The 144,179-nt window shown below is 40.1% G+C and overlaps 1 protein-coding gene and 1 pseudogene across 6 annotated transcripts; one reads left to right on the top strand and one right to left on the bottom strand.

Annotated features, from left to right (window-relative positions):
* Positions 1-36,567: 36,567 nt before the first annotated feature.
* KIT (KIT proto-oncogene, receptor tyrosine kinase) lies at positions 36,568-116,912 on the bottom strand. Of its 6 annotated transcripts, none has more exons than XM_033106418.1 (21): positions 116,761-116,912; positions 82,146-82,415; positions 78,998-79,279; positions 77,758-77,894; positions 73,520-73,691; positions 69,444-69,633; positions 67,267-67,382; positions 53,715-53,829; positions 51,858-52,051; positions 50,439-50,545; positions 50,214-50,340; positions 49,840-49,944; positions 49,639-49,749; positions 48,259-48,409; positions 46,306-46,394; positions 45,647-45,774; positions 44,446-44,568; positions 40,585-40,696; positions 40,375-40,474; positions 39,927-40,032; positions 36,568-38,797 (listed from the first exon to the last, which is right to left on the bottom strand). In XM_033106418.1, the coding sequence occupies exons 1-21, from the start codon at positions 116,825-116,827 to the stop codon at positions 38,669-38,671; spliced, it is 2,931 nt and encodes a 976-aa protein (XP_032962309.1). In that variant the 5' UTR covers positions 116,828-116,912; the 3' UTR covers positions 36,568-38,668. The 6 variants fall into 6 exon arrangements, with proteins under 6 accessions (XP_032962309.1, XP_032962311.1, XP_032962310.1 ...); XM_033106420.1 differs by having other exon boundaries at positions 51,870-52,051; XM_033106419.1 differs by having other exon boundaries at positions 73,520-73,688.
* On the top strand, positions 63,535-63,856 carry LOC117022390 (cytochrome c oxidase subunit 6B1-like; annotated as a pseudogene).
* Positions 116,913-144,179: the final 27,267 nt, after the last annotated feature.

Raw genomic sequence — 144,179 nt, 5'->3', positions numbered from 1 at the left:
CTTGCCAAGTTTAACAAGAAATTTAATGTTTGTTCGTTGCTCTAATTCAAGCTCAGACATTCTCGTGACAGCACACAAAATCACTCAACAACAATAATGAACGCCACTCAGCAAGACACTGCCACATCTTGACACAAACACAACTGTGAGATACTGATATATCAAAGTTATGAAACCTTACCGAGCTGTTTGTACAGTGCTGCCAATGTAAGCACATGGTAGGAAGTTCACGAACTTAATTGTCAGACCTCATAGAAACAAACACAGATAGGCAGCCAAAGTGAGGAAACAAAGAAAAGCATCCCAAATAAAAGAACAGGAGAAAAATCCAGAAAAAAAACTAAATGAAATGGAGGCAAGCAACCTACTAGATAAAGAGTTCAAAACAATGGTTATAAGGATGTTCAAGGAAGTTAATGACAACTTCAACAAAGAGATAGCAAGTATAAGAAGGGACATAGAAACTATTTTTTTTTAAAAGTCAGAAGTGAAGAACAATAACTGAAATGAAGAATGTACTGGAAGGAATCACCAGCAGACTAGATGAATCAGAGGATCGAATCAGCGATTTGGAAGACAAGGTAGTATAAAACATCCAATCAGAACAGCAAAAAGAAAAAAGAATCCAAAAAAAAAAAGATGCTAGTTTAGGGGGCTCTGGGACAACATCAAGTGTACCAATATTCACATCATAGGAACACTAGAAGGAGAAGGGAGAGCAAGGAATTGAAAAACCCATTTGAAGAAATAATGACTAAAAAATTCCCTAACCTGGTGAAGGAAATAAATATACAAGCCCAGGAAGTGCAGAGAGTCCCAAACAAGAGGAGGCCTACACCAAGACACATCACAATTAAAAGACCAAAGTTTAAAGACCAAGAGAGAATCTTAAAAGCAGCAAGAAAAAAGCAGATACCTACAAGGGAGCTCCCATAAGACTGTCAGCTGACTTCTCAACAGAAACTTTGCAAGCAAGAAGGGAGTGGCAGGAAATATTCAACGTGATGAGAAGCAAGGACCTACAACCAGGTTTACTGTGCCCAGTAAAGCTATTATTTAGAATCAAAGGACAGCTTCCCAGATAAGGAAAAGGTGAAGAAGTTCATCACCACCATACCAGTATTACAGGAATATTAGAGGGACTTCTAGAAGAAGAAGAAGAAAGAGGAGGATGAGGAGGAAGAGGAGAAAAAAAAGACCAAAAATATGAATAATAAAATGGCAATAACTATGCTTCTATCAAGAATCACTTTAAATGTAAATGAATTAAAGACTCTAATCAAAAAATAGAGTGGCTGAATGGATAAGAAAACATATGCTGCCTATTAGACTCGCTTCAGATCAAAAGATACACACAGACTAAAAGTAAAGCGATGCAAAAAGATATTTCATGAAAAAAAAAAAAAAAACTGGGGCAGCAATACTTATACCAGACAAAATAGACTTTAAAACAAAGAGACAAAGAAGGACCCAGTAATCCCTCTTCTGGATATTTATCTGAAGAAACTCAAAATACTACTTAGAGGGGATGTGTGCATCCATATGGTCAGTGTAGTATTGTTACAATGGCCAAGATATGAGTCAGCTTGGGTGTCCATCGATGAAAGAACGGATAAGAGGAGGTGGTACATATATAAAATGGAATATTGCTCAGCCATGGAAGGGAATGGGTTCTCACCATCTGCTGCAGCATGGATGGATCTGGAGGGTATTTTGCTGACTGGAGTATGTCAGACAGAGAAAGACAGATGCAATGTGATTTTGCTTATATGTGGAATCTAAAGAACAAAATAAACAAACTAACTAAACAGAAACAAACTCATTGATATAGAGAACATTTTGATGGTTGCCAGACAGGTGGGGGTTTGGAGTGGGTGAAAAATGGGAAGGGATTAAGAAGTACAAACAGATAGTTACCAAATAGTCATGGGGATGTAAGGCAAAGCACAGGAAATATAGTCAGTAACAGGTTGATAACTATGTATAGTACCAGGTGGGTACTAGACTAGTCAGGCGGATCACTTCATAAATTATATATACCTTAAATTTATACAAAATACAAATTAATATAAAATAACAATGGAATGTCAACTGTAAAATTGAATGTCAACTGTACCCGAAAAATATAAAAAGGAGGGAAAAAGGGGAATAAGAGGTTCAAATTTCCAGGTATAAAACAAATAAGTCGTGGGGATGTAATGTACAGCATAAGGAATATAGTCAATAATATTGTGATAGGTGGTAAGGTGTCAGCTGGTTACTGGACTTATTATGGTGATCACATCCTTAGATATACAAATGTTGAGTAACTACTGTGTACACATCAACCTAATATAATATTGTATGTTAGTTATATTTTAATAAAAATCTTTGAAAAATTTTTATAGAAGGAAAAACAATTAAAAAATATATGGTTATAAATGGCACAAAAAAATTGTCATGGGAATATAAAGTATAGCATAAGGAGTATAGTCAATAATATTGTAATAACTCCATGGTGTCAGATGGGTACTAGATATATTGGGGTGATCACTTCATAAGTTACATAAATATCTAACCACTATGTTGTACACTCGAAACTAATATAATACTGTATGTCAACTGTAACTGAAAAATTTTTTAAAATATTTTTAAAAGACATTAAAGAAAGAAACAACATTTTTTTTCCTAAGTTAATAGTTGTTATAGCATCAAGGTTACAGCCTGATGTTGGATTACCAAGGGGTGAAGTAGAGAATGAGAAGAGTGTTGCTTGGAGAGTGAGAAGGTCTGAGTCTATAATGGGACTGGGTAACGCTTCTCTGCTTTTAAACAGCAGCTGGAACCAGGCAGGAGATATGCACTAAGAAGAGGACGCACTGACTTAGGAAATAGTACTTTCCCATTGTCTGTCCAATCCCTTCTTAAACTTTCACTTTTAAATTCTACCCGTCAAAATGGAAACTGGGGGCTGGGGTTTGGACAGGACCAGTGAGGTTATGCTGGGTCAGTTTACAGGCTACTGTTTCATAGTCCATTGGTGGTTTACCCCATGGGCAGGTTGTTCTCTCAAAATAATTGCCTCGTGCTCTATAGCCACGCCATCCAACAGAAGCTTAATACAAGACACACGTGTAACTTTCAATTTTCTAGTAGCCACGTTTTTTAAAAAGTAAAAGGAAATAGGTAAAATCAATTGTAGTAATATATTTTCTTTAATCCATCATATCCAAAACACTATTACTTCAACATGTTATCAATACAAAAATGATTAATTAGATATTTTACATTTCTTTTTGCATACTAAATCTTTGAAATCCAATGCATATCTTATGCTTACAGCACATCCCAATTCCAACTAGCCACATTTTAAGTGCTCACTTGCCCCATGGGTCCCAGCTACTGGATTGGACAGTGTACGAATAGTTCTATAGTCTCAGCCCATCAAAGGTACCTATGGGATACACCTGTCAGTGCTCTGAGCTACTGGGAAATCAGAACCACATTCTTTATCCGGAAAGAGCATTTCATTAAAAACATAAACTACCTGGGTCATATGGCTGACGGTGGTTGTAGGGAGGACACTGGAAAACACTGGCCGTGTGCTGTGATACATCAGAATAGACTCTCAAGCCCCACTTCAGACACACTGAAACAGGATCATTGTGTCGGGGGGTATGGAAATCTGTATTTCTGAAACAGATGTTTAATTACAGGTTTTATTTTAATATGCTAATAAATGGTGCCTGCTATTAATGGAAGGAAATTGGGTCACATAGAGAATGAGTGACTCACTCAGGTTCTCATAGCCAGGGTTCAGCAGCCCTGGAATGTTGATCTGACCCACCAGGCACCTTTCCACACCACCACGTTCACTGCCAACTGTTCTTCCAGCATAGTTGCTGCCAACAAAAGACTTGGTGAGTGACTGGTGCCCATATGCTTTAGGAACAGTCAAAATAATTTTCTGAGAAGATAAAACATATTTACCCAATGAACCCAAATCAGAGGAGGAAGAATGAATTTCTTCCTCTAATCTGCCTTTGTCTCAGGTTGAAATTGCTTTCTCGTCTAAACAGTTAAAGCTAATCATGTGATAAGATTAGTAGGCCAAAAATGACGCTGGTGGCCTATCTTTAAGAAAATATATAGCCCTAGTCCTTCTTCTTATTATCACTTAGACATATACAGGTGAATACTTAGATGGGAAGGTTTGAAACAAATCTCTTTGACAAGTTTCAGTAACAGAAAGCAGCTAGTCAAATTGCCTGCTTTGGGACAGGGCCATGTAGCAAAATGCTCTTCAGGCCTAAGTGTGATAATGAAGCAAGAACAGCAAGAACAACAGGCCTGTAAACATCCTGATGACAATGGGGAACAAACAGCTGGACTGAGACTAAATCAGTTCAGGCAAATGTGTTCATACAAGTGCAAGATGAACGGATGCAGAGGAGGCGGCAGCTGCAGCACAGCTGCACTTGGGAGGCATGTGATAATGTGACTTGTAAATCATGCTTGAAAAATTCGTTCTACTGAGCTTGGACGTGAACACAGTCACATGGCCCCCCAATCAGCTCACACACACACTGCAGCCAAGAGGGAGACAGAAATGCAACTGGGCTAATAAGAAGCATTAGCCCCACTTCTGGTTGGACATGGCTGTCTTTCAGGGAAGGAACTGCACAGGAAATGCACTATATTTGGAAATGATCCTAAATTTAGAGCTATTTGAATGATGGACTGGCTTGAGCAGAGAGGGAGCTTGACTGAGAGATGCTTGAACGTCTTCTATAAGCATGTAAAGCATTTGTTGGGGTCTCTACCTTAGGGTGTAAAATGAAAGGTTACTCTGATCCCTTCTATTGGTCTAACACTTTGGGTTTGCAAAGAGCTTTACGTTAACTTTCACTTCACAAATGAGTAAATGAGGCTCAGAGAAATTAAGTAAATATTGGATATGTGTGTATGCACACTGCATTTTATATGTATTTATATGATATTACATATATTTATACATCTTATAATACTGTATATACATATTGACATATATGTCTGTGTACATATAGCAGTATAATCATTCATTCAACAAATATTTATTGATCAGCTACTAGGTACTGAAAACTGTAGGTTTTTCATCAACAAGGGTCAGGGATACAGCATGGCCCCAGCTCTTATGACACTTACATTCTAGTTAGGAAGAAAATATTAAATAAATAATCACAACATAAATATGTGACTAGAGTCTCAATAAGTGCTACCAACAAAAAGCACAGGGGGTCATGAGGATGTATAAGAGGGGTGTAGCCTGGCCTGAGGTGTCAGAACACTTCCCTGAGGTGAGCAGATGTTAACGACAGTCTGTATGCTGTGTCTGCTGAGAATCTGGAAAAGACAAAAAACAAAAATAAAAACAAAACACCAGTGTTGGGGGTTTAACCAGGCACAGGTGAGGCAGGAGGTTCCCCTCACAAAGTACCAATTTCATAAAGTTAAATCATAACTCTCAGCCCTGATCAAAAGGTTAGACCTTCATGGCAGCCAAGGCTGAAGTCCAAACCAATTTGATAAACACCAGAACGTGACATGCTACGAAAAGGAAATCTGAGTGCAGATGAGATCTCCAACTTGTTTTCCTGCCCTTTGAAGGTAGCATAAAGTTAATCAACAAGAAGTATAAGACTTACCTCTGTCTCTCAGAGCTCTCCCAGCTTTCATGTTTTCTTCTCTCTTTCCCTTCATTTCTCTCCTCTGTCTGTTTCTCTCCTCTTTCCTCTTTTCCCTTTATTTTTCACTTTTATAAATGAATATCAAGTATTCTATTAATCTTGACTATAAATACCCATATTTCATGTTTAATGTTTTCACTTGTTTCTAAGTTCCAAAATTTTAAAATATATAGTATATGGTGTGGCAAAACTATTACTATATCACAAAAGCAAGCTTTTATTTATATTTATTCAAACCCACAATAAATGCAAAGGGTTGTCAGTGTCAGCTAGAATCAAATAGTTTTCTAGTATTCCACATTTCAGGTCACACCAATTCTCATGGTTATCTATGGCTATATAAATTAGCCTTCAGTCTTTTTAAGCAATGGTAAAATCAACATAGCATTACAGCTCCTTTCTCAACAACACAGAGTTTGAATTTTTGCTGTACAGTACACATTCCTAAGTAAAGGAGAGACTCTTTGCCTTTGGTTGCTCAAATTCAGCAGTTTCCAAGAGGCAAGTCCATCAGCAATTTGGCAGAGGCAGGGGGAAAAAAAAAAAAAACAGCCAGTGGAACCCAAGTGAAGTTTCAACACAGCGGTTGCCTTGGAACCGGTTTGGAGGTTAACTGACTCTTGTTTCTCCAGCATTTTCGTACTTAAGGAGATTTGTACTCCAATTCCAGTGGCATTCCAGCTCCAATAAAACAGTGACAAGATGCCCTGGAGGGCTGAAGACAAGCCTGTGGGTGCAAGCAGGGTCAAAGCACATCATGGGAACAAGATGGGATTTTACATAGTTGGAGTGTTGACGGTTTTCCACTTGCCAACAGTGGGCCAATTGTTCTTGTTGTTAAATAATTAAATAGGCAGTTTGTATTTATTTAACATACAGACTCTAGCCAATTCCTGCTGACAGCTACCAAAATAACTCCACATTTTCTAGCTCCCAATCACTCAGAAGACTGTTGCCTAACTGCTGGAGCATTGCTGCCACAGAGCGAAACTCTCCTCCAAGTCTCCCAACACTTTTTTCATCACTTCAAACAATAAATCAATTCACAGCATGTGATCCCCAAACAACAGCCCAGTTATATTGGATGAGTCTCTGTTCTCTGAGGCACTTCCCACTACCAACGCTGAGCTGTCTCGAAACTATGGTGTTCGGCTGTGGGTGGAAGAAAAAGAGCACAGGTTTTCCTCATCCTCACTTGTCCAGTAAAGAACGTGAATGTTGACCTAATGATTTTAAAAAGGGAAAAGGGAGAAGCAGGTCAATAGGGGAGTCAGGGGCGTTGGGTAGTCTGTGGAACTTTGGAACCCTCTGTAATAACGTGAAAGCCGTGGCGGGTCCCCCCAAATGGTCAACAGGGAGAGGGGCAAAAAACTGATCTGCCAAAGACAGTATTCTCTTAATCCGGGGAGGGTGGAGCTAAGAGAGATACTGGTTATATATAATATAGTTATATATTATTAAGGCTTTTACCCTATCACACGTACAAAACATGTTATCAGAGGACATATAGGCCAGACCCCTCTTGAGGTTTCCCGTACCTCACAGTGTTTGGGGGTAAGCAGTATGTGCTTGAGAGGGATCGTTAGTGGGAGCTTAAGTGGGAGAGGGAAGCCCTGTGCCCTGTCCTGTTTGGCAGCCCATCAGCCAACAGCATGACAAAGTGTGGGTACCACCACACCGCATCATCTTCTTTCTGATGCTCCCAGTAAAGTGAGCACCAATGGACCACCCTGGGGGGAAAAGAAACGAAAGGGATGAAGCAGGAGGGAAGACCCAGGGGGAAGAAAGACTCTTTCCTTCTTACCATTTTACCCTTGAGAAGTCTCTCTACTGTGCAACTTATCTTTTGAGTGATTCTATTGATGGTGAACACTCTGAAGGCCTTTTTGTTGTCAATATTAAAACTAAGCATCAATGAGTCAACATGGCTCCACTTTGAACTGTGCAACTTTAGCAGCACCATAGAGGTGGGAATTAAGATTAAGAAAACCATTCATACAAGTAAGAAAGAGGCAGCCTCTTAGGGTGGCATGAACATTTCATCTGGAACATAATATCGGAAGCAGGATGTCTCTCTCCTTATTATCTAGGCATTTTTAAATAGTCTAGACTCAGTTTCCTCATCCATGAAATGGGTCCGCTCCCTTGTCTTTGTCACCATATTGTTCTGAGGATTGAAAAGGATCATGGAAATGGAGTGCTCTGAGCTCTGTTATTTGTTGTTAGTCCTTCTCTGTCAATCAACCTTGAGGCACCAAAATGTTCATTTCTACCTCTTCTGCAGATGGGAAAGTATGTATCCAGCCTCAGAAGCAGTTTTTTATTTATTTATTTATTTATTTATTTTTAAGTTGTCACTCTGCACTTCATTTTCTCATTTGTAAAAGGAGGAAGTTTTCATGTAAGGTTTCCAAGGTTTCTTCCCACCTTAAAAAAAAAAAAAGGCAAGCAGTCCATTCAAGACTGTCAGTTGTGGAATCTTGACCTACTTTGGAAAGACAGGCAATGTCTCAGTAAACCTCAGCTGAATCTCTATTAGCTCAGCCTCCAAAGCAGATATTCTGGGCTTGGATGTCTCCGGAGCTGGGGCAGAGTCCTTGGCATGTTTCTAAAGCATAATCAAATGGGTGTGGATAACAGAGAAGTGTATCATATCTGCTCATTATCTGGAGTTATATTCCTAGGGGGCCAATTCCACTATTGACAGCCAAGAAACCTTTTGGTCCCAATCCCAAGGATACCATCAGAAACCTGCTCCTGGCATATCGCCTATGCCCCTGGAATCCTTTTAGTTCCCTGGACCGTGACTCAGGTAACTATTGCCAGATGACAAGCTGCTAACTGTGGATTTTTTTAAAAAGAGTCCCTCACCTGTCTCTGCCCCATATTTATTCTTTGCTCCCCTTCTTACCCCACCCACTAGCACCCTCTACATTCTTCTCCATCATCCCTTTTCTCTTCTACTCTTTTCTCTCCCCGCCACTTTTCCTTCCTCAGCACCTCAGCTGATAACGGGTAGCTATTTTCCCTATTTCTAAGCTTCCATCAGGATCAACACAGCCAGCTTCACTTACATTTCCTTTCCCCTCTTCCTTCCCTTAATCCAAAGACAACTCAGAAGTTCCTATTCCAGTCCAATTCCAGTTCTTCCCCATGGAAGACAAGGGGACTATGTCCAAAGTGGGACTGAACACAAGCAACAAGGAACTCCATGCCCGCAGTACTCTATATTCCAGTACAACATTCAGCAGATCATAAGACCAAATATAATGATTTTAAAAAGGGAAAAGGGAAAAGCCCTTATTAGATGGAATATTTTTGTTTTCTGTGCAGACTTAGCCTCTGTCAGTTGAATCCCATGACATCCATAATATAGAACTGGATAATGGGTGAAGGAAAAAAAAAAGATCACAAGTTGGAGGTTATGGAAAAGAAGTCAGAGGGAAATCGAGTTAATCTAAATACTGAGAGACAAAAAGATAAATGAGATAAAGAAGCATTTTGTGGGGAGGGTGAATGTTAGTGAATGAGAACTGGAAAGCGATATGGGGTGAAACGAACCGGGGGGAGAAAAAAGGAGATATAAAAAGTGTCACTGGCTTATACATTGGATCCTCATAACCCTTTTTTAAAGAGATGAAACGTAGAGGCTGGAGTCCATCTTGATTACTTTTGGCTGTTTGATTACAAATCTTTGAATATAAGTCTCTGTGGAAACAGAGCCATGTGAATCAAGGAGGCATACAGGTTACACACTGGAGTTAGGTAAGTATGAGAACTTCTGAGTTGTCTTTGGATTAAGCTCAGACCACTGAGGTTTGGAAAGGGTAGTAATCACAGGAGTTTCCCCTACAGTACTCTCTCATCAGACAGATTTTTTAAAGGGCAATCTTTTCGGCAGAATTGGAAAGAGATAAATGGCAGTCCCCTGCATTTGATATTCGATGCACCCTTCCTCCACTGAGAAGCTAATGCTTTAGTTCCAGGCTTACCTGAAGCCATTAGGAGACTATCAAAGATGTATAACTCTTGTGCTAGGCTGAAAGTAAGTAGATTTTAGGACTAGAAGAGTTGTCTTTCTCTATAGTTCAAATGGCATTCAGAAATCCAATTAAAGTTTTGTTTTTAAAACAGAATCTTTAATCGTGTTTAATATTGCCAACTGTTCAGTTTGATAATGAAACAAGCTACTCTGAAGATGGCTTATTGTCATTAGGGAAAGTCTAGCTCTGTAGGATAAACTTTCTCTTTGGAATAATAATATTTTATGTTTCTATAATTTCTTTCATCCAAGAATTTCAAAGCATTTTAAAATACTTTAAGATGATGAGAAATGTAACGTTTCATAAGTTAAGCTACATATATCAATATTTTGCCTAGGGACAGAAATTAATTATATCACGAAAGTGATGTTGGTATCTAATTTTATTCCATTTACACTGTACAAGTGTCATTATTAATGATCGTGAGTTATTTAATGGAAGCGGCCTGCTTTTTCTGATAGGCATTATGTTACGTGCTATATATATACTATCTCATTTAATCTTCATATGAATCTAATTCTAAGTCAAATGTCATTCTAGTGTGATTCTTTGAGAAAAGTACTACTTTTATCCTTTTTTCACAGATGGTGTAAATTAGGTTAAGAGAGGTTAAGTAATCTGTCCATTGTCACATTGTTAGTAAAAATGATAGAGTATTCCTTATTGGGGAAAGAACAGTTAGTAAAAGTTCTGGTGGTCAGTTTCCTTTTCAAATGTCATTTACACGGCAGTTTATGCAGCCTCTTAGATCATGAAGAGATGGTCTTCTTAATCCTGGAATTGTGCAGCTGAAATATTTGCCAATTCTTAAATGTGCCAAGGGAGCCATTGTCCCTTGACACCTAGTAAGTAGAAAAACCTCAAGGGTGATTTTAAAAATATAGCAAATGACAACCCTTCTCAACTGTCAGCTAGTTCTCTAGAATGACAACTATGGCACATACTGTAGCCAAAAATTCCAGGATTTGAAAACACAGGGCTGTCATCTTTTCTTTGGATTGTTGCAGTAGTCTCCAAACTGGTCTCCCTGCTTCTACTCTTGTCCCATACAATCTAATATTGATTGAGCATTTAGAATGATCATCTTCATATGTAAAACCCAGATAACTTCCCTGCTTAAAATCCCCCAGTGGTTTCTCCACATTTAGAATAAAACCTGCGGCTAAATGCTCCACATGACCTGGCCAGCCTACCAGTCATGTGATCTCATCTTATGCCCCTCTCTTCCTGCCCCCTTCATTCTAGCCCTACTTACTCAGCCTTTTTCAGATCTTCAAACACACCAAGTTTGTCCTGCCTGATGGTCTTATACATGCTGTCACCTCTTGCTGAAACCCCTGCTTCCCCTACTCTTCTCTCAATTCCTTCCTCCTATTTCTTAGGTCTCAAATGTTATAATTGGTCTTCAGTAATACACACACGCACACGCACACACACACCCCACACACAGAAAACACACACCATATCAAAATGATGTCCTTGCCACATTTTCTTCTAGCACCCTGTATTTTTCCTTCATAGCTCTTACCCATATTTATTATTTTTTATGCTTTTTTTAGTATGTTTTTGTGCAATGAGTGTCTCTCCAATTGGACCGTAAGCTCCACAGGGGAAAATTCCTTATGTCTTTGATCACCATTGTATTCCCAGTGCCTGAGACATTGCCTATGTTAGAACCAGTGAAATATTTGATAAGTCAAATGACTCTACATTTGATTCTTTATCAACTATCTAATTGCTATATGATCTTTGGAAATACATTCAACTTCTCTAAGTTCAGTGTTTTCATCTGTTAAATGGAGTTCATGACAACTATGTCACACAATCTATATGGAGAAGATATATGATAATGTACATAAAGTGCTTCATAAACCGTTAAACCTTGTATTATAAGATTTCAAACTTTCAAAGCAAACCTTTCTGAAGCAAAGGGCACTTCTAGTCTACTAGACCAAGTTTGCAGAAGGAGCTGGCTTTGGACAACACGTGGGCTATTTTCACAAGGCTTGTAACTGGGCTCCAGGGCATTCAGAGGCTCAGAAAGGAGTGAAATAGGCTCAACTTGTCCCCTTAGGAATGCAACGGTCCCTTGACTGAACCTACATGCTCATATTGCTTATTTAGGCTTCATAACCTCAGCCACCTCCTGTTGGTCTTTTGTCCTCTTTCCTAATTGACTTCTCCCCCAAAGCACAAAGCCAAATGGAAACCCACGAGGGTATGCGTATCAACAGAGCACATACCCTTGGAACATCAGAGTGGCTTGTGATTATTTTAAGGGACAAAAATATGGAAATGCTCTGCAGGCACCTAACACATACGGTTCTCGTTTGTACTCAAGGAGACACCACTTTTTGAACTGTTTATAGATGTTTGGAAGGAAGGGCTGTGCCAGATGCAGCCTAAAACTTTTTCCAGAGGTTTTGCTTAAAGCCTTCTTTGTTCTTATTGATCGGGATTGGAAAAAGCAGTAGTATCAGCAAGAATGTTAGGGGAAAAGATAGAATGACTGAAGGGCATCTGCCAGAGGAAGGATCCGAGTAGAAATAGGTCACCCTGGAGAACAAGGTCTAGGGTCTCTGTTTGCCTTTGGCTTTTCTCTTCTCACCAATGAGCAGGCTGACGATCTGGGTATCAGCATCCCCGGAACCTCCTGGATGTTCTCTAATCCCTCTCAGAACTTTCAGGTTCCCAGGGTGCTTCAGAGCAGACTAGATCCACAGCTCTCCATTTTCCGTGAGTTGAGCTCTGAAACAGAGACAATAATTCACATTGTAAGTGGTATTCTAAACACAATAGATTTGGGGGGTTCTTATCTGGTGTTAAAGAGGTAGAGGGTAGTTTTCCCAGCTTGCAGAAGAGCCCCCGGGTCTACTGGACACTGGGAATCCAGCACCGTGACCACTCCTGACACAAACCCCCGTTATTTCCTGCCTGGGTCACCTGCAACTGACTTCCAAGTAGACTCCCTGCCTCTAGTCTGGCCCCTGCTCCACCCGACCTCCAATCCACTGTCCACACTTCACCCAGGGACCTTTCTGAAACAAATCCAATCACATAACTCCTCTGCTGAAAGCACCTCTATTGTTGCCCATTGTTCTGGAGATAAAGTCCACACCATAACATGGCCTACGAGGCCTGCGACCTTGCCAGCATCATCTCTTATATTCTTCCCTCCTCTCACCATGCACCTCTGTCCACCTCTAATTCTACCAGCAGATCCCAAATGGACCAGGCTCTCTCGCGGACTCTGGGTCTTCACACATGCTGTTTGTCCATGAACTAAAAGGCCACCCTCTCAGTACTCTTTATTCAAAATATTTCCCTCCTACACTGAGCTAACAACGTGTTTGGTAATGAATAAGACAAAAGTCATGCCTTGAGGAGCTCATATTCCAGTAGGGCAAACAGATGGGTAAACAAATAATTACAATGCGAATGTTTTAGAGGACAATAGGTACAAAATGATAGGAGCTCAAAGGAAGGGGACACTGAATTGGCCAGGAAGGAGTCAAGGAAAGTTTCATAAGGAAATAACAAAAGAAGAACACCAATGATAATAGCGTGCATTTCTCGAACATTTACTTAGCTCTGGGCTAAGTGCTCTGTGAACATTAGCTTATCAAATTCACAAAAACATCCTATTAGATGGATGCTCTCAGGAGAAAGGAGAACAGGATGGTTGAGCACAGGAGCCAGTCCTGGATTCAAACCCTGTCTCTGTCACTTTTTACAGCTGTGGCCTTGGCCAAGTTATTTAACTACCAAGACATTTCTATCATCTTTAAAGCAGAGATGATAATTTTTAAATAACTACATGTTTTTGGTGTGTATTAAGAGGGAAAATTGTACGGAAGTAGCATGGTGCCTAGCACAGAGCAAGTGTGCATTGAAAGTTTGCTATTACTAATATTCTTCTTTTTGGTTTACAGAGAGTTTAAGTTCCTTTCCCAAGGTCACAAAGCTAGTAAATGCCAGAGCCAGGATTCAACCCAGAACTGTGAGACTCTAGAGCCCACATTCTCATCCAGGATATTTATCCTGACTCTGAAGGATGCAAACTTTCAGATGAGTAGTTGAAAATACTTCTCAAGGTAGGAGTCATAAAGAACAAAGAAGAGGTGATGTTGATTTGGCACCAGCTTGGGAACAGATACTTGGAAGGAACTGAAATCTGAACAATGGTGCTCCCTGCCTAAGAAAGAATGTGCTGAGGTTGATCCAGGTCAGGCGGTTGGTGCAGACCTGGGGAGAAAGCAGCAATTTACACTGTGCCCTGGGCAGGCTGAGGTAGCTGGGCGGCCTCCAGGAGTGTGGGACCAATTCTCTCCCTTCATCCCTCCACCCAGGCTGAGGCGGCTGGGCTCCTACCACCACTTTGGGCCTCTCCCAGCTATTCCGACTAGTTGTCATAAGAAGTGGAGTGATGTATCAAAGAGACAGCAGAGCTGCGGATCCATTCAGCAAACTTTAATTGCTCCAAAGGAGCAGTTATGCTGTGTCTACATAAAAGACCCTAATTATCTGTTATCCCAATAAAACACATTTCAAAGGGCCCACGAAGACCTATTAACCAAATGTATAATATGTAATTACATACCATCCACTGGGCAATCAATAAACGCTTTAAACCATTACTTGAAAGTGTATGCACTTCTATGGGAGATGGTTTTCCTGAGGCCTTTTATGTTTGGTTTTAAACTGAAATATACATAGAGAGTTGGTCACAGGTGTAAGCTACCCACCGCTGTGGAACTCGCACACCGAGGTGGACTATCTCAACTTTGATGAGTTTACTGACACAGAGAGTGATGCTGAGAACAGTCCCTGAATCGTACTAAAGGCAAAGGAGTTGGGCATTGAAAACTGAAATGAGCCTCCATTCATAAAATGTTGGTCTTAATTCAAGAACTCACAGCTTTCAGGGTGTGTCAACCACGTAACCAGAGCATGCGGTCCAGGCAAACTGATCCTGGCTCTTGGGCTGAGGGAGACCCCTGTAAGCTGGTTTCATCCATGTATTCATTCATTCAGCCAACAAATCCTTGTATTACGCTCTCGCCCTATGCCAGACACTTTACTAGTTGAGGAGGATTAGGTTGATAAGATCCCACTCCCCTGGAACTTCTATTTGGAAGTTGGCAAGAAATAAGTAAATGGATAAGGTAATTTCTGAGAATGGTAGGTAAGATCATTTCAGAGAACGGTGGTTGCTATTGAGAAACTAAAAAGGGGTGATGGAATAGTGACTAACCAGTAGGAGGCTGGAGAGAGATGATTTAAATTGAATAGGAGGCCTCTGTGAAAATGTGATTTTTTTTTTTTTAAGCTAAAATCTAATTGGTGAGAAGGATCCAGTGACATAAAGATCAGCAGCGAGATTGCCATGCGTGAGAAACAAACAGAAGGTGCCAACGTGGCTGGAGCATAGTGACAAAGCAGAACAAGACAGTGTCGTAGAGACAGGCAGGGATGAGCTCATCCGGGGACTTGGCATGGTAAAGAGTTTGTATTTCACTGTAAGTGCAGTGGAAAACTACGGGAGTGAGGATTCAGACAGCGGAATGACATGAAAACATATACATTTAAGTGGATAATGGATTGTAGGAAAGCAAGAGTAGACAGAGAGACAGGAGGCTATTGCAATAATCCAGATGAAGGAAAAAATGTTAAGTCAGAATACAGTGATAATAGTGGAGGTGGTGAGAAGTGGCTGGATTTGGAATTTATTTTGGCATCAGAGCCAACATGACTTATTTCTTATGAAAAATGAAGGCAAGTGACAAATGGAGGCTAACTCCTGAGATTTTGACCTGAGCAAGTGGGTGGATGAGGGAGATAGTCACTAACCAGGGGAAGATAGATGAGGAAGTTTCAGGGGATGAAACTGTAGGAAATAACAGTTCTGTTTTGAAAATGAGCTGCATCTTCCTGTTGGATATCTAAATGAACATGCCAAATTGCACTGAATGACTTAGAGCCCAAAGGAGAGGTTAGAGTTGGAGCTTTCGCATATTGAAAATTACCCCCATTTTTTTTTAAAAAAAACTGAGCCTTAGGAAGGTTAAAGGATTTACCTAAGTTTAAGTAGCTCTTAAATGTAATCTACAAAGGTCCCCAGGATGTGGTCCATTTCTGTCCCATCAGCCACATCCATGACTTCCTTGCCTGTGTTGTCAAACCTCCAGCCACACTTCCTTTCACTCCATTTCTCAAAGGTGCAGAGCTCTTACCTGCCTCAGGGCCTTATACACAATCTACATTCTGCCCAGATGTTCTTCTCATTTTCCATCTAATTCACATCTAGCACAGTGTCACTTCTCAGGAAAACTTTCTCTGATCTCTTGTAATAGATCATGTGTCCCTGCAATGTGGACTCATGGTTCCTTTTATGTTATATACCATGATAAAATTTGAGTGTGTGAGATTATTTGATGAATTTCTGCTCATCCAGTAGAATATAAGCTTCATGAACGGTCTCTTACTATTGTATACCAGGACCTGGATAATTAGAAAATATACAATGAAATTTGTCATTGATCAATAGTGGTAATCAATAAATATATGTTGAAAGAAGGGACAAATTTTTAAAAATTAATTAATAACCAGATAGAGAGGATGGTTTTCTTACCTGGATAACATTGGGAGAGTTATTTAGCTTTTCTTCATCTTCTACCAGATGTATACAATTAAAACATCTTCTTTACCTTTGGGGATGTTAAAAGGCAAAGGATAAGGCTCATTTAAAAATAAGACTTATGTAAAGTACATGGTATTTTTAAATCCAGAAAAAATACCAAAACATCATTTAGGTAATAGTTAAAAACATCACTCTACTAAACTTTTTCTTAGACTTGCCAACAAAGTCATTTCAACAAATTCCCGCTTCTTTCCCCCTCTCATCCTTTGTTAACTCACTTTTAGGAAGTGAAAATACTTTTAGAAAATGCCCCAAGTGAGACAGGCCAGGATCTTCCAATAACTGCAGAATTAATCTCCAAGCAGAGGTTAGAAGAGCTGACTGCATTTTTCTCTCTTGTTGCCTTTTTCATTGATGGCCAAGAGACCTGGGACACAATAAAGCCTTCAAAGGGCATCCTCGGGCCATGGGGAATAAAGGGCCATTTGCACAAGCCAGATGCAAGAAGTCCAATCACCCTGATGGAAAGACCATGTGCAAAGGGAGAGATCCTGGGACTACATGGAGAGTGAGAGAAGCCCAGCAATTCCAGCATCTCTGTGGAGCCTAATCTTCCTGCCATCCCCACCAAAGTACCAAAAATATGAGCAAACCAAATCTAGAGATTTCAGTGCATCACCCCCTACCCCACGATTATAGGCATAGCCCACACTGTATGTGAAGGAGAAAAACTGCCGAGTCCACCCACAGAGTCATGAGAAACAATAAATTGTTATTGTTTTAACTCTCTGTAATGATTTGTTAGGCAGCAAGAGATAATAGAAATAGAAATTGCTACAGAAAATGGGATACTTCCCTAACAAAAACCTAATACATGTGCCACTGAAACCAAATAAGGCTGAATGGGCACTAAGAACATTTGTATTGTAGCTTGGAGAAAAGGGGATCTGTGTTGTGTAGTTACAGAAAGTTTGGCAAAATGTTACCTGCTGTCATCGGGAAGACAAAAAGGGTAAATTCATTAGTAGTTGGCTAAGGAAATTTTGAGGCAGAATGTTAAAAGTGTCAACTTGTTTCATCTAGCTGTTTATGATAACATAAGAGCATTTAATTAAAGAAAGAACTGTTCAGTTTTCATGCATAATTTAGAGGAAATATAGAGACCTCAAAACAGTTTTTCCAACCTGAAAAAGGTTCTGAGAAGAAATGTTCTCAAACAATGAATGATAAAACCCAGGTCACTTGCAGTTTAAAATGGCCTCAGGGTAAATCCAGATCATGCACGTGGTAAGATTTTTTGCTAAGACTTTGGGGAAGATACAAGGTAGTGCATCATGGAGCCTCCCAGCTAGACAGACAGACTTCTATTCTTCAGGCACTCGGAAACAAAGGTATGTTTCCGAGTATGTCAGTGATAAGAAGAAGGAGATGCTTTAGAGAAATTCATCTGGTGGTAGAATGTAGAATGGAAATCCTAAGAAATGAGGAGACCAAATAAGAAATATCTACCTTAGTGCTAGGGATTCTTTCTCATAGAGAGCTGAATTTCGTTTATAACCTGTAGAAGAACACAGAAGATTCAGCACCTATTATAGTGCCTAGTACCTAGTAGACATGCAAGAAACATTTGTTAAATGGATTAATGTATGAGCAATTTAAAAATATTTCACAGTATTAACTGTGAAGGATAAATGGAAATCAGCCAGCTCCCATAAAGACTCAGCGTCAAATCAACTCATTGGGTTAAGGTGATACAACCCTATTCTAACTGCCTGCAGAAGCAAAAGCAAATCTCCAACATTTATAAAGCAAAATTGACACATCTAAAAGAGAAAACAGAAAAATCCAGCAATACATTGGGAGATTTTAACACATTCCTCTGTTATTGAAAAAATAAACAAAATTATTAATACAGATATAAAAGATTTGAACATTACTAATAAAACTGACCTAATTTATAAACATAGGTATAAATTGTCGCATCCCAACGACGAGAGTTGTGGAGAGAGTTGTGGGGAGCCAGGAGGGCGGCGCAGGGTTAAGAAAAGACAGTAGCCATGAATAGAGTTTAAGTGCAGAGGCCAAGGGATAAGCAGCCTCAAGGTCTGGGCTGTGGCGCCTAATCGGGCCTGTGCAATAACTTTTATTAGTTCGGTGGGGAAGTAAAGGAGATAAAGCTTGTCAATCTCAAGATCTGTGAATCCTATACATCATAATAGGAAACCGATTTAAGTCAATCACCCTTGCCTGCAGGCAGCTGGACCACAAGTCTCAACTTCCCCAAGGGACAAAACCTATGAGCATATGAATAGATGGAGAGCGCCTCACTGAATCACTTCCCTTGCACTTCTGGGAAGGAATGCAGCCACTAAGGCTGAGGCTCTCCTTAGCCTGGGGACGGTGGGGGGCTGTGCCCACCTCTGTGAACCCCTGGGTTCTCCTGTTGGTCCCCACGCGACTGTGCCTGGCTTGAGTTGCTCCTTCCGTGAGGAATCTTTCTCATCATTGACTGTCCAGTCATCTTTCTGGGGCCAAACAGGGAGGCATAAGGTGCAAACACAAAGGTTTAGCAAAGTCTCTGAAAGGATACGTCTTACAGACTCTCCTTTCTTTGGGGCAGGTAGAAACGGTTAAGCTGTTGCGTGGTGAGGTTAAGCTGCTGCGTGGCGACAATAAATATATAAAAGAATAATGGATATAAATTGGCTTTACATATTTATACATGCACATATATGTACATACATAAATATATGTACACTACACTGAACAACTGTAGGATACATGTACTTTTCAAATGCACGTGGAATGCTTATTTGAAGTGTCCAAATGCTGGACTACAAAGCAAATTTCAAAAATTTTTAAGGATTGAAATCATATAGAGTATATTCTCTGACGACTGTAGAATTAAGCTAGCAATCAATAACAAAAATGTTCCCAAATGTTTGAAAATTAAATAAAGACTTGATTAGAAAAAGAAGAGCAAATTGAAACTCATGAAATTAGAAGGAAAGGAATAATAAAGACAAGAGCAAAAACTAATGAAATAATTGAAAGTTGAATCTTTGAAAAGACTAAAAACTTTTATAAACATCTTGATTATGAGATCAAGAAAAAACAAGAGTGTTCAAATAACCAATATCAAGAAGAAAAAATGATTGTCACTCTATATCTTACAAACATTGAAAATATAATAAAAGATATTATGATCAATATTTTGTCACTAAATTAAAAAAAAAATTAGATGAACTAGACAAACAGCTAGAGAAAAACCCCTATAAAAACTGATTCTGGAGTGAACAGAAAATCTAAACAATCCTACATTTATCTGTTGAAATAATTGAATTCATAGTAAAAACATTCCTGCAAAGAAAACTCAGACCCAGATGGCTTCATCAGTGAATTCTTCCAAATATTTAAGTTAGTTAAGGAAGAAACAACATCAATCTTATACAAACTCTTCCTGAGAATAGAAAAAGAGGAAACACTTCCGAACTTGTTTTATTAGACAAACAAAACTTTGATGGTAAATCCTAACAAGCACATTACAATGCAGACTAGCCTGTGTCATAAACATAGATGCAAAATACCAAGAAGATTATTAGCAAATTGAATATATGACAGAAAATACATCGGGACCAAGCTGTGTTTATGACAAAAAGACAAAGTTGATTTAACATTTGAAAATCAATAGATGAGTTTCACCGCTTTAATAGAACAAAGGAAGAAATAATATAAATCATCTGAATAGAAACAGAAAAAGCATTTCACAAAATTTAACACCCGTGAATAATAGAAACTCTTGCAAACTAGAAATAGAAGTACACTCCCTTAATCTGATGAGAGATATCTACAAAAATCCTACAGAAAACTGTAGCTTGAGATCAGGAGCAAGATAAGAATGCACCTGTTATTACTTCTATTCAACATTATATTGGCGGTCCTGGCCAATATATTGGAATAAATGCAATAATGCAGTAAAAAGGAATAAAAGATAAAAGGACTGGAAGTCAAGAAATAAAACCAAACCATCAATATTTATAGATGATGTGATTTGTATCGATACTCAAGAAATCTCTATATAAATTATTATAAATAAGTTAATTTAGTAAGATTGCTGAATATAAGATCAACACAAAACATTATTTGTACTTTCACATACCAGCCACAATTAGCAAGTAAAATCTTTTTCAATTGTCATTTACAATAGCATCAAAACAATCAAATACCTGGGACTAAATCTAATAAAAGCTGTTCAAGGTATACATTTTGAAAACTATCAAATGTTACTGAGAGAAATTAAAGAAATCATAAATAATTTAAAGGATGTGCCAATTTTCATGAACCAAAAGATCAATACTGTAAAGATATCAATCTCTTAAACTGATCTATATTTAATACAATGCCCATCAAAATCCCAGCAGATGATTTTGTTAAAAATTGACAAGGCAATTCTAAATTTTATGTGAAAATACAAAGGGTCAAGAACAGTCTTTCCCTGCAAAATTATGAAAAAGTTAACACTTAGAGAACTTACATTACCAGACATCCAGATTTATTATAAAGCCCTGGTAAAAAAAAAAAAAAGAAAAAAAAAAAAGATGGTGTGATGTTTGTACAATGACACAAAAATAAACCAAATAAACAACTGAGGACACAGAAATAAATCTACACACACGGATATTTTATTGGCGATAAAAGTGACAAAGCAGAGCAGTGGGGAAGGCACGCTGTCTTCAATAAATGGAACCATGTCAATTGCATATCCATGTGAAAAAAAATGTTACTTGACTCTTACCTCCCATCACGTACAAAAATCTGTTTCAGGTGGATTATAGCTTTAATGTGAATTGTAAAAGAGTAAAGATTCTAGAAGATAAAATATGAAAATATCTTCATGGTCGTGAAAGAGGAAGCTATTTCTTAAACAGAAAACAAAGAGTGGTAATCATGAAGAAAACAATATATATTAGCCTGTATTGAAATCTCCATCTAGCAGCCCGGGTAACCATTTAAAAATATAAATTATATCACATCACTTTCTGTATAAAGTCCTCCAATGACTTCCCATTGCACTTAAATAAAAAACTAACTCTTGCCATGATAGAGTGGACATCTGTCATTTCTTTGGTTATCCAGAATCCTAACCCACGTTCTGTATTTGGGAAATTCCATGACTTTTGAGTTTTGACGGGTGGTAGACTGTACTTTCCACTCAAGAATATATTGAATACTAACTTTCAGGCTTTTTTGTCCCTAAAAATTGGGCAAGTGAACACTTAGCCAATTGGCTGTACATGTCCACTGTGATGGTTAATTTTATGTGTCAACTCGACTGGGTCGCAGAGTGCCCAGATATTTGGTTAACCCTTATTCTGGTGTGTCTCTGAGAGTGTTTCTGAATGAGCTTAGCATTTGAATCTGCAGACTGAGTAAAGCTCTATTTGACTGTCTTCGAGCTGGGACATTGGTCTTCTCCTGACTTCAGACTTGGACTCAGACTGGAACTTACACCTTTGGCTCCTCTGGGTCTCCAGCTTGCCAACCGCAGATCTGGGGACTTCTTAGCCTCCACGATCATGTGACCCAATTCCTTATAGTCGAATATATATTGTACCTACACACATGCATACCTCCTACATCACATTGGTTCCGCTTCTCTGGAGAACCCTAATAAACCCATATATCCACAATTTGAATCAAGCATTGGTGACTACAGGTAGGCCGTCCAGGGCACCGGTCAAAGCAACATTGGTTGTTATCCAGGGGAAGAGTCCGGTGACCAGTGCCAGTGTGGGTGGTAACACAAGCAGGTCCAGCTTCTGCCTCTTGCTCTAGTTGCTTCTCCACATCTGTCCTTGGCACTCCAGAGGGCTGCCAAAACTCCTTCCAATAATTTCTTTTTCTGATATAATCATCTAATCAGTCTCTGTGATGTACAAAGGGACCTGTACACGTGGCGTATAGGCCTTGCAAGTCCTGGTCACTGCCTCCACCTCCAGTTTCATCATATCCCACCCTTCCCACTTGGTCCCTACACTCCACCCTCAGGCCTTTTCCTCCAAACTCTTCTGCCTGGGGTCTTTGGCAGCTGCCCTTCCCCAGGTCTTTACATGGCCCGCTCTGTCTTGTTACTGAAGACTCAGCCCAAAGGGCCCTTCTCAGGGAGAACTTTCCCAGCAGTGTGATGTAAAACAAACCCGTCCCCACCAAGATACTTTAATGAATTACCCTATTTTCTTTTCTTTACAACACTTGTAACTATCTAAAAGTATCTTGCTCGTGTTTTTACTCATTTATGGTCTACCTCTCCCATTAGACGTTATCCCAGGAGAGCAGGGACTTATTCTGCCTTGTCAATATTGCAAACCCAGAAGAACCCTGAAAGTGTCAGGCACACGGTGATGTGCAGGAATTACTTACAGCATAAGAAAAATGAGGTTGGTGCCCAAGCCAGACTTCTCTGAGGCCTCTGTCCTGGCTCCACGGCATTAATCTCTGAGTGTAATAAATTCATGAATTTTCTTTTCCTGAGGATCCAGGCTTTAGCCCCCTCAGGGTTTCAGCAGGGTTGGTTCTGTCCATGTCACTTACTGCCATTTAAACCCTGAAAACTACCAGGGTATTGGGCAGTGAAAAGTTAGAAGGCCAAAAGCCATGATCACCCCAAGCTATAAGTGTCATCAAGAGAGCCCTGGCTTTGTTGTTAGCCAACGGGACCCACTGGTGCTTTGCACTGAGAAGGAACAATAACAATAAAAAGATCTATTTCTTCATTCTGGTCTGTTTCTTAATCCAATGAATATGCTTCTTGCTGCAGAGAGGGGACACAAAGAAGAAGAGGGTCTGCTTTTTCAGGCTTTGGAGAAATATTTATAGGGCCAACTTGGTTGGGGTGAGAAGAGGGAGCAAGGACAGGGACACTGGGGAATAAGGAGGGATGGGACAGAGCAGACCTTAGAGGGCTGAGGAGAGACAGAGGGAAGGAAAGGAGGGAGCAGAGAGGAGGAGAAAGAAGAGGAAAGGGAAAAGAGGACTGAGGGAGGGAAAGGAGAACGACCAGAAGGAGAAGGACAGAAAGGCAAGGAAAAGGAAGGATGGAGAAGAGAGTGTGAGATCCAGCAGAGGAAGTGCATGGAACTGTGGCTTATGCACCACTTTGCTTTTCTTTTTAAATCCAATCAAAGCAAGTTCCCTCAGTGAGTTCCTAAAAGTGAGTTCCTAAACTCCAGTGTTTTTCATCTGGATCCCATGCACTGTCTTTCCCTCTTGTCTCTACCCTGCAAACTCCTGTTCAACACCCAAGCTAATCAGCCAGCCCATTCAGTGCATTTACCACATCGCACACACTGTTTTAAGGACCTTACCTGCAGTCATTCTTAATCCTCACAACAACTCTATGGCGTGAGGTCAGTACTATTAGCCCCATTCTATAGATGAGGAAACCGAGACACAGAGAGCTTAAGAAACGTGCCAAAATCACACATTTCACAAAGGGATGGAGCTGGGATTCAGTTCCAAGAAGTTAGCTCTACAGTCCATCGTCTCAAATATGCCCTCCTTCGATGAATACTTATTGAGGAGCGCTTATATTCCAGGAATCACAAAGTCTCTTCCAACTCCTCAGGCAAAGCTACTTGTTCCCTCCTCTGTGCTCCCATGGCATTATGGACACTTCTGAGCCCAATGTAATAAACTGTGCAAATATGATCTCCCTCTCCCAGGAGCCCATAACTTCTTGAGAGCACTGTGTATGTCTTATTTGCCGCCATATGCCTCACACTTGGTCCTGTGCCTCCTACAGAGCAGGTTCTCAGACAATGTTCACTGGATGAAAGGAATTAAATGATTGCTTGATTAATTAGTTAATATTATCTGCTGTGACTTTGGAGATAGTACCTCCGATTCTAGAATTGTAGGCTTCACTTGGCTAGTATGGAAAATGCCAAAGCAACAGTTTAGGCAGCCAAAAAAGAAAGTGTATGATTGTCTGAAAGTGTATGATTGTCTGTCTGTGTTTTGATTCACCAAAACAAGTTTGATTCATCAAACTTGTGCTACCCGTGGCAAGATTGGGGGAGGGGTTAGAGCCATCACCAAAGCCAGGGTTAGAGGCACTGTACCAGCAACTCATAGTTCCCAGGATGCTGTGCACATCCCAGAAGGGTTCAGTCCTGATACTGCATCTCTGGGTTCGGAGCCCAGGGCTGGGACTGCAGCTATACTTTGCTCACATCTAAGAGAGGGCCTAGTTAGGACAACATGCAACAGAAAGGTCATTGCCTTTTCTCAGCAGATTCAGCTGTGTTCACAGAATCATCAACCCTAGAGATCAACCATTCCAGTGGTTTTTAAGACTTTTGTTTTCTTGCTTTGAGTAGCAGAACTCTTTCCTCTAACAAGATATACAAACCAGATAAATGTCAAGTAGCTCGGGTTAAAGCGAGGGTGAGGTCTCAAAGTTCCACCCACTCCCATTCTCATGCTCACTATTTTAAAAGCCACTGATATATCATGACCATCTCATTTCAAAGGTGGTGAACCCAGCCCCACAGAGCTGAAATGACCCTACGAGGTCACCAAGCTGCTGAGCAGCATATAGGCGGGAACTGACAGATCTGAAGATGTTCCTCCACTATATCCCTCTGCTTCTTTTCTAATAAATACATGTCCACTACAAACAATGAAGAAAACAGTATTTTTTAGTGTGTGGTTTTGGGGGCACTCTCGGAAGCCTACCACTGAAATGCTGCTGCTTGTGAGGATCAGCCTACAGCCACATTAGACAAATTGTGAAGCCTTGATTAACATTCTGTGTACTTGTATAACACTTGACAGGTTGAAAACTCTTTTTCAGATACGGCAGTATAATCTGTTGAGAGATTAATTCATGTGCCAGGCAAAAGTTGCCAGAAGACAACGTCGCCTACATTTTGTAGCCTTCATTTTCTAAAGGCCAGGTTCATGGAAAGCATTAGGCTACGTTTTCCCCGAGCCAGGGAGGACGCAACTGGGGACGTATAGGGGAGGCTAGGGGGATATTTGGGGAGGCTCTCTGAGAGAATTGTGGGTTTTGCATCTGTCCCTTGAATGATACATAAAATAACTTAAACCTTAAATATGCCCGGAGTGCCAAAAACAATGGATACAAGTGAACACTTTGGTCACCGTTGCTCAAGCAGTAGTTCGCCGTAATCAGAAGTGTCTGGACGCTGATGGTAACCACCTCGAGCCCCTCTTGTAATTGCAAAAGTCAAATGTGACTTGTATTCATCTTTTGTTATCAGTATGGATTAAGTATTACAATTTTAATACAGTTTTCCTTTCTTCAAATGTGCATCCATTTTTTTGGCATCCTCTGTCTATAAGGCAAAATAAGGGGGAAACAACAAGGCGGGCATGAGATTAGAACAAAGGGCATTATCATCATATTATCTTCATTTGCAAAGGGTAGATCACTAACTTGGTTCTAACCTTTCTAGAAGTGACTGCAAAGGCGAAAAGCAATTATTTGATTCACAAAATCCATTTAACTAAAACATGTCATGCAAAAGCACCACTCGTTCTGGGATCAGAAAGAGATTTCTCTTATGGGTCTTCAAAATACTGTTAATGGCAATAACAGTAGAAGTGATCTGGGCACAGTAACTCACTGGTCGATTTAAAAACAAAAAGCAACACTGGTTAAAGTGGGGGGAATTATTTACAAAAACATCACGATACGGACATACCTTACACCTTTTATGTAAATCAATCCTATGAATAAACCTTCATTCCTCAATCTGTCAGTGTAGCTCCACGCCCTGCCTTTGATTCCGAGTCCTCTGGTCTGAGTAATGGTGCCATCCTTCTTCTATAAATCACATCTGCAATACATCATCTATGATTTGGAGTTAAATTGGAGTGTGAAATGAGATAATTTGTGAAGCATTCTGAGTGTGGACTTCTAGGATTTTTATAGCCATTCCCCCATTTTTTAAAATAGTTGTTATAGTCACATCTACTCTGACAGCAATTTTCTTGGCCACTCACTTTTATGAAGTCTTTCCACATATTTCCCTTGATTTTTATTGAAATAATTCCAGCCATACTTTTTGGACTATTTTAATATAAATACCAACATATAAGATTATGATAACAAATTCAAGTGACATAAATATGTTTGGGAACAGTTGACTTTGGTAAGCACACAACTTGGCTGGTATGAGCACAAGTGGGTGGGCAAACTAGAGTATAACCTACTGGCCCAGACCATTCAGTGGGTCTAGACATCAGTCTTTATGACTCACAGAGAGCCTAGAGGGCTCTGGTTAAAATAATAGCTGCTCCAGGAAGACGATGAATTGAGTACTGTGTTGCCAGAACTTAACATGGGCTGTCTCATTTAATTCTACAAAACAGCCTATGAGCTAGGAGCTATTCTTTTTTCCCTTGGGGATATAGATTAGATAGAGATAGAGACAGAAATAGAGATAGAGATGATAGAGATATAGAGAGACAGAGATAGAGATAGATAAGGACAATTAAGTTCGTGAACTCATCCTAGAAAAAGTACTCCCCTTGGGAAGCTATGCACCGATGCCAGCACCTAGTCCACCCTTCAAAGCAATTTTGGAACTCTTTTTCTGGAATGGCCATCAAAGCTGTCATCATATTACCTTTGATGTCCTGAATGTCATTAAAATGTCTTCCTTTCAATATATCCTTTATCTTTGGGTAAAAAACAGTCACTGGGGGCCAGGTGAGTAGGGAGGGTGTTCCAATACAGTTATTTGTTTACTAGCTAAAAACTCCCTCACAGACAGTGCCGTGTGAGCTGGTGCATTGTCGTGATGCAAGAGCCATGAATCGTTGATGAAAAGTTCAGGTTGCCTAACTTTTTCATACAGCCTTTTCAGTACTTCCAAATAGTAAAGTTGGTTAACTGTTTGTCCAGTTGGTACAAATTCATAATGAATAATCCCTCTGACATAAAAAAAATTCAGCAACATCGTTGCAACAAGTTCGCAAACTTAATTGTCAGACCTCATAGATATTGATATATATATGTACATATACACACATACACACATGTATGTGTATGTGTAGACATATATTAACTCATAGTTGGTATACAATATTATATTAGCTCAGAGAGAAATTACATGACTCACCTAAAGCCTTATAGTTAATAGATGACAGGGTTGGAATTAAAACTCAAGTCTTCTCAACTCCAAACACCAAACTTTAACCACAATATACATTTTTTTTTTTTACAATTAATCGAAAGTGAAAGCTGATGGAATAGCCCAAAGTATAATTCAGCAAAAGCATTTCTGGGGTTATGGTACAATATAACCTGGTTTGTTCTGTGTACACAGCCTTCTTATGTTCCTGGATAGAACTTGGATATCAAATGGAAGAGAAGATGAACTGATTATTCTTTGGACAACTGTGCATAAACATTGTTTCCATTAATTAGACTTTTGATGGATTCTGAATGTCTGGGAGTTGGAGGTTATACCGCCTGACAAGTAAACTGAGTGCAGCTATTTTCCTTGTCAGTTAAAAGCAAACTAATGCTTTACTAATCAGCCCAAACACGGGCAAGGATTGACATTCTTAGGGTTAGAGGACTTGTAATTATTGACAGCAGTTCAGAAAGAAAGTAATAACCTATTGTTATCTTAACAGTGAATATCTAATGTAACCCTAGTGTAGTTTGGCTTTATTTTAATCATAGGCAACTGAACTGCAGAAATATGTGTGTGATTGGAAAATAACTCCTTTTCTTCCAACTTCCTTTAGACACCTAAGAAAAGCTAATAATCCTTTTTAAAATACAGTGAATAAAAATCCATTCCTTCTACTTTTGCAGGCTTATATTTACCAAAGAATATTATACTTTCAGATCTAATTAGCCCATAATGAGCACATGTACGTTGCCTGGAACTGCTCTACACCTTCTTATATGCATCTTTATTTAATAAACTGACCAAAATCGATTATCACAAACTTCCCCACCTTCACTTTTAACCCAAAGAAATACGTGCTTGTTATCCTCTACATTTGTTAGAAATGAACTGAAAATATAAGAGCTTAGACTTCCAATAGCCAACGTGACAGTTCTTATCTGAAAACATGAGGCTTTTGGTACGTCCATGCTATGGGAAATCGTAAGTTTAATTTATGTGTGGTGATCTAGAGTGATAATGATGATACATTGAAATTTAAAAATGTAAGTTTCAGAATATATAATGATCTCATTTCTTTAACAGGAATATATATATACATATACCATGTTTCCCCAAAAATAAGACTTAACTAGAAAATAAGCCCTAGCATGATTTTTCAGGATGACATCACCTGAACATAAGCCCTAATGCATCTTTTGGAGCAAAAATTAATATAAGACCCGGTCTTATTTTGGGGGAAACACTGTGTGTGTATATATATGTGTATATATATATATGTGTGTGTGTGTGTGTGTGTGTGTATATATATATGGAACCATGTCAAAGTCAACATTGATCTCCTAAGGGGCAGTAACAGTTGAACAAATCTTTTAAAAATAACAGTATCTTACATACAAATTAAAAAGAAATTTGAAAACAAATTGGTGCCGGAGAAGTCTGGAAAACTTGCAGACAAGGAAGATGTACTTCCTTCCATATCTTCCTGTTGAGTCAAAACGGGAGTCTGTGTTTCAGTGGCTGGGGAATGCCCCTGAAGTGCCCCAGCACAGGAAATCTTCCAGCCTGAGGAGATACCAGCCACAGTGAAATACACCACACCAACACAGGATGGGATTTTTAAGCTGCTAAACTGCAGGGCACTTTCAGTGGTTTCCCAAATGTGGTCTGTGAAGGATTAGAGCGTCTGGGGGTAGCTGTGGGAAACGGGTAATTGGGATTTCCATTTAACTTGGGATTCAGCATCAACACCACCAAAAAAAGATGAAAATTTCTGATTCCATTCAGAAGGACTCTGGAGTCAAACACAATTTACTTTAGCTCCCTGAATCTTAGTTTCCTCATCTGCATAATGCAGATAAAGTCCTACCTCCTGGGCTGTTGTGAGGATAAGACAAAAGAATGCAGTTAAGTGCTTAGCACTTAATAAGTGGTCACTTAAAAGAAAAAAGGGTCACCTAGGTGGTACATAAGTAGAGGCACCAACAGAGCAAGTGATGGGCTTGGAATGCCTTACACTACACTGTGTCTTCAACTTTCCCTGTCACCTTCAGACATTATTCAACTCAGAGACCTGAGTTGAATTGTCACCCACAAATGCTCTGAGCACGTATTCATCCTTGAAACTTCCTCTTTCTTGATTTGAAAAAAAAAACAAGTATCTAATTTTGCAAGGTCAAGAATCTAAATCCTTATCAGTCTGGGAGGAAAGAAGGGAGACAGAGACCCACAAAGCTCATATCTAGTAAACATCAGGGTGGAGAAGATCGCGTCTTGTTTCCTAGGCCAGGAAAAATGTGATGCCTTTAGTGAACCAGGCTGACCCAGTAGTTTATCTTGATCACAAGGAGAGGACAAATACACAGAGAGAGACAGTTAGACACAGTGGTGCAGAAGCCAAACTCTGAAGCTAGACTCCCTAGATTTAAATCCTGCCTCAGCCCCTTACCTTGGTCAAGTTACTTGACCTCTCTATGCTTTAAAGTTATAACTATTTTTTATTCTTATGCCATAAAATAATAACTACGGCATATGGTTGTTTAGAGGATCAGATTAGTTAATGTATATAAAGCACTTAGAACATAACAAAAGCTATATAAGGTGCTATATGAGTTAGCACATGTGCTGTACTCCCCATGCCTATGGCCAGGCAGACATAACTAATCAATGACAGCATTCTTTTTAACTGACTCGGTTTGAGATTTCTGTATCCTTCTCAACAAAGCCACTCCATTAATTGCTTATTGATTAACTCACCAAATGAAAATTATTTTCACACCGTAGTACTGTATAATGTTAACTGGAATATTTGGACATAAGCAGTAGAGAAAGTCAGTTCACCCAAACCAATTTTCTATACCAAACACTCCATAAGAGTAAAATGTATCCTGATTAGAAGTAAATGATACCATATAAGGGAGATTTGGCACTCCGGCCAAGAGGCCTATTGTGTGACACAAATGTTTTCACCTGCCCTAGAATGCCTATTCACATCCTGAGATGAGCAGCCATAAAAACGTCCTTTCGCCTGTCCTCATTCTTCATTTGTTATAGAACAAGAGTGGCTAAGCCACAGACCACAAAGAAAAAGGTCAGTCTCATAAAATACATCGTGGTCCTGCTGATGTGCTTGAAAAAGCACGCACACTTCAAAGCCAACCATGGACGGAGACACATAGGTGAGCCACGAGAGAACATTAATTTCAACTAGGAGCGTTTACCCTGAGGACCCAGTCCTCGTGAAGTAGAACCCCTCAGAGAAGAACTCATATCATACAAGCACAAGCTGCATTTAACCAATGAAAGTGGAATCAACAGTGAAGGAGACATATGGTTAACAGCTTGTTAATTTCTAACCAACAATAACAACTGTTGAAGCAAAGGAAAAGTGGTATTTTCACCCACTCTCTCGCTGATCGGAAATGCTTGATTTACCCCAACCCCCAATGCTCCCCTCTATACTTCAGACCCCAGCCTCTTCTGCAAACACATTTTGTTTTTTTCATGAGGCTCAAATGAACAAGACTGTTCTTTGAAACATAAAGGGAAACATGTTCTTGGAGGATACGGGGAAGTTCACAGGATGGATAAGGGAGTGGGCAGATCATGAACCTGTGAAATCAGCAGCTACTTCTGGCGGAGCCTCACATTGACTTTCCAGTTACCACTCTCTCCCACATTTACAGGAGTTGGTAATGAGCCGCTAAGTGGTTGATTTCTTTACCTTTTTCTCGTATTTTTGAAGGTGAAATAAAATAGTTAAAAGATCATCCAAAGCCCAGAAAAGATAATAAAGGGCTTGCCTAGATATTATACCAACCAGATTGGTGATGTTGCTATTTAAAACCCTAGGATTCAGGGGTCCAGCAAACTAGAGCTTGCCTCTCAAGTCTGCTGATCATAGCCATGAGGTTTAGGACAAGACAGTGGGCCTCTCAAAATCTTGTCACCTTTAAATGGAGATAAATAATACCTACCTCCTAGTGTTATTATGAAGTAAAATAAGGTAGTATGTGTCGAACATTCACTGAAGATCCAGGTATGTAGTAGACATTCAATAAATGGTAGCTATCATTATGGTATCACCATCGTCATCATTATCAACGATAATCATCCAAACAAGGCAACCTATTGATTATCACTGTTATTTATTATACTTGCCCAAAACATCTAGAAAGAACATAGAGACAATAACTGACTCAATGAGTGAGTGCATATTATAAGAGAGAATCACATATGTGGTGTCAACTTACAAGGCAAGAATAAATGGAAATCGATTCATTAATATTTGAGTACCTATTAACTGTAAACAAGCATGAGAGAAACTTTGGGGAAGATAGCGGTGCTCTAAAACTGCATCATGGTTGCCAATTCTACAAATTTAATAAAATCACTGAATTATATATACTTAGAATGAGTAGGTTTTATGGTATGTTAATTATACCTCAATAAAGGTGCTAAAAATTCTCCATGGACAGGAGCTGAAGGGGGATTCAGATAACAGAAGAATAGAAATTACCTTATACGGTATGCAGCGTAGAAAAACAAAAAGGACAATATGAAAGGTAAATTAAGAGACATGGAGGATAGAGTAAGGGCTCTAAGATGCATTGAACTGGAATCCCAGAAGAGAAACAGGATGGGCAGAGACAACTTAAAAAGGGCTGAGAATTCCCCAGTATTGAAAAAAGACACCATTCATAGATTCAAGAAGCACGAAGAATCACAAGTAAGATAAATAGAAACTCAAGCTTAGACATATCATAGTGAAACTACAAAGACCAAATCAAAAGAGAAAATGTTAGACACAATAAAGAAAATAAAGATAGATTAACTGTCTTCAAAAGAATAGACTGGTTCTTTTCTTCAATATCACCAATGAAAAACCAGAAGAGTGGAAATAAATGTGTTGAAAAATATAATTGACATCCTTGAGTTCTATATCCTGTGCAAGTATTTTTTCAAGAATGAAGGTAAAATAACAGCAAAAACTAAGATTTGCCACCTATAGACTTTCACTAAAATAAAGTTTCTCCTCCATTTTTTACAATCACTGAAACTCTGCATTTCTTCCACATGTTAGAGCATGAATATTCAATGATTAATTAGGAACAGTCTCTAACTTCAAGAGGCCCAAAATCTAGATAACGATTATTACAGGACACCCAGTTAAATTTGAATTTCATATAAACAATAAATATTTTTAGTATCTGTATATCCCAGATACTGCATGGGACATTTACCTGGGTGTCCTCTATTTTATCTGGCAATCCTAGCCTATACAAGGGAAAAAATGTCAGAGACATAGCTGGAAATTGTCAGTTGGTGCCGTGTTTCCCCGAAAATAAGACCTACCGGACCATCAGCTCTAATCTGTCTTTTGGAGCAAACATTAATATAAGACAGGGTCTTATATTATAAGTAGGTGACAGCCACATCCCAGGGATTAGAGGAGATAAACCAGAGCTTGGTGGGAGCATGCTCAGACAAAAGTAGATTATAATAAAGGACCCAACTCCGGAATTCTGACCTTTAAAGGGGTAACGGAGGAACACTGAGAGAAGAGTAAGGAGGGCAGGCAAGGAGGGAAGTTGCAAGGAAGAGTGGTCCCACACTCTTCATTCTTTCAGTAAGTATTGAGTGTCTTCTACAGACCAGGTAGTGTTCTAGACAGTTTTAGATGATAGAATAATTGAAAAGAGTGCTCTAAAATTGGCACTTTGGAATTTTTGTGTGTTTTTTTTTGTTTGTTTTTCAGTTTTTTGGAATTTTTAGAGAGCCAATTTCAGTACTCTAGTAAGGACCAGCTCACCTGCAAATATAGGGTTTTTGAGACTCTTCTATTATAGATTAAGTTGTGTCCCACTAAATTCATCTGTTGAAGTCGTAACTGTAAGCCCCAGGAATGTGAGCTTATTTGGACATTAAGGTCATTGCAGATGTAAGATTAGGTCATACTAGAATAGGGTGACCAGAAAACCACCAGAGATAATCAGAAAACCACCAGAAGCTAGGAGAGAAGCAAGGAAGATTCTGTCACAACCCTTAGAAGGAACCCACCCTGCCAACACCCTGATCTTGGACTTCTAGCTTCCAGAGCTCTGAGACAATAAATCTGTTTTTTAAGCCAGTCATTTTGTGGTCCTTTGTTATGGCAGCCATAGCACATTTTGCTTTACAAATTCATTCAAAGGCTGCCTTGCTTCCTGAAAGCCCAGCTGGTCCCAAGACCCCTCCTGGGGCAGGGTGGGGGCATTTCCTCATGCAGTCCCTAGCCCTCATGACCCTCTCCAGGGGCCATGCATGGGGTAGGGGAGGTCTCCTCCGTCTTTTGCGTCTGTACTTCCAGCCTAGCTAGAGTCTTCTTGTAACTTGAGCGCCTCCCCCGCCTTCTGAATAAGGAAAGTAATTTCTGCCACTTTCCCTTCCTCTCCACCCAAGTCCTTTTTCTCGACTTCTCCTTGTTCCCACAAAGCAACTGTGCCGGCCTCCGTAACCTGCCTAAAGGAAGGTTCCTAGTTCCCCTTTCTTTTCTCCCCAGAGCCTCACCCCTAATACAAAATGAAGCTGCCTTCCTAGGTCTCATTCTGGGGGGAAAGTGTTTTCTTGTATTTCCTGTCTTTTCTGCACCCATTTCCTCCCAGATGGCTTCCCCATACTCCATGCTGATGGAATGTTCAATTATTCATTCAAAGGGTATTAATTAACGATGCATGAAGCCAGCAGCCTCAGGAGCATCGGAGATGGAGAACACCTGGGCCTCAAGAAAATTGAAACTTGGTGATCATTTAAAGGCGACAGGTAAGTTTGTCCTTAGACTAACTCCAGTTGATTTCTCTGGGCTTCCTGCAGGTGTAGTCTTCTAAGCCACCTTGGCTCCATGGGACAGAGTGCTATGAAATGAGTGATGTCTGCATGGAAGTGGAACTGGAGATGCCAGCATGGGAAGACCAGACCTTTGCCATCACTGAGGTACAGAGACTCAGCTCTGGGTTCAGACTCTGGCTCCACGTCTTACTAGGTGAACTTAGGTGAGTCTTAACCTCTTGCAACCTCAGAGAGATTTAACCTCCGAGTGTCTAGATAATTAAACATTTTAACAAGTAAATGATAACTAATGAAACCAATGACCCTAGCACACTGGGTATAATTGGGTATAATTTTAAGTCTGGGTATAATTGGGGTGAGGCAGAGATAAGATCGGAACCAAAATAATTACAGTACAAGGCAGACTAGGTTGTAAGGGCAATGAGAAGTATGCAGTGTCATGGAAATTCTGAGGCTGTGATTATTTCCCTGGTTTTGAAAGGTGGGAGCTTGTTGGGAGAGAACAGACATCTGAAGTTTGAAGATGGAATCAGAAGAGAGTGGGGCATATTCATGGGCCTGAAAGAGAAGCCCAGAAGGAAGGCTGGAATAAGAAGAGAGAACCTTGAATTTCTAGCTAAAAAGTTGGCATCTTAATAAAACACAGACATCTGAAGTCAAGTTTCACAGCAAACTAGTACAGTATCATTTGCATTTAAGAGAAAGACAACAAGTAGAAGCAAATTTTTGACTGTATAAATTCTATATTGGGTAATAACTGAGTTATGCTGGTACAGGAACCTCTTTCTTCCTAATAGGACTAATTAGCCATGACAAAAGTTACCATTTTTGAGCACCATTGATGTATTATGCATTCTAATAAGGTGGTCTTGACAGCTTCATATTAGTGCATCAAACACTGTTACGGGGAACAGATTTCAAAAGCTTATCTGCTCAACGACAAACAGCAGCAAGTGGTAGACTTGCTGGCACCAATCTAGGGCTGGCACCAAGATCTAAACCCAGTTTGAGTCTGGACACCCATCACCCAATGTTACACTTTGCGCTTAAAACCTGGGCCAGTGAGGGATATAGCTACAGACTAATAAGTTAGACTGCTTCTAACTTAAGATTTTACACCCACGGAAAAGTCCAAATGACACTGAAAACATTCAGAAAAGACTCTGCCTTGTGGTCAATTAGCAATCATTCCTTCCTGTAATAAACTAAGGGAAATGGCCTGACTGATACGTGGTTCTCTTTTTCTCTGATGATCGATGTGTTTCTGGCTACACAATTCCCTCCTGGTTTTAAAAGGATTCCTCTTCATTACAGGTCACCTTTCGCCCTTCCCTCTCCTTTCAGGAGATACTTCTGTAGGTGTAGATGCCACGTCAATAAAGGAAATCAAGACTGATGGTGTTCTGTGTGCCTAACGTAATCTTAACAAGATTACGTGGTTCAGAATGGTCCTTTGTTTCAACCAAAAGAACTGTCAGACGCTGCAGGATCCTCTGGTCTAGACAGTACCTCCTGATCACAAAGGATGTTCCCGCCATAAGACAGTCCTGAACTAACAGGCACAAGTCTCCTCTCCCCAAGCAAGTGATAGAGCCTAACTTTGTTCCAGAAGCAAGTGTCTATAAGGATTGACAGGTGGAGCATGAGCATCTCACAATGAAATAACCTCTCTTCAAAATCCAAGCCAACAAGAATACAAACCACTTTCTTGGGACTCCTCATGTCAACCTTGAGAACTACTTTACTGTTTTTGTTCATTTTTAGACAGTCTCTTTTAAGGAGAAAATATGCCAGTTACATTAGCTCGAACCACATGAAACTGCTGCTATTTGGCCATTATTTTGCCCACAAAAATGGTCATTTCACACGAGTCAACCAAATAACAATCAAAGTAATATGTAGAATTCTCAAAATGTCTTCTATATTTATTTTTCAATTTAAATGAAGACCTCAAAGTTTAAGAATAAAATAAGAAAATACTGCACATACTAAGTTCTTAATCAATGTCTGTTGAATTTTCAAGTATTTAAATCCTAGTAATCTGAGAGTCTTGCATGGGAGCTCTGCATACTAGGTACAAAACTTTCTCACATAAAGGTGAATGCACTTTAACACTTTAAAGTTTAATTTCACTAAAGTTGAAATAAACAAGAAATCCATTTGATTTATATATTTACATTTTTATTAGAATTCCTCAGAACTGTCAACAATTGGACAACATATCAGGAAAAAAAAACACATGGAACACCAACATTCTTTAAACTTGCGCCGCTTACATATTTACACATAAAGTTACTGTATATATAAAAAATATTTTCAAGGACTCATGGGCTTGGGGATATTCAAAAAACATTATTGCTACATTTCAATATTTACAAAAAAAGCCAAAAAATAATTTCAAACATTAAGCCACTGCAAAGAAACATCTGATACAAAAAAAAATTATAAAAATATAAACTTTCAAGAATATCCAAGACGAAACTCTCAGTGAAGTGCCCCCGAAGTACCTAGACACCTACAGTTAACAAGCACTTTCCTTACTATAACCGAAGTCAATGGAAACGCAAAGGAAATTTTCAGACAAAGTATGGCAAACAGCGACAATCTCTTACATTAACAACAAAACCTCAAAACAAATACCTTTGGAAAGGTGCGAGAGCTTAGAACTCCAGTGCAAATGGTTACTTCCAGATAAATGGCCACAGTTCTCTAAATATTGTCTAAGGGACCTAAGAGGGGAAAACCGTGAAGGCAGCAAACCTGAATCTTGCAAGACAACACACAAACCGTGCCATGTACACATGGACCTCTTATATTAATACTTGGGCAGTGATGGGGAAAAAAAAAATAGGTAAACTCTTAAAAATAATATCCAGGCTACAACCTAAAGGGTAAAATTTAAATATGTTTCAGTGTGAGAGTAGCATTAATAAGGTCTAAGGAACAGGTACAGTATGTTGAGTATAAATAAGAGAGTGCCGTAAGTGAAAGCGGATTGCAAATAAACAGATACTTAGGCACTCCATTTCCTACATGCCTCTATGTAAGCTTTTGGGAAGCTTCTCAGGACAGCTAGGTGAAGGGACATAGGCGCAATCTGATGATGAAAGCCAAGCTACTTCTTGGGCTCAGGGCAAGAATACCCCCCAAAATATTTGTCTACAAGCATACACACGCGCGTACACATACACACTTATATAGATACTGGCCCGGCGTCCAGGACATGCCTGCAAAGGAGGCTGAGTCTAAAATTTATTTCCTGCTACAGAAGAATCCAAATTAAGACAGCACTGTTTACTAACTCCTGCCAGAGTCATGCAGTAAATCTTTTTCAAATGGCATCAAATCCATTCAGCACAATGCCATTCTGAAGCTAGGAGGCTTGTTCTAGACAATCTATCGAGCAAGTTCATCGGCTACAAAAGGAGGTTTTGGTTAACATTGTGCTTTACAATTATGTTTTCTTCTTCTTTTTTAAAAAAAGAAAAGCACTAACTGTGTCCTTCAAATTTGTCTGGCTCTTCATCTATTCCTACACACAGCAGACATGAGCCAGAGCTGTATCCATAAACGACAGCTCAGATACATGGACATGTACAATTAATAGATGAGTATATACAAATGCTGGCTGGGGAGGCCCTCTCTCAGTTCAGCTCCCTAACAGCAAACGCTGGTTAGAAAGCAGGTCAGTAGCACAAAGGCTCACGCACTGCAGCGGGTCTTCCTTCATGCTCGGAGAGCATTTCTTCATGGCCTACATCTCACTCCCAGCATGAAATACTACATTTCTTAGGCCCAGATATTCATAGGCTTCTGACCTTTGTCCTAATAATGTTCTATTTTCCACATCAAGGGCTTAGGTGGCAGCTTCTAATCGTTCTGCACTGTCATATCATTATGGGCGGTTACGAGGGCCAAAGGGGACGACTGCCATTTATGCAAATAAACTATCAACCGTCCTTTGCAAACAGAAATTGGAGAAGCTTCAGAAAGAACTCCGGGCGTCTAAGTTCATCCCTTTCTCCAAGTCAGACTTTTTTTTTTCCCCGTTCATGGGAGCTACTCTGCTATTGGGAATATACGCAGCTTGAACTCTGGCAAGCGGGTGGGGGCTGATAACAACTATCATTGGCCACTAAAGTGTGCTCATACGGAGGAATACAGACGGAGTTCACTACCCTGGAGTGGGGTGCAAGTCAAAACAAACAAAATAACCATAGAAACCGAAAGGATGGGGATGGTTCTGTTGGGGAGACCCCCCCCCCCCCAGACACGCGTTTTGCTTCAGACATCTTCGTGTACAAGCAGGGGCTGGGTGGACGAAGCGCTGCTGCCCACGGAATTGATCCGCACCGAATGGTCCACCACGGTGCTGTCCTGGTTGGGGCTCCAGTTTGCTAAATTGGAATAAATCTGAGGAAAACAAGTCCACAGTCAATACACCAGCACCCGCAATGAACAAACACAGTGACGAAGGGGCACAGCTGCAGCTTCAGAACCACAAGTCATTTGAGGAAGACTTTTAAAGAGAGAAGTTTTAAAGACCTTGACAGCCCCAAACCAAATCATATTGGAAAAAAAAAAAATGCGAGTTTTGTTTTACCCCTCATTTTTCCCAAGGTCTGATGATGTAACAAGTGATGGCAAAAAAACAAAAAATGTGTTTTTCTGCTGGGATACTTCTAGGAACATGCATTTATCTAATCTATTAAAAAGGGTTACAAATCTCAGTAGCCAACAACAACCCAACAACCAATGTAATCTGCTGAGACATCGGTGGCCCTTCCACAGTTCTTCCATCGAGAATCGACACTTGGGTGGAAAATGCTGTTTAATTTGAAACACGCTTTGACACCCAGGAGAGCAAGCTTTAACCCAAAAGTATCAGTGGTATACACTAAGAAGAGATAGCTCCAAGCACACAATCCAGGAAAAAAGCAGCTTAAAAAATCTAAGTGAAAGTAAGGATCATGATCTTCCTTAAAAGCAGAAGAAATAACAGATTCGGGTTTTGAATTCCCCCCACCCCAAATCACTGGGAGGGCATCTCTCAACTTCAAACAGTTCTTCATTCTCTATGGCTTGTGGGCATGACAGCTATCTGCCATTTTCCGGCTATGCTTGTTTGAGCAGAAGGCTTATTTCACTGTAGTAACAAGCTGTCTTTTCTATGCTTTTATTCTAGTTCACATCATCCCAACCCTCCAAAGGCTGAATGGCCCTGACATGTGAGAGAGAGCCCTGCCGACCTCATGACCAGCATCTGGGGTGGGGGAGGAAACGTGGCAAATCCTTATGGAAACTTCTACGTCCACACTTCTGAGTGTGAAGTCCTCCACTCTTTCCCCTTGTCGCCTCACATCCTTCTCTGGCTCAAAACAGGGAGGTTGAACAAAAGAACTTTCCTTTCCCACCTAAAGCCCAATTTGCAGCCTAAACCAAGGAGAGAAAAGGCGGGGAGGTCAGTCCTCACACCCAGACCTGAGGAGAAGACACACCTGGAATCAAGAGAAGGGACCCTATGCTGGCAGACTGTACTCACATGATTGGTGCTGTCTGAAATCTGCTTCTCAATAAGTTGCACGATCTGCTTGAATGTCGGCCTTTTTAGGGGATCAGCATCCCAGCAAGTCATCATTATATCATACCTGCAAAACAAGGGCCGTGTTCCATTACTCCTCAATGGCCTTCACCTGTCTTCAGATGTGTGCCACACAATAATTTCAAAAATAATTCCAGGGGTGGGCAACTGGACATACTGAATGGCATGTGCATTAAATACTCTGAACTGCTGCTGAAATTAGACGGGTATTTGGTGGCGATTATAAAAATAAACTACAAAAATGACATTTGACCAGGATGTCCTAAAAAGAAACCAAGTGACATTTCAAACTGTGCTAGTTGAAAACCCTCAACATCTGGGTTTCTGTCTTTAAAAATAAAAATAAAAAGGGAACCATCATCTGAAGGAAAAATGTCTTAGCCCTTACATGTCAGCAGGTGCATGCTCAGGGCTCAGCATTCGGAAACCTTCCTTGATCATCTTGTAGAACTTAGAATCGACCGGCATTCCAGGGTAGGGGCTGCTTCCTGAGGCACAAACAGTGTGCAAATCAGTTTTAATCGTAAGCAGGGCACTGATAAAACCTTAAGAAGATGCCCTGAGTCTATTCAGGTGTCTTTAGCAAAGGTCATTTTACCTAAAGAGAATAGCTCCCATAGAAAAATCCCATAGGACCAGACGTCACTTTCAAATGTGTACACACAGTTGAAAATGCTTTCAGGTGCCATCCACTTCACAGGTAGCCGAGCCTGTAATGGAAGCACAACAGATTCAGTGATGTTAATTAAGAAGATCCACACAACTGAATAGGAAATATTCCTAGAGACGTTACTCCTGCTGAGAGGCGGGGGTGAGGACTTGACTGCCATCTCACAAAGCCTTTTACAGTGATATCTCGGTTTTCGAACATAATCCGTTCCAGAAGACCGTTTGAGTTCTGAAATATTCGAAAACTGAGGCACGGCTTCCCCATAGAAAATAAAGCAAAGTGGATTAATCTGTTCCAGACCTTTAAAATCAACCTCTTAAACTGCAAATTTAGTATGAATTTTACTATCGAATGATACCACAGATCCATAAAAAATATACGGCATTTGTAAACGTAATGTTTGTCAACGGAGACGTTTGAAAACCGAGGTACCACGGTATGCACTGTGACCTCAGATGACCCCAGCTACCTCTGAAATGGGTGGCTCACAAGTATACTGTCCCCATTTTCAAGATAACAACATTGGATCAATACAACATGGTGGTTAAAAGCATAGACATCAGAGACAGACAGACATGGGTTCTAATCCTGACTCTACCACTGGCCTTGTTAGTTACCAGTAAGTATGTTTTCCCCTAAGAGAAACGTGGCTCCCTACAATAAAGACTACATTTCCCAGCTCCTTTGCAAGTAGGTTTAATCATGTGACTGAGTTTTGGACACTAAGTTACACGTGTTGTATGACAGCTTTAGCAAAACCTTAAAATATAGCTGGCATGTGCCCTTTGCCCTTTTCCTTCTTGTCCTTTCCTCCATCCTGCCTTCTGGATGTGGTGTCTGGCTACCTAGTTCCCATCCTGGACCATGAAGATGAAGGCTACACCCAGGGATGGTGAAAAATGGAAAGGTGGAAAAATGTGTACTCACAATAAGTACTCACAAAGCCTCTATACCAGGGGTGTCAAAACTGCGGCCAGCGGGCCAACTGCGGTCCGCAATCCATTGTTAATTGGCCCGCAGCAAATTCCAAAAATATATTTAGTTTACTTAAATAAACCAGGTGAGGCAATACGTACTTCACCCCGAGTGAGTGGCCCGGCTGTTTATGTACTTTACCGCATATGGCCCTTGGTGAAAAACGTTGAACAAAGTTTGGACACCCCTGCTCTATACCAACCTTGGCCTACTACTCCTGTACTACTATTTCTTTTATTTTGGGTTTTCTGTCATATGCAGCCCAAACTATCCCTTATTAATACATTGGGAAAGTCACTTAAATATCTGTAATTAAGTCTCTGTATCTTCTTCTGTAAAACAAAAATAATACTTCAAATTTCACGTCTTCTTTTGTGGCTTAAATGAGGTAATGTGGGTAAAAGTGCTTACCCCAGTACTCTCTGACTCACTAATATCTGAAAATAAGCACTCAGTGAATGGCAGTGCCTTACGATTATGACCATTCCAAGGAGATAAGTGGCAGATTCAGGGCTTACATTCTACAGCTGAACTTCACATCCTGAACTGTTTCTTCTAAAATCAAGCCAAACTTTCCGTGACTTTTCCTCCTAGAAATGGTCTGGATTCCCGGATCTTAATATACCATAGAAAACTAAATCAATCCTTCTCTTAATCCATTTAGTATTGAAAACTGGGAAGACAATTTTTTATCGTCTTAAAGTTATTTTAGTCCATGGGGAGGGAAAAAGGCTTCCGTCATACCCGCTGCTCCCGAGATTTGTGCTAAAGCTCCTATAGGGGCGCTTAACCTGAGATCTACAGGTGTTGTGAATTCAGGTGCCTATGAACTTTGGAAGGGAAAAAATTACTATTCTTGTTTTCACTAACTTCTAAGTGAAGTTTAGTATTTCCTTACATTATGAATGAAGGCAGTAAAGCAGAATAGTCTGAGCAGTACCTGTGACTGCCCCAATAGTAATCACTGATGTCCTCCTCATATTAGTGTTTACATTCATCACCACTTTGAAATTTTAGTAGTTTTTAGACCCACAGCTAGAGCATGTTATTCTGTGTAACAACGCACATGTATTGACATATCACTAATTTATTTTTTAATATTTTGAAATCTGCATTTCAATTTAACCGCTTTTCTTGGTTACCCTACTTATTTTATTTTGTGCATTTAAAACAGTGTTCTGACAAGAGATTCCTATGCTTTGCCAGACTATAAAAGGGACCATGGCATAAAAAATGACTAAGAACCCCTGTAAAATGGAAGAACTTTCAGGGGAGAAACTGACACAACAAGATCTCCAATGACTATGATGTAAATTTGGGGGTGGTAACATGCTGTGTTCATTTTCCTTGCTTTTAACTTGTCCTATAAATTCTCCTGACTCAGTAGCCTGGTCAAAATGACATGGAGTTCACACTCTGGAAGCCTGGTGGAAACTGACCCATCCTTGCTAATTCCAGCTAAGGTCACTAACCAACAACAAGCTATTAAGGAACTGCAGCATAACCACTGTCATGATTAGTTATATTTCAAATAAGACATCTATAAGGAATTGTCAGAATACTAAGTGCCACATAAGCATTAGCCATAATGTGCCTGGCACTGTTCTAAGCATTTTCTATAATTGATTTAATCCTCATAACAACTTTGTAAGGCAGCTGACAGTGTTATTCCCAAGAGGAGAAACATCAAGGTTGAGAGGTGTTGGGTAATACTTGCTAAATATTACATAGCCACTAAATGACGGAGCTAGATTTGAACTCGGTGAGACTGGGTCCAGAAGCCACTAGCGTCTTCCTTTTGTCACTATTCAGAGGCACGGACAAAGAGCCACCTTACATTCTTCTGACCAATCGTGCACCAGGACGGACAGAATGTGGTTTTATGAATACTCCTAATGATGAAATCTAGCCTCAGAGGAGATTTATTAGAATTGCATGCTTTCGTCGGGAGGTAAACCCTGCAACATTTCTACAAACCCAAGTCAACCACAGCCTAACGAGAGATGCCATAATGATGAAGAAGAAACTGTTACATCTTAGGGGACACAGATGCCTCCAGGAGTAAATCTGGACTGTAGAAATGGGTCTGGGAGAAGTAGCTGGAGAAAAATACATATACACAGGATTACATGGCTTCCCATATTAATGGGACACTGCTCTGGAAATCATGGACTCTGGTTTCAGCCTCTACTGACCTATGTCATCTGAGATACACTGAGCCTTAGTTCCTCCAACTCTTAAAATGCGAAGACACTGTATTCTAATGTCAAGGGTTTGTTCTGACGACACAGTGAAAATTGGCAATGAAATAAAGCACTTTGAAATAAAATCACAGTTCTGTAGACCAACTATTACTTATGAACCTATTTAATAAGCTCTCTATTGATTATAAGACCCAATGTTCTACACACCTAATTCTGAACACTATCTTAGATTTTAATCTTTTCCACGTGGCATATCAATCTCGAAATAAAAGTCTCCTGCTGTGACCTTCAGGTCCACATTTGTTTCACTGGAGCAAAATCGAGTTCATTGCTATTCTCAAGCTATAATGAAAATCAAGGCTATTTCTGTTCCTTTCACATGCCCCATAATTACACAATTAGAATTAGGAATTCTATTATCGGAATGTTAGCTGTAGTAATGGTCAGCATACCACACAAATTTTGCTGAAGTACACTTAATTTGACTGCTGAAATGCATATCGCAAAGGTAGGGTTTGTATGATGAAAGTCATTAACAAAAAAACAATTCTTATAAAAACTTGAAAATAAAATCCTGCACTGGACCGTCAAGCAGAGAGTGGGTACTCACGTTTCCTTTGACCACATAATTAGAATCATTCTTGATGTCTCTGGCTAGACCAAAATCACAAATCTTTGTGATTCGACCATGAGTAAGGAGGATATTTCTGGCTGCCAAGTCTCTGTGAATACACTATAACGAGAGAGGGGGAGAAAATAAGGCCATTTAAATTTATTTTAAACTTTTAAAGGGGGTAAACTATGTTTAATACTAGAGTGCTGCTTATGTTACACAAACCCAATCCTTTTGCTTTGCATGTAAACTACTCGGTGCACCAAAAATAAATATCTAAATTATGCCTTGAATGATGCTCAAAATTTGTGTTTCACATCGTTAGGACCATAATTACTATAATCACTTTCAAAACCAACTCGAATAAACGCTTTTTTTCACTTCTTAGGACTGCTTTCATTCATAGGAAAATACATTATAAATAGTCGTATCATATTTTTTTTTTTACAGCAAAAACTCATTTTGCATGCTTCTCTGTGAATGTCCTTTTATAGAGTTTCTAAAACGTCTTTGCAACTTCAATTTGACATCTCCAAGAACAAAGGGAAGAGGCCCCTTTATTTCAGCCATTCTGTATCCTCTCTTAGTGTGGTAATTGTTTGGAAATGTCACCAATGACACTTACGGGTTGGATCTGTGACCTTATCCCTATTCTGTTTGTCCCATTTCCTAGGGAATTCCTCTCACTCTTCCAGAGACCATGCTCCTTGTTTTGTCTCCATCATTCTCTTCCCATCCCTACCCTTTTCCCAAATGTTTATTATTCTCTCTGATCCTTTTTTCCCCCAACACTTCATAAACCATACATGCAATTATTAGTAGTCTAACTTCAATAAAACCCAAATATATGTTTCACCAAGCATTGAAACTATATGAGCCACCCTCTCCTTTGGCTGATAAATGATCTGTTTTCTAAGAGCAGTTCCTATATATCCTGAAAGCCAAAGGTTTAAATGAATTCATTCCATATAAAACAAATTCAAAGAAAAAATTCATAGAGAGACGTGCACTTTAAAGCTTATAAATGAGAATAGGCATTCCAAAGAGACAGCAGTTGGAACTGAAACATGAAGAAACTATATTTCCTCTGCTTTTGGTTACCACACTTCAAAATGACATTCTGCATTCTATCTATGGTTCTACATTGCTCCATTCAGAAGGGGGAAAAAAGACTCTTCTGAGACTCACTCCCACTTACATTCTTTGAGGCGAGGAAGGCCATGCCCTTTGCCACCTGGTAAGAAAAGCTCAACAAATCTTCCAGGTCTAGGGCCAACTCGTCATCTTCCATGATGGCAGGAGTCACATCCCTTTCTATGTATGAGCCTATTAGGAGGAGAAAGATTTTCTTCACAATTAAACCCTTAAAGATGAGGAAAATAAACGACCGTGACAACAATAACCCCAAAGGCTAGTAATGAATGAACTGATGCAATTTGCAGGCAAAGGACATCCCCAAACGAAGGTCGGCAACAGGCAGGTGTTGAATCACAAAGTTAATATTCTCAATCCTGGGCTAGATTACAAAATCTTTAAGGGAGAATGATGGCGGATTAATACAAAAATCTCCTCTTTTTTGATATGCAAAATATGTAATTGATATAGTTTGACAGGCAAAATACATATTTGATATGCATATGTTTTCAGAGATGCAGGAAGAAGCTCAGCTACAATTTCACATGCTGTAACCCCAAGTACCCTCTTGCAACTCTTAACTGCCATTAACCACTACTGGCATTGCCATTGGACTCTTTTGTAAAAGACAACCCGTCACTACCAGGAATGGTGTCATACTCCATAGTGGTATGAGAAATCCTCTGTAAATACAGTTGGTTTCATTACTTGAGAGGTACCCACCTATTCTGGCAGATCTCCTTTTGTCTGCCTTAGTTGGTACAACATAAGAAACTCCGGGTTTCATGTCCATGTACTCATTAGTACTGTCACTGTTGGGACAGAGGAAACATCGATCAAATCACGATTGACTAAAATGGGAATTGGGGTGAGTACCCATGGGGTAGGCTCTATCTTCCCGTCCCTTTTTTACATAATAGGCTGATTTTATTCGAAGAAAGTATTGCCAAGTGTGAATGAAGAAAGTCTTATGCAGTAAGAGCTGAGTTTCTAACATTTAATATCAGGGTCCAATCCCTAGGAATTAGATGGCCTTTTTTGTGTCCCCATAGACAGAACTCAGGTTAAAAATTTCCCATTTCTTGACACCAGAGGTTTAATGGGAAACAGCCAAAAGGTATTATCTCACACTACTTCAAACTCTCTAAATTATCCCCAAGAGACAAGATGAAAGGGACAAAGAAGGAGAGCTTCTAAAATGTGTCAGGGGGGAGAAGACAGGGATCGTTAACATATAGCGACTGATGGAAGAAGGTTTAAAAAAAAAAACAAGTTTGGTTCAGATAAACACCAATAATTTGGATGATTTTCTGAACCATCTGGACCTCTTGAATCTGCAACATTTGGCTGGAGAGTCTTCAAGATTTCTAGTACTTCCTGCTTCTGATTAGCATAGAAACACCATGACAACAATCTCCTTCAGCGTGTGCGGATGGTTCCAATCCCATATGGGATCCCAAAGCACAAAGAACACCACACAGGACTGAACAACTTAGGCCATTATTTCAGAAAGTTAAAAAATATATGTGGGGCCAAAAGCAAAGTGGCTCATTTATTCATATAAAGAGCATACGCTCTGGAGAAACTAACAAACGACGGTTGGTACTGTGTTTTACCACCGCTTGACACTACTCAAGTTTATAGGATTAAGAAAAATTGTAAAAGCTTCCCCTGGGGATTAAAACTTTAGCCAGAGGTACAGACAAGGGCTTTAAGAGATAACTGCCCATCAGCAATATTTACTGAGGTCTGCTTGAAGGCCGGGAGTTAAGAGATTAGAAGTCCTGCCATCTCAAAATGTAGGGGATGTAGTGAATAAAAAGAAGAGGAAAACCTCACCACACACCTGCAGAAATATAAAGTATAAGGGACGGAGCATGAGGAACATGATTTCTGTTGGGCTGGGAGAATCTAGGAACTCTTCTTTAGTGGGAGATCTTAACAGCATTTGGAAACAACAAGCAAGGCCATGGCAGAGAGAAATTCTACTCTGGTTGCAAACTCTACTAATTCTCCTCAAAGGAACTTGAAACTCTTTACACATCCTTTAAATCCTGAATGATATCAATGATGAAGGAGATGAAAATAAGGTGCAGAATTTCCTTAAATGTGCTACAGTAATTGTGCCTTTTTATAGCATCATGAGTTTTTTTAAATGGTAAGGTGTATAGAAATAATTCAGAGGTAGATGGTGAGAAACCTACAAGAAGAGTTGTGTTAAGGCTTTCTATCATTCTCTTAAAGGTTTTAAAGGAATTTACTGTGACCACTTGACAGGCTTTTGCATTTTCCCTCTAAACAGTGTCTCACTGTAAAGATGCATATAGTACCAAGCTTCACAGTATAAATGGAATGACACGCAAGAGCAGAACCATGACAGCACAGGTATAGATTTCATTCAGTTGAACAGAACAAAAGCTTAGGGGAAAAAAAAAAAAAAATCAAAGGTGCATTTAAAAATTCAGCCAAAAATCTAAGTTTAACACTACCTGAGTTTTTAAAAAATACTGTTTGAACTTTCTAAACTGTTAATCACATTTAAATGATTTAATAATTCTGATTTTGCACCTCAAAATATCTCAGTTCATTTTTTTGAAAGACTCAGCCTTGATTGCAAATCCTTAGGACCCCGGAACTGCCTGTCAACAGCTGACTATTTATGTAAATCAGTCTTACCACGAAGTCTCCTTTGAATGAAGAAGGTTCTTATAAAGGGCCGCTTCTGCATGATCTTCCTGCTTTGAGCAAATGAATGAATCACGTTTTCTCCGCAAAAAATTCAAAAGATCACCATAGCAGCAATATTCTGTAATGACCAGGGTGGGCCCTACAAGCATATAGGAAAAGGTGAGAAAAAGGTGAGATTTATAGACAATTCCTGTCTCCCATAAAAATACCCAAGGGTGATTCCAGCTGTTAACATTCAGTTTCAAAGGATAAGCCTACTGAGTACCAATACAAGCCTATCTGTTAGCATTGCTTATCAAAAAGCAGCATTACATGGATACAATTAAGCAAGCAAGCCCCTTTTTACCTGAATTTTTGAGTGATTAGGGGCCAGGTGTGACTGCTGGTTATACTGTTATCAAACTTCCTACATGAATAATTTGATTCACTTCTGCTTACATACATCGCTCTAGGTAACGTTATTGTGGAAATGATGGCACACCCTACGGGATAATAGGAAAACCCACCACACGGAACCCCCAGCTGAGACAAGCCTAGAGAGTGAGTGAAAACCCGAAACGATGGAACATCACCTGTGTTTATGAAAAGATGTCACCTGCGTTCGGAGCACTACTACTCAAAAATGGTCGTGGTGTTGTAGATGGCTACATCTGCAGCTCCGAAGTTAACAGGCAACCAATTAACTTGGGCAGAAATTACTCATGAACAATTCATGATGTGGTGAAGCGACATTTATGGGGACTGTTTTTAAGAAATTATATAAAGTTGTCAACTTGACTGTGGAGCTCTCCAGATCTCAAGTTAACAGCTCCTTTCACACAGCTTTGTTCCTTCAGACCAAAATGCTTTGTGGAAACAGCACAGAAATCGTTGACGGGGAGGCTCGACTGCTACTTCAAAATTGGAGATTTATTTTTAACAAACATGAAGTGTTTGCCTCATTTGGTGTATATTTGAGAGCTGGTGGGCTTAAAGACCTATTTTTAATGGTGGTATACAAGTGATTATTAACCCTTTAGTGACTAAATATGATCCAGCAAAATATAAAGCTTGCAAGATAAAATAAAAAGTTTTCTAGACGAGATGAGACATTCTCGAGGTATTCCAGAAGTCAATGTTGTTGTTGTGACATGTAGGACAATCACCAAGGTATGTCCTAGGCTGTCCCATCCCATGATGATAAAACTAAAATATACACTCATAAGAACAATAGTTTGAGGTGGGGGTCGGGGGGACTCTAGCAAGAGGTAACGATAACCTGGGTAAAAATCTTGCAAGCAGTCTGTAATCAAGCATTGTCAAAATCATATCAAAATCTCCCCTCTTGATAATCTGACATAATAAAAGGCAAGCTGGTCGTGGCATTACCTCCAATGGTGCATGCTCCGAGAAGGTTCACAATATTCATATGATTACCAAGGTAACTCAAGACTTTGAGTTCAGACATTAGGGCTTCTCGTTCCGTTAAATGAGCACTTGCTAAAATTAAAAACATCTTATTTTAGTCAAAACAAACAAACAAACCTGGCAAACCGATGTTGAGCACATGCAGTAGTTGCAGAAACTTACGTTTGAGCATCTTCACGGCAACAGTCATGGCTGCATCCGACTTAATTAGGCCGTAAGCAGTGGCCTCAACAACTTTCCCAAAGGCGCCAGCACCCAAAGTTTTCCCTTTAGAAAGGAAGACAACAAAATGGTCGTGATGGGACCAAAGGACCATTTGTGTAATTTCAAAATCAACAAAGGAATTAAGGACAAATCTGTCTAGGTACATTTCCCTATCATGTGCTTTATGCAGATTCTATCAAAGGGGGCAACACTTCACAGAACACACTTATTGCTACAGGTGGAATAAAACAAAGGAAACCATTAGAGTTCTCTAAAATCATTGCTATGTGTACACCAAAAGGTTCTTCGGAAAGCCCCTGTTTCATACTGACCAAAACTCAGCCTGTTTCTGGGAAACTCCCATTTGTGATCATAAGGAAGTTGCGTTGGGTCTATGTAAACATAATTGTTTCCATTTATCTCTTCAACGACCTTCCATTGTACTTCATACATGGGTTTCTGGTGGAGGTAGAAAGGGAAAGATTTATCATCTTTTAATGATCTATATTTCAACCATTAGAGCAAGGACTCAGGGTAGAGAGCAAATACATGGTTACCTGTAAATATTTGTAAGTGAGAATCATCACGATGATGCACATCATACCGGCTGCAATCACAAAACCAATCAGCAAAGGCGTGAACAGGGTGTGGGCATGGATTTGTTCTAAAATGAAAGAGGAACGTGGAATCACAACCTGTCAGCAGGGTCAGCTCCTCACCACAATCACCTAACCCCAAACTCGCCCGCCGCCCATCTTACAGCCCACAGCAGGATTCAAAGCCATGTCCATCTCAGCTCCTTGCCTTGGTTATTATCTTACTCGTATTATTCAAAGGAATCTTTTAAAATAACTTTAAACCAGACTCCTATGGGAGAGAAGTTGAGATTTCTATAGCACAAGAATCATTTTATGCTGTTTGTCAATGAAAAGCAACGTCGGAATGAACTTTGTACTTCAACCAAATTCCTGACTTGGGACAACTTTAAGAAGTTTCCTTTATGGATGGTTTCTATTTTTGTCTTTATGCTTTCCTGTATTTTCCAAATTTTCTACATTGAGCATGAATTTCTTCCACAACTGAGAAAAACATTTTTAAAGTGCTCTTTTTATTACCCTGTCTGAAAAAAAAAAAAAAAATCTATGATGAACAATGTAAAAGTCTTCCCCTCATTACTCAAAAACTGAAAATATACCACTTTTTAGCACTCATCTTTGCCAACTCAGGAAAACAAAAACTGAGCCTTAAGAATGTAGGTGCCCAGTTTCTTTGTCTTCTGACTTTATACCAATTCATCAATGTGTCCACAGGATCATTTAACTTAGGAGAACTAGTCACTCATGAATCAAATTTTAAAGATGTTAAAGAAATAGCTCACTAACATGACTTCATAAAAAGCAGTGTTAACTTTCTGATATAAAGTCTGGCTGTGTGTTAAAATAACTGATTTTAAATGCAATTTAAATTTTTAAATTGTCCTAATTCTGTTTGTTTGGATATAAAGTAATAGAGTTCCCCCCACCCCCGAATTTTCCTTCTCTACTTACTTACTTATTTATTTATCTATCTATTTTAAGAGCGCAGCTCACAGTGTCCCACGCAGGGATCGAACCGGCAACCCCGGTGCTGCCAGCACCACGCTGCAACCAACTAACTGAGCTAACCAGCCACCCCATCTACCCTTTTTAATAGAAACAATTGGAAATACACAATTCATTTTATATATATACACACACACGCGCATGCACATATACATACATTTATGCACATACACATGCAAAATATAGAGTACATGGTCAAAATTACTGCATACATTTTATTAACAAACTAGTACAGAATGAAACTTAGTGAGTTTGATGACAGTACAGTGCAATTACCAGAAATGATATGGCCAATGATGGAATGGACTTAAAATCATGATTGATGTGGTAGCAGAGCCTAAACATCCCCTTAAATTGGATTAAAAAGAAATATACCTTTGCTGTTACCTTTAATTGCAAAGTTAAAAAAGGCAGAACTCTTGCCCACATCGTTGTAAGCCCTACACTCAACCGTGCCATTGAACTTGAAAGAATTGTAATCGATGGAACTTTGAACCACTAGTTTTCCAAATGGCGACACAGATGAGTTTTGCATCTGCCTATCCACCGGCCCAACAGGAACGGAACATCTAGGGGGAAAAGAACAACAGTCCAGACTTACTCCAGGAAAACTCCTCAAACAACCTGGGTTTAGCAAACTTTTCAAACTAAGTTAGGGGTTCATAATTGGAGATTTCATTTTACAACCAAGAGTGTCTGATGACAAATGAGCACTTCTATGGCATAGTGAACAGGGAGAGCATTGTGGAAGAGAAGAAAGAGGGAGATGAGGTTTTCGAGTGAGATACGGGTTTGTTCCTGACTCATACACCTATTCTGTTGACTTGTGACAAGCTACTTAAACTGTCCAAGGCTCAGTTCCTACAGCTGTAAAATTGGGATGGTAATACCCATCTTGGAGAGTTATTTATTACTTAGAAATTACTTAAGTATCCTGGCACACAGCAGACCTGATAAACTAATTGTGAAAGGGTGTATGAAGGGGGGTTGAAAAGGAAAAGCATGGAAGAGGAAAGCATTAAAGTCTCAACAAAGATGCCCACCGGCAACCCCAAAACCAGAGCAGGGAGGACCCTGTGACTCAGGTTCTATGGAAGGAGGGACAGATTGCCCCACCAGGTTGCACTCCAGGTGGCAAAGACCATGCAGAGCCGGATCCTGATGACCCCATTTGAAATGATCCCTGCTCCCCCACTCCCACATATGGCTAGCAGTTTTCTATGCCTTATTGCTTTGTTTTCCTCCTTAGCACTCAATACCTGTCTACGCTGGTTGTTTAGGTCATCTTTTCTCCATCTCCACCCATTAAAACATAAACTCGCAAAGCTGGGACTCAGGTGTGTTTTGTTCACTAGCCCAGTGTCTGGCATACAGGTGGCACTCCATAAACACTTGTTAAATGGTTGCCTGTAAGTACCGGAGCTGCTTCCACTGTGGACATACGGTCCAGGGGTCTCCCTCCCTCCCTACGACTCCCAAAAGAAAACATTCCACTAAAACTCAGCTGAAAACAACCATCCTATGTAATCTCTTCCAACTTGCTGTGATAAAAAGGTCTATTCAATGAAAAATAAAATTTCTACTATTATCCTGACGAGTCCGTTGTGATGTTACACAGGGCTTTTAAAGCTTGAGCATAAAATACCATTTGATGGATAAAAAGAGCAACGTTGACCCCATTTTCATCTTCAGGTAATATAAAAGAACAATTTAAAGCTTAAGTGTGGATTCTGAGGGAGAGGAAGCACAATGCCAGGGGCTGGGCACCTAATCAAAACCATTTTAAAACAGGTAGCCTACAGACGCCATATATATGTTGTAGCTGCACCATCATTACTTTTTGGTAACTTGGCAATTAACTCCTGAGGTAATTTTTTTCATGACAACTACAGCCCCGTTTCCTACACACATTGCCTCCTGTGTATAGAATGGAAATCTAATTACTCTGTCCTGGAAAATTGCTTTATCTACCTGCGGGCTAGAAATTGCATGATAAATCCAAAAAGATAACCACCAAAATAGAGAAGTCATTCAGTAATCATTTTTCAGCAAACAAAATTAATGTCGACCAAGAAAAATATAGCAATTATGCCCTCTAAAAAGCCGATTGGCTAGAAAAAAAAAAATAATCAAAACAAAGCTTTAAAAAAAATCTGAAAACATATTTGAATTCAACCGAGTTGCTTTCCTTCCCTTCTGCCTGGTAAGTGGTCCCGAGAATAATCATCTCACCTCTGCTCAATTCCTGGACAAAAATACCAATCTATTGTGGGCTCTGGGAATCCTGCAGCCACACATTGGAGCAAGCCATTCATGAGCCTCTCACGAATCAGGATTTCTGGTTTTGCTGCAGGAAAAGAGAAGTGGCCACAGTGAGACTGCTGAAACACCTCACCAAGATTCACTCGACTCTTTGAGAATCCTTAGACGGGCTGAAGATGACCCGAAGGGAATGTGTTATTCACGGGGAGAGTCTGAACCAGTGAGTGGGAGGTACAGGGAGGGGAAAGTGAGGGTCAGGCCAGGAAAGGCTTTCACAGTCAGAGCTGCCCCACCCCGGGGCAAACTGTCCACCCTGCAAATGGCAGGGGGGGGGGGGCTCTCCGAGAATGCTCTGTTCCAGGGATGGCAGAAGCAGAGGTTGCAGGACCACCCAGACGGGTTTCTGCTTCCAATGAGCAGGAATCTGAAAGACCACTTCTAATCAAGACACTAACATTACAAACTGTTTTAAAGGTGGAAATTCTGTTGGAGGGATTCCTGACATCAAGATCTCAAGTTATTATAGGGACTGGAATGGATGAAGTTAGGAGTAGTTACAGGAGAGGAGAAGCCCCTCGCTCTCAGGAATTCCCTTTTGTTTGGAGCGGGGTGTGAAGCAGTGGTACAAATAAATAGCTCACCTACTCTCTTTACAGAAAAGCCAAAACGTTAGAGTAAAATACAACGTGGGGTTTTAACTCCAAATTTTTATTTCAAATGCAAAATACAGACAGCAAATTTGAAGAGAAAACCAGCCTGAGAGTTTTAGTCATACATATATCTAAACATGAGTACAATCACTGAAAAATCATATCAGCAGGAAAGCTCTGATTTGACATTTCTGTGTAACTACAATAATCAACGGATATTCAATCAAGTGCACCCGAAAGCACAGCAAATTCTTGAGATTATCTCTAAAGTGGAAGGAAGATGAACTTATGCTCAGTTGTTCTATTAATAACAGATTTGAAGGATTTGAACCCTTTGAGAACGAGTAAGCTAAACTGAACATCTGATGGCAAGGACAAGTAATGTCCCCCAGTATCCTAGATGTAGCATGGAGTGTCGTGCCTGACTACAGAACTCGGGGAGCCACGTGTGTGCAGAAAGACCTGCACACCGGCTCAGACACTCCACAGTTTTCTGCCCTCCATCAAGTTTCCTCATGTAACAGGGAATAACAATAGTACCCATTTCATAGGGATGTTGTGACAATTAAGTGAGATGGAGCACAAGAATGAGTCACAGAAATGAATGATAAACTAAGAACGATGAACACAAATGAAACAATACATGTGATAATTATTGTTAATGATTCAGTTATTCTTTTCTATTCAGAGTACCCACCCTCCTTGGTTAATCAAGTTTGCTGCCAATTAAGTTTACAGTATTTGCCACTCTATTCTCTTCCATGATCTCAAAATTGCTTCTTCAAGATAGTGTGAAATTGTGTATGTGTTTTAATCTGATACATTAGGAATTTGACATTAACCATGTTGCAACTGATAGGAAAACTATATGGGGTGAGGAAGAAAGACTGACGGATCAAAAGCTTAGGAAGCTTATATCCTCAAAGGAAGGTAAGTAACACTGATCAAAATGACATCTTTGTAGAACAACCTCTCAGCACCTCACCTCCTTGCAGGCAAAATGGCTTGGCAGGGATCAGAGTGCCCACATGCATGGCACACCCACCTGTCACTCAACCTGGCCCTGCTGATGGGCTGGCCATTTGGCTACTACACACAAAAGAGTGACACTCCAAAGCAATCTCAAGGTAGGGGTATCCTTGAGAGTTTGGATCCAATGCCAACTTTCACAAATAGAGCAAGAAAACGAGCCATCGTCTTGCGAAAGCATCCATCTGGCAAGTTTCATTTAATTATCATGGGCAACTGTGTGATCGGACTGGAAAGTAGGACATAACACAAAAAAACAGTGGAACTTTAGGAGAGTGCTATTGGCTGGCAACTGTAGGCGCCATACGGCAGGTCTCTTGACTCAATTCAAGGGTCACCTCCTTTTCCAAGCCATCCTCAACTCTCCCAAGCCAAGGTGGTTGACCTCTCCTCCCTCTTCCCGAAGCGCTCACACAAAGACCTGGTCCGCCTCCTCCATCTGCCTGTATTTTCTCAAGGCAGGAACCGCACCTCACTGGTTGTACCTCTGACCCCTAACAGAATCTGACCTGTGGTGGACACACAACTGTTGAATGATTAAATCCTCCCCACCTCCCTTCAAGAAACAAGTCACCCAGATTCCAAAGGAATTTGATTAGAATCACAAGAAGGAAGCTGGAAGAACAGCCCAGTGGTGACTTTCCCGTGTTGGGGCACGGTTGGCACTATTTTGCGACAGTGGGCCATAAGACAAGAAACCCACACATAAACCTGGCCGTGTGACTTTTTTTTTAAATACTGAGAATAATGGCGATGGGAAGATCTACACATACACAGCAAAGATAACTGCACAGGACTCAAATGAGAATGGAGTTCGTGAAACAGATTTCCTCGCACCAACATTCCTTTTGTCACTCATTCTTCCTAAAGGCACATAAATTTTAGTGGAATCGACTTGATAGCAAAAACAGGGCTTAAAGGATACCTCCAGATGGTAATGATGGGTCTCTCAGGGTAACAGGGTTATGCATAGTTTCTATTTCATTCTCAAAAGAAAGTCAAAACTTTAAAAGAAAAATTTTGTTCACGTTGAACATACAGCTAATAATGAACCTATAAAACATTTTTTAATTAAAAAAATTGGAACAGCTCAAAATTACATAATCAGTCACATTTAGCTTTGGTTACAAGTGTTCCATGATCCAAGCCTTCCAGCGTGACACCTGGTAGCAGTTATACAAGGGCCTGGACTGGCAAGGGGTGCGATCTGGCTGGCCTATTTGCTTTGTGCTGGTTAATAAGGCAGATTTTTCAGCTACGATCCCAGTCACAACGTGAGGTTAATGGAGCACTTTTTGTCCTATTGGGCCAACCAAGCTCAGAGTCCTCAACCTTGTGTGTATTCGAAGCAGTAAGAGTTTAAAATGCAGATTCCTGGGCCCCAGCCCCAGAGATTTAGCAAACTGAGGATCTGACCCAGCAATGCATTTTTTAAAAATACCTTCAAGGGATGCTGACCAGGCTGAGACTAGGGTGAGACAAGAAAAGCACTTAGGGTGCAGAATTTAAGAAGGCACTCACCCGTAAGGTCTTGCAAATACAGGGTTGGCACCGTAAGGGAGCACCTCCTTAAATTTGACACCCTGAGCGTCTCTCTTTGCTTACCCTAATCCCAGCCCTGTCCCTCATGTTGGTGATGAGAGATCTCCTTCTGAAAAGGCTGTTACATGAGTACAGTTTGGGCTGTATATGGTGAGTTGCACTACAAACATGTTTAATGCATAAAGAATGAGCTTCGTATAAATCTGATTCCTAAAAATGAAAATCTGAGCTTCTCTGCATTTTGTTAAGTGCCTCACAGCACTGTGTGAGGCGTTAAATCTACATTTTGCTTTTACAGATACATAACCCTCCGCAATTCTTCAGGTTAAAACTGAGCTATGGTTTCTTAGCTGTTCCGCAATCATGAGAATACCAAATGAAACATTCCCTAATTCCTCCCAAGTTGGAGGTTTAGATAAGCCTGAGAGGTGTATAAGTTACATACTTCCTGAGAAGATAAAAATAGTCCCTTTCTCCTTTCAAAGCATTATGGATCGGAGTCATTCTGGGGTCTCCAACAACACTGATTAGCTTGTAGGCAGATTTTCACAGCGCTTATAATTCTACTGCAAATGTATTGCTCAGGCAATTAAAAGTCCAAACCATTTGCTGATTTACCCCCCAGATATGTGATCTTGAAAAGCATTCCTTTTCACCACCATCAGGTCCACACAGAAGGCAAGAACAAAATGAATTTTAAAGAACACAACACAGATAACAAAGAGCTGGGGGGTAGGGGTTGGGGCAGGACAGTTATGCAAGTAACGGGGCGGTGCGGGGGTGGGGGGGGAGCAGTTTTGAGTACAGCTCTTTTCACCCCTAAACACCTCAACCAATTCCTGCTATAAACAAATGCACATTGGCCCACCCACTATAATCAGCAAAGAACAGACTTAAGTCTCCAAATAAAAAAAGACTAAACAAAGAGCAATCATAAGGATGAATTTTTTTTATTGAGGTATAATTGACATATAACATTATACTATTTTCCAGTGTACAGCATAATGATTCGATATTCGTATATATCGTGAAATGATCACCACAGTAAGTCTAGTGAACATCCATCACCACACAAAGTTACAAAACTTTTTTCCTGTGATGACAACTTTTAAGATCTACTTTCTTAGCAACTTTCAAATATGCAGTACAGTATTAACTATAGTCACTATGCTGTACATTATATCCCCATGGCTTATTTATTTTAGATCTGGAAGTGTATATCTTTTGTCCCCCCTTCACCCATTTGGCCCACCCTTCATCCCCCACCTCTGGCAACCACCAGTCTGTTCTCTGAAGCTGTGAGTTCAATTTTCATTTTCAGATTCCATATGTGAGCGAAAGCATATGGTATTTGTCTTTCTCAGTCTGACTTATTTCACTTAGCATAATACCTGCTAGGTCCATCCATGTTGTTGCAAATGGTTAAGAGTTCATCCTTTTTTATGGCCGAGTAATAGTCCATAGTATACATGGACCACATATTCTTTATCCATTCATCCATCAATGACACTTAGGTTGTTTTGGGGAGGAATTTGTTTTTCTGATGGTAGGTCTGGGGCTTAATGGCAATACAGCAATGCTTTGTGGCAATTCGTCACTATCCTGGTTTGGGTCTAAGTCAAATGTATATTCCTGCCAAAATACTGTTACAATAAAGGAAGTTAAATCTGTTAAAATAGGAGTGTAAAAGAATTCAGATTAACTTTTAGTTATAAAAGAAATATGCTTTTAAAAAATCCCAAGAATAGATATTTTGAAAATATATTTTATTTTATACATTCTTAAAGGTAGCCAGAAACTGGTATATGGACACTTTAATAGAAGTTTGTTTATCAAGCAAAACAAAACTTCAAACTATAGTCTCCTGTATCTAGCTATCATTCAGAGTGTCTATCATTTAAAAAAAAAATCGTTCTCCTAAGGAAATGATGTTCTAAACTAGGGGTAAGCAAACTTTTAATATAAAGGGTGAGACAGTAAATATTTTAGACTTTGTAGGCCACTGTACCACAAATGTAGCTACACACATGTGAACACATATGCATGTCTGCATTCCAATAAAATTTTACTATGGACACTCAAATTTGAATTTTATTTTCATGTCTCACAAAATCTTCTGAGTTTATTTTTTCAACCACTCCCCAAAAAATTATTCTTTGCTTATGAGCCATTCAAAAACAGGCTGCAGGCCGAATCTGGCCCAAGGGCTATAGTTTGACAACCTCTTTTCTAAACAGCCATCAAAAAGGTCTCCCAATTCCGAGATCAAGTTATAACAAACACAAACAAAATGATGAAACTACTTGGAGAGAGCATTCTTCAGCCAGAATCACTGTGCTCAATTTGCAGGAGAACCATGGCCGTGTGGCTCAGGCACAGGGAGGCGGGTGTATACATACATCACAGTGCAATCCTGCTGGCTGCCAAGGAGTGCAGGCATGTGATAAAATACTTTCCACTCTGTACAAGTAGTAAATTCATTTTGCCACATAATTCAGAAGTGGAGGAGAAGGGTTACTGACACAGTGCCCATGGAAAAATTATGGACCTATTCTTAGTTTTATTTAAATTTCCACTAAATTATAGGTGACCCTGCATACACGTGTACGTGAAAGGGCTAGTTTGATGTAAAAACACATGTGGCTCAACTATAAAGACAATTTCCAGAGTAGAAGTTCCACTAATATACAAGGGACTACTTAAGCTGTTTTTAGAAAAGTAGGTCCCAAGTTCAGGGTCAACTTTAGCAGAAGTTTACATGGTTACATACCTACACCTGTTTCTCCTGCTTTTCCACCATAAACATGAAAAAAAAGGCCAGACCACACCAACAATGGACCTAGTGATCTCGACAAGTTACCTTGTTCTCCGACGGGCAGCATAGAAATAGATCCCCCAAATTAGCAACACACCCCACTAGACAAACTTTCTTATGAGACATGAAGGGAAAATAATACCAACACTTGGGGTGGGGTGGGGGTGCGAGGGAACGCATCTCCTTAGTTCAGTGTCACATTTCCTGAATTTTTCCAGAATAGATGAGAAGCAAATTCTATTCTAAAAATAGGTTGCCATGATATCCCTTTTTCTCCCAATTTAAATGTCTATAGCAATTCTTGCATCCACAGAGCAGGAGAGATATTAAAGTGTCACTTCAAAAACAACACTCATAACTCCCACGCAATCTAAGAACAAAAACTCATTTCAAGTCAGGAAGAGAAAATAAAAACAAGAGTTCAGACACTGTCAGATATTGCAATACGCATTACCTATAAAAACATTAATGTAAAAAGACAGGCAGCTATGTTTACTGAGATTAGGTACCACACTAAGAAGATCTGAAAATTATCCTTAATTTAGAACTGTCCTGAAAATCACTACAGTGTAGCTCCCATGACATATGTTTAAGACATAGCAGCATGACAGATCTGACAGATGATAGCCTTATTGACTTCCAGGCACTGAGATAAGGTCATTCACTTACGATCAAACAAGATAATTATAAACTTTAAATAATTGTCTGATGGCTTTCTTTTAAAACTCAGTCACATCATTTCAGAGTCCTGCCTCACACTCCATCCACAATGTCTCACAATTGCATCAGCCATGGGTTAAAGAAATCATGAACTATCCATGCAGTGATAACAAAACGACGTTGTAGAAGAGTATTTTATGACATGGAAAGGTGCTCACGATGCATTTGTTGCTCAGCATCAGAAGAAGCAACAGAATCTCATTTTTGTAAAAAAAAAAAAAAAAAAACGAGTTTTAAAAAATGGTCTGGAAGAATGTATAGCAAAGGATATATTAGCAATGACAATCTATAAAATATAAATAAACTTAACAGGTACAATTAAAACTGGCTTGATTCTTAGTTTGCTTATTTATATTTTCTGGTTTTTCTATCCTTAACATAATATTTTTATAACAAGAAAAAGTATTTTAATTTAAAAACACAAGTATACAAATGTTTGCACAAACCACGTTACATTTCAGTTACTGTGGTGGTCTTACAACAAATTCTCAAAAGCAAGTAAATAAATCAGAAAGGAGATCTATTTAGCATTAACTTTATTTAATGTTAAAGAATTCCAACAATTTAATACAGGGGTGGGTCTAATAGAATCTACCTAATAGGGGAAAAAAAAAAAAACACTAAAAAGCAAAGCCCCTGAAGCAAAACTCAATAGATAAGTGTGTCAGCAGTTAAGTCTCTAACACAAGTGTGGTTTAGACACCCCAATGTTTGCATCTTTAAAAAATTGAGGTTAGGGAAACAATTCCATCTTCCCAAAAGGTGAAGTTCTAGTAACTTTGCTCTCGTTTCATGAAAATCTCGAAAGGCACAGACCCAAGGCCTCAAAACTAAGCAGTCCTTGAAGGCAAGCCCACCATTATTATTTTACCCTGGGAAAAGGTCCTGGAGACCTCCAGCCAGGTGGGTGACCCAGATGGCTGGCTGGCAGGCAGTCCGAAGCCATCTATCTACATGGCCAGCTAGAAAGGTCTGCCTTCACCTTTGGCAGATAGACTGGACATGCGCTTTATTTGCAGGGTGTTGCACTTATAGTGGCTTCTCTCTAGAAGAAGGACAGTTGAGCCACCCATTACTGGAAATAACTATGACCAAAAATACAGAAAGGCAGACCAGGTTTTGCAAATGCGGTCAAAGGGAAACTTTCTCATCAACAAGCCTCATTCTGGGTGATTTATTACTTGGACTGATTTGGCTATACTGCATGATCTATAAATAATCGCTCGTACCAGACAGGATGTTAATTATATAAGGCAGTGATTTAGAAATAATACATTATTTAGCATTTCCTTAAATTGTTTCAACCCCCTGTTAACCCTCTGCCATAAACAGGGTGAAACTGGTGACTTTTGAGAGTTCCTTTGGTACAGTGCTGCAGTTATTTGAACATCCAATGTAGCTTAACATTCCGTGTGTTCCGCGTAAACCCAACAATGAAAGGCGGGCCCTTTAGTTCTCTGTACCTTACCTGTCTTGCCCGCCTGCCTGTTACCACCACCTGAGTACCACAGCACTCTCGCTGGACTGGTAGGTTTATCATTAAAGGGCAGATCTTTAAGATTGGCAAGAGATCTATTTCTGGGCCCTAGATATAATTTGCCCAAAATTTTAAATTCAGAATACTGATCTGAAAATGCTACCAGATAATGTTTTGAAGTGTCATTTTAGGTTACTAGCAAATCAAAACTACAATAAGATACCATCTCATACCTGTAAGAATGTCAATTATAAATCAACTAACAAGTGCTAGAGAGAAAGTGGAGAAAAAGGGAGCCCCCCTGCATTGTTGTTGAGAATGTAAACTGGTGCAGCCGCTATAAACCACAGTATGGAGGTTCCTCAAACAAATTAAAAATAGCATCACCATATGACCCACTTCTGGGTATATATCCCAAGGAAACAAAACCATTATCTTGAAGAAGTATCTTCACCACTATGTTCAATGTAGCATTATTCACAATAGCCAAGGTACGGATGTAACGTAAGTGTCCACCAACGAATAAATGGATCAAGAAAATGTGATGTGTACACAATGGAATATTATTCAGCCTTAAGAGTAGAAACTCCTGTCATTTGTGACAACATGGATGAACCTGGAGGGCATTATGCTAAGTAAAATATGCCAGGAGGAAAAAAAGACACATCACATGTTGTATGGTATCATTTATATGTGTAATCTTAAAAAAAAAAAAAAAAAAAAGTTGAACTCATAGACACAGTAGAAAAGTGGTTACCAGGGCTGGGGGGTGGAAGTGGTGGGTAGGGAGAAGTTGAAAAAGGGGTACAAACTTTCAGTTATAAGATAAATAAAGTCTGAGGATCTAATGTATAACATAGAACTTATAGTTGATAACACTGTAATATATAATTAAAATTTGCTACGTGAGGACATCTTAAATGTTCTCACCAAAAGACAACACAACAAAACAAAGCTAAACAAAAATGGGTAAGTATGTGAGGTGATGAATATGTTAATTAACTCTATGGAGGGAATCCTTTCACAATGTAGTATATATATGAAACCATCAATCTTACAATTTTGTCAATTATACCTTAAGAAAGAAGAAAAATAGTTACTAGATCTTCTTGAAATTATTCCAGAGGTTTGAAAAACAAATGATTTATTATATCAATCATAATTTCTTTCCAAAATTATGTAAATTATCGCAGGATTCACATGGGATATTTTAAATTATAAGCCAAAATAAAATTATAAAATATTTACATTACTAATTTACATTTAGATTCACTATAACGTCTAAAATTTATTCAAGAAATATTGAGTGGGAAGGAAAAAGAGTCAAGTGGATAAATTAGGGTTAAAACATATGTTTGGCCATTTATTTGTACCTGGATGTGGTAAAAACCTTATTGTGTGACATTTATTGTAATCAAAGAGACCATAGGTTTCTAAACAAATATCACAAGCTACCTATAGAATCTTGGCGATGTCTAACACCTCCAGGAATTTTGGAAAGAGTAGTGCCTATTAAGAAAGTACTTTGACCGTCTTAATTCTGCTTCCGGTCTGACGGAAGCATCTTTGCTGAGGGTCCCATTGAGCTGGGAGCTGCTTCAGGGGCGCGTTTTAGGAGTCAGCAACATGTCAGAAGACATCAAGACCAAGATCAAGAATTACCAGCCTGCCCCTTTTGACAGTCGCTTTCCCAACCAGAACCAGACAGGAACTGTTGGCAGAACTACCTGGACTTTCACTGCTGTGAAAAGACAATGACTGCTAAAGGGGGTGATGTCGGTTTGTGCAAATGGTACCGGCATGTGTACAAGTCCCTCTGCCCTGGGTATCAGCCTGGGAGGACCGCCGGGCACAAGGCATGTTTCCTGGGAAGATCTAAACTGGCTCCACCCCACATCTCCTCTGTCTTCCATCTTTCTCCCAGGGAGGTGAAGGGGAACCTGGGTACATCCCACGCTGGGATCCTGAATTGTAGCTTAACTAACAATGAATACTTATTGGAAAAGTGTAAAAAAAAAAGTACTTAAGATATAGTTTCTTAAGTTTTTAGAACTTTATTTCTACCAATTTTGATCTGCAAGGGAAACAAATGGCCATTTTCAGCAAAGGGCATCAAACTTTTTTAGAACTAAGAATATGATTTCTGTATACATCTCTGATAAGCAATGCAAGAGTAATTACAGTAATGCCAAGTTCAATGCAAAGAATCATTGATTTTTTTTAATAAAAACTCCCATCAGTTTCCACTGGAAGTTTTGCTCAAAAATGGCAAATATTACAACTCGTGGCCATTATAAACCACCTTTAATGTCACTGAACCAACTTAACAGACCCCTGTAAATTTTGGCTTGGTTAGAGAGGTTAAAAACACTACTAAAATATTTTCAAGCTTTACATGTTGCAATTTTTCCCTTAACACAGACAGAACATAGTTTTTTTAAAAACCTCCCACATAAGTGATTAAAACTAATTCTCTTTCTCAATCTCTCTCTCTCTCTCTTTTCCTCTCTCTCACTCTACTCAAATCTACATGTAGAATTTTCAAAACAAATTGATTTTTCAGCCACCAAACATTTAATAATTCAAAAATCAAAGATTTTCATGAGCATTTCTAAAGGTGAATCTATTAAGCAATTATGCGTCAATGTCACTGAGTAAAAGTTGCCTGAATTTCTGCACTAACACTATGCAATTATTCTGATTTTTATTAACTTTAATTTTTGCAGAGTGCAATTTCTTTCATCCTTGGGGGCTAAGCTTCTTTACAGAATGAATCACACAGATCTACATAAGTATTTGGCTCAGCTAAAATGTTATGTCAAAATGGACACAACTGCTCCAATTTTAAATTTTAAAACTATTTTTAGCTTTTGATTTTAAGTTTTAACATAAAAAAAAATTCTTGCCCCATAATAGTGCTAACTAGAACTCTTTTTAATTTCCCCCACCCCCCCCAAAAAAAATGAACACAGAAATTAGCTAAGTATATCTGTGAAGAGCAATGGGACATAATCCACCAGAGGCAAAAATGTTTTAAGTGTCACATAAAAATGCTACCTCTATCAAAGCATTTGGAGATCAAGAAATCCCATGTGTTAGGTGAGTGAAATAAATGCCTTTAGTCAATTTAGTGTTTGTAACAAATTGACATCAATAAAAAGACTTCCTGAAGAGCTTAACCTAAAAGGGCAGGGACTACACTACCCTCATCTGTTCGCCCAGTGGCATGAATCAGGAGCGCAGTAAATGCTGGGTGCATGTCTGCGACCCAGGCTCCAGAATACAGATAAGGCTCCTGGATTAACACAAAATCTAGAAAGGATCATTTGGGAAAGTTAATGCTATTTCCCACCTAGTTTCAAACAGGCATGAGTTCACCAGCGGAGGGACTTAATACTGATCCTGTCAGATTGGCAAATTGACCTTGTAAGTAAAATGGTAGCAATTTTGTCACCCAGATAAAAGTAAGGGTGACTTCAGAGACGTCTTTCTAAGGTCAGTGACTCATCACCAACTAGCACACCACACATTAGCAAATGGAAGCATGAAAAACAGAAAAAGAGGCAAATCTTAATGCCTACTTGGCCTTGAAGCCAAGGAAAGATATACAAAAGGTGCTAATTTTATAAAATTCCCAACTACTGAGCTTCTCAAAGTTAGGTCTGTGGAGGTCACTTCCGTGATCTGCTGTCACTAGTCCACAGGAGGCTAAGTCCAGAAACTGAGAATAAGCATTTAGATGGAACAATTTGTTAGTAACTTTTATATCTGTTGAGTCTAAAAAAAAAAACAAAAACAAACTACCATCTTATAGTTTGTGTATCTCTGTTCTTTTTCACTTCACTTTCTACTAACTGGTTGTTACTATATTTTATAAGAAATATTGGTCCAGAATAAATTGCAAATTTCAAAAAAACAAAAGGTCTTTTAGCATAGATTGAGAAGCACCACACCAGAGCACACAAAATAAAGTTTTATGTGGACAGAGTATGTATAATATGCTTGCAAGGATGTTGATTTACCTGCAACTGTCTCTTAAGTTACTTGAGTATTAAAATTTTTCAGAAGCAGGTAATTGTGCCCATGTGCAATACACTAAGCTCCTCTGATTAACACCTGAATTAATCGAGAGATACCTGAATTGCAGGCTAATGAAATACCGTATAATCAAAACTGTCTCAAGGAACTGAGATATTAATTAATGTGATTCCCTTGGAAAAAGAAGAGTTTTGTGGTCAAACAAGTTTGAGATATACCCTCCATTCCACAGCCCGCTCCTAGGAAGGCACAACACACATCAGCATACTAAGGATCCTGAGAAAGCCTGTTGTTAAGGAAAGTGTTTAACTGCACAGACGTGACCCTCTTTTATCTAAATACTTATCTTGTTCAAGAAACACAATTTTGAAAACACTGGTATAGTCAAAAGGCTCCAGATCAGCAATCAAAAATACCCCAAGTATCACTTAGTAGCTGGTTTTTGTCTTCATTTGTACATGGATCATGCTACCCATCCCTCGTATCATTGAGAAGCAGTATCAGTGAGATAATAATGCAAAAATCACTTCATACAGCAAGGTAAGCTCCTTGTGGGCAAGGAATTGGCTCCCATCCTACTACCAGACACACCCCCAGTGCTCAGCAGTTACTAAGTTATTCTCTAGGGACTATTCCAGGTTGTCTCCTCATCACCCCACAAACCCAGAATGGCTAATTCCGATGGCCATTTTGTGGGCCACTGCCTTGGAATTCTGTCTTTGGAAGCCTCTCATCCTTGGGTCCTCTGGCTGATGTGGTGTGGCAGGCACCTGCCACCCTTCCTTGGAAATGCAGATAAGCCCCAGGGCAGAGCCAGGAGGAAGCCCTGCACTTGGCAAAATCCCCAGCTGGTGAGCATCATAACAAAGAAATCACGTCAGGGCTTGATAGCATCTCTTTTCCACCTAATACCATAATCCAGCGCCTCTTCAACCTCTGGCTCCCCATTTTGACAATCAATAATAATGCATTGTCCCTCAAAGAACTATATTATTTAAAACTTCAAAGGCAGCACACAGAATTTGAGGAACATCTACAAGGTCCCGTGGTCAGTGAAATGTAGGACAAGGAATTGGTTTTCGCACACATTGTTCCAACCGCCAAACCACGGGATCTTGTAGGTCAAAATTATCATGAAATATTATTTACATAGTACACAATGAGCTCAGGTCTGCAGCTGTTACAAACACGAACCAAAACTTAAAATGATAAAAAAAAATTAAAAGATAAGGAGTCATTTATTTTACTCACTGTTCACGTAAACATTAAATGTCACGGAAGAATTGGCATCCGAATTGGACACTAGAAATGTGTAAATGCCTCCTTCAGTCCCTTTTAATCTGGTTAGATGAAGTTCAGTTACATATCTACAAAGAAATGACAATAAATCAATCACCTGTGGATGGCCTGCCTCAAGCTCATGTCATTTCCAGTTTCTATCTGGAAATATACGCCTGTTTAGGGAAAACACAGCTCACTTAACTCAGTATGAACAAGATCCACCTTAACAAACACAAACATACACATACATATTTAATTTGGGACATGTGCCTGTCATGTGAGAATACAGAGTGGGAAAAGTCTTTCTTGGTAAAAAGGCCACCTCACGGAGACTACAGCCTCTCCCTCCTCTTGTGCTGTCCTCAGAGCCACCTTCTCAACAGTGTCGTGAACTCACCTGCCCTGCTTTGCTTTAGCAACATTGGCCTGGAAAAACCCCAGACTGGCAGACACCGCAGGGCTCTCACAGCAAGGTCAATATGGTTGCCCTCACCTTCCTTCTTCTTGCAACACCACAATCTCCTGGTTTTACCTCTTAACCCCTTTACTTCTTGAGTGTTCTTTGCAGTACTTGCTAATCGAGCTTCTGTTTCACTGCAGGGCCACCAGATGTGTCTGTGCAGACTGAGTACATGGGCCGTTGGGGGTGTTACTAACCTGGCCTCCGGTGTGGACAGCGTGCCCTCAACCCACAGGAGGTACACAGCCAACTAGACGTACGCAGTGGGGTGTTCAGGCCCCTGGCACAGGCTCTCCACTCATGCACTGAACTACCTGCTATTTGTTTACACGTTCATGTTTTTACCTCTAGTCCAGACTTCTCTGGCCATGCCTCCTCTTCTGAGCTATTTTCATGCCGCCATGCCCCCTGCAGTGGATGCAGCTAATAATGGCTCCCACCTTGCGCACTTAGACCCACTTGGAAGCTGACTGTCTGCCGGGTTTACAGCGAATGAGTGACTGACCATGGGGAGGGACAAGGGCTCAGCTCCAGAGCACCCTTGGGATCAGACTGTACCTCAGCTTCACCTCACCCACATCCTTTCCTCATTTCTCCTCCCCACCCTGGTCCTCCTCCACGCCCTGGCAAGTCTCTTTCTCCCTTAATGAACCCCTTGCCAGAGAACCTCTGCCCCAAGCTCTGCTTCTAGGTACCCTGACCTAGGATACCTCCTACCTGAACGTCTCTCAAGATGCCATGGTCAACCGCAAATTCAGCAAACCTCAAATTCAACAAACCCCAAGTCCCACTCCTCTCCTCAAATGGTATCACCTCACCTCTCACCGTGACTGACAGATCCAAACTCCTAAAGGGCATCTTCAGCTCTTCCCTCTCTCTCCTACCCTCTTAATCACAAAGTCTTGTTAAGGGGGTAGCCTGGACACCTCCCAAATCCGTCCTCTTCCCTCCAACCCTTAGACCTTGGTCCAGGACAGCATCGGCTCTCACCCACATTCTCACAATAGCCAACAGCTCCTGACTGTAAAAATAGAAATTCTATCTAGGCACTTACCTCTTATTGGCTGTTTGATTTGGGTCAAATTATTGAACTCTTCTACAGAAATGAGGGAAATAAGAGTGCCTACTCATAGGGTTTGTGAGGACTAAAATTGAATTAATACACAAAGGGTACTTAGAACAGCACAAGGCAGGAAAAAAGTGCACACAGCTTATACATAGTGCTATTATTGCTACTATATTTTGTTATAAATGTTTTGAAGATCAAATGAGAGGTCTACTGTAAAAGAGCTCAGGTTCACTGTCTGGCCCAAAGCTACTTAATGATTCTTAGTTTTCTTACAGTTGAAAAACAAATGAGTAAGTACACTAACTTTCCTCTTTCTCTGAAGAGAATTATTTAATGTGTCTCTAGTATATGCCAGTCATTGCTTTTGAAGCACCCTCAGAACTCTGGAAAGAACTATCCTCCATCTTACAAATGAGAAAACTGAGGCACTGACTTTTTTGGGGTGCCTGAAATACACAGCAAAATGAAATACTGGGAAGAAGACTCAGGAAGCAACCCCAAACTTCCTTCTATGCAAGGTATCCTCTCATACATTTATAGGTCACAGAAATAGGACCTGGTAAGCCAAGTGCAAGACGAGGAAAAGGTATAATCCTTAGAGCAAGGCTCATTTCTTACCTGATATTACTTTCATTCTCAGACTTGGGATAATTTTCCCATTTATCAGTGAAGGTTTTGTTCATATATATCCACTGTTGGTGATCAGGTTTCGGATATGCCTCGTATTCAACAATCAAATCTACATTTTCTCCATCATTTACAAATATTGTAGTATTCGCCATAGGGAAGATATTAATGAATCCTTTATCTAATCACAACAGAATTAAACAGAAAGAAACCATTGTCCACAGCTACCCAACAAAAAACACAACTTCATCTTTGGATTACAAAGGTGATTGATTGATTTCCAGTATGACTTGGCAATAACAAGAGAATTTAAACTCGCCATTTGACATTTTATTTTGCTCTTCTAGAATCACTGTCATAATGTGAGAAAGGACACACACATGAAATATTTATTCTCCCATCTCTGTCTCTTAAACGACGCTCTTAAAGATCTATCACCATCTTATAAGTCTTCTCTAAGTACTAGTCTTGATGTTTATTAGGTTAAAAACTATTTGGACTAAATAGTTAGCCCATACCCAGACTCAGTATAAGTGTATATGTGATAAGAAGGTATCATAAATCAAGAAGGGAAAGAGAGCCTTTGATGTTCAATAAAAATGTTGAAAGAATGTTTTTTAGTATTTTAAGTAAATTTGGGTCTTTTCATATTATATTAATATATCAGAGGTAAATCAAGGACAGCATTTTAACAATCAAACCGTATCTTTAACTAAACAAGGAACCAACTCCTATAAAACTTCTATAAAGGGCGCAGATATTTAGGCTTTTTTAGACGCAACAGAAGAAAAAATCATAAAAGACAAATCTGAATAAACATTTTAAAATGACTACATAGTAAAATTAATTAAGGTAATAGGAAAAGAGGACATAAAAATATAGAAGGAAAGTATTTAAACTAGTAATTAAAATAAGGGAGCACTTTTCACTAATTAAAAATGTCAATACTTCAATAAAGCTGTTTCAAAAATAAAGTATACTATCCTTTGGAAAAATAGCAAAACTAATTTGAAATAAACCCAATAATTTTTGTAAGTGTAGCAAAGTGTCACGCTGAATGACACATTGTAAATTGGCACAACTCTTAGAAAGCATCTCATAATGTAGATTTTTAAAAATTATTCTTCAATTTAAACCCTGTAATTTCCATTTGAGTGAGGTGGATAGCTACATACGGAAGTGCTACTTACACTAGTTATAATAATTTTAAAAATGAGAAACTGGTTAAATAAATAAAGTAACCCTTAGAAATGATTATATAATAATAATAATATAAAAACATCTTGAAAAAGAACATAAGTGCCAATATTATTTTTAGAGCCACCATTTATGGAATACTTACTATGTGGCAAGAAGTGCCCTAAGTACTTTAGTGTACATTTTATTTAATAATTATGACAATATTTAATCTTATAACAATTCTGAAATAGAAAGCTTATAACTCCAAATTTATAAATGAAAAAAAAAAAAAGTCCTAGAAAGCCAAACACATGGCTACCCAATGTCAGAGCCTAGATTTTAATACAGGTGTATGAGAAGCCAAGGCTGGCCTGTTCTTACTATAGTATACCCTAGAGGCTCTACATACTTTCAGAGAGAGAGACAGAGAGAGAAGGAAATTGTATATATAATTAAAACCCTGTTGCATTCAAAACTATAAATAATATACCAAATTTTTTAAATGGTTATGTCATGTTAGTGGGATTATGAAAGAGTTCTAATTTTATTTTTCTATTTTTTCAAATTAAAAAAAATAATTTTGAAATTTAAAATTATTATTTCTAGTGCTATTTGGTTAAATATATTGAAGTCCCACATGACGTTGTCATGATATTATTTACTGCCCTTTAAGTTTCCTATAGATTCAGAACAAAAACTGGAGTCTAACTCCCTTTGTACCAATTGAAAAAGGATTTTTCAAATGAGACTGGAAAACCATCCAAATGAAAACTGGATATGGACACCACCACCTTATTCTAATACCTGAATCATAAATGATAACCCCTGCCATTCTTTAAGCTAATTTAGGTTAATTTTGAGGAAATAAATGTTTCACCTGAATGCTACATTAAATTTTCAGGTTTTCAAGGTTATAAATTCAAACCACACAATCGAAAATATTGCATGGAACTATTTCTCTCACAATCACCACTATTATATAAAATATTTGTCTTAAGTTCCCTCTGAGTTTGCTATAGTCCAGTTTGCTCAATATAGTTTTATGTCCTATAGTGGAATGGAGCTTCAAATTCATGAAGTATAAGAATTACCAGAATCAAAGAACTCCATCTGGGTTGTTATAATATAAAATATGATTTTTTTTCAAGTACTTCTGCATTAAGAAATTGGTTATGTACTAATATTTAATCAAATGCAAACAGTATGCCAGGCACTTATATAAAATTTACTGCCTTTTCTCCTTCCCACAGTCTTGGGAGTTATAGACTGTGTTTCTCAGAAGAGAAAATGCAAGCAGAGTTAAAGTAGGGTACATTAGAAAGCCAGGTGGCAGAGCCCCAACTCAAAACCAGGTCGGGCCATCCTAAAGCCTCGTTCTCTCTATTACTCCACACTGTATCCAGATCTTTTTCCCAGCCCCTAGAGAAATTACCTTTCTCTTTGTCCCTTCCTGTTCTTGTCCCATCACAACACACTCTCAAAACAATCCAAAACCAGATTCAGGTTTCTTGGCCACAAGTCTTTCCAGTTACACTGTTATATTCTTGGAAATAGATGAGTGGATTTTTAAAATGCGATTACATACAACAATATGCTCAAAACATCCTTACTAATTGATTTCCGGAGCTAAAGCTGATATATCAACATGCTCCCTAATCAACTTAGCAAATTAGCACTTATGGAGTTTAATATTTTAAAAGCATAGCCATCTATTCAAATTAATAAACGGTTCACAATCACGTTTAGGGACAGAGTTGTACTCTTTCTCTGTGTTGAGTCTATAGTTGCAAGTAAGGTCTTTTTCATGTTCAGTCTGCTGAGATACTTTCCATTACAACATGGGCAGAAATACCAAAATTATCTGAAATTTTTGTGGGATAAATCAGACCTCTAACATTGTTACAAAAATTACAGAAGAGATATGGGGGAAAGGAGAGCAATGAAAACAAATATGGCATTTTATTATTGCTCATGATGAAGAATTTCTCCACCCTACAAGTACTTAATCAAAGTCAAGCATTAAGAATAGGGTTGCGTTAAAAATACAAGAAAACAGATTAAATTCACACAATACTCAAAAGACAAAAAAAAAAAAATGTACAAATGAAGTAATTTAAAATCATTATTTTCTGTAAATCAACAACATCAGGTACTTCACAACACTCTGTTCTCTTTAAGTAGATGCTTGGAAAATAAATATTTAGGGAAATTTCTAGAGTAGGGAAGAAAAGGCTAAACCCATGTGTTGTGTATACAAGATATGAGGGCGTTAAGGGCACAAGCTACCATGTTCCAGTTTACGCTCTGTAGAACCAGTGACCCAGTCCCTGTAGACCCCATTCCCGAAGGTTCCTGCTACAGCCTGTAAGGTTGGACGATAAGGTGCAATGGGGTGGGGAGGAGAAGCCCAATTCATCCCTTCCTGCTACCCAGCAAGAACCATGAGTGCTAAAACAATACATCAAAAGACTGAGCAGCCCCACCAAAAGAGTCAGAGAATTACTTTAAGCTCTAAGCGTTTGCGCTCCTCAATAGAGGAATTCTACATCCATTTTCAAACTCAAGTCACTTAGTAAGAACTAGAATTTTTTAAAAAGCTCGACTTATGTTTTATTTCTTTGGTGGGGAGGAGAGAGTGAGTAGCACAGAGAATGAAAGGTTTGAACAACTTCAATTACAGCTTTCCACTTCCCTCTATTAAACTGATAGAATCTGCTTTTGTGCTATAACTGGAAAAGGCTACAATGATAATTTTCATTCATTCATTCAGTGATAATAAAAATTTCTAAAAATCTGTTCAACATTCCATTTCCATAAAAAGGAAACTATCTAGTAATTTCTTCTTTCACTACTGCCAGTAATTTACACATTCCCATAGAGATATTTACCTACTACTTCCAAGGTTGTTGTGACATTTGCTGATCCAAAAGTATTATTGGCGTAACACATGAACACTCCAGAATCATTAACTCTTGCTGAGCTGATAGTCAACCTTTCCTGACGTACAAAACTGAAGTCACCTTGATGCCGGCTATTACTCATTACCTGTGCTTTAGTCTGCTGGTTTCAGAAGGAGAGAAAAAAACCAAAGATTACCATAAAATTTATATTCAGGATCTTTCCTGGATAAATTAAAAATAGCAGCAATTAACTTCTACATATTAGCATTCATTATACACTACTTAAGAATAATAAAGCATCGTGACAAGTCTGTCATTGGAACACTTCATAGTATTACAGGATTATATTGAAAGATAGTCATTATTAATGATTAGAAAAAACATGAAAATTCATTTCTTAACAACTATAGCAAAAGTAATTCCAAATTCTCTGCAGTGCTAATATTTTTAAGTACCAAATTTTAAAAGTCACTATACAAGAAATATTACAGAATACTAATATTTTATAATGAGTCAGCATACTTATGTCATATCTCGTTTTGTTACATATTTTTTCTATTCTATATCCCTGTGATTGAAAGAAACACATTGCTAATAATAATGTTCTATTTTATTAACATGTATATTATTTTATGAATAAAAAGAGAATCACAAGTTAGTCTAAAACTAACTTGGAAATTCATCCTAAAGTTTTTATCCAGCAGAAGTTTGGCAACTATTAAAGGGAGTTCCAAGACATATAATACATATAAAAACAAGCCCAAATTATTTAAGCAGGAGCTGAAGAGAAAAGATTGTGAATCTACTCTTGTGATATCACCATCTCATTTATTTGTCTGCAGAAAGACATGGAGAGATTTCTTGTACGGAAAATGTCATGGAAAAAAAAACCCATAATATAAACTATAGCCACTCTCTGAAAAAATTAAAAGGAGTAGCATATAGCTTTCTACATCTTCCAAATTTTCTGAAATGTGACACATTCCTATTACAATGAAGAGAAAAGCAACTGAAAAAGGAAAGTAAACAGGATCTTATGTTGACATAGACCAAGATCAAGGGTGATTCGTTGGCCAGGCCACAGTGAACTTAGCGTTAGACCATTCCGACAGTATTGTAAATCAAAACAACCCTTCTGGAAAGCAACTTGGCAGTATGTTCATACCCCTGATCAACTCCAGCAAATTTACATCAAGGAAATAACTCAACAAAAAACAAAAGCTCTAAAATGTTTACTGCAGTGAAAGCTTGGAGATGACCTAAATGTATACCAGGTATCAAAATAACAAATATGTGAAAACAAGAAAATGTTTAAACTATTTAAAAAGGATAAACTGAGTGTAACTTAAAACTGCAGCATGGGGACAGAGAATATATGGAAAAAAAAATGCAGGCAATATAGCATTTATAAGGACACTAAGCCACATATGACTACTGAGCACTTGAAATGCAATACTCCAAATTGAATTGTGTCAAAAATATAAAATACGTCCCAAATTTTAAGACTTAATATGAAAAAAAAAGTAAAATATCCCATTAATAATTTTATGCCAGCTACATGATAAAATAATATTTTTGATATATTGGGTCAAATAAAATATACTATTAAAATGAATTTTACTTTTACTCTTTGTCATGTGCCTCTTGGAAAATTTAAAATTACACAGGAGGCTCGTATTTTATTTCCATTGCACAGTACTGCTATATACAATGGTGGGATTATATCTATTTCTCTTTTTTTCTCATGTTGTTATATTTTTGGAAAATTTTTACATTAAAAATAAAAGCTGACTTCCAAAGTTAAATGTTTCAAAATAAAAAGAAGAGAAACCTGCTTTCTGTTAATTGTGAGATCTTTGGCAAGTCAAGGGTACCACTAGTCTTTTGTTTCTAAAAGGCAATGAGAGAACAAAGATCTTCAAAGGCCTCTCCAGTTTGGAGCACTATGTAGATTTAAAGATACCCTTCTAAAAGATTCTTCTAATAATTGATAGACATCTGCCATTTCACTGCCTAAGATCAAGTGTTAAGAAAATTCAATAGCAAGGTGAAATGACAGTTTCTATAGCTTTTCCCAGGCCATCATGGCACAGACTTTTCCTCTGCAAAGGCAGAGTGACAGTGGACAGATAACATACCATATTCTATATTTAAGGTATCTTCCTTCTAGTTCTTGCAAAAGCCCAAGAGTCTACTATAGGGAGCTAAACAGGAACACTGAAATGTCAGTGGAAGGAATAGCTTGGTCATAAATGATGCAATATCAACACCTAAACCCAAAGACAATAATTTAGGATAGTGTCAAAGGTCATAATCAAAAGCAAGTAAAATGTGAAGGTTTAAAAGCATTAGAAAAGCTACCCAAGATTCACAAATATTGAATAAACTCCAAGACTCCCCGTATGTTTTAAAACTAGCAATTGCAAAAACTCTAAAACAGTTTATCCTAAATTTCATTGTGAGTTAAACTTATTCTAAATGGCCAAAATCAACTATGGATTTTTAAGATAATTTGGTAATGCTAACAGTGCTAAGTATTCCACATTAAGCCAAAGGATAGCAATAAAAGATTCATGGATGAACCTTGGCACAGAGCCATAAGCCCCATCTGGAAGTCACACATTACATATTGTTTGCACGTGATTTGGTTTTCCTTAACCCTTGGAGGTGCACACAGGGATTTCCCCAAAGAGCTCCCCACACTGAAGGCTTATCTACCAGTGCCAGTGGACTAATTGGGAATGGCATGCAGGGCCTCCTGGGGGAAATGGTTCAGAACAAAACTGCCTGGGGCAATTTAATTTCTCATCTCAAAAAGGCTAATTTTCAAGTTATATAGAGGCTCAAATACACACACCGTCTAAACTGTTCTCTCATCTGAAATTAAGGATTATAGAAAGTCAGTTAGTATGGGATTGTGTTCTGTAAGGTTAGTCAAAAATCCGTATATACACTTTTGTTTACTATTAAATTATATGATATGGAAACTAAAACTTGTTTCTCTGAGCCATTGGTTTGCAAAAACAAGTCTACAGGACAATCCATTCTCCTAACCAACGGCAGGCTTCATTTAACAAGGTATCATCCATCACAGGACTATATGAATACCATCATAATGCTTTGCATTATGCTAATCACCATGGTTACTTGTTTAGCAAAGAATTCTTTAAACAAGCATGAAGTTGCCATTGTTGAATATAGGGCATGAGGAGGAAAAAGAGGAGGAGAGAAAAATATAGCATTTCTTTTTTCCAATGTAATGCACACATGTGTACTGAAGAAAAACCACCATTGATAGCTTATTAACTAGATGGCCTAGATTATTCATACAAAAATTATTGAAAATTCAGTCAATGGAAATTTTAAAGCAACATATTAGGGAAATTGGACATTTTAAAGACCTTGGCTATTATTAAGAGTAAAGAGAAAAAAAAAACCTTCAACTATAACTGGCTAAAAATTTATTTTTTAAGATATGCCTAACATAGTAATCTGACGTACAGAAGACAATTCAATATGCCTTTGTTAAACGAATGAGAATCTAAACATGTCCAAATGTTTTGGATTAAAGATAACCATTTTATTAACAGCCACTAAAACAAGTAGAAAACCATTAGCAACTTGATCGCAGGTAACCAGTCTCCAAGGAGGAAATCAGATCCATACAAAAAGAAACCCCCTTCTCAAATGGAAAGGCCACTTTGTGGGGGAGGGAAGAACTTACTGGTTAATATCTAAGACCATTTATTCTTTTTAAACATGGAAGGAAAAAATTGGCAACTCTTCCCAATCTTTTAAATAACCTGGCCTGAAGAGTACTGATAATAGCTTTAAAAAAACAAGATATTTATGAAGTCAACCGTTATTTGTTTTTTGTGCTTTTTTTTTTTTTAAATTTTCCTACTAAAGTCATTCAAAACAAACAGCATGAAGTGATGACTTGAGTCTAGAGTTCTCTCTTCGATTTTCTCAAAATAAATTTACAAAATGACATTTGCTTGTTATCAATAGTGAGTGTACACGTCTACATATGGTGTTGTGAAAGGGGAAAATATGCATCTCGACACACTCCCAGACAGTTCCACCTCAGACAGACACACCAGCTGAGCCATCCCCCCAGGACAATTAATAGACTTAGGGGGAAAAAAAAATAAAAAAAAACCCTGATAATCTCCCACATAGAGAGAACAATACATGGAGAAAAATGAAAGAAACAATTTACTTACCTGGCTGTTTTCCTTTATCCACATTGAGTACACGGAACTAGATACATCTTTTATCAAGCATGTCACTGTAAATTCCTCTCCTTCTCTAAGAAGGTAGCTTGCTTTGGACACAGACACAACTGGTACAGCTCTGATGGCTAGAATAAAAAGAAATGTGGCCCTCAAATAATTTGTTCTATTATCGCATGACATTTTAACTTACCATTTTTCCTCATATGTGCACACAGCTTATTTTGTCATCTTTTAAGTAAAATATAAAGTATGGCACTAACTGATCTGTATTACATATCTGAAGACAGCAGCAATTAAATCATGCATTCTTCAAGTAAATTCATTGATAATGAGTGAAAAAGACAGGAATGTCCTCTTTAGATTACAGTGCTCCTGGACAATGCTGTTTCAAAACAGGCAGAAGCCCTGGCATACCTAGTGAAGTGGCATTAATCTTTACCTCTCATAACCTTGGTTTCATGAGGATGTGATCTACAACTAATTATATTCTTTTTACCAAACAGTCATCTTGCCCAGGCACTGTAAAAATAGTACCTTCCTTGTTTCTCAAAATCCCAGGGCTTCAATAATCAAATTTTCCTTAATTCCAATGAGCATACTTTTCAAAAGCCTTAATAAAAGCTCTTCACTAGCTGAATGCCAACTGGGATGGAATGAGATGATCCCTGAGCTGCAAAATCTACATATCTTCCTGCTACCAAAATAGAATGCCACAATAATAAGGTCCATAGTCAGTTGGTACTTTCCTCCTCAGATTGTGACGAGTTGGAGAATGTGTGAAAATAGCTTGAGGAGAACGTCGACTCATAGATCAATAGTACATCAAGGAGAGAATAATCTGTATGCTAATCTTTTCAAATAGTGTAACTATAGCTTCTCCACGGGTGTCTCCTGGAAGGAACACTTAGTGCAATTTTTATGAAATTCCGGGGTGTCCTAGAGTCAGTAGGTTTAATCACTGTCCCCAGTCCAGTCTAAATGATAGTCTACGGCAGACACACCCAGATGGAGGTAGTCATGGGCTGGTCCCATGGGGTTGAGACTGTGAAATAAAGAATTCACAAGCAACCGACATTGTTTGGAAGCTGGGGGAGGTGAGGCTGTGGGGGTGTCCTGAGGAGCCAGCTGCCTGACTGACTACCTTAAGGTAGACCAGTGAGAAGACAGAAGTTGCCTTTAGATCAACAGATGCTCCAACTCCCAGAAGAAAGTAAGAAAGGGCCCATACCTGCCCTCACTTTCAGCGTAAATTTCTTCGACAGCACTGACTTGCCCTTCTTGTAGGCAGAGCAGTGCAAGCAGAGGCGATGATACTCCCGCTTCACGTTTCTGATCGTGATGCCGGCCTTGGGATCCGCCACAAAGGTCAAGTCCTGGGGAAGAGGTTTCCCCTCGCACCCCGTGAGGGAGTAATCCGTCACGTCTGGGTCGGTCAGCGGGCAGCGGACCAGCGTATCATTGCCTTCTTTCCCATACAGGGGAAGGTCAATGAGAAAAAGCTTTGCAGGATCTAGAGCATATTAAAAAGCAGCAGTTTGAATGGCTGAAAACAGTTTTAAAAGATCGAAAATGTTACCTTTCATGACAATTCCTGGTGGTTCAAATAGATGTTGACTTTTTTTCTTTGCAAGCAAAAGTAGACTTTTTCCAAATAATATTAACATGTAAGAGTTAACATTTATTAAACATTTTCCACATGTCAGGCACTCAGCTTGGTTCATTATACACTTTATTTCATTTGCCACTCAAAACACCCCTATGTGATGGCCACTATCATTATCCCCATTTTATAGATGAAGAAACTAAAGTCTCAACAAAGTGACTCTCCTAAAGTGACGTGGCCCAGAAATGGCTGGGCAGAACTCAAACCCTGGTCTGACTGATACCATAATTGAGCTCTTAAAACTGAGAATATTTTATTACAACCATGACTCATTTTCTGCAACAGGTAATATTTCAAGGAGCAAGGGCCAAGAATAAGCCATCTGATGATACCTGTTAGGGTCAGGGGAAGGTGTTCTTCCGCTTACCCCTCTGGGTGGGACCTTTCCAGAGTTCCCAGTCTCTAGGATCTTTCAGCTTCTGAACTGAATCTAGAAAACTATCAGCAGGGCACTCAGTACAAATAACGTGTGGGCCTTACTCTATTTGAATTCTTTGAAAGTTATATTTAAATATAACTTCTAGAAATCAAATAATTTCAAATGCACAAGAAGAGCTTATGAATTTCAGGAATGCTGTGGCAAATACTTTCTCATCTAAACCAGGACCCTTGTGAGTGAAAGGGGGTGCTATTAATAATTATGCCAGGATACCAGGGGCGTACTGGGAAAGGCTCAGGCAGACTGGGACCCCATATACGCAAAGACAAACCTCATTCTGTACACACAATATGCTGCTACCCTCTGCTGTGGAAAAATAATACAGATACATAGTTGGGCCAACAGGTTACATTTAAAAAAATTTTTTTTGATTGTCCTTTCCGTCTGGAAATTAGGTGTTCCACAAAAATCAATTTAACATAATCGACATATACTTCTTACCATTTAATTTTGACCAATTTTGAAAAATAGTTTTCCAAAATGAATCATGCACCTCCCAGCCTTACATTTATTCTGTGAATAAATTACTTCATGATGGGTGAACTATGGTCCAAGGCCAGAGTTGGTTATTTTTCCATCTACTCTTTCTCAGTTGCTTAAGTCTGTCTCCTACAACAATGTACCAATTTCCTTCATTGCTGTAACATAGATTATGTAAGTATCCACCATCTTAAATCAATAATAATGAAGTACAGTTCTAAGTTACTGAGGATGACTTCCCTATAAAGAAAATGAGTGAGCTCCATGAGACTGATTTGACTCATTGAGCAGTTTTCCTCATGTAATCAGTCTTCTACCTATCCTATCAATAAACCAACTGATACTTATTACCACCTGGAAATTACAGAACACCTTTGAATGTCAAAGAACCACCCACAGGTTGGTTCAACAACTATGGAACCATGCCCAGAAGCTAAGCTGTGGCCTAGCAATGTATATCTCTTTCAACTACCACACTAGGAAAGGACCACGGACAAACGAAGGAGAGGCAGAGTCAATTTCATGGCAACCATTATAGAGAACATGTGAGTCAACTTTATTAACCCTTACAGTGCTGGGATTTGCACAATTCTGTCTTCCTAATAACAATGAGGTAGAGAAAACAAAGCAGATGATCTTATCCAAAGGTTGCATTGAGGAACTGAGACTCTTGAGGTTGCTGAGATCTGCAAGATGGGATAAACTTCTTCATTATTCTTCCACAATACCAGGGATGAAGCCTCCTAGTCAGGCCTGTTTCAATGATAGCCCCAGTCAAGGTACAAACCTAGGACTAGAACTGGGCCTCTACTTCTCCTACCGTGTTTCTCTGAAAATAAGACCTAGCTGGACCATCAGTTCTAATGAGTCTTTTGGAGCAAAAATTAATATAAGACCCGGTAGTTGTTATGTTATGTTATGTTATGTTATGTTATGTTATGTTATGTTATGTTATATAAGACCAGGTCTTATAGTAAAATAAGACCAGGTCTCATTAATTTTTGCTCCAAAAGACGCATTAGAGCTGATGGTCCGGCGAAGTCTTATTTTTGGGGAAACATGGTATATAACCTGGCAGTGTCTCTCTTAAGCTTCAAGTACTTCAGTTTTTACATCAACGAAAAGGTACTCCTCCCCAACCCCACCCAACCCTGGCCCAGCAAACCTCCTCTTGACAATGACATTAAAAACACACACAGATGAATCACTGAATTTATCATAGGAAATGAGGTCTAGAAATGCAAGTATCATATTTTCCTAGGAGGTCACATGTTTCTAAGAGGTCACAATTTTTTAAATGAACCAACTGACATCTATCAAGAACCTAGGAAGGATACAGGACACTTTGCTGACTGAGTTATTTTTCTGAGTTTACTCCCTAAAAGTGGGTCAATTCTTTTGAAGTCTTGGTCTGTTTGGGTCTTTAGAGACCGTCAGCTCCCTGAAGCATTTTTACTGAGTGAGAGTATCTGAGATCTCAAGGCATTAAAATGCAACCTTCCCGAAGGACCTAATTTATTCTCAGGGTTTACTCAGACCCAGGACAAATGGGCGAACAATATTGTAATCTCATTAGGAACCATGTCACAGCCTTGCAGACCTTCAGCTAGAATCATACCCAAAGCCACTATGTATCAAAAGATGGAGAAACTAACAAAGAAAATTTTGTTTTAGGCTTTCTAGACCCAGCCAGTAATATTTTATCTATGGCTTAGTCATTTACACATCACCCATAAATAAGAACACGATATTAAGTTCTCTAACTGCACAGCATCAAAGAAAGCGAACATTTACCTCTAACAAACACATAAATGGAACTGCTTAAGCCGCCCTCATTGGTGCACGTGTAATTGCCTGTATTGGTGGCCTCTGCTTTCTCCATGATCCATTCATTGTGCGTTTTCTCACTCAATTGACCCAGGGTCTCAAAAGTCCATTTGACAAATCCTGGATCGGTGCATAACAGCCTAATCTCGTCGCCAACACTGACTATTAACTCTGATTTTGCTGGCTCGATGGACGGTGGAGACAGTTCCCCTGGACTCACAGATGGTTGAGAAGAGCCTGCCAAGAAAAATGAGAATCGTGTTGAGTATGATCTTTTTCCTTGGCGAAATAAAGCCTCTATTCCAATATTGATTTCCATCGTCTGTGTACTCTACAATAAAAATAGGACAAAGCCGTCTCTGCTATTTATAGTTAGAAAGAGTTCTGTTTAAAGTTTCTTACGGTCATCTACAAAATTAAGTTATTTTCTGCAACCCTCAATTAACCCTGAGCATCACACTTGGTGTGCAAGCCAAGACTGCTGGATACCATGGCCTTCTCTGGGTTAAACATACAGCTAGGTCAAGTTTCCTTTCTGAACATGGGACACCTCAACAGTACTTATATGCTGACACCTGGCTTACAAACAACAGAAACAAAATTTTACACCAAAAAAAAAAAAAAAAACCCAAAACAAAAAACAACTCTTGGCCTGTCACTCTTTTGGCAACATGTAAATGACCATGACATAGCTTGGCTTTATCTTAAAGCTTTGTGAATTCAGTTATTTCTATGCAGTTCTCTTTATACAGTGATATTCATCAAAAGGAGAAGTATTTATGAGTTTCAAACAATGAGACAGAAAATGAAAATTGCATTTTAAAGATCAGACCACAAGATATATCATGGCATATGTTGGGTTGCAGCCTAATCAGCGTAATGCCAGACAGGTTTCCTAGGCAGGAAACCAGTTTAAAGATGCAAACTTCAGACTCTGAATATGAAACTTGAACCTCAGAAAATCCACAGCACCCAAGTCACTCATTCACTCATGTATCTATTGCATGAATGCAAACATCTGTTCGTTAATTAAGACCTTCCTTATGATCTGTAAAAGCATCATTGAAGGTGCTAGGGGAAAGTCCATGTAGGTATGACACACGGTACTCACACATGATCCTTACTCCAGAGCTTCAAAAACACACTGCCAGTGTCAGAATCAGTGGGAAATAACTACAAGATCTAGGTTTAAGCCGAAGAAAAAGTTAGAGATGGGCTGGATCTGGACAATATCAGAAGAGGCAGAAGAGAAGACAGAATGAGAACAGAGTTGGTACACAAGGCGTTGAGAGCTCTGAAGAAACCATCCTGGACGGAAATAAGGTTCCCTTGTGGAGACCATGAGAGGTAAAACTAAGGAGGCAAAGCAGGATGAAACCAGATCATCCAGAGCCCTGCACATCTGGTATAATTACATAGAATGTACCACAGAGACCATGTAGAGTCAGTAGGAAAGTGACATGCCACAATGACATACCAATCATCAGCTAGATTCAAGGAGCTCGGTGAAAAGCTGCAGGCCTCAGGGAGGCAAAAGCAATAAGAACTAGAATAAGGATTTGAGATTAAAGAGTACGAGGACAATGCAATATAATGTCAGAGGAAAAACACATTAATGTGATAGGCTATAGTGCAATCAAAAATATAAAAGGTTGACTCATGAATGATCTAGGTAAAGAACAGAGAAGAAAAGGACCCCGGCTGAGGTGGGCTGGGGCAAAAGGAAAATAGAATTCCCTGGGGGACTTTCAATCACTTTTGCAGGTTCCTGGAAGAAATGGCTCATGTGCATAGCACGTATGCCCCCTCCACGCACAAGCAAGGTTGGAGACAAGAACCGACTTGAGCTGAAGGAGCAGAAGGAGCAGTAAAAGCCATCAAACCAGGTGGAGAAAGGGGCTGGTAGGAGGCAAAGGCAGTAAGAGGAAGCCATACCAGGAAACTCTCTGCAAGTTCAGGATGGTTGGGGGCGGGGAGGAATGAACAGTGTTCAGAAAAAAACTGGGACAAGAGAGGCAGTAGATGGACTTCTCACCTTGCCACCTGAAATTCAGATGGTGGAGTCAGAGCGGTAATGTGTTAAGTTAAAAGACTGGGGTCAGCTAATCAAGGGGAAGGGTTTGTGGGAAAAAGAACACACTGACTACCAATCTTGGAGAGCTCTTCAGTTAAGAAGGTGTAGAATAGAGTCAAGAGAGACTTTAAAAAAAAAGACCACCACCAGAAAGGAAGAGGAGAGGCTAAAGATGCAAGGAAGACAACAGATCAGAGGTTTCAAAGAGAAGGTGGGTGGGTCCTAGGCAGATGCTGAATAAGATCCAAGGGAATGAACAAAAGTCCCCAAATTTGGTTACAGAGAGACCACAGGAAATCCAAGAGTGCAATTTCACTTGAGTGGAAATTTCTGTTATGCTCTAAAGAAGGGCTGCAATTGTCCCCTGCAGATGTATATAGATGACCAGTCTCAATTCCAGTTTGTTATCTAGACAAATATTTATTTCATCTGGACACCTTTCAACCACGGCATCAATTGTCTCTTCATGTCATGCAAAGGAAACCTCAGATCAGAAGATATTCAGCAGCCTGCACTGATAGAAGATAACAATAAGGTCAATTATAATTATGAAAAGTTATTAAGCACCAACAACATGAGAAGTGCTATAGACGAGACTATGTGTGCCCAGTAGGCTCAGCATCTAAATGCAACAGCCAGAATATGGAAATAAAGTGACTGGGATTATTTTGAAAGGTATACAGAATGTTAAATAATGAAAAAGGGCACAGCAATAGATAAGACACTATTATTTCAATTATTTAATCCCCTTGAAAATGGGAGAACTTCCCAGTGAATATGAGTGATACTGACAGTAAATTCAATCCAAAAATTCTTAAAGAATTTATACTACAATATTTCAATCAATTCATTTTTCTCAAGAGTGAATCTTAACGCAGCATATAGATATTGCAATCTAGGAGAAGAAATATTGCTGACTTCCAGAGACCTACCATGCCAATGTAGGCAAGGCCTAGCTGTGTGACTCAAGGGAGGCCACTCGGCCTCTCTGTGTCCAAGTTTCCACATCTGGAAAATGATGATAAAAATACGTTCATCTCATAGGGTTCTTATGGGAATCGAATGCAGTAAATACATGCAAGGAACTTAACACAGAACTGGGCAGTTTGTAGTAAATGCTAGCTATTAGAGAAGCAGTAACGCATAGTAGGTAGGAACTTGGCTCTTGGATTAAGACTGTCTAGATTTGCACCCTGGCTCTGCCACTTAGTAAGTGTGTAATCTACAGGCAAGTAACTAGTCAACTCAGCCTCAGTTTCCTCATCTGTAAAATAGGGATGGTTAACATCACCTATTTCAGAAGGTTGTTTTGTAAAGCACTCAGAACTGTGGTTGGGCATATAGAAAACACATAATAATTATTAGACACAGTCATTCCACAAACAGAACCTCTTAAAATTTTTAAAAATCATTACCACCAGAAACATTCAGGGTTCTTATTTTATTTATAAATTCAACCCTCAAACCCATACTATAAAGTGAAAATAGAGTTTATATTAGAGAGGAACTGTGTGTATTATTCTCTTTATTCCAAACGATGTTGAATATTGTTATAATGTTCTCACAATAAAAAAAGACTAGAGATGTTAAAAGGTATGTGTACACATATGCATATATTTATTATATTTAAAATTCAATACCAGCAAGGAATTCCAACTGACCTTTGAAACTGCTCTGAAATTACACATTTTCAAATGTGTCTGGTACATAGCAGATTCTCAACAAATGTTGATTGAATTGGATTTTATTTACATCAGGACTCTTTGCATTAGAAAATGTACTTCCCTAACTATGTTTGGTAAGACTAATATTAAGAGTTGTTTTCTGTTTCCTGAACACGTGCTAATTAATGAGCCAATAAAAGTAATATATATATGGACCCCGCAGTGGCCCATGCAGGGATCGAACTGGCAATCTTGGTATTATTATGTAGCACCATGCTCATATACATATATATATATATATATATATATATATATATATATATATATATATGACAAAACCCGCCATTTTGGAGACCAAATAGTTTAGTCAATGATGGTTCTTGGCTATGAACTTATGAACTCCAGGAACTATTCAGCAAATACAGGGGGTGCCAAAAAAAAAAAAAAATGTATACACATTTTAAAAAAAAAAACTGTATTAAAATTGTAATACTCAATATATACCGATAACAAAAGATGAGTACAAGTCACATTTGACTTCTCCAATTATACGAGGTGCTCAAAATGGTTACCATCAGCGTCCAGACACTTCTGATTATGGCGAACTGCTGCTTGAGCAACGTGTCCACCTGTATACATTTTTTTTGGTACCCCTGGTATTTATCCCAGGTACCTTGCTAAGTGTTGAACAGAAGACAGTCCTTGCACTCAAAGAGCATAAATAAGGGAAGAAAGGGTCGCTTATGAACCATCAATAATGCAAGACTTTTAACAAGAGTTCAAGATAAATGCCAACATACCCTCCATAACCTCTTTCAGAAGTATAAAATTCCTCCTTACCCAAAGAGAATTGAAAGCAGGAACAAAAACATGTACTTTGTATACCCATATTCATATTTATAGCAGCTTTATGCACCAATAGTGGAAACAATAGTCAAAAGGTGGAAACAACTCAAGTGTCCATCAACAGATGAATGGATAAACTATATGGGGTATATACATACACCAGAATATTATTCAGTCATAAAAAGGAATGAAATTCCCACATAAGCTACAATGTGAATGAACTTTGCAAACATTATGCTAAGTGAAATAAACCAGACACAAAAGGATAAATATTGTTTGATTCCACTTATATAAGGTACCTAGTATACGTAAATTCATAAAGTAGAAATTACCGAGGGCTAGGGCAAAGAAGCACTAAAGAGTTATTGCTTAATGGGTGCAGAGTTTCTGTTTGGGATGACAAAAGAAGTTCTGGAAATGAACTTCTTTTTGATGGTTGCAGAACATTGTGAATGTACTTAATAGCACTGAATAGGACACTTAAAATTGTACTTTTTATATTATGTGTATTTTCTCATAATAAAAAAATACTAAAAATAAAAAAATCAACAATTCTTCAAGGCCCAAGGCTCAAACTTTCTCAGCCAACCTGGCTCTTTCTCACCTGACCACTCTTATTCCCATATTAGCTCCTGTGAGCCCCATAACTTTTTTTTTAAATCATGTCATTTAAAAAAAATTGTCATTATTTTGACGACGCCACACAGTTGTAACTGGAGGTATGCGTAGCATCTTCATTCCCGTATCTCTAGCACCTGATACAAAGCAGGCATTCCTAGCAGAAGCTTTTTTTTTTTTTTTTTTTTTTTTTTTAAGGAGGGCACAGCTCACAGTGGCCCATGCGGGGATCGAATCGGCAATCTTGGTATTATTATGTAGCACCATGCTCTAACCAATTGAGCTAACTAGGCACCCCCACTCCCCAGCAGAAGCTCTTTCAACCCTCTAGGCTGAATAACCTAGAAGTTTTAAACTGCACTGGCTCCTACAACCCAGGAGACTGAGTGCTCAAGGCTTGTAGGTTCTTCTCTCATAGATCTTTGCTATTCTACTCACACCATCTAAATCATTATGTTTGATTCTCAAATCGGTTTACGGAAGCTTGATTTGATACTGTATTATATATAAAGTCCATGTTATGAAAATAGATGAAATATAAGTGTATTGGGGAAATCTATTGATTCTCTGATAACTTAGAAATACATGAAAGGGGTGGCTCAAGTTAAAAAAAAACAGACTACCGTTAATTAAAGGTTGATAAAACATTACAGGATTGGGGTAGGGCCTCCAGTTCACAAACACAAGGGGAGATTCTGCATTCCCACTGTTTTTCATAAGCACTTCATTTAAGGAACCTGAAATTAGAAATTGCAGACCTTGCACTTGGGGTGTGGTGTAGGGTGAGGTCGGCAGCTCAGAACTCCCCTGAGAACTCCCATCAGTCAAACCAAGCTCAAAGTCAACCAGAACTCAAAGAAAAGGTTTTGATTCTCCATCAAAAAGAATGCGACTGTCCATCTCTCTTTTTCGTAAGCAAAAATATTCGAGGTATCCCTGTGTTTGTTGTGATCTGTCCATTAAAAGACTAACTGAGAGCCCAGACTGCACTTCTACTGTAGAAGGGTCTCAAAGACCTGTGTACATGGGAGAGACCTGCTTGAGCACGAGATGCTCCCCAATTACCTGCAGTGGTGGTTGGACCATGTCAAGCGTTACTGCAATCTAGAATCTCAACGATCCCACGGTCTTCACGCCCTTCACAAATGTCTACAGAGGCAAAAACTGGATTTACAGCTTAGGTTAAAAGTAAGGAAGTCATTTCAAAACTTTTTCTTCTTTGGAGACAAACATAAGGAACCAGGCAAAATAATGGCGGGGAAGAAAACCCACATAGAAAACCCAGTAGGAAGAAAACTTACTATAGTTATGGGGAAGTAGGGCAAGAAGAATTTTGAGTAAGACAAAGCTAAAAACTCCATTGTAGTTCGAGTACTCTTGGGTTCATATACTGTTTAACCACAATTTGTAATAAAAAAGCTAATGATTTGTATATCCTACTGTTTCTGACATACTTTTATATCCCCATGGGAACAAACTGGATGAAAAGCAAGATGGAAGGATCCTAGTAATTGCCCACAACACCCAAGAGGATTTAAAAGCAAATAGATGATACTGGAAATAGAATAAAGCTGGGGAGAGGGGGGAGGTGTATGATCTCAGTGAAAGCCACTCAAAATGCTTCTGCCCAGTGGCAGGGAGACTGCAAATCTACTCTGGATTACCCACAAAATGAAGTAAGCCATGCAATGGAGGATCCCAGGACGGCTCCTGCCCCCATTCTACTGCAATGAGACCACATAACCATTAAAAAGTCTTCTGTTTCAACAGGCATCTATTGCATCGTTATCACGATGGTAGTGAACTAGACACTGATGGGGGACTCAGCCTTATATAGGAGACAAATCCAATGCAAATGAAATAAAAATATTGAAAGGTGAAAAATATGTCCCAGGACTCAAAGGAAGTAGCTGTTATTCTGCCTGAAAGGACCATAAGGAGCTCCAGGGGGAGGGGCCGTGAGAGCTGAGCCAGACAGGCTTTGTGTGTTTGCTTGTACTGTGTTCGTATGTGTAATCAAAGAAGGGAGAGGCAAAGGCAAAGTTCTCAGAGTGTGAAGGTGTACGGAGATTCAGGGAAAGCTCATCCTGGAAGGACCACACCCCACCCCAACTCCAAACCGTAAGCTCTCAGAATCCAAAGCAAGGTCTGTATCCATCCATCTCGAGCCTCAAAGCCTCACAGCACCCCAAGAATACAGAACATGCTTAATAAGTGTACAGTGGAGGAATGACTACATATATGAAATGTGGGATTCAGGAAAGGGGAAGATAATTTGGGACATCGTGTCTCTGTGATCTAGTTAGGTGACAAATCATTTTAAACATTCTTTTATGGATTGCAAAATAGAAAGTAAATGCATTTTTCAGGAGGCAAAAAACCATGAGCTTTCAAAGAAATTGCACTACCTTACAACTACGCACCACCCAAATCCCTACTACCTCCAACCTTTAAAAGCACCTCCATGGACAAGTTTCAGAACAGTCTTAAATGGATCACAGGAATCCGGATTCATAATTCTGCTATTCTGAGTAAGAGAGAGTTGAGATATACCTTTAACCTTGCAATACAAAGATTCAAGTACTTATCTGGGTAGAATTCATTGTTAAAATCTACTCAAATTTAGATATAAGGGTAAATAATAAGCACCTGACATGATTTCCTCATTGTCTTTTAATGTTACGTCTTCCACTACAATACTTCTGTGTCTGGGGCCTGAAAAAACAATTCCTTGGTACAATGCAAATTTGTATTTAGCGTTTAAAAAGGAAAGAAATTTTCTATCGGTATTCCAGGTCTTGGAACTACTTTAGGTACAGGATATTTAGTGATTATACAAAATCTGTTTCACTATTTGAGGCAGTTCACAGTTTTAAGCAATTACAGTGTACCATTGTAGGGTGATCAGCTATTTGAAAGTCGGTTTAAAGACCACAGCATAACAAAGACCTCACTGCAGCATAGTGTTTTTTGTTTTTAAAAGCAGCTCCTTAAACATCTTTCAATGTTGGTCGAAAGACTATGAACTAATTGACAGAAGGGACCCAAAAGACAGAGAAATAAAAGCTGGAGTGTTAGTCATTAGTGACAAAGAAATGGCTCAGTAACAAAGCAGGCACTTTTGAAACATGTCTGCATTGATGGAACGGTAACTGAGCTCCTACTATTTGGCCCGGGTAGAGCTGGGGATCAGGAATACAGAGCAGGGCCTCCCAGCCCAGTGGGGAAGAAAGTCACACAGATAATTATCCCGCAATGAAGCAAGGGTAGGCAAAAAGGGAAACAGACGTGGCGTACAAGAGGGGACAGGAAAGGAACCCTAGGGCTTACATTAAAGAACGTGTGTGACCTGGTGAAACTGCAGGGTAGAGGGGGGAAAAGGTCTATTAGATGGGGGACCACAAGAGCAAATATCACAGAACTGGTAAGGTGCGTGCTGAGGAGTCACAGCATCATTCAGCATCGCTACAGCATCCAGATGTGATGCCAGAGAGGGACTGGGGACCATCGAAGCACTTCCTCTGCCGTGGTTCAAAGGGTGAGCCTACCCTGATGGAGAGCTGTTGATGTGCGTTTTGGGGGACCCCTTTGGGAACAGTGAAGGAGAGTACTGACAGAACAGAACTAGAGACAAGACAGTTGGGACAACTAGATCCAGACAAGAGCTGATGACAACATAAGCCAGAGGTGGTGGGGACCGAGGAAAGAGATAAATAAGTGTTTACTGGGTGAGTAAGGGGCCCCGGATAAGCTGGATCTGGACAGTGAGGAGGCAAGAGAAAGGAGAGAAGACACCCCTATTTTGTGATGGGGAGGTGGGATGCCAACAGGCTGAAGGAGGAAAAATTAACGTAGAGGCTTTTGGACTAGTGATAGCAGCTGGAAAGTCCTGAACACTGGGGGAGGGAGGGAGATGTGTGTGTCGGGCCACAGGCAGACTCAGGGCCACAGGCAGACTCACCAGCACACAGGGGGTGGCTGGAGACGATGACAAAGGGTGTCCATGAAGGCATCGAGGGAGGGAATAGGGAGTACAAAGAATAAAGGAGCAGAGAAGGAGATGGCAAGGCCCAAGATGGCTGGAGCAGGGTAGAGATGGCAAGGACTTGATTGGTAAAGAAGAACCAGGAAATCCCAGACTAGATGGTACCAAGGGCCTTCTAGATGGTCAACAGAATCTCTGAAGATGCGGCAGCAGGCAGGGATCCAGAAATGGACAGAGAACCAGCGCCAACGTCTTCAGCACATGAGACTGGCCGCTGACAGTAGTGAGGAGGGATTGACTCATGTACCTGACATCACTCATTTGCAACCCTGGTTGCAAAGCACCAACCTCCCAGCCCCACTCCATGCCAAACAGAGCAGAATCTCTGATGGTATTGCGGCCATGAGATGTGGGAAAAGAGGAGCTTGACTGCATGTGCTCTTGGGGGACAGCAACCTCGGGGCCAGTCGGAGGGAGGAGGAGGAGGACTCTTGGAGTCAGTGAGCAGGGGAGGCAGTGGCTCATGGCAGAATGGAAGACACGGGTGCTCACAGGGGCTCAGATCAAGAGTTGGGCAGAGGCCGGCAGCCTGGGAGAACAATAAAAAAGGAAAGAATGGGAGGCAGGGACAGAGAGACGTGACTAGCAGACAAGGCTGCTAAGCAGACCTGGCAGAGGCTCCTAGGCGACTGCAGCCTGACTTTGGGGGCTAATGAATGTGGCTATAAGGTGTCTGAACCCATTCGGGCTCAAAGGGACCAACGGCAGGGCAAAAACAGCATTTTTAAGCTCCACTTTCTTCGGACCTTCTCTTTTCAGGAAGGTACCAGTGGCACAAAAGAGGGGCCCCCATTTCCCACGAATATCCAAGGAAGAGTGGTTCACCAGGTGCTCTGGTGCTAGAAAGGAATGTCTCACCATAAATGGAAGTGCCTTCTCCGGTGGAGGCAGGGTCAGGCTGTGTCACCCCCACTCCAACCTTCTTGCCCACTCACCTTTCTGTGGGTTTTCAGCCTGGGTGGATTCACCTGTGGTTTGGGCCCTTCCTGCCTCTGCTACTGAGAGTGGTTTCCTCCTGGGGGCCAGCTCAGCCCCTCTCCCTTCTGCCGTAACCACGTGGACAAACCCAGTGCTAATAAATCACCTGTGAGGATCATACCTTTCCTGTAACATTTGCATTTGCCACTTTTCTGGCTGTCACGGTGATCCCTGGACAAGCCACACAGACCTTGTTCCTGCTCGAAAGCATTTCCCCACTCAGATCCCTCCACACTGCCCGAACTAGAGCTTCACTATAGTCACTGCCTCAACTCTTCCTCCCACTGGTGCCCGATTCACAAGCATGCCATCTGGTGGCAAGAGAAGACACCCTCGAGAGGCTTTGCCTTTTGAAAAGCACACCCAAGATCAAGAAGACGTTACAAGTTCTAAGGAAACTTACTAAGAGGACTTGGCAAGTTCAAGCTTCCAATAAATGCCTTTTAAAGATATGACATCTGTCAAAGCTTTTCTCAGGGTGGAGGAGATAAACAAAATTAGGGATTGTTTGGTGTCTGCTAAGATATTTAATAGGTGCACGTTTTAGATAAAATATATAACTGCATGTTTTTGCTTTTAAGCAGCTAGTGAAGGATGTCGGGGGGAAAAATGTAACAATGAGGGCATAGAGAAGTTCTAGATTCTAAATCTTGGGCAAGTCCCTTAGATTCCCTAGGCCTGAGCTTCTCTTTCTATAAAACTAAAGAGGCTATCAAAAGCTATCAAAAGATCTAAGATCCTAGGATCTCTAATCAAATATTTAGGCCACAAAAGGGTCAGGATAAAAAAGGCCCCTTATAGAGATCCAGTGACTGGACATAAGAAGTACTCAGCTATTTATGGCAAGAATGAATAGCAGTGATTCTCTTATGAAATAAATGTAACTAATCACCTATTTGTTTTTAAACTCCTCTTTGAACATAGAATTATAATAGGGCCTAAACAGGGAATTTGATCCCTGGCTCTTACATCTTAGAAAGTGAACAATAAGCATGGAGATAGATGCATCATTCGACACTGAAAGGAGGACCCTTCTCAGCTTATTATTTTGCAAAATTTCTTCTAGATATGCACACATCACCAGCAGCAAAGGCTTCATGGGGCTACTTAATATTTTCCTGCTCGTGCATCCTAAAAAAAAAATAGAACCCAATGTTTGAGGAAGCAGGACTTCCCCTTTTGATCTCTGCCCAAGATACGTACAAACTGGAAACCTTTCTCCGCCATTATGAAGTCGGTCTTTGGGGAGTCAGATAAGGTCTGGATTTGACAAGCACAATATATCAGGATCCATCCCTGCAGCAGAAAAGAGGAACTTTCTCATTTCCAGTGGGTTTTTCCCAATAACCCAGTACGACTCCTGTTGTAAACATGTAGGTTTCTGTGTTTTGAGTTCTGGAAAGCATTTACTGAAATCTGAACCAGATAAGAAGCACTAAGGATTTGAATTCAAATAAACAATAAACACCAAAAGACCCTCACCATCTGTGAAGTTGGGGGTAGAGGGTAGGAAGCTCTTGACTTCTTTCACATTCATTTCCTTAATGTACAGAAGGACCGAAGAACAAAGTAAAAAGGAATGGGGCAAGAAGAGCATGGCCAAGGTCCGCCATGCAGTTCAAAGGCCAGCTTCACCCTGAGACCCACCTACCTACCAAGCACCGAAGAAGGGCCCTGCATGTGCATGACTCCCCCCCTCTCCAAGCAGACCGTCCTGGCTGCACGCTCAAAGACAAGAGCTATAGCCAGATGCTCACGAGGCGTTGCAGAAGGACCTGTCAGGCGTAAACTGCCTTCACGCTACCTTTGTCCTGGACACTCCAATAGTAATCACCCTACCATTTCCTCCTACCAGGATACGGAGAATCCCTCAAAATGCCAATTCCCAGACTCAGGAGGGGAAATGAGGTTGTACTAGTAGCAAACGAAAACTTTAAGAAGTAAAAACAAGTGACGCCATAAGCTCTAGTTCTAATTCTACAGCATCTCATTCTAATGACCTCAAATGAAATACCAATAAAGTTAGGGACTGACTGGTCAACATTTACACACACACACACACACACACACACACACACACACGCAAATATATATGTCACTGAGCATTAATTTTTTTTTCATGAGGTAAAATATACGTAACATAAAGTCTGGCATTTTAACCAGTATTCATTGTACAGTTGGGTGGCATTAAGTACATTCATAAATGGTGTGCAACCATCACCACCATCCATTTCCAGAACTTTCTTATCATCCCAACGTGTAACCCTATGCCCATTCAACAATGACTCCCCATTCTATCACCACCGCTGCCACCACCCCCAGCCCCTGGCAACCACCATTCTACTTGCTGTCTCTGAATTTGATTACTTTAGCTATCTTGTATAAGTGGAACCATACAATATTTGTCCTTTTGTGTCTCCCTTAGTTAATTCAGAATAATATTTCCAAGAATCATCTCTGCTGTGGCATGTATGTGTCAGCATTTCCTCTTTAAAGTTGAATAATACTCCGTTGTATGTATGTATACCCCATTTTTGTTTATCCATTCATCCTGACATTTGGGTTGTTTGCCTGAGGCATTTTTTTTTAAACCCTGTCTTCAAATGTGATCTACACTTCTGAAACGCCTCTCTGATTTCCTAGCTCTGAAAAATGCTAGGAATTATACTTGGCTTAAACAGATAGTTAAGCTAATTCTCACCATAATGGGTAAATCAATACATTTTACTAGAGAATATACTCTAAATCCTGGTTTTAATGGACCTGTCAGATAAGGGAAATTGCACCTTCCCCTCCATTCCATATACAGAGCAGACAGGCCATTTTTTTCCCCCTTGTTTCCACTTTCAAAATGTCATTTTATAGCTATAGGGTGGTTTAGACCAAAGGAAGTAAAATCAAAAGTATTAATAATAATACAAAAAGGGATTTTATCTAAGGAAGTTGCCAGAGAAAATGTTACCAGCATTGACAACTGTCTTGCAGACAGACTTGAATTAGCAGGGACAAAACAGTGTAACTGCAGCTCTGGACAACAAACTAAGGCAAGTCCCCTTTCTCCCCTCTTTTCAGATAGGTAGAAACATACAGGACGACCCTTTTTATTTGCCTTTGTGTTTCCTTGGCCCAGAAGAGGTTTCCACACAATTTCCAGGAAGGCAATGAATGAGTTTTAGGATCTGAGTTGAATTTAAAGGACTGGGTCTAAGATTGAGGAAAAAAGCAAGAAGCTCAGTATCGCTCCCTGGAGGGAGAGCCCATCCCTAGAGGAAAGGGGGGAACACCATACTCGGGTAGAGGGCAAAAGAAAGAAATGACTCCAGTTGGCCTCAATGTTCTCTTAAGATACAAGGCTGAGTCTCCTTGAGATGGGTCTTCAGGGGGGACATGTTAGCAATTTACTTTCAAAATGGCTCAGTAAAAATAATATGTATATATACGGACAAAGTAAATGTGGCAAAATGTTAACAATCGGGAGTCTAGGTGAAGGGTATCCTGGAGTTCTTTGTGCTAATCTTGCAACTTTAGTAACTTTATTCAACAATATTTTAAAGTCTAGAAGCAAGTTCAAAGAACTGGTAATGATGGTGCTTCTGAAGCAATAGGAATATAATGAAAATAGGTGTGGAGTTTGGAGCCAGAAAACCATGGATTCCAATCCAAGCTATGTGAGACTTTGGGGAAATTACTTAACCTCAGTTTTGACATCTATAAATTGGGAGTAAAATACTTCAGGATTCGTACACCATCTCTAAATCCTTTATGTACCTTCTAGTCAATTAATGGTCCTGTTCTACGACTGCTGTAATTACTATGCTTTTCAGCAATAAGATACCAGAGTACCAGAGAAAAGTATTGGAGCCACTCTGAGAACCAGGAATGGGCAGGAAGGCAGGGGGAGGAAAGAGGGGATGTGGAATGAATTGCAGGTATGAAGGAAAATGGTGTCTAATAAAGATAAATAAAATAAAAGACATAAGCACCAAAACACAAAATTATAGCCATTCATACTATCAGCACTCCTCAGACAACTCAGCAGATTACAGCTGTTCTGACAATGAGTGGGAAATTGTGTGTATGTCTTTTGTTCCAAAACTCACTGTGTTTATTACACCTACTTAATCTAACAGGAGCTTACAATAGGTAGAAGAGAGTATGTTGAACCTCAAATATTAAAAAAAAGAGAGAAACAATAATCAACTAATTTACAAATTAATCAAATTATCAATTCCTCTATTAAAAGCAAGATTCTCATAAACATGTCAGCATCTTTACCCTCTAGGCCTTAAAATCCCTATCTTTAAAAAAAAAAATCTGAGCCCTCAGTTGCAATATATATAGTCTTATAAATTATATACGTGTGCTATTGGCAATTCTTCTATTAAACATCAGCAAGGTTTACTTACCGTGTTTCCCCGAAAATAAGATATTATATTATATTAATTATATTATATTGTATTATATTATATTATAAAGACTTGGTCTTATGTTATAGTAAAATAAGACCGGGTCTTATATTAATTTTTGCTCCAAAAGACGCATTAGAGCTGATGGTCCGGCGAGGTCTTATTCTCAGGGAAACACGGTGGTGTCTTGAGACCCACCCCCAACTAGAAGCTGTTGCCTCTGGGAGGCTAATTCCATGTAGAGTAGGAATGCAAAACCCTAGCTTTATCCAAGTCAAGACAAACTGACTAAAATAAAGCAAAAGAATGCATCTCTGCTCTTCTATGAAATAGATTTGGAAGTGGGAGGGAAGAAATATGGTGCCGCAACATCAACTGTGTGAGCAAAGCAGGCAACTCTCCTTGGAAGCCCTGTGGGGGGAGGGGACAACTGCCCAGGTGCCACCTGGACGACTCTGGCTGCTGGCTTTTGGCCCATGTATTATGAACATCTCCAAGATCACAGGATTTTTCTCCTTTCCCATATCCTTGGAATAGTAATACTCACAAACTTCTCTTGGTTGTCCCAGAAGCCAGACCCCAAAACAGAGCCAAGTTATGAGGTTCTACTGCCACTGTACAAGGGACTCACCTTCAGTGGTAGGATTACATGGTGGTGGCAACTGCTTACGTAAATAAAACTCATCAGGTGATACCTGTATCAAAATTGCATCCATTAACCAGCCCCAAGACTAAGGACAAAGATGAAACTTCCCCCCCACCCTTCATTCATTCATTCATTCATTCATTCATCTAAAAGTATTTCCTGAATGCTTGCTACCTTCTGGGCCCTTGGGCAGTAGTGAACAAGGCAAGGTCTCTCCCCCACAGGGAATTTATATTTAGCTCCACCATTGAGCAATAAACTAATAATCATACAATTATATAATTACAATGTGATGAGTATAAAGAAGTACACTGTAAAATGAGAGCTGACCTGACCTACCCTGGGGGTCAAAAGGGATTGCAAAGGAAACATGTGAGCTGGGATCAGCAGTGCACTAAGAGACCAGGAGGAAACTGGTGCCCCTGGCAGTGCTGGAAGGAGCAGAAACACCTTTAAAGAGTAAGAAAGCACTCAGGACAAAGGCTGAGGCAGGTACTGTGTGCAAAACAGAGATCAAAAGGAGACGCTGGAGGCCACGAATGCACAAACTTTCAAAGCACTGAAGCCTCTGAAAGATCATATTTGTCCTTCCCTTCCTGTCCCCTCTCCCATGCATATGCACGTTTTCTGAAGTCCCCTTGCAGCCTCTACTGAAGCACTGTCCCACGGTACTGCAATTGTCTGTTTTCCTGTCTGGACTAACTGAAACTCATATCTATCTTTTTAGTGCAACAGAAGGAGAACTGAAAATTGCACCCTCGTCTGACACTCAAGAGACCACAGGAGCTTTAAGTTTTTCACTATCACAGCCCAATGCTGTGACAAAGCCCTCAACTTTTTACACTCTAGATCAGTGGTTCTCAAACTTTAGCCTGTACCAGAATCACCTGGAGCCCTTGTTAAAATGGGTCGCTGGGCCCAGAGTGTCCGATTTCAGTAGGTCTGGGATGGGGTGGGAGAATGCATTTCTGACAAGTCCCGGTGACCCTGCTGCTGCTGCAGGTCCAGGCCCCCACTGGCAGAACCAGTTACTGCCCTCTCTCACAAGACAGGCAGCTACCAGAAGAAACCCATGGCATTAGTGCAGTAACAACAACAACAACAACATGTTACCAGTATCTGTATCTTGGAACTCAAAGGAAACCTGCAAAAACAGATTTTCTTGAGCGAGCGAATCTGCCTGGCTTTTACACCTAGAAATCGGCCTCACACTGGGTCCTCCTGACAAGCTTTGGCAGCCACTCGGGCACAGATTTCTCGAATCCCCAAGCTTTAAAAGTGGGAAATGTTGCAGGATTCACCAGTCAAGCGACAGGACTCCAGAATGATGACACCGGGTGGCAAAGACAACTTCTGCAACACACCAGATCTCAATCTGGTGCACTGCATCTAAGGGCCCAGAGCCCACATCCACAGCCCATGCTAAGCCAGTGAGCGGCTCGGAAGCTCCCACTTGCAGTAGGTGAGATACAGAGAAAAAAGCACAGGCAGGCTTCTGCTAGATTGTGTTTGTGCACATAGCCTTATCACACACCAGACATTTCTTAGTGAGTAGTCCGGTACCATTCACCAATTTCCTAAATTGCTAATCAGATCATTGCAGCAACAGTTAATTCTGTAGCCATCCCACATTTGAATAAACAAAATAAAAAATAATTAGACCAAAACAATCACATTGGTCTAAAAGCACACTAATGGACAAAATTAGTTTATTCAAATTTGTTGCAACATTCATCAGAACACTTACTGGTCAATTTGCTTAATGAGTGTTCACTTTTCCCTTAATTTTTCTTGGGTGACATTCACTTAGAAATACATTAAGCCTGCTTCCCCCTTTAGTAAAGAATTCTTAATGACCAGCTCCATGTTTGAAATGATTTCTTCTCAATCTCTTTGTAGAAAACAAGAGGAAATGTCTGAAACGATCTTGCTCTATTTTCCAGAATTTAAAAAAAAAGTTTCCAATATGTCCATTGAGAAAGTTTTATGTCTTCCTTACATGGCTTCAGAATAATGGCTATCTCTAAAAGCAGAGGAGAAAAGGGCCAATTTTAATATTGCAATCTCTTAGTATGGTAATTTAAATTAATGGCCAACTGGAGGAAACTCAAGTTGAAGGAAGGAAATTTAGTATTTTTGAAAATCTAAATTAATATTATGTCAAGCCCTGGCAGCTTTTTTTTTCAAATCACTATAATTAGAGATATGTAAATTTTTCACAGGGGGGGAGTTGAAAGAGAAAAAATGCACTTAATTAAGTAATGATTTTATCTTTATTAGATGGTATTCAAAGTGTTAAGTGAAGTTTAAAGCTTTTGCCCTACAAAATAGCATTCTATCTTTCGGAACTGAAAGAATATCACACCAAACAATAGCAAACGTCTGTCATGTCACTTTTTATACATTTTCCTCAGAAACAATAGTTCAGATATGAACTTCCTGGTATTCAGATGATTTTAACCATTAAATTTTGTCACAAATAATCAGCTTAAAAAAGCTAATACTAGGTAGGCCATCAGGTGTTCAATTCCAGTTTTCAGATAGTCTGCAACCACTAACTTTTCTCTCTACACACATTTTCAGTAACTTATTTTGGCAGAAAAATATTTTTAAAGGTAGCAACCAATGATTTAACATGTCAAGATTGCTACTTTGGTCCCAAGAAACTCAAAGTTTACCAAATTTTACGTTAAAAATTCCATATAGATTCTGGCAAGATAGTGAGAGCTGAGATGGTGACAGAACAATTATTGCGTCTGTCCAGCCTACCCCTAGACAAATAGAAGCAGAACCAAAAAGGAGAACGTCTACACCAAAACCAAGTGATAAGGTACCCCCATTAACCCTAGATGTGAGGAGATGGGAAAACAAACTACCACCAGCTTCAAGAAGTGCCATTCGGGACTCCCTGGAGCACTCAAAGGGCATTCTGAGAAGACCCACAGAAACTGGCAGAGGACTCCAGTTTCACTAGTGAGTGCAGAGGGGATTGTGACCCATGTACGTCTAATGTGTTGGAATGTTCTGGGGTTTGGGAGGTCTGATCCCTATAAACTAACAAACTAGGACAAAACCCCGTACTGTGGAGAAACTGCTGGGCATGAATCCAAAATGAGCAAAATAGGGGCAAAGGAAAGGGAAGGTTCGGATGGGTGAAGGGTGGCAATGGAGACCAAAAAAAGTAAGATCTTAGGATGTAGAAAAGTAGAGTCCATATTTTTTTACCACTTCATGAAAATAATGTGAGTGGGTATTCTAGGACTGTGAAGCTAGAAATGCTATACTGGCCCTACTGAAAATATAGGAAAACTCACAGTAAGCAAAGAAAAGAGTCACAGTTAAATTCCAAATAGTTATTTAAAGAAAAAAAAAAGGAACAGAATGATTTCCCTGTCATTCCAGAAAGACAGAAAACAAATGAAAATTATAACCTAACTATTTTTAAATGAGCTAAAAGACAATAAATAAAAGAAGCTATGTAAGAACAGCATAAATCAGAATTTTAAAAACTCAGAAGTGAGTCGATTGGAGAAAGTGAAGACTTGAAAATGGAGGTAAAGAATGAAGAATTAGAAAAAAATCATTTTATAAATGAAGGGTAAATAAAAAGAAACCAAGAGCACATAAAACGAATAGTGTCTTAAAAGAACTCAAAGATGGAAAATTTTTAAATTCACACAAAATATGAAGGCATTAGAAGGATTTGAGAGAAACTGATCACTATAAAAGATGGCAAAGAAGATCTAATACACACGTAATGGGAGTTCCTAAAGCCAACAAAGAAGAATAGAATAGCAAAAGCTATACTACAAGAAAAGTTTACTAGAAAAAAAAAAAGAACAATTGAAAACTATATATTAAAGGCAGATTGTGTCCCTAGAAAATTCAACCAAGAGCAGCCAACACTATAAAACTACCAGACTTTAAAGAATAAAGGTAAAAAAAAAAACAACATTCCTTTGGGTATCTGGGCAAACATACCAACTTAAACGTGAGGGAAAATAGATTGTCAGCAGACTTTGACCACACTTTATGGCAAAGACAATACAGTTAAATATTAAAGATACTAGAGCAAAGAAAAGATGGCCCAATGATTCACATATCAGCCAATGTGAATTCCAACAATAGAGGCTACAGACAAGCTGCTGTGAACATACAATTCAGGAAATACTTCCCATGAGTGCTTTCTGTGCATCTAGTAGAGGATGAGTTTCAGAAAACCAAAATGTCAAGAAAGACAGGACATAAGGATTAGTGGCAAGCATTAAATATATATGTACTTGTTAGAACTATAATGTTCCCCCAAAATAAGACCTAGCTGGACAACCAGCTCTAAATGCGTCTTTCGAAGCAAAAATTAATATAAGACCTGGTCTTATTTTACTATAATATAAGACCTGGGTATAATATAATATAATATAATATAACATAAATATAATACCGGGTGTTATATTAATTTTTGCTCCAAAAGACGCGTTAGAGCTGATTGTCTGGCTAGGTCTTATTTTCAGGGAAACACGGTAAGACTAAATAGTGGCAACAAAGGAGATAGTAGAGTATGTGATTGCTACATATTCTGACAAATTACTTTTAGTACAGCTATCAGAAAAAATTAGAGGAGCGAGGAGTATGTATCTGAAAAGTAGAATATGCTCTCTGATTGCCTTATAGATAGTAATTAGGAGTAAAAGGATATTACTCCAAATCCCAAGCTAGGGGGAGAAAAGGGAGAGGAAAGAACAGGCTACTAGCTAATTTCAATGTTACTCATAGTAGGAAACCAACAGAAAATAGTCCCCCCAGAAAGAGCAAACCAAGGGTGTTATATAAAGGTACCAGTATAAAGGCAACCACTAAAACAAAAACTGCAAATGTTTGTAAGTACACAAAGGTATATCAAAAAAGAGGAAAGAAAATGGAACAGAATAACACACCATCTATTAAGTAGTCTTGTTTTAAAAAAAAAAATCATGTATGGGGAATCTAAAAACAAAAACAATTGAATAAACAGAAAAAGGCCCATAGATATAGGGAACAAGCTGATGGTTGCCAAAGTGGAGGGGGCTGAGAGATGGGTAAGTTTTTTTTAAATGTTTAATTGTATGTTATAAGAATAAAAAATATTTTTAATTAAAAACCAAACCTAAATATGATTAAACCTCTAAATCACCAATTTATAGGAAAGACAGAGAACAGAGGAATATAATCAGCAGAATTCAGACTGCAAAAAATTGCATAGAACAAATATTCAGTTTCTGCAACAAAAATAGGGGAAGAGGACCTATAAATAATAAATGACTTAAAGGCCAAACAACTAATTGCAACATGTGGATCTTGTTTGGATTTGACCAAATATTTATATATTTGTATATTTATTTTTAATACAGGAAATGTGAATACTGAATAGTCAAAGACGTTGTGGAGTTATATTGATTTGGAAGGGTGTAGCACTGACATTATACTTATTTTAGCGATGGGAGTCTTTGTATTTTACAGCTACATACTGAAAATATTTACAGACAAAATTTTATGATGCTTGGGATATGCTTCAAAATAATGGGAGGATGAAGTGGACAGAGGTAAAGCAGAAAGACTGGTTGGTGATCCAACTGGTAAAGCTGGATAATGGGTATATATGTATAATGGTTCATTATACTATTCTTTCTATGTAAAATGTTCCCATAATAAATATATATACAGAGGGTGCCAAAAAAAATGTATATACATTTTAAGAAAGGAAAAAAACTATTAAAATTGTAATAATCTATACCGATAACAAAAGATGAATACAAGTCACATTTGACTTCTGAAATTACAAGAGGTGCTCAAAGTGGTTACCATCAGCGTCCAGACACTTCTGATTACGGCGAACTACTGTTTGAGCAACGCTGAGCAACGTCTCTACTTGTATACATTTTTTTGGCACCCCCGGTATATAATTTTTTTGAGTTAATGTGAGGTTCAATTCCTCCATCTTGAAATAAAATGGCTGTGAAAAGGTTTTCATGCAACCCAGGGAATAGCCTAGAAGTCATAGACTCCATACTTTTTTTTACCCTTCCTTAGTCTCAGCTGATAGCAAACTTAAACAGGGCCTATTTAAATTTAGGCCCTGAAATTCTCAGTCAAATCAGTAGGTGCTCACTAATAATGATTACACTAGATAAAAAGAAATCCCTGGCTTAGAAATACTAGTCTTTCCTCAAACCTAGAGCAAGTACTTTAAAGCAACTGATGTCATAATTAGTTAAGTACCCCTTCTTGTATACCTAAAACTGACAGTTACATCAAAATTGTTAACTGACATGCTACCAAGCAGCTGATGAATCCTCCTTAATGCCTTCAGCCAAAGCTGTGGTCAATGGAGACACCCTCTTGCCCACAACTCCAGAGGATACCACTTTCTGTACCTAGAAGGTCTTTATTTTGGATTCCTTTCCAAGGATCAACACTAACCATACGAAAGGTGGCAAGAGTCCTGTTCCATGCCCAAGATTTGACAGAGAAGGAACTTTCCAGTCCTGAGTAATTCAACAGTGTCAATTCTCTCTTGGGGGAGTCAGTCTTCGGTTAGAAACTGAAGAGCTTATCACTTCATGAGCCTCTGAAAAGCCACCTGAAGGCTAAAACGCAGGAAGCCAACCTGATGTCACCTCCCCCAGGCTAGCTACCGTGACAGGAGACTTGAAATGCGAGTCCCAACGCAGGATGACTGATGGTGGCTAAATGGCGCTTTGTCAGACACCAAGTGCTACCAGTGGAACACAGTAATTATTAAACCCAAAGATAGTCAAGCATTTAACCAGAAAAAAGATGAAAGAATTTAAAAAGGAGGTACAGAAACTTCAGTCCTTGGAGACATGCTGAAGAGCATTCAGCCTGGACCCCTGACGTGTCTCTCTCAGCTGTGAAAAAGCATTCTGGTACGTTCTGAGAAAAACGGTTCCAAACCTACAGGCGTGCAGAGCACTTTGCCATGTTAAAGGCTTCCACAGAGGCCTGACGGTGAAGACACCTGTCTGTGTCCCCTGGTGTTGTACACACTTATCGCACGCCCTTCAGTAAGTCCAGCATTGGAACACATGCTCACGAGGCTCACGATGAAGTGACAAATATCAAAAAGCTCCTACTGATTGATTGCCTGTCCATCTCGCTCATTTCCTGTTCTGGTTTGCCTTCTCAGGCCCCTCCTTCTCCGTCTTGAACCCAGGCCCTCCTGACCCTCTGAGAAACCTTGCCTTTCTCTGCGTCCTTCCTTAATTGGCCATAATACAGAACTGAAATAAATCTAAATTAAGCTGCTTTCTATGAGACCGTAGACTATTTTGTTTCTTTCTTTCTGGGCTCTTTGTGGGCCTGGGCTCATGAGATAAAAAGAATTCACTAGAACATAAGTCCCAAGAGGACAAGGATTTTTGCCTGATGGACTCACTGCTATACCCCACACACTTCAATCATTATTTGGGCACCTATGAATTCCTGTTATAGGGTCAGCTTAAAAGATACTAGAAGGTACCAGCAGAATGAAGCTGTAAATCTTAAGCACGACAGTTGTACAGCTAGAGCTGCTGCTTCGGGTCATGGAGAAAGAAGCGGAGGGCACCTGCCTTAGACTTGCCTCACCTGATGGCAGGCCACAGGTCTTCCTGGCATCCACTCCCTTGGCCAGCCTCTCCTTAGAAGGCAGTCATTCTGAAACTAAGGTGTCACGCGGGGCGGCCTGCGGGGTCTCAGCTCCCGCTCCCCACATAAGAACGCAGGACATGGTGAGGACAAAAAGGAACACCCACGGAGCCATAGGTAGGGGAGTCACACCACTATAGTCTCACTGGAGGCTGGATTGGAGACACAGGAAGCTGGAGCCACACTGTCCGCAACCCGCCGTCCTAACTGCAATCTGCGCTTGCCAGCCACCATCTTCTTGCTAGCCCCCATTTTTCTGTTAGCGTAGCCACAGCAGTTATATTAGAGGCCAATAGCTCACTGGTTACAGCTGACGGCCGACTAGCCACAGCTGATGGCCATCCAATCCCAGTTGATGGCCATTAACTACCTGAGCCAGCACCTTTCTATGTGAGGCCAAGAGCCTGGAAACTGCTTTCTGGGGCTCTGTCCCTACCTAAGGTGATCAGTTTAAATAACATCCCTTGAAAAGGCTGGAATGTAAATTAGGCTACACAGTCGTGTCTACTAAAAAATGCATAAACCCTTCTATATATGCTAGTTTATTTTAAAAAGCAGGAGGGGGGTTCGTTTTTATAAAACTCATGCATTTTAGTTGAGCTAAAAACTTGTCTACTATTTCCTGCAGTAAATATACGGACTATACTAAAGTAAGTACAAAAACATTTAAACATCCCAATTAACCATTTTCAAGTGGTTATTCTAAAGACATGTTTTGGGTTAAGAATTCTATTTTAATTTAATGACAAAAGGCCTGAAGAGCAGTCCATGTGGTTTTATCAGGCCACATGAAAATGAAAAATCTTCCCAAAGCACCTTCATTCAATGTCAGTCATTAAAAAACACATCTACATTGGGAAAATTAGAATGGAAATGCATTTAAAACACTTTACAAACTAAAAAGAATTGTCATCAGTTTAAGAGTACCCATAGTCTTTCCAAGTAGAATAATTCTCAATTTTTTAAAAACATTAAGTCTTGTTGTCTTATAAATGTGCACTAGCCAAATAACAGATAATCAAATGCCACCAACCACCTATCACTTTTAAAATCTCCAGTAAATGTGTTTTCCTCAGAAGCCAAATCTACATTAGATCCCTATCTATAAATACTTTTTTCCAATAAAAAAGAGACACCAAATAATTTCCAGACTTCTTTGTGATAACTCCATTGTTCTAACCTGCTAAGCATCCTCGGCTTAAGAGTCTACTTAAGCCATTATATGTAAATTACTGGCAGCACAGGGTTGTTTTAACACCCTCTAAAATAACCTGAATCACCTAGGGTAAAACCAAATACAGCTGGATGGTTTGCCTCACTAAAAAATATTAAAAGATACAAGAGGGGCCAGCCCAACGGCTCAGGCGGTTAGAGCTCCATGCTCCTAACTCCGAAGGCTGCCGGTTAGATTTCCACATGGGCCAGTGGGCTCTCAACCACAAGGTTGCCAGTTCGATTCCTCAACTCCTGCAAGAGATGGTGGGCTGTGCCCCCTGCAACTAGAACAGGGCAACTGGACCTGGAGCTGAGCTGCACCTTCCACAACTAAGACTGAAAGGACAACAACTTGAAGCTGAACGGCACCCTCCACGACTAAGATTGAAAGGACAACAACTTGACTTGGAAAAAAGTTCTGGAAGTACACACTGTTCCCCAATAAAGTCCTGTTCCCCTTCCCCAATAAAATCTTTAAAAAAAAATACAAGAAAACAAGTAACTCTCACTTTCCTTATTATTTATCGCCCCCAACTCGGTCAAGAACAAGGCATTCCTTGGCAAGTGCCATCACTCACACCTTTTCCTCAAATGATAGACTTGTGCCTCCCACAAACAGCCATCTTCTCCCCAAAGCAATGAGCAGTAACCAGTGCCCTTAATTACCTTTTCATGCAAGCCTGGGGAACCCAGGGCAGAATCGCCAGATGTCCTAAGCCACGTGGGACCCTTATCAAGGCGGGACCCTTATCAAGGCGTGGGGGTTTTGTTTGTTGCTGGTTTGGTTGGGTTGGGTTGTTTGTTTTTCTGTTTGTTTTAATGAGTTAATTTACGCAGACTGCTAAATACCCGGCTTATCACTTATCACTTTACTAAATATTTAAAATCTGTTAATAAGCAAAGAATCAAAGATCATTTATTGTCACTATCAGATGTTCAGTCTACAAAACCTGTCATCTTGACTGGAGGTGAGGAGGTGGGACTGTAATTAGCCCTAGACTTAAAAGCAACACAAGTACATATTCTGAAACCTACTCTAGATTTGCATAGTACGTATAACTTTTGTAACACATGAAAAAGTGAGATCTGTACTTTTCCGTTTTTGAAAGTTATTTCCGAGTAAGCAACGAATTGACCAAATTACACTTACACAAATCTCATCACGCATGACATTGTAGGAAATACTGCAATTACTAAAGAATATAAATGCAAGTACCCTAAAAACTATCGTATCTCATCTTCCACTTGTCTCCACAGAGACTCTTTCTACAGGAGTCTTTTGGTTAACTGTAACCCTTTGCTTTTGCTGTTGACGCCTTGGCAAATTCCTGTCCGACTCTTCAAGACTGAACTTGGGTCCCAGATCTTCCTTTGAATCAGCCATTATACTACAGAAGTGATGCCCACTCCGCCAACCCAATGGTAATGATCCAAGCTCGTACGTATCCAAGCTCCTGGACCAGGATGTTACTTAAATCTTATTACAAATCTTACTATGTTAGCATCTGCCCAGCACGTTTCTTCCCACAGTTACTAGGCTCCTTAAAGGCAGGGATCACCTCTCAGACATCATCATACATTCTGACATGGCAGGTGAAGTGTAAACTAGAAGCCGTTGAATTGCCATTTCATTTCTACCCCTTTCCCCTACTAGACGGCTAACTCATCTCATATGTGCCAATAAGCCATGAGCATGACATGACCAAAGGGAAAGAACAGGAGGGAAGGGAAGTCAGGATGGTGGGTAAGCCACAGAGTGAACAATCCATCCCTGAGTAATCAAGGAAACAGGACTTCCTCCGTGCTTACAGGTCGTTCGGCCTACATGCAGCACGGCTGGGTCTAACTCAAAGTGATCACTCAGTTGGCTGATCACAGAGCACAATCATTTTTAGGTTAGGGCTCATTATAATAGGTCTCCAGACCTCAAACTTCCCTTTGTTTTTCTCATTTTGGCACTCAGCTTAAGTGATCACACTGCACAATTCATTCTACACACACAAAACCCCCAATAGATCAATAACCCATTTTTAGGCCGTGGGTTCTTTACTGGCTATTTTCAATATAACCAAAAATTGTGAAAAGAGTAGTGAATCATGTTAGAGTCTACCCAGAATTTATGAGAAACACTGTAACCCACAGCCTAAAAAAGGAAGTGAAGAAAAAGAGCCAGTTATTTTATTTAAAAAAGATTTCAGACAGGCCCTTAGGGGTCATCGATCCAATTAGGGTGGGCAGGACCTAACCATTTCAAAATGACAATTATTTGGCTTTCCTCATACCTGTAGCAAAGACCCCATAACTCGCTCTGGTAATGCAATAAAGTCTTTTCCAACACTTCAAATCAAAGAATTTTCTTTAAAAAAAAAAAAAAAAAAAAAAAAAAAAAACTCTATTTCCCAGTTGGGCAATTTAAACTACTCTCATTTTGTCCCATTCTTCACTCACATACTACAAATATTTGAAGACTGTCGTTCACTAAAACTTCCTTCACGGTATCTTCTCCAGGCTTAATAAATCCAATTTCTTTTAGTTGCCTTCAAAGGGCCTCCTTCCCAAAGCTTTAATCAACTCTATGTCCTCTTCTAGATCTAAAATGTCCATTTTTGTTCTCTGAGAAAACCAATAAACACACCTTTAAGACAGCCTACTGCAGAGAATAAATGCAGGATTATCTTCCTACCATATATTTCTCCTCATAAAAATTTACTTTTCATTATATGACTGGTACACAACACACAATTCTGTATTGTATAATCTCCAAATTCTACCAATATTATAAAGCCATGTTCCTTGACTTTTGGGGTTTACTTTTGTTTCTTACCTGGGCCTGACCCTCAGAAGAATTTCTTTCATGTCTACCATCATGTCTGTGGAATTGAATTTCAAGTAAATGTGGCCTGTAAATAATCGATGAACAAGCACAGCAGAGTCCAACATCATACCCCTCCGCCCCCAAACAGGCTGCTGCTCCTTTTGGCTTTACTTCTGTTAATTCCGTCATACCCACCAGTTCTCCCAGTTACCCACGCCCGCAATTATCTCCTGTTCCCCTTCCCCTCGATCTCATCTGTGCCTTATGCATCCAAAGTAAATCTCCACGTGCATTAAGTCTGCCTTTATCTTCCTCCTGTCTCTCTTCTTTCCAGAGCATGCACCCCAACACCCAGGCCCCCAGCCCTTCACCCAGAGGCCAGCTAAAGAGTCTGATTGTCCCTCTGCCCAGCTCCCCATCAACACATAGCTCTCAGCCATGAGATTAACCCCCCGAAAAGAGGCCCCTCAGAAATCTCCCTTAGATATTGGTACACCCGTATTCATAGCAGCATTATTCACAATAACCAAAAGGGGGAAGCAACCCAAGTGTTGGATAAATGGATAATATGTGATTTCTACGTGTGTGTGTATTTCCTTAGGAAGGAAATTCTGACGTATGTTACTACATGGATGAACCTTGAGGACGTGATGCTAATTGAAATAAGCCAGTCACAAAGACAAATGCTGAATGATTCTACTGATATGAGGTCCTTAGAGTAGTCAAATTCATAGAGATAGAAAGTAGAAGATGGCTACCAGGGGCTGCGGGGGAGGGGGGGAGGGGAGGGGACAGGGGAGGGGGGGGGGGGGGGGGGGGGGACGGCGGGGGGGGGGTGGCACGAGGGGAATGGAGAATTTAGTGTTTAACGAGTACAAAGTTTCAGTTTTGCAAGATGAGAAGTGTGCTGGAGATGGCTGCACAACATTGCGACTGCGTTTCACACTACTGAACTATATACCTCAAAATGGTTAAGAGAGCCAACTTTACGTTAGGTGTATTTTACTAAGATTTAAACACACACCCGCCCCCTCCCTTAGTCTCTGCTGCCAACATAAAGGGAGTGTCCAAGTTTTCTGACAGGGCTGGGAGTGGGCTTAACACTGAGGAATGGTGGAGCCCCCAGCCCTGGACCAGTCAGCAATACCCCGAGGGCCACCACTGGGTCACCTCCACCTTAGCCTTGACTTCAAAGCTTTTTTCAGAGTCTGGACCAAACTCAACACTCAATATACCTTTCCTCCAGCCCACTTTTCCAGCCTCTTCCCCTACCACGGCCATCACACCAGCTGAAAAACTGGACAAGCCTCAAATAAGATCTTAATGTTTTGCTCCGTTTCTGTAACTTTTTCCAAGTGAAGCCTCAACTACAGATGCTCTACCCTCTTTTAAGGTCTAGAAATTAATCTCAAATATTATGTCCCACATGGATACTTTTCCCGATTCCTAATCTCTATCACCTGCCCTTCAAGACAAAAACACCTCTCCTCTGAAATTCTGCCCAAGCACTTTGCTCTTCTTAACGCACCAATTCTACTTTGAATCAGTGGCAATATTCTTACTCCGCCCCTCCCCACCCCTAGCCAGTACCTGGAGTCCCTGGCAAGGATCAAGGCATAGAGACTGACAGATTAACCTTTGTTAAACTAAATCCGAAATGTTTACTGAGCATTTATTGTGTTCAAAGTGCTGTGCAAGTGCTGGAGAAGAGGAGAGATGGTAAACCAATATTTACTGAGCACCACTGAATGTCCAGCCAGGGGCAATAGGACAAGTTCAGCTGGGTCCCTCACTCCTCGTCAAGGCAGTCACGGAGAAGCTCCTGACTCTCAAGGAGCTTTCAATGCCACTTTATAACGTGTTTCCCTGAAAATAAGACCTAGCCAGACAATCAGCTCTAATGCGTCTTTTGGAGCAAAAATTAATGTAATATAATATATCCTATCATATAATACCGGGTCTTATTTTACTATAACACCCAGTCTTATATTAATTTTTGCTCTAAAAGATTCATTAGAGCTGATTGTCCCGTTAGGTCTTATTTTCAAGGAAACACAGTCGGGTTCAGAGACCCCATGTAAGCTACACTTCCTTATTCACCTTGAGAAAATGGCCATTTACAGACCCTTGGCCTCCTAAACTCTTATCCAGAAATCTGTATCCTCTTTGGTGGAAAGCAGGCTAAGAATAAGGTTAAATAAAGAGCCAGGGAAGAAAGTATACATTACCACTAACTGTGGACTTAAAAAAGAAAAAAAAAAAAAAACTAGACATTAAATGTATACACTTCATCTAAACACCAAAAAATACGTCTATATAATCTGGTTTTAAACCATTTCAAAAATTTTCCCCCTAAGCAACAAAGCTGAAAAAGGGGGAAAAAAATAAAAAAACAAAAAATCCACCTGATAGAGTGAGTGCTTTCCCTGTGAGAGACACACTGTGCGAGGCATGTGATACGCATAATCTCATTTACTCCTTTCAGTAGCCCTGTGCCGTCAGACCATTTCACTGATGAGGAAATAAAGCATAAAAGGTCTTACCCACATCAAACAGCTGGCGAGTGGCCGCAGTGGATAAAAACCCAGGTTGTCAATTTCGGAGCCCAAGCTCTTAACTCTGACGCCACAGGTCCTGAATAACAATTTAGCTTAAACTTTAAAGTTTGCAAAAGTGTTGAAAACCTAGCTGCCAGAAAGGTATGGATTGGAAGAAACCTAACAAAAATGTGTCATAACCAAAATGTAAGCATGAAGGCTAAAGCGTAAGATGAATGGAAAAATTAGCAGGTATGAATGTTTTCACTGAAGTCTCCTGGGTTTACACACACACACGCACACACACACACACACCCTCAAGATCTATTCAATCTTTAAGACTAGTGATTCCCAACTGTTATGTCAAAAGTTATACAAAACTCAAGACAAAAATTAAAGTTTATTTCAATTTAAAACCTGTCAACTTAGTACTTATTGGTACCTGCATGCAAGGGTTATAAGAGAATAGTCAAATTCGACATACTTAGGTGCCTATTCTTAACCCAGACTCTGTGCCAAGCATCTTTATAAGAATCTTTCTAACCTTTAGGGCAATCATATTAGAGTAGGCATTATTCCCATTTTTAGGGATAATAATAATTCCTATTTCACAGATAATAATTATGGTTAATACGTATTGACCTTGTAACTATGAGCTTGCCAGGCAGCACCATTCTAAAAACTTTATATGTAGCAACACATTTCTGGCACAGAAAGGTTAAGTAATTTTCCCAAACTCACACAGCTAAAAACTAGGATGAAAAAGTGAAGCTCAGCAAGGTTAAGCAACTTGCTCCAAGGCCGCAAGGCTGTCAGCAGACTAAAGAGAGGCTATCTTCACTCCTCAGGCCTGTGCTCTTGCCTTTAGGTACCTGTGTGGTGCCACCTGTGCTAATCAGGGCCCAAAGCTAAATGCCTTAATGCCTAAGGGCTGGCAGTAGAAAGAGGTATTGCCTAAAGCAACCGGAAGAGCATAGGTCCTATCTAAAGGGGTAGAGTTTTCAATTCAAGAGATCTCTTGATATAAATGCTCCCTATTTTTAAATATTCCCTCAATGTTTTCTAAAAAAGCATCACGTGGGCCAAACAAAACATGTCCCTGCGCTATCAGCTTGCAACTTCTCTTTATTTATTAAGAGTCTAAAGTCAAAAGACTGGCTGTCTCCTGTTAGAAGAGCTGCTAGACAAGGCTTACTCACAAGTCCCCTCTACTTTCAACAAAGATTTACCCTGGATTTGGTGTAGATTCAAACTTTTACTACCTCTTGTAGGCCCCTCGTCACTCTGGATTTGCAGACATGAAAATATGTATTCAAGTTATGAAATTTTGCATATTTAACTTTCCTTCAAATGTCTTTCAACCCCTTTTTGTAAGTTACCACATAGGAATGCGACAAAATAAAGCACTTCCCACGCCCTAGCCTGTGGACTGTTAAAACTAAATGCATTCTAGACAAAATGCTGCTGCAGCCACTGCCTTTGAGGGGTCCCCACACTGCAATCCAGCTTTAAGAATTCCGCTCAGGACACCACAGCTCATTTCCTGGTGTCCTTCTTTAATCAGCTGGGGGAGACTTGAGGAAATGAGTCAAAATCCTATGGGCAACTTTTAGCAGCTGTCAACAACAGCAGCAAAATCCATCACCACAACAACATCTGTACGTAAATGCACTCCAAAGGAAGCCCACAAAAAAACTTGGCACGTTTCTGACAGAGAATTTGTTTTGGGAGAAAAAAGGTTACATGAGTGGCATCCTGCCCTTACGTCTATCTCATCGTGCTCACCCACAGTGAATGGCCCGTGGTATTACCCATTCCTGGGGGTTTTCTCTTTCATAAGTATGCCACAAGTATATAACGCTAAGACCATTTTTATTTTTTGGAGTGGGGGTGGAAAAATATTTCAACTGACTTACACCATCATTTTAGAGACAGCTTATCCTCATTTCTGAGGGACTAACTGGAATGGCACAGCCAACACCTAAAAAGCCCTCATACCCAGGGTCAAATGCCTACATTCCCGCGAGGAAATCTATAACTTAATGACTACCCCCCTCAGTTAATAGTTCCCCACAAATTGAGAACACACTAACTCAGACATCATGAGACAGGCAATTCTAGATCTTTTTCATGAAAATTGGGAAGATAATGACCTTGGCCATCCTGTTTTCCCAGAACCTCCAACAACGCCTGGCATATAATAGGTATTCATTAAATAGTTTCAAATGAATCTCACTTTACAACTGATTCTGGTAAGTCGTGTCAATAGATATACAGTTGGGCACATGGGACCAACCTCAGGCTTCACTGCTGATTATTCTGGGAACTGACTTGTTCTCAGCCAGTTCTTCCAGCTATAAAAACGATAGGGGGAAAAAAAAAACCGATAGGGATGGTGACAGTACTGCCTCTGATGCTTGTTGAGAGAACGGGAAATGTCAGGTAATGGTCCCAGCACAGGGCCATGCACACAGTTTCCAATGAAAGAGCAACAACTATGTACAACACACACATAATGTGAAATTTCAGGCGCCTAGAAAAACATATTGCAAGGGCACAGCATACATGATTTATAAAGTCGTAAGAACAAACGTGTGGATGAGTGGGAAAGGCCAGAATGGGGATAAATGACTTATCTGGGATCCCTTTATAAGACCATCATATTATTTCCAGCAGGATAATAATCCAGAATGTGTCCAGCTGCTGGGAATGACGCTAGCCTCACACCTGCAGGAACAAGGGGAAGGTTATGATTCACTGCTCCCTGCAGGTTCATCCAGCTGAGCACAGGCGTTGTAAATACTGGAGGGGGAGTTGCTGCCAAGATGGTACCTCCTAGCCCTCAGAGTGAAACTGTAGGTGAGCACATGTGGACTGAGGACAGGAAAGCACAAGCCACACATCCCTGCTTTAGCCGGGGGTAGATCAATAGGATATGACCAAGTGGTTGGACCCTGTGACTAGGAGAGGCAGAGGAATTTCAAGGAGGTAGAAAGGAATCAGGTAAAGAGTTCAGAAGAAGTGTACAGCCTACACTCAGAACACTGGAAGAGGAGAATTTTGGACCCAAAGGATCCTTCACAATGAAGATGCCTCACTGTCCTCTTGAGGATACTGGGCCCCCCAGAATTTAAGCGACCTGCCCAAGGGCACACAGCCAATAAATCATTGAGAAAAGAAAAACCAGAGGGCAGCACAGAGGCTTTCTCACTACACCATACTGCGCCTCCCTCCCCCAGAAGCCAGACGGTAAAATTCCCTTTGCCAAAAAATCTATTGGATGGAGCAGGCTAATTATGAGGAAGAAGGAAGCAACTGATTCATTTAATTTTTACAAAGAGAACCATTCTGTGTGGTTTATCTTTCTAGTGCCCTACTGCGTCCGGTTCACATACCTTAACTGAAATTAAAACTGCCACAGCACAAAGACCTAAGGACCAAACCTATCATTTGAAGCTTAGGCGATCAAATCCATCACGGAATCCACTCACTGGTGATCCTTCCTACCACAAAGGGGTCCAGATGCAAGGCCTCTCTTCCCCCACAGGAAAGCCCTCACAATGCCTTACAAGACCTGGAAGACGGAGGCTGCATCTTGAGACTTCATGGGAAAACTGAACGGTAGTCCAGAGTCCCACTATAGTTCACTGCGATGCTTGCTGCCTTTGGAACCCCTGAATTCCAGTTCAAACTCACTTTCTAGCCATCATCAGGGTAGCCTTAAAGGTTTTTTGGGTTTTTTTCAGTGACCTGGGAGAGAGCAGTACAGGGGTTGGTTGGGCCACCTGCAATGGTTCACGCACCAGCAACACCCAGAAAAAAGGGAAGAAGGGAAAGGAATCTGACTGAGGGCTTCCAGAAATCCTCCTCCTCAACATTAACACCTAAGTTCCCGCGCAGATATAACCGGATTTTCACAACAGCTTTAAGATCCCAGGAGGATTTGCAGAAAGTTCCACTCCATCTCCCACCTACCCCATCCCCACCTCCATCTCAGGCGGCCCTTAAGTATAGCTATCACGTGGAAGGGGGTGTTGTGAATCTCAGAATTCCCAAAGAAAACAGGGACCTGCGATTACAGGTCGCAGACCCCGATTCGAGGGGCTTGCAGAGCCCCGCCAGCCTGGCCGGGCTCTCCGGCTGAGCGCTGCAGACGGCCGGGGTCAGGGACCTCAGTGTCCCAACGCACCGTCCCTGTCTCTCCCAAGAACAGGCTGCAAACGCAGCCTCCGGCAGCACCGAGGCGCGTGGCAGGAAAGAAACAGCACCGCGGCAGAAAAGGATAAGCCTCCAGCACGAGATTTACAAAAGCAAAAAGTCTGCAACCTAGCGGCTGCTTTCCACACGCCCTGGCGCCCAAGTTACCTCTGCAGCCGCCACATCAGAATCGCACTCGGCGGACACCCGGTGCAAAAGCATAACCCGTGGGCTGGGGGACGCCGCGGCCTTCGACTTGTGTCCACGGGTGGCGCCACGAGCAGAGGCGGCAGTGGGTCGGTCCCCAGCTCTGGGGCACAAAGAGCGCCAGGTTGGAAAGCAGCAGCCGCAGAGCTAAAAAAAAAGCTCTCCAACTTTGCCCTCGGCGTGACTGAGAACCTGCGGGCCAGTCCTCCAGTGCGCCGGTCACACAAGCGCAACTTTTAACAAAAGGAAGAAGCGGCCGCGCCACGCACCGCGGAGATAACGCTCGGGGTGCAAACCCGGGACTCGCCCGCCTCTGCCCCTGCGCACTCTTCGCACAAAAGCAACCCCAAACTTGCAAGCAGCCCGCGCCCTCAGCCTGCACCTAGCTCAAGCCTAACCCCACTCGTTGCCCTCTTGCCTGGGAGACCCCAGCTCAGCGCCCCTAGCACCAGCGACTGGGGGATCCTCCCGCAGGTGAGCGAGGCTGGGCGCAGGAGAGTCCCCGGGACGCCTCGATCTGCCAGGAGGCTGAAACGCAGGGGCACTGTGGGCCGGCGGCCACCTCTCCGGACACACCCCAGAGAGCTGCAGCCCTCAGGGGCACAGGCAGCGGCAGGGGGCGCGAACCCGGTGTCCGCCGCGCTCTCCCACCTGTCTGGAGGCCGAGCAGGAGAAGCAGGACGCAGAGAAAATCCCAGGCGCCGCGAGCGCCTCTCATCGCGGTGGCTGCTCTGGGATCGGAGCTCCGTTCCAGGTTCCAGCTCTCGCCCAAGTGCACCGAGCGCGGCAAAGCCGAGCCCCCAGAGCCGCGAGCGCGGAGCAGCAGCCCCTCCTCCCAGCGCCCTCCCTCTGAGCGCCGGCCACGCCCCTTCTCGGCGCCCCTCCTCGCCTCCCCTCCCTCCCTCGCTCCCTCCCTGCGGCGTTTGGCCCTTGCTCTTTCGACCTGGTAATCCCGTGGGGGTTAAACCCACGGGGAGAAGGAGGGCGTGCCAGCCTTTGCTGCCCGCTTTCAAAACCGGAGCCCCTCTCCACCTCTCGTCCCCTGTGATGTGATCGGTCTACCAGAAGCCGTTCCCGGACGAGGGTGGTGCTGCCCGCGCGCTTTGTGAAGCTGGGCACCACGCGCACATTAGGACACGGGCCCGCCACCTGGCAGGTGCTCCCCAGATAATAAAGGTCCGCCGCTCTCTCCTCGAGCACGCCCGCGAGGGAAGAGGCTGGACGCCGCAGGTGGTGGACGTGGTGCCGGGACAGGAATTGGGGCGCAGTGGAAAGGGGGTTAGGAATTAGAGCCCGATATTCTTTTCCATTCCTGTTAGTCGAGGGAGACCAGGCGCGGCGCCTGGCACAGCGGTAAAAGGCTCAGCCAGGGCGTAGGTAATTCTTTATGCTCGATTTCTCCACCTGCTCCCTAACCTGTAACAGCACAGTTGGTTTCTATTCGTCAGAGTGGCCTCAGCCCAACAAGCTCCTGCTGAGACTTCTAGAGACTGGGGCTTTGGAGTGGGGAGGGGCGCCTTGCGAAGTTTGCTCCGGGATCCACAGTCGTGCTAAAACCCTTTGGGCGCCTTTTTTTTTTCCCCCCTTTCCCTGTATGGTTTCTCTGCCTCTCTATCAGACGACAGTTATAGGGGTGGGGATCCGAGGGTTCCTCTTAGCTGCCTTACAGCTAAGGCAGCTCTAAGGGAGCAAAATAATAGTAAAATGATTCTCTTAAGCCAGGTGCCACTGCCTAGGAAGTGCTTTACCCAAGGTAACAGTACTATCTGTATAGAGTTTTATAGTTCCTTCTTACACTGAATATTATTTCATGCTCACAATAACAGTTTTGTGAGGTAGGTAGAGCAGATACGTTTATTATTTTATTTCTAAAAGTGGTTCGATCACTTTTAGAAATAGCTAACAGCTAACAGAGGAGACCCAGTCATTTTAAGAATAATTCGAGGTATGATGAGCTTTCCCTATGCATTCTAATAACACAGTAAAACACCCCTTCAGAGAGCTTCAGGATGGAAACTAAATGGGAAGAGGGGGGTTGCCCATCAGAAAGTGATGGAATAATTTAGATATACTTAGACTCTTCTCTACAATAGCATCCAAAATTTGTAACTACCCCCCCCACACACACACACTTTATTTAATATTGAAATCTCTCCTGTCTGATGTTGATATAGGACCTAAGCTGGTTTAAGAAAAATGATTTTCAAAGCTAAACAAACAACTTAAAAATTGTCACTACTCGATCAATGTGTATGATTGCTTGTCTAAATTTGTTTATTCATTCAACAAGCATTTAGGTGTCTACTGGGAACAAAGAGGCACTATTGTTAATAGACAGATGTGGGCCCTACCACAATCTTTACAGTCAAGTGGGAGAACCACACCCCAGTATCCTAGCAAATGGTTCAAGTTGTACAGCTAAAATTCAAAGTTCTCTGTTTGTGTTTTGGGCCATTGGACCGTATCTTTTTCTTAGGATGACAGAGGTAAAAGCTACCACTCAAAGCAATCATGAGTTTCTGGGATCTTGATTTATTTCTAAAATCCATTTTGTAGTGAGAAAAAATCACTATGGGTTAAAATACCAACAATATGCCTTAGAGAAAATTTACAATTTTCTCCTTCAATCAACTGAGATTGGAAAGGATAACAAGTCTTCAGAAGAGTGGGTGAAAAGAGACCATATTGCAATTTAATTCTAAGCAGGAAAATTCTATTAGGAAAAATACCAGAATAGGGAATTTTACAATGCTGGACCGTCATTCATATTCACCATTCAACAAACATCTATTGAGCACCTAGGTAGGCACAAGACCTACAAAAAATCAATTAAGACAAAGTCCCTGTCTAGAGGGATTCATAGTCCTGGGGGAATAAAACATACCCAAATAAGAAACTATAATATCTTCTACCAGAGCTCATGTGCAGCCAGTACACACCACGTTGGCCATATTGATTGGTAGAATGTTGAAATCCTTCTGCACTCATTGGGGAAAAAAGCTGCCACTCCCCTAAATATCTAAATGCTGCCTAAATCCAACCCCTTTCTTTTTTTTTTTTTTTCTCATCAGATCCAGCAATTAAAGGTTTAATACTGGGCAGAGCAGAGATCTCCAGTCTCTGCGCCTTTATGGTTCATACCCCCTGCCAGCTAATGTACTATAAGGAGGCATCTAGAAGAGACTAGGAATGAACTGTTTTCAGAATGAAATATCTTAGAACATGTCCAACAGAAATACTTACAATGATGGAAATGTTTTATATCTCAGGATGTATGGGACCGGTTCTGTACTCTATTTTGTGATAGCCCTGGACCCTTTCATGAATTATACTTTACATTTTTTATTGTATTTATAATTGTATTTTTGACTGCAAGTTGTAGAAACCCAGCTTAAATTGACTTAAGCAAACAAAGAAACCTAAAATTTATTGGCTTTTACAACTGAAAAGTCCAGGCAGACTTTCCCAGATCCAAAAACTGAAAGTCATAAGGACTCAAAAGTGGTGGTGGTGATGGTGGTGGTGGTGGTGATGGTGGTGGTGGTGGTGGTGGTGGTGGTGGTGGTGATGGTGGTGGTGGTGGTGGTGGTGGTGTGTGTGTGTGTGTGTGTGTATACGTGCATTTTTCTCTATCTCCATCCGTCAGCAGTACTTTCCTGTGTTGCTTCCCTGTATTTGTGAACACTCAGGCAGCTCTAGGCTTACAGCTCATTGAGCTGTTCTGCCCTCGTGAACATCTATAAAAGTACTGACTTATTTTAAGTCACATGACCATCTGGAACCAGTTACTGAAGCCAGATGGCATATGAGGATTGGCCTCTGCTGGGTCACATGCGCACCCCTGGAGCCAGGGTTGGGGTCCACTTCACCCACATCACAAGGCCATTCTTAATGAGGAGGGGTGTGTCCTCACCAAAAATTTAGGTACTGTCACTGTAAGAAGGAGGAATGATGCTGGACAAATACAACAAAAGATATTCACTCTAGTCTCACACAGCCCAAACCTCTAACTTGAAAATTTTTCATATTTCTGATTATAAAAGTAAAGATGCTTATGGTAAAAACTTTAGAAAATACACAAAATGATAAGAATGAACCAAAACAAAATCACCCAATATATAATTAGCTGAAAAGTTCATTTTGGTGTGTTTCTTTCAAATTTTTTTCCTACGTATTCTAAGGTTTTTTTTCCCTTTATATAATTTCAGATTTTATAATATTTGCTAGTTTTCTATCCAGCTTTTTCATTAATCATAACATACGAGTAAGCAGTCATTAAAAATTTTCTGGAAAAATAACATATAATGGCAGTATAATGTTCAGTTGTATATATGTACCATAATTCTGGATGTTTAATCATTTCTCTATTGTTTTCGGTTTTTTTCCCTACACAAATTACTTGGTGATGAATATCTTGGTGAATAAAAATCTCTTGCCTCTGATTATTTTCTTAGGATAGATTCCTAGAGGTAAAATTACTACACCAAGGGTATAATCCTTTTCAAGTTTACTACTTAATAGTTTCTGTTTTTCCAATAACCATTAGAACTGGCTAGGTGTTGTCACTTGTCCATAAAGTGGGATAAATGAATATATGATCCTTATTGCTAGACTCAATACTAACAATAACCACCTCACAGTTTGTGAGGCTGAAAGAAGATGAAGCATGCTCTCAGTTCAAGCTTTCATTCAGTATTTATTGAACATTACCTATGTGCCAGAGGTGCTACAATAATTGCTGGCAATGCGAAGTTCAACAAAATACAGATGCTGCACTCATGAGTTTTGCAGAGAAAGAAGAGAGACGCATAAGGGGGTCAAAGATTACATTATTATATGTACTTAAGAGAGCTCTATGCACACCGTGATGTTTAAACACAGAGGAGCCCCTAAATCATATTGTGCAGTGATCTCATGAGGCTCGCTCAAAGACGTGACAACTAGATTGGAGGGATCAGGAGGAGAGGAAGGCAAAGCAGGGAAGAGAACGCAAGGGTAGGAAGCACACATGCAAAGGGCGAGAGGCATGAAACAGCACTGACGAATAGGAAGAACCACGAGGAGTCCGGCACAGTTAGGGAAACGGGGCCTGTCGGGGAGCGGGAGTGGAGACCGAGATAAACAAGGGCCATTCATGCCAAGAATCATGAACTGCACCCTCTGAGCTATGGAGAGTCACTAGAGTTCTTTACAATGAGGCCAGAGATGGTAAGATTTACATTTTGGAAAGATAGTGGAGAAGCTCAGTGAAGGATGAGTTGAAAGGGGCCAAACCTTGAGGCAAAAATAAACCAGTGAGGAGCCTAATGAGGTGAACCAAGGGAGAATGTGAACTGCATTAAGTCTGTGGAGGTGAGATTGGTGAGAGAGGATGAATGAGAGAGAACTAGGCCTTGATCACTAACAGTAGTGGGGAAGATGAGCGGGAAGAGGGACTCAAGGATGGTGCCCTGATTTGTGGTATAAGGTACAATGTGTGTGTCTTCAGCAAAACATGGAAGTAGGTTTGTAGTGGAAGGTGACGGATTTGGAGTTGAGCCTGTTGGGTTTGAGGTGCTCATGAACTTCTCCAAAGCAAGACATGCAGGCCTGGAGCTCAGCAGAGGGCCAGTGCTAGGGAGGTGGCTGTATTCAAGGATTTGGATGAGGTCACCCCAGAGAGAGAGTAAACACCACGAGGAAAGCAGAGGGCTGATAACACCTAGGGAAACTACTTAAGCGACAAGTATGAAAAAAAAGATCCCACAAAGGATCCTGATAAAACAAGGTCAGAAAGGTAAAACCCAAGAGGGCTGTGGCAAAAGGAGATTTTTCAGGAAAGCAGGAGTGTTCCCTTGTGTCCTATCTCTTGGGGGGGGGGGCGGTCAAACAAGATAAGGACAGAAATGCACTGATTGGAGTTTGTAATCATAATAAGAACTGACAACACCTAGCAAATTCTAAATTCTTTATATACACTAACTCATTTAATCCTCACTATAACTCTACCTTGTAGGTACTCTTAGACTCCCAATTTTACAGTTGAGGAAACAGAGGCACAAGGTAGTTAGGTAACCTGTACAAAATTTGCATCAGGATGCAAATACTTGGCAGTCTGGTGTATAGTCCCTGTGCTTAATTACTGTAATAACTCACTGCCCTAATTAACCTAGAGGTCTTTGGTGCCTAAATACATACTTTCACACCCAGACACACACACACACACACACACACACACACACACACACACCCCCAACAGAGTTTGTGGGGCCAGAATTCAGGCTGCAGTGGGTTGAGCAATACATTTAAAGTGAAGAAGTGTATCCAAGAATTTCTTGCTTGATAAGTTTTCAAGAAATCTAATGGTATACGAAAGGCAGGGATGGGGCAAGAGATCGAGGGGAGATTGGGGAGCCTTGAGCAGTTTTTGGCTGAGGTCAGAGCCAAAATAGGGAGATTTGGAAGATCCAGTTGGTGGGGGAGGATGATTGAAAAGGGCAGATGGAGACAGAATCGAAAGCCAAGATGGAGGAATGAAGATTAGAAAACAGAAGGGACAAGTCCAGTGAGAAATGGGGGGAGGGTGTCAATTAAATGGAATGGTGTCAAGGAATGGGGTGAATTAGAAAACCTACAGTCATATATACATATTAATATGACACTAAAAGATTACTTTGTCATAATGAACAACCATTGCTGAGAACTTCCCATGCCTGGACACTGTACAAAAATAAGTAAATAACATCTTGGTAGAGCCTCTTATCTAAATTCATGCTACTTCCCAGAATTAGAATTTCTAAACTTCAGTGTCACATTCGTGTTCCATAAATCTCCACAGTACAGGGTTTAGACATCTCTTAAGTCATATATCTTTCATTGCTTTATGTTAAAATTATTTGTAACCTTGTCATAGCCTCTCCACTAAATAATTCATTCTTTGAAGAAACTGCTGTAATTGAACTGTGAATCTCACTGAAGGGCTTGCCCCAAACAGAGCCATACACACAGTAGACACTGCATGTTTGCAGAATGGAATTACTCACCAATTATGCATCTGAGTGCTTTTTCTTATTATTTTTATTTTATCAGGATTTGTTTTGGCTCCAAGAAATCCAATGTCTTTTCTTACAAATTATTATTGTTGTCATAAATTTGTATAATCCAAATCTGTCTTAATCTCATACTGAATGCCATGACCTTTTCATCTTTTTACATTTTCCTTAGATCTGATAAAGAAGTCACATTGTAGGAGTAGGAAAAACTTGCGTTAAGAGTATTAAATGTTACGTAAATACAAGGAGTAAAAATGTATTTAACATACAAAAAAAGAGAACAAATAAATCAGGTCTCCTGATTGGTGGAGGAGGGAAGGAGTGGAATTGTTTAATCTATGCGCCTTTCTTAAAATTTGCAACTAAATGATCTCAGATTAGAGAAGTGTCCCTCATGCTTGATTGACAGAAACTATATCCACAATGGAAAGGATGACAATATGAGCAAGGCCCGTTACACCAGAGATACAGCATTGCCAGCAACAGAAGTAGCTCTGCTCATAGCTGGTCCACAGGCCTCCAACAGCTACAGTGACGGGACACAAGAGTATATACAGGGCAGGGCTGGGGTAGGAGGTGGAGTGGGGGGAGTGGAGGAGGCAGGAGATAAATGGAGGCAGGTTGACTCCAAAACATGTTTTTTAAAACATGTTTTGAGTTGGGTATACGTAGGGTGATTATATAATTTATCATCCAAACTGGGACACTTTGGGGAGTGAAAGGGGACAGCAGACATAAACCAAGCAATCCAGGATGAATGGTTATCCTGAGCATGGAGATTATAGCAACCTCTCTGCTGCTACCCCATTTCAATTATGAATCAGATCTCTTTTATACCTTAGGTCCTTTAGGAAAGAAATGCCTTGGAAATGTGGCTGCTGGGATTGAGCCATTCTGATCTAGGTGTAGAAGCGAGTATAAACACAGAGAGAGAGACAGAGACAGAGAGACAGAGGGAGAGGGACAGAGTATGTCTGCAACAACACTTGTACATTAACTGTAATTGACAAAGTCAATTAATTTTAATTGACTTGCACATTAAAAAATAAATCCTGGCCAAAATCATCATCATCATCATCGTCGTCATTTATTATTATTATTATTATTATTATTATTGGTGTAATAACCAGAACTACCCACCTTTCTACTATTAAGTGCCTTTAAGTCTTATTAATGGGTCATAACCACGTCAAAGTATCATAATAATAGCTAATGTTTATTGAGTAAGTGTGATGTTTCATGTGCTGATCTAAGTGTTTGCCTGTATTATCACATTTCTTATCCAAGCAACCATTTGAGGTCAGTCTATTATTAGCCCCATCTTTCAGATAAGGAGAGGCAGACACTGAAAGGGCAAATGACTTACTTAAGGTCACCTGGGTAGTTAGTGCTGGACGTGGGCTTAGAACCCAGGCAGCAAACCTCTCCACTGGACGGCTTCTCTCTTCACCATCAGTGCATGTTTGTTCCACTTTACTAGTAGCTTTTCAACTTCAGACCTTACTGTTCAGAACCAAAAGGTAGGGGTTGTTTTTCTTTTTATTTCTTTTTTTTTTTTTTAATTTATTGGGGTGACAATTGTTAGTAAAATTACATAGATTTCAGGTGTACAATTCTGTATTACATGATCTATAAACCATAGGGGTTGTTTTTTAACATCCCTGGGTTGTCCACAGTGTCTTGCACTTGTTAAAAGTTTAAAACTTGCTTGCCCCAGACCAACTAAAAAAAAAAAAAAAAAAAAAAAAGTGTATGGCAAATGGGGCGATTTGAATCCTGACAGGCTATTTGATGATATTACGCAATATTGTTATTTTTAAGGTATCGTAATAGTATTGTGCTAATATTAAAAAATAGAATCCTTGTAATTTGGAAAGGTACGCATTGTTTATGATGACATGTATGATGCCTGAGATTCCCTTCAAAATTATCCAGTGGGGATTGGGAAGCAGGGAGTGGGTGGGAATATAAATGATGCCAGAGTGGCTAAGTGGTTGATGATTGTTGAAACTAGGTAGTGGGACATGGCATTCCATCATTCTACTGTAGAAGGTTAACTTTGTCCACCATAAATAGTTTATACAAATTGTTTATGACATTTAACCAAATGGGAAAAAACTTGGGAATGCCGAAGGGTAGGGGGTAGCAAAATCTATGGCCCTGCACGCTCATCTCATCGGCAAACTTGAACCTTGCCCAAGTCTCTTAAATGTTCTCAGCCCATTGTCTTCCTATCTTGAAACAAGAGGTTTGCTCTTGAAAATCTCTGAGGTTCCATCCAGTTCTAAAAGTTTTATGATTTTCTGATTTGGGGACAATAGTTGAAGTTAAAAATAAAAAAATCACCAACTCTTTGCCCTGGTGGCCAAGAAGAGATGCTAAAACCATTCATACTTCTTTAAATTTCTCCAAGCATTACACCTCTTGTTTTCATTCCTCTCACTCCCTAACGATGTGACCTTAGGCAAGTTATTTAACTTCTGTGCCTCAGTTTCCCCATCTGTAAAATGGGGTGAGAATAGGGTCACAACCACCTCATGGGACTGTGATGACGGTTACATGAGTTAATATATGTAAAGTGCTAAAAGCAGTGCCTGGTGTATAGTAAGCACCCAATCAATGATGGATATTTTTTACTATCTTACTTTCATAGCTATTACAACTAATTGTGGCTCAGTGAGGAGAAGTGATTTAGCCAAAGTCTATCAGTTTTAATAAACAATGTGGCAGACATTTAAAGGCAAGTTTTCTGACCATAAATCCAGTGCCACTTCCATTCAAATTGCCCTCTTAGGGCATTATTATGAAAAATAGCAATTATGAAAAATTATACTAGACAACAATCTAGAAGGATTAGGTACTATCCTAAGACTCTGGCAGTCAGCAGAAACTAAGTTAACATTTGTTGTTAACACAAAAACTTAGCCTGAGTTGCAGACTATGGCCTCTGGGCCTTGGAGCCAGCCAGCCTCTCTCCCAGACAGCCTGGAGCCCAGCACAGTGGAGTCTGAGATCGCTGGGTGGCTGAAAGGTAAATTACAGGAGGCAGCAAGAACCAGCCCCGCACAGTGAAAAGGATGGGGGTGTCCTTTTGTTTGCAAACTGAAAAGCTTCTTAACCATGCACCCTGGGCCTTCTGGCAGGCTGAACTCAGGACAAACTGTTTATTTTTCAAATGGTAACGTGAATAATTTTTCCAGCAGTTCTACCATTATCAGCCTCTCCTCCTCTCTGTAGCATTAATCTATTGTCTCGAGATTATTCTTTAAATAATCCTTTTAGGGATGTTATGTGCCAAAGACATAAAATGGATGTGTTCACAGACTTTAAAGATAAGTTCTTAATGAAAAAGAGGAAGTCACAGAATAACATATGTAGGATAACTCAAACCAAGTTAAATAAATAGGAGGTAGAATTATACGGAGGTGCTGAGAATTTGACAATTTTTGACCACCAAAAACAGCAGTTTTACATGATTCCACCTAATATATAATCTCTGAAAGTATACACGCCTGACTGTTCATCGTAGGCAAGGAAGGTGGGCTTGGGAAAGGGAAAGGTCGGTAGGGGTGTTCACGTCTTCTTCTTTTTCTTTCTGCACTATTTGAACTTTTACTCAAGCATATTCGTGTATTACTTTTATAGTTTAAAAAATAAGTGACTATTTGCCAAGTTTAGCGTCGTCAAATATTTTCTGGAATGCACTTAGAAATTAATAAATATTTATGTCCAATTAAACATTCCTGTCCTCAAATACTTTTGCATTTGGTATATGCCAGGGCTACACACTTCAGATGTCACAAACTTCCAGGTCCCCCCCTTGAATGAATTTTGTGTATTTCTCATCAATGTGACATTATGTATTTTAGGAAGGGAGGGAGAATAGTGGGGATAATTTTCTTTTCATTTGTTTTTAAGTGGAGGCCACATTTCTAACCCCTGAAGAATGTGGTAGGGACCCTATTGTGTATTTTCATTGGTGTGACTGCTGACACACCTTCTGTGTCTTAGCACTTCTCACTGTACACTCATGCCTCCATAACAACATTTCAATCAACGACAGTCTGCAGATACGGCAGTGGTCCTATAAGATGATAATAGAGCTGAAAAATTCCTACCACCTCGTGACATCATACCGCAACACAATATCCACGTGTTTGTGGTGATGCTGGTGCAAACAAACCTACTGCGCTGCCAGTTGTGTAAAAGCATAGCACGTACAATTAGGTACAGTACATGATGCTTGATAATGATAATAAACGGCTATGTTACTGGTTATGTATTTACTGCATTATACTTTTTATCGTTATTTAGCGTGTACTCTATTTATAAAAAAAAGTTTCTGTAGAACCGTGTGTAGTGTATATTCGCCAGGAGCAGCCTCATACATCTCGTGTTTACCTCGTCTCTTAAGTGCATCATTTTCTACTGTGCTTGATTTAATCTTGTGTTTTGTACAGTAACATGCTGTACAGGCTTGTAGCCTCGGAGCACTATGCTACACCATACAGCCTAGTGTGTAGTGGGCTATATCATCTAGGTTTGTATAAGTACACTCTTTAATGTTCCCACAATAACAAAGTCACCTAATGACGTATTTCTCACAATGCATCCCTGTCATTAAGCAGCACATGGCTGTATTGTAGTCACCCATTTACCTGTCTGTTTCGCAGAGCACCCCTCCCCACCATACCTTCTCCCACCACAAGCAGCTAAAAACCAACCACCAGATCTGCTCTCTGAAGCATCCCTAGCATAGCATGTTCAGCATACTAGGAACTCATCAACATTTGCTAAATGAATGAAAGCTGTGTGCATCAGGGGGGCAAACTCTTTTCATAAATTGTCCATTTTTATCTTAAAGAAAAGACATGCCACGGTTATAGCAATGGCAGAGAAGAGATTTAAAGAATTACTCATGCAATCGTTCAAGGGCAAAGAGCTAATTTCAAGAATTACTCATGTAATGGTTCAAGGGCATAGAGCTAAAAGCAAGTCAGAAACTTCTTCATGTTTTGTGCAAAGCCCAATAACACTTCAACATGTATTAAATGTTAATAAGCAGCTATGTGGGTCAGTGGGTTAAGTAATAGCGATGGTGGAAGGTGAGAGGTGAGGAAATACATGGAAATTACTTTCGGAGATGGTTTGGCTCACCAGAGCGCAACTTGTGTAATAACATGCAAGTGATTTAGTCATGTTATCTTTCCCCCTTTTCTCATACAGCAGGCTTAGTAAAATGACGACATTCTCTTTACTCAGGCATCTACAGAGCCTGGCAAAATCTGGAAAATATCAGGAAGGATCCAAGGGTTGGGTCACCTTCTCCTTAGCGACAGAAAAAAAAAAAAAGAAAATCACTTCATTTAACAAAAGTGTCAGGAGCTGATTATATAATTGGTGGCTCACCCTTTCCTGCTCCTTGTATTTGACCATTTGTCTGCACATTCTCATAACGAATTCTCATCAAGGAAAGAAACAAAGAGGTTTTTTTTAAGGGCAGAGTTTCGGCTTGTTAACGGCGATTCAAAATAAAAATAATAGCTAATGTATTTTGGGCACTTACTATTTGCAAAATATCTTACTAAGGTCACTGGTTGAGGCTAGGGGAGCAGTTCTGACCACCAGGGAACATCTGACAATTCCTGGAAATATTTTTAATTGTCACAACTTGCGGCGAGGTGAGCACGAAGAAGTGACACTGGCATTTAGTGGATGGAGGCCCGGGACGCTGCTAAACAATCTGCAATGCACAGGACAACCCTCCCATAATAAAGAATTATGCAGCCCAAAATGTCAATAGTGCCAAGGTTGATAGCGCGGGTTTAGGAGAATTATTTCATTTAACACTGAACACAACCCTAGGAGACTGTCTCCATTTTACAGATGAGGAAACTGAGGCATGGAATGGTTAGGTAGCTTGCTCCAGCCACACAGCTGGTAAGCAGCAGAGGAGCGGTCCAGCCCCAGCCTGTCTCACTCTGGAAGTCTAAGCCTTGACTATGGTGTTGGTGGGAAAGAAACAGATAACCTTGGACTAGCTGTGGATTTTATGATTACATCATAGAATTGCTACCATCAGACCCTAATGTCCTTCACTGGCACTCTGTAGGAACTTGGAGGCAGGTGACTTCAGCTCCACCTCTTCTCTTTGCTCAAAATGCGAACTCTGTGAGTGGACTTACTGCTCTTTATCATCTTAACTAAAACAGTCTGAGATTGCATTATTTTTAGTAAGATAATATTGAGTTATAATTAGTAAAAATAATAGTTGTTAACGATATTAATAAAGCAGTTTGTGAATAGTTCTCCAAAATAATAAAAGTATTAGTAAAATAATAAAACATTAAATTCAGCCTTTCCTCATTCCATGGAATTTTTCTTCGGTCACGTATATCAGTGGGCAGAATATGTCCTGAGTTAAAGGAAATTCATGAAACAGCCTTATATTCCTTATCAGCTGTCATTTTCCATATTTTACAAGAATTGAACATTTAAGTATGTCTCTGCCAGTGCAGTGCAATAATACCAGACCCAGCAATAAGGTATTTCACATGGTTGTAATTGTATTTTATACTTAAAGTCTCCCTATTCCTTTCAAAATCCTCAAAGGCCTGTCATTGGTAAACTCTACTGAAAAGCATCTATTTTTCATGAGGCTGAAACAGGTTCCATATATAATGGGCCAATGTAAAACATACTAGAAATATTAGTGTTACATTTTTTCCCATCTCAGTGGTTATGCTTCTTTTTCATTCCTACTTCTTGTTATAATCAGATTCCTTGTTTATTGGCTTATTACTACATTTGATTTGATACTTTCCATCTCATATATCTTAAGACACTCCCAGCTATCTAGCAAAAGAGAACAGGGTTATTGACAGTCATACAGATCCCCAAACTGTATCTGAAATATTGGCATCCCAGTTTCAATGCCCAGACTTTGTAGCACCCCAAGGCTACTACAAAACTGCTTAGAATACACTGAAAAAAGAAAAGATAAGGAAGGGGAAAACCACAAAGAGGAGGGGGAAATCCTCAAATAATTGAACTGTGGTTATTTTTTTATTTATACTACTTTTTAATGAAAAATTTTATTAGAATAAAAAAATATATATATACTTTAACAAAATAATTCAATGTATAAGAAAGGCTGTTACTCAGAGTTAACACTATATTAACATTAGACTACCAATTGAACAAAGAATAAATTAATAGATATTTTATCTTTTAGATTTAAGGCAGAAGGTAATAACAAACCCAAGCTGGAAACCTCAAAATAACTTTGACTCTTCCCCACACCCACCTCTCCAATCCATGCTGCACACCACAGGGAGAGTTATTTTTCTAAAATAAAAATATGAAAATCTCACTCCTATATCCAAAAGCTTCAGTGGCTTTCACCATTACCTAAAAATAAAGTTCCAATGCCTTAGCGTGGCCTTCTCGATTTAGCTGTAATTTAGATTTCTAGCTTCATTTCTTGCCAATTCTCATGGCTTTTTATTTCTCTCATCACTCAAGAAGCTTCAACTCCAGTCAGAGCAGACCACTCCGGGTTCCCCAAACACGTGCTGCTATTGTCAGGCCCTTTGCCTAACAGATGCTCCTTCTCATCTCACCACCCAACTCAAACCAGACTTCTAGGTTCAACCTAAACGACACCCTCTTCCCTTTCTCATAGCACATTGTTCATTTATCAACAATAGAATCCTTTAAAACATGCAACAGGTATTTTTGTCACTTGCATACATTTAACATACGCTAGTTTCTGGGCTCAAATTTTATCCATCTTTGATAATCATGCCCATAATTGGAGATTAAGAAATGTTGGATTTGAATGAAGCGATCACAGGGAGTATGCTTTTGACACTAGTTTGCCTTGGAAAGTTGAGATTAATATCTACACTGGCCACTCTTTACATTTGGTATATTTTGAAGGAATTTAGGTGGAACTGGTGTGAAAAACATATCCTGAATAGGTCAGTCCCTCCAATAACTGTGAGATCTGACTGATTCACAATCAGGTTTTGTCATGCGGGGTGTCAGGTGGGGTCTCCGCTCCCGCTCCCCACATAAAAACGCAGGACATGGTGAGGCCAAAAAGGAACACCCACGGAGCCATAGGTAGGGGAGTCACACCACTATACTCTCACTGGCGGCTGGGTTGGAGACACAGGAACCAGGAGCAACACAATTCTCAACCCTCACTGCGCCGCTTGCAGGCTCAGCCACCATCTTCTTGCTAGCTCCCCCTTTTTTCTCTGCTAGCGTAGCCACAGCAGTTATATTCGTGGCCAATGGCTCACTGGTTACAGCTGACGGCCAACTAGCCACAGCTGCTGGCCATTTGATCACAGTCGATGGCCATTTACTACCTGAGCCAGCACCTTTCTATGTGAGGCCGAGAGCCTGGAAACTGCTTTTTGGGGCTCTGTCCCCACAGGTTTATATCAGTTCAATAGCACTTCCCAAGCCCCTCAACCCCAACCATCCCACCTTAGGCTGAAGATGCTTCTGAAAAAGCTAAAAGAATGTTTCCCACATTTGTTTTCCCAGAAAAGCCACTTCCTTTCAGTAATTCCAGTCATACAGTAATTATTATATTGGGACAAGGATTTTGGACTTGGTGACATGCAATTTTCATTATAATTTTCTAAAACCTAGCAATTTAGCAGTGTCTTTACTCTTGTTGGAACTGCACATAATCAGTGTTACAAACATTCAGCCCAAATAAGGTCCACTTGGGTATATTGTACTTAGGGATTTGTAAACATAGAAATTTCTTTGTATTATCCTTGCTGAGGAAGCAGCCACCATATTCCTTCAGGCTCCTACTCTCTTGCTTCTTCCTTAAAGACTCCCTAGGCCCTGAAAAAGGGACAGTGGAAATTGCTTTCTTGACTCAAAAATAAAGACGGAATGAGCAGCTGCTGAGGTGCCGGTCACATGACTGGTTAAAGGACCAACCCTTAGGACGCAATCTAGAAAATCAAGGGATGATGAAAGTGACCTTGGGCAAGAGTTAACAGCTCTACCATCTCCAGGCTGATGGGTGTGAAGGTTGGCTACTCTTGGACGATAAAAGCTCATGCCTTTTATAAAAGGAACAAATCTTTCTCCACCCAGGCAATAGTTACTGGGTACGGATGAGGGACCCATTGTTGTCTAGAATTTCCAATTTTCCAAGAGAAGCTGAAAAAAAAAATCTAGATTTGGGGAGGCAAGTCTCCTTATTGGGAAACTAACTGGAATTCATTTTCAAATATCATGTAGGTCCAAGTAAAATCAACGTGTAGACTGGAGTTGGCCTGAGGCCACCATTTTGCAACCCTCCTCTTAGAAGCCATTTAGCCCACCTCCTTTATTTTACAGATGGTGATGCTGCAGGTGAAATTGATTTCGCACAACTAGTTGGAAGCAAAAAGATCACTAGAACTCAGATCATCTGATTGCCAATTCCCTTATAATCCTCCACCTCAGATTAGGCATTTGAATCCAAGATATGGAAGGTAAGGACCCAATCAGCCTGGAGGGCTCTTATGGTTCAGAATACGGGTTTCCAGGCTTACTTGAGTTTGAAGGACAACAGGATGACATATCCATTTCAGGTCCCTCTACTGTCTTTTAAATCCCATGGAACTTGTACTCTATTATTATGGCTGATCATCAGATATACCTGAGGAGACTAACGAACCATGGGTTTCGGCTTTCCAATCTAGAACTAAGCAATCCGAAGCTCCGGGGACATGTATATGTTTCATAAGCCGCATCCATGATTCTCAAATTCAGCTCACTATAGGCTGCGAGGACAGTGTGGACCAGACCAGGAACTTTAGATTAATCCCTTTCCAAGGCGGTGGTCCTTGAACATGGAACAGTGCTACTCTTCTAGTGCATGACTACATGTTAATGTTTTTCTGCATTTTAAAAAGTGTTCTTTTCCAATTTCCTAGATTCTTGTTTTCTCACACTTTTAGGGGTGAAAAAGGAAGAAAGAAAAGCTAACACTGTTGTAGTAAAACTTTTGGTTTTCAATAGTACTGCTGGATGTGAGATATTTTTATTCAGGCATGAATCTGAACAGCTGCAGTAAACTGCTTAATTAAATCATGAATGATAAATTCCTCATAAATTATACTTAAACATTTTATAATTTTAATAGTTCTTATTTTTTAGCTGTAATCTGTAAACATTTAAGTGGAAGCTATGAATTAGATTTCAAAATAGATGAGTAATTTTAGGCTGTGACATCCATTTTCATAGCATTCCAGTTTATTTTAAGGGACAATTAGTAGGGCTTGCCGAAAATGTATCTAAATGCTAGGCTAAATCAAACTCCGTGGTTCTTGGATGTTTTTACCCTCATCAGGCCTATTTTTTCACAGTGACCAAAACAGTAAGAGAATAGAGGCAAAAAATAAAATTCTAAAAGCAAAATGCTTATAATAAACTTAATTATCATTTTGAAATCAGCCCAGATTTACTTAGGCCAATAACTCATTTCTAGATCTCATAAATCACTTATTATTTTGACCTTTATTACGGACACAGCCAAAGTATTTCCTGATTAAATGTAACTTGAACCTTTTTTTATATCAAGCTCAAATAGTTGCTTACATCGTTTGGGGGCTTACCTTGTTTTCAAATGCCTAGATTAAAACTCAGATTTCATTGGTGGTGATGATGGTCACTCATCATCAAACAATAGAATTAGCACTTGGACTGGTCTTGTCCAGGGACTAGTTGTTTGTCAACTTTCAAGGCATATGGCCCCATAACAGATTTAAATAATGCCTCGATTTGTTTCCTCTCTTCTTTAGAAGTTAGGTACACAATGCCCTTGACTAACTTTTATAAGCTTAGTTAGCTTGGTCCTAAGAGGAAGAAATCAGTTTAGCTTCTTACTCTATGCCTAGTATTTAACAACACAGAAAATCTCAAGGGTAAATAATTTTTATTCCAGCCACTACCTACTGCACCGCTTGCAGAGAGCTTTGAACAAATCTTTGAAGGACTAATCAGGCCTAGCTCCATTTTAGTCTTGCACAAATATTCCCTGAGTTGGTTCTTCATTTCTGATGGGTTTTTTGATGAAATTCTATATTTATCTAGTTCACTATTATTTCCAGGACGATCATATGGAGAAAGATCCTTGCGTCAACACAGACTGTTAGAAAAAGCAAACAGAAAGGACCTGGACCTCCAAAAGGGGCAGCTGTTATGCAGCTTCAGCCCATCGTGTCCTGTGGCAGAGGACCCAGTGTGGCTACATCTTCTGACTTTGCAGGAAATGTTGGTGTCAGGATTTTTATATGAAATCCCAATTTTTAAATATAGGCAACTGATTTAAAACAATTGAAAATATTACCCAGGTCAAACAATACACTTCTGTGAGATACTTGTAACTAATATACTGCCAGTTGGCAAAATCTATATTATAAGAATTGCTCTGTGGATTTCTAATCTTTAGTGCTAAATCATCATAGAAACTTCACCTTGGATAGCTTTTGTGTAAGAGCAGTACACATATAATGTGTACTATGTGCCAAGCACTATTACAGATACTGGAGATAAAACAGGGAACAAAACAGACAAAATGATGTTTACATTCAAACATACATTTATATTCATGGAATTCACAAAGGTTGAGACAAGAAAACATGAGGAATTGGGAGATGGAAACAATCTCAACGAAATTCAGAACTAGATGATTTTAATGGACACTTAAGCACATCATATAGTTTAATAAAATTTAAACTTTAAAAGCAAACTACTTCATGGTAAATGCAGCCTTGTTTAAAACCTCCTATCAGAATAAAGTGTTTCTTCTTAACAGATATTTATTGAGTCCCTACTTTGTTCCAAGTACCTTGTTAGACAGAAAGGATACCATGGTGAGCAAGAAAAACATGATTTTTAGCCCTCTACATTCAAGTGCTGGAAGCAGAAAATAAATCAGAAAAAAAACAAAAATAAATAATAATAGAATAAAAATAAATAATGACAAACCATGATAAATATTATATAGAGACTGATGACCAGAATGAGAAGCCAAATTTAAATAGGGTAGTCAGGGAAGTTCTGCTTGAGGAAATGACATTTAAGGCAAGGTCTAAAGAATGAGTAGAGAAAATCACTTGAAGAAAAAGGGGATTGGGTGGAGGGAAGATTTCTAAATACAGGAAACAGCATATGCAAAGGTCCTGAGGCCTGAAAGAGCTTACTTAAAGAATTGAAGTCTAGTGGGGCGAGAAGACAGTGGGTTGAGCCTGGAGAGACAAGCAGGCAAAAGCTTTGGGTAGTAAAAACTTCAGGTTTACCCTAGGTGCAAGGGAAGTTAGTAGAGAGTTTTAGTTAGAGCAGTGACACAATGTGATTTACACTTTTGAAAATCATCCTGGCCATTGTGTGTGCAGAAAACACACAGGAATCAGGCAAGCATTGACACAGGCTGATCAATTAGAAGGCCATTGTAAGTATTAGACTCAGTTAGGATAGCAGCATTAGAGATGGAAAGAATGACATAGATTTCAGATACATTTTGTCTAGGGGGTTTGCTCTCAAGTCCCAGGCTCTCTTTGTTTGCCTATTCTTCTAATTTTTTTTTTTCTGGAAATAAAAACACAAGGTTAAAGTCAACTAGGCCTTCTGATATAAAAAGTCAGTGCAGGAAATGCAGTCTATTCTAGCCTGGTAATAACATCTCTGTGAACTGACTTTCGCTGAGTTTAAGTCCACATAGATAAAAAAAAAATAAGGGCATGATCCAATCTGCCTAAGTATCTCCCTTAATGCCAAAAACTTGAGTCACTGGAGTTCTTTGGATACGAAAAGATACAAACATCATGATTACCCCTCTTATCAAAATACTTTGCATGTTTGTTTTATTGTTTACTTGCTAAAAAATAAAAAACCTGACACCATCGTTGCAGAAGAAACTTTATGGTGACTCTTAATCAAATAAAATTTATGAGCAGTTAGTCTTGGAGAAAGTTTAAATGAGTCCAACAAACTCGCTTGCTCTGTGACTTGTGGTTTAATTTTTTTACTCTGTGTGGTAGGAACCCAGGGAAGCCAGCCTGGGCCCAGTGGGGCAGTGTCCCCAACAAGCTGGACTTGAAAATTAAGCACATTTGAAAAGAAAAATCAGAGTACATATCCAATGTTTTTTCAACTTGATACAGAGGGAGAAGCAAGAAGAAGAAAGTAGAGAAGAGGGCAGAAGCTCTCAGCCTGGAGCCTGGGCCCTCTGCAAGGAGAATGTTCTCTTAAACCCAAACTCTCTGTCTCTCAATTCAAATGGAGTAATTCCAGCTTTATTATTCATTATTCACATCTTCTGCAACCCTCTCCAGTATGGGTTGGGGCCGGGGAGAAAGAAAATTGGAGAACATCTAATATAAGAGAAGGTAGCAGATTTTTTAGGATTGGCCTGTTTAATGGTCCTCAAGTTTTAACTTTCCAGGTGAAGAAAGAATCAAGAAAAGGTCATACAGTGCATAAAGAGTCCAATCTGCCTTACCATACCTTATTTTATCTTGAAGGGAGTTCGGGGATTCTCAAAGAACACCAATTCTCTCAGATAGCTGATGAATGGAGTCATGTTTCCTAAACCTCTTTTCTCCACCACACGCTAAAGAAAACATCATCCCCTTTGACCACCTTGTTCCAGTTGTAAATGATTAAACACTTAATCCAGGGAATCCATGCTAGTGCTAGTGAAGGGTTAACCTCGGAACGAATGAAACAGGGTTTGTAGCCAACTTCAAGATTTCCGTCTGACGTCCCAAGTCTCAAGTCTTCTAAACTTGTTGGAAAACCTGCAAGGTCTGAGTCAAGGGCTTCTCCCTCAATGTTTTCTTTGTGGATATGTTGTAGTATCAGAATGATAATAGCAAACACATAATGGCGTCTACTATATGTCAGGTCATGTCTTAAGAGCTTTACTTGCATGATCTCACTTAGTTCTCATAATGACCCTGTGAGGTCATCCAGTTAGTGAGTGGCGCAATCTCACGGAAGCAGCCTGCTTCCAGGACTGTGCTGTTAATCCCCCTCCTCCCACCCTCTAAGCCCCAATCCCTGCCTCCTACTCATGGCTTTACTGATATGTCTTAAGTCATTCTTCCAGGATGCTTCCCTCTCCTTTCCAGCTCATATGTTAAACATTTGGGTTTGCGTCTAAAGGGTAAAGTAGGAAAGGTATTGTGAGAATAGTAATAACTACAAAATCCAACATGCATGGGACCAATCAGATATCAGGAACTGTGTTAAGAATTCTACATTGACCATTCATTCAATCCTCACAACAACTCTAAGAGATAAATACTATTACCTCCTAATTTAAAGATGAGAAAGCTGAGACAGAGAGAGGTTAAGTGACATCCCTAAACCACACAACAGGAAGAAGTAGAACTGAGATTCGAATCAGGTTTACCGACCTGGGAGTGCAAGCTCCAAGCTTCTGAGCCTGTGAGCCTGCTACGACTCTTACCATCTGTTTTCTCTCTAGTCTTCACTCAATAAGACAAGAGAGTTAGCTGCTGTGGTGGATGCCATGATGCACTCCCAAAATCCCTGCTGCAGGTCTGGGGCATGCATCCTCCAGCTGATGGAAGTGTTGGCTAATAAGTGCGCTCCAGGGATACCCTTGGTGGGCCAATGTCATGCCCCTCCCCAGTGCAACCCACATATAATGACTAGATGAAGAGATATAAAACCTCGGTCCCTTACTTGAGTCAACTCAGAGTTCCCATTGGGTAGGTTGAGGGCTTTTTGCATCTTTATTGCAGCCCACCTTCTCTCTGCCCAATCCTGTTTCCTGTACACATCACAGGTGTTGATCCTAAGACCACGCCACAATGAACTTCCTGCACACAAATCTCAATCTCAAAGTCTATTTTCTTAAAAATTCAACCTGCAACAGCTGCCAAGCATCCCAGTGCTCTCTCCCAACCCTTAGCCCCATAGTGAGAATTCATCAGGTGCTAGAGAAGGGGGAGGGGAAGTAACATTTAATGTTCCCTTAGACCAGGGGTGTCCAAACTTTTTTCACCGTTTTTCACCAAGGGCCATATGCGGTAAAATACACACACAGCCGGGCCACTCACTCGAGGTGACGTACGTATTGCCTCACCTGGTTTATTTAAGTAAACGAAATATATTTTTGGAATTTGCTGCGGGCCAATTAACAATGGATTGCGGGCCGCAGTTGGCCCGCGGGCCGCAGTGTGGACACCCCTGCCTTAGACCATGCAAAGCCGAGTAGTGCACATCTTATATAGATTACCTCTGTAAGCCCTCACAATGTATACAGATTACCTCTCTTGAACCCTAAAGGAATCAAGTAAAATATTGCTACTTCCATTTTACAGGTATAGATGGCAAGAGAGAAGTGAGTTGTTGGAGGTAACAAAGTCCATAAGGAGATAAACCAAATGCCTGGATACCAAAGCTTAGGTAGTTTGGTAGTCTGGATGATGGCCTGCCCTAAAGATGTCTCTGTCCTAATCCCCAGAACCTGTGAATATGTTCCCTCACACGGCAAAGGGGACTTTGCTGATGTGATTGAGTTAAGAATCTTGCCAGAAGAAGATACCCTGAGTTATCAATGTGGGCCCAATGTAATTACAAGAGTCCTTATAAGAGGGCAGAGGCAGGTCAAAATTGGAGAAGGAGATGTGAAGATAGAGGCAGAGACTGGAGCAACAAAAAACCAGGAGCCAAACACATGAGAAGCTTGTAGAAGCTGGAAAAGGCAAGGACATGAGTTCTTCCCTAGAGCCTCCTGAAGGAAAGCTGGCCTCCCAGTCCTGGTTAGATTTCTGAGTTCCAGAACTATAAGATAATAACTTGTGCTGTTTTAAATCATTGTTTGTGGTAATTTGTTATAGCGACAATAGGAACTAAGGAGGCTCTTCGCTCTTTCTCCAACTTGCTCTTTTGTATTTACACATGTGACACTCCCCCCTTCTCCTTGGAGTCACATTAAGGCTGCAGCATTTCTGTTGGGGGACCCTGAAAGGTATAATGGAGCCTCCACCTCTGACCAGCCCTCTCTCCACTAAGGTGGTCAGGTGATGGCCAGCATTTGTGTACCAGGCCTTACTCAGGGTGGAGGTGAGTAAGCAGGTCTAAGAGGAGGAAACTCGTATTATGAGTGTTTTAGTGGAACCCTACTGTGTTTATCTTTGAGAGTAAGTTGGTCTCCTGTGCCTTGGGGTTGCTTATAAGGTGCTGCTTCGCACTGTATTCCCATTCCTTTGTGTCTGAGCTCAGGGTCAAGCTCTTTGAGATTTCTAACGCAACTTGAAAGGAAAATGAGGGGCAGATACGACATCTTCATTCCTCTTTAAGATCAAAGCTTTTCATCACTGCTAAGAATTAATTGGGTATTGACTTTCTTAGGTTGGGGACGGGAAGGGGGGGTGGAAAAGAAGCAATCCTGGCCTGTTGGAATGGAAAGTAGCATTTATTGAGTCTCTACTCCAGGGGTGTCCAAACTTTTTTCAACGTTTTTCACCAAGGGCCATATGCGGTAAAACACACAAACAGCCGGGCCACTCAGTCGAGGTGACGTACGTATTGCCTCACCTGGTTTATTTAAGTAAACTAAATATATTTTTGGAATTTGCTGCGGGCCAATTAACAATGGATTGCGAGCCGCAGTTGGCCCACGGGCCGCAGTTTGGACACCCCTGGTCTACTCAGTGTTGGTATGATCCCTATTTTACCAAGGAGAAAACCCAGGCACTTACTGAGGATCAGCTAAAAAGTGACAGACGTGGGATGCAAACCCACATCTGTCCTATCCAAAGCCCTTAGGCTCTTTCTTTCTGTGCTGCCCTTACTGTGAGACTTGTATTTTAAGAATGATAAAATTGTGCCTTCTTTTCCTTTCTCAATATCATCTCCAAATTCACAAAACACAAGACCAATTTGTACTTTTGTTTCAGACTATATTCCTACCTTGTACTCCAGATGTTCTCCAAAGTCCCTCTATAGCACATCTCTAAACCCCACACCAGCTCTCACACCACCATTCTCTTGCCAAGTGATTTCATCTCCTGAAAGTCTCACTAGCACCTCTGGATTCAAGTGTCCCAGGTCTCCTGAATGAAATTCCAAACCTGTATAGACTTTCTGTCTCTTTTCAAATTCCTAAAACCTTGATGTTTGCTACCTACTTGTTCCTGAAGCTGCAGTGATTGTTTTCCAGGCTTCTATTATAAATGCAGACATGTGAAAGTACAGAATTACAGAGCTGGCAGGGTCACTGGAGAATGCCCATTTTGCAGATGAAGAAACTGAAGCCCAAGATCACATACTTAGTTTAGTGGCCAAGTCTATTTTGAGTCAATACAGGATTCTACATGCTACTCTACACTTGCAGTCATTAACTAGGCTACTTATTGACAAAGAACACAACTCTGGATCCAGCCTGCCCAGAGTTCATAGCCAGCCTCTGCCATTTGCTAACTGTGTGACCATGGACATGTTTCTTAACATCTCTGTGTTTCACCCATAAACTGGGAATAATATCAGTACCAACTGCATAGGGTTGGTGTGAGAATTAAATGGCTTACTATGTGTAATTGTACAGAGTAATTGTTCAACAACTGTTAATTATTCATTATTATGTCATCCAATGGACTGAAGATTTTAATGAAACAGAATTACCAGACTTTTCTATTGGGGTTTGAGAGACTTCCAGACTTGGGTGGGAATTCCAGCAGAGTGGGTAAGGGCACCCGTGAAGATGAATTGTCAGAGTCCATGCCCAAGTTCTGGTTCTTTCTGGCTGCAAGACTGGAAATTATTTAACTGTTTGTGCCTCAGTGTCCTCATCTCTAAAATGGGGAAAATGAAAGTATTGACCAGGAACAATTATTGGGAAAATTAAATAAGATAATCTAAGCTCAGTACCTGTACATAAAGGCTTAAAATGTGTTAGCTCTTATTATACAATAAAATATTATTATATTATTATATAATATTATTATTATATTATTATATATTATATATAATATTATATTATATATTGTATATATCATTATAGAAATAATGTGGACTTTTCTCTGTTGTTTCTAGTCTAGTCATTTAGTAAGTCATGCAGAAGAATTCCTTAGTAAATAAAAAGCTCTGCATTTACAAATGATTTGTGTCACTGCATTACTTAACCAATTAATGTGTATTGCTCAAAACAGCCCTGGGAAGTTATCTGAGGTCCTCTGTATTTATGATAAGTCTTAAAAACTCAAGGTCAAACAAGAAGTTGATGATAGAATTGAGAAAGGAATTTTCAGTCTTCTGTCTGTTACTTAACTCCCTAAAACTGATTCTTTTCTGTCTATTCCTGATCATTGATCTCCATCAAAAACAAACATAGTGTTTGTTTAGCCAGGTATCAATGGGTGACTTGACTACAGGTGTACTTTGAGGGATTCGATCCAAAAGAATCCCAAACCTGCTTACACCTTTGCAAAAGGAAATGAAGCTCGGTGGACTGCACGAATGTCGGGTTTATGGGAACAGAGTAAAAGCTGGGAAGTAGGGCTAATGAACACAAGATTCTGAAAATACCTTAAAGAGAGCAGAAGGAAATAACTTCTAGGGATGAGGTCAAGAGAAAAAATGATTTTGAAGAAAGGCTATGCCTATCTGGAGAAATGCAGTATCTGTTAAAAATGACAAATTGTGTGTCCTGAGTTGTCCCTGTGTTCACAGCCCGTACCTTCCCAAGGACAGAATCACCTGGCAGGAGAACCAGCCACAAACAGGTTCTGGAGGCTTGAGCCAACCTCCCAGAGGAAAACAAAGGAAGCCCCAGTTTAACCCAGGAGCTGGACGAGGGACCAGCCCCACCCCCACCCCACCTGTGAGCAGAGTGACTCCAGGGAGATGGCCCAAGATCTGGCCACAGGACGTAACTCCACCTCACTACAACTGAATGGGTCACTTCACAGGCCAATGTACCTGATAGGCATCTGTCACACTCAGTTTTATATCCCGAAGTCCCTGCTCACCTTTCCAGACAGTGAGCCCATTTCCCCTACTAATGTCCCACATGCAAATGGGTGGCTAGAGCATCCTTTTACGCGATAGTTCTGAGCCAGGCAGAAAAGAACAAAAATAAAAACAAAAAGCTGGTTGTAAATCAAATTGTGTGTGACAGAGTGTGTGCATGCATGCTTGTATGTGCAAACGGAATTGTTTTAAATACAATAGGAGAGCTTGCTGCTTCAAAGACTTCCCGCTTGGTGTAAAAGACATAGGTTCTGTTTTTTGCGTGTTCTTAAAGAATGACTTTTTGCCTCTTGCTTGTTGAAGTAAAAACATACCTTTACGCTGCAAGTGCTCTACTTTAGGAAATAAAAGTGATGCTAACAAAAACAGGGAATAATTGTTGCAAAACAATAAGATTGATTGATAATTGTCCTCCTTTCTTGACCTCTGACCTAAAAGCAAGGCCCTATGGTAAAAGGAACCCAGGAGACTTTGTTATGAACAGGTTTATTTACATAACACAGCCGAGTTTCAGGAAACTCATTCCAAGGACACGTTTTCATTCCAACTAAAGCAAGGAGTTTGGAAAGATGTACAGCGAGCCCAGTGACTTTGTAGAGAAATTTGAAAGTCCTGACTACAAAAGAGCCTCCTGTATGACTCCTGCACTTTGTTTCCAACTTGACCACATCTCTTTCCCCATATTTTTAAAATTGCTCCCTGCCAGCCGAATAGAATTCAAGTTCTATACATAAAATATTATCCCTCTTTTATCACGCTACATTGCTTCCAAGAATGTGGGTTCCTCCTGGTGTGATGACTTGTGAAAATGTGCCCATTGTCTATGAACTCAACCCACGAAACCAAACTCCAGCCCTGTAGAAGGATGTCTGGCCCATGCCTGACCCTGAAAGTCAACAAGCAGGTCGTTCTCTGAGGCAGAGAGAGGAGGAGAAGGTAAGCCATTCTCTCCCCCTTATCCACAGCTTCTCTTTTTATGGTTTCAGTTACCCACAATCAATAGCTAACAGAAAATAGTAAACGGAAAATTCCAGAAATAAACAATTCATAAGTTTTAAATTGTGCACTCTTCTGAGTAGTGTGTTGGAATCTCGCGCCCTCCTACCTCGCTCAGCCCAGGACATGACTCATCCCTTTGTTCACACTGTACATCCCACTCCTTAGTTATTTAGTAGCTGTTTAGGTTATCAGAACCACTGTTGGGTCATCACAGTGCTTGTGTGAAAGAAACCGTTAAAAATGGCACCAAAGTGCAAGAGTAGTGATGCTGGCAATCAGATATACCAAAGAGAAGCTATAAAGTTCTTTCACTTAAAAGTGAAAGAACATAGTATATATAGGGTTCAGTTCTCGCAGCAGTTTCAGGCATCCACTGGGGGTCTTGTAACGTATGCCCTGCAGATAAGTGGAACTACTGTATTCTAAATGCCAAGGCCCTCTATTTGGAATACTCAGTGTCCCCATTTTAAATTTGAGAGGCATCAGCAAAGAGCATCCTGGCATGTCTTAATAGTTGCCAAGGGATGAAGTGTGATTAGACAGATGCTAGTACCCAGCTGTTCCCCAGCTCCACTGAGGTCAGAACAAGAAAGAACATTTTAGATCAGTAAGGGGGTGGGCGGGGGGGGAGGTAGGCAGTTTAGATACAAGAATAGAACATATTTAGGAACTAGAAACTTTCACAGAGAATGTACTCCTTACATATCAGATTGAATGCTTAAATGAATAAATGAATGAGTGAATGGATGAGGTTGTAGAATCTTTCGTCTTAGGTGTATTGTGTTCACTCCTAAATATATCTGAGGGATGAACAACACGCTACCTTGATGAGCAGCCATAACTATTAGTTCTTTAAATCCCTAAGATGTTACAGTCCCACAGACATTTTATTGAGGGTTTTATCTGTGCCAGACACTGAGAATTCCTCTAGAAACTTCAGTCTAGAAGAAGAGAATAAGACTGAAACACAGAGTCCCACCAAGTAGGGAGGCATTTATGAGGGGAAGCTAC

This window comes from Rhinolophus ferrumequinum, chromosome 5 (assembly GCF_004115265.2).
Source record: "Rhinolophus ferrumequinum isolate MPI-CBG mRhiFer1 chromosome 5, mRhiFer1_v1.p, whole genome shotgun sequence".
Classification (NCBI taxonomy): domain Eukaryota; kingdom Metazoa; phylum Chordata; class Mammalia; order Chiroptera; family Rhinolophidae; genus Rhinolophus; species Rhinolophus ferrumequinum.
This window is presented reverse-complemented; position numbering and strand designations above follow the sequence as displayed.

Excerpts from the sequence above, each read along its gene's own strand:
- KIT (XM_033106418.1), bottom strand. The coding sequence starts at position 116,827 with ATGAGAGGCGCTCGCGGCGCCTGGGATTTTCTCTGCGTCCTGCTTCTC. Across the intron at positions 67,383-69,443 it reads GAGAATGAAAGTAATATCAG|ATATGTAACTGAACTTCATC; the intron begins GTAAGAAATGAG and ends ATTTCTTTGTAG. Across the intron at positions 46,395-48,258 it reads CATTCAAAGGAGACTTCGTG|TGACAGTACTAATGAGTACA; the intron begins GTAAGACTGATT and ends CTGTCCCAACAG.